At 43.6% G+C, this 131136-nt stretch overlaps 2 protein-coding genes across 2 annotated transcripts; one reads left to right on the plus strand and one right to left on the minus strand.

The window, feature by feature from the left end:
• The first annotated feature begins 529 nt into the window (after positions 1 to 529).
• Positions 530 to 65597, plus strand: MAP3K9 (mitogen-activated protein kinase kinase kinase 9). The gene is made up of 11 exons (XM_075425416.1): positions 530 to 929; positions 8305 to 8718; positions 34033 to 34213; positions 41619 to 41767; positions 45281 to 45456; positions 47886 to 48126; positions 49241 to 49363; positions 50125 to 50278; positions 55002 to 55114; positions 55785 to 56600; positions 57885 to 65597. The coding sequence occupies exons 1-11, from the start codon at positions 629 to 631 to the stop codon at positions 58364 to 58366; spliced, it is 3150 nt and encodes a 1049-aa protein (XP_075281531.1). The 5' UTR covers positions 530 to 628; the 3' UTR covers positions 58367 to 65597.
• A 30295-nt stretch (positions 65598 to 95892) lies between these two features.
• TTC9 (tetratricopeptide repeat domain 9) lies at positions 95893 to 124338 on the minus strand. Its single transcript, XM_075426040.1, has 3 exons — positions 123951 to 124338; positions 102122 to 102304; positions 95893 to 97037 (listed from the first exon to the last, which is right to left on the minus strand). Exons 1-3 carry the CDS (start codon positions 124336 to 124338, stop codon positions 96958 to 96960), a joined length of 651 nt encoding a protein of 216 aa, XP_075282155.1. The 3' UTR covers positions 95893 to 96957.
• Between the last annotated feature and the right edge of the window lie 6798 nt (positions 124339 to 131136).

Consider the following 131136-nt stretch of genomic DNA (forward strand, 5'->3'; position numbering starts at 1 on the left):
CCGCCGGCCGCCAGGCGCAGGTCGTCCCGCCCAGCCGGTCGCCCCACCCTCGGCCCTCTCCCCGTGTCATGTCCCTTTACCCAGCCAATCGGAAGCGGCGGGAAAGGCGGAGCTTCGAGCGGTTTACTGACAGGCGCCGCGCGGCCCAATGGGAAGCGAAAGCTGACGAGGCGGGAGCCAATTGGGGGGACACTGGTGAGCGCGAGGCTCCGGGGCCGGCGGATGGGCGGGGAGGGGGCGCGGCCAACAGGGCGAGGTCCCTCAATCAGACGAGGGCGGCGTTGACGGGCGGTAGCGGCGGCCAGTGGCGGCGAGGAGGCGGAGCCTGCCCTCCCCTCCCGCTGCCGAAGCTGCCAGAGAGTCAGGTGGCTCCGGGATGCGCGGCGGCGGCGGCAGGCGGAGGCGCGCGAGGAGGAGGAGGGGGGGGATGCGGCGGCGGCGGCTCGGCGGCGCGCGCTGCCCGCCCTCGCCCCTTCCCGCGTTGGGCTGAGGCGGCCCCGCGCCGGTCCCCCCCTGCCCCCCCCCGGGCCGGGCCGGGCCGCATGAACAATAGGCGGCGGTACCGGCCCGGCCGTCCCCCGCCGCGCCCGGCTGCCTCGGGCGCCCCCCCCTATGGAGCAGCCTCGCCATGGAGCCCCTCGCAGAGCTCAGCCAGGAGGGCGCGGGCGGCGGGGAGCCGCCGGGGACCGGGCCGCTCTGGACCGCCGTCTTCGAGTACGAGGCGTGCGGCGAGGACGAGCTGAGCCTGCGGCCGGGGGACGTGGTGCAGGTGCTGTCCCGGGACTCGCACGTGTCCGGCGACGAGGGCTGGTGGACGGGGAAGATCGACCAGCGCGTCGGCATCTTCCCCAGCAACTACGTCAGCAGCGGCGTGCAGGGGGCCGGCCCGGAGCTGCGGGCCCGCTACCCGCCGCCCCCCGCCATACAGCGTAAGGGCCCGGCGCGGGGGGAGACGGGGCTGAGGGCGAGAGGCCCGGGGCGGCGGGGGAGGCCCAGCCCGGTAGGGCCCGGGGGCCGGGAGCTGCGGTTGCCCGGCACTTCTCGCCCGGCTGGGCCCGGCCCGGCCCCGCTCTCCGGCCCGGCCACCTTCCCCCGGTGCCCTCCCTGCCGTCTCCCGGGCTGGTGGCCGCTCTCCGGGGCTCGGTGCGTTCGCGTGTCGTCGAGGCGTTTCGCCGGCGCCGGGTGCTGCTTCCCATTGTTTCCAGCCCCGTGTTTGCAGGGGCTGAGACCATTTTCAGGAGGCGGCTGAAGCTTGGCGGCTGGGCGCTGGGGGGGTCACCGGGGCCTCTGGGGCCTCCCCCCTTCAGAACATCCTTGAGGAGAGGTTGCTGGACAGGAAGCGGTTGCTTTCTGCGGTGTTGATTCACTGCTAGTGCTTGTTCGATGTCTTCCTTTCTCCGAAGCAAACGCGTATTATTTCTGACTTAAAAATCCCTGACTTGGCTTGCGTTACCAGGTTCCTCCTTAGCCCTTTGCCTTCTCACAAATTCTGCACTAAAATACCTATGAATGGGTTTTATCCAAGTTTGGATATTGAGGCCTACCTGAGAGTTGCTTTACTAAGTTGTGGTACTGAAGGCATGAAGGGATTGGTTTGTTTCTGTGAACTTCAGTGCAGTTTTGAAGCCTTTGTTGGAGCCAGAGAACAGGGCCATTTTGTCTCTACATTTTTTTTTTTAGCCACTATGTACGATTGTGGAAAGAGAAACAGCGTGGAAAGACTGTTTGTAGTTCCTATTTGTCTGTCACTATCGATAATTCTGACAAGAATAAAGCTTTTTTTTTTGTTTTTTTGAGGGGCAAAGAAAAATCTTCAGACTAGTAGGCTTTTCTAGAAAGTAAAAGGAGTAAAAAGGTGCTTTGTCCTATGTAGGACGTATCTCCAAGGAGTACAACTGATAGCTTTTTTCCTGATTCTGTGTTCTTCTTGAAAGCATTTAGGTAAAAACTCGGTAATTTGTAGTATTGCCCTCGGGATTGCAAAGGGACTAGGTTGGGCAGTGGTGGTGCTTTCTTTCATGCTGGAACAGTATAGATAGATAAATTATTTTTTTCCCCACACAGAAAACACTGTGAATGCTGATTAGGCTTCACCTTTGAGATAGTTAGGAGAAGCATTTCTCCTGAACTTCTTGAAGCCTCAGCTCCCCTCCTGTTTTGCCTGTTCACGTGTAGGCTTTTTAACTATGGATTCTCCTGCCTAATTGCACTTTCTGTGGTTTGATGGTTCAGGAACAGCTGTGGAGTTGCACGTTCCCCCTTTATCCTTGCCTTACCCTTCTAGTGCCACAACAGGACTACACTGCTTATGTTCTCTCAAGTCATCAACCATATGTTCATGACAGGGTAGAATTTATTCCCCTCCAGTAAGTTTTTAATATGCTGAAGAGTATGTTGTTTGTGGTGTGTTTTTTTTGTTTTGTTTTAAGAAACAGTGCAACTGGGACAGGGGATAAAGTTCATAGAATCATAGAAAGTTTTGGGTTGGAAGGGACCCCTAGAGGTCATCTAGTCCAACCCCCCCGCAGCGAGCAGGGACACCACTAACTAGATCACGTTGCTCAGAGCCCTGTCCAACCTGGTCTTGAATGTTTCCAGGGATGGGGCCTCCACCACCTCTCTGGGCAACCCATTCCAGTGTTTCACAACCCTCATTTTAAAGAATTTCTTCCTTATATATCCAGCCTAAACCTACCCTGTTTTAGTTTAAAACCATTACCCCTCGTCCTGGCACTGCTGTCTCTACTAAAAAGATTGTCCCCATCTTTCCTATAGGCTGCCTTTAAGTACTGAAAGGCTGCAATCAGGTCTCCCCGCAGCCTTCTCTTCTCCAGGCTGAACAAGCCCAACTCTCTGAGCCTGTCCTCATAGGAGAGGTGCTCCAGCTCTCGGATTATTTTTGTAGCCCTCCTTTGGACCCACTCCAACAGTTCCATGTCCTTCTTGTGCTGAGGGCTCCAGAGCTGAACGCAGTACTCCAGGTGGGGTCTCACCAGAGCAGAGTAGAGGGGCAGAATCACCTCTCTCGACCTGCTGGCCACGCTTCTCCTGATGCAGCCCAGGACACGGTTGGCCCTCTGGGCTGCCAGCGCACATTGCCGGCTCATGTCCAGCCTTTCGTCTGTCAGTACCCCCAAGTCCCTCTCAGCAGAGCTGCTCTCGATCCTTTCCTCCCCCAGCCTGTATTGACACCGGGGATTACCCCGACCCAGGTGTAGGAACCTTGCACTTGGCCTTGTTGAACCTCTTGAGGTTCACACAGGCCCACCTCTCCAGCTTGTCCAGGTCCCTCTGGATGGCATCCCGTCCTTCTGGTGTCTCGACCGTACCACTCAGCTTGGTGTCATCTGCAAACTTGCTGAGGGTACACTCGATGTCGCTGTCTGTGTCATTGATAAATATATTGAACAGTACCGGTCCCAGTACGGACCCCTGAGGGACTCCACTCGTCACTGGTCTCCATCTGAACATTGAGCCGTTGACCACTACCCTTTGGCTGCGACCATCCAACCAATTCCTTATCCACCGAACGGTCCACCCATCAAATCCATGGCTCTCCAATTTAGAGAGAAGGCTGTTGTGGGGGACCGTGTCAAAGGCTTTACAAAAATCCAGATAGATGACATCCATTGGTTTTCCCTTGTCCACCCTTGTTGTTACACCATCATAGAAAGCCACTAGGTTGGTGAGGCAGGACTTGCCCTTGGTGAAGCCATGCTGGCTGTCTCGAATCACCTCCCTGGTCTCCATGTGCCTTAGCATATCTTCTAGGAGGATCTATTCCATGATCTTTCCAGGCACAGAGGTGAGGCTGACAGGTCGGTAGTTCCCAGGGTCTTCCTTTCTACCCTTCTTGAAAAGGGGCACCATGTTTCCCTTTTTCCATTCACTGGGGACTTCCCCTGACTGCCATGACTTTTCAAATATCATGGAAAGTGGCTTGGCAACTACGTCAGCCAGTTCCCTCAGGACTCTGGGATGCATCTCATCAGGTCCCATGGACTTCTGTACATTTAGGTTCTGCAGGAGGTCCCGAACCTGGTCTTCACTTACAGCTGGAGGGATTTTACCCCCCTGGTCTCCTTCATGCCATCTGTCAACTTGAGAGGGGTGAGGAGAGAGGTTGCCAGTGAAGACTGAGGCAAAAAAGTTGTTGAGTACGTCAGCTTTCTCCTCATCTGCTGTTGCCAGTTTGCCGGTCTCGCTCATGAGTGGGGGTATGCTTTCTTTGACCATCTTTTTCCGGCTGATATACCTGTAGAAGCCCTTCTTGTTATTTTTCGCATCCCTTGCCAAGTTCAGGTCCAGCTGTGCCTTGGCCTTCCTGACCCCATCCCTACACAACCGGGCAGCTTCCCTATACTCTTTGCAGGAAGCCAGTCCCTGCTTCCACTGCGTGTGTAGTTCCCTCTTCTTCCTTAGTCTGACCAGCATCTCTTGTCTCAGCCATGCCGGTCTCTTCGCTTCTCTGCCCAACTTCTTACACTTGGGGATCGAGAGCTCTTGCGCTCTCTGGAATACATCCAGTTGTTGGTTGCTATTGAATTGGATTTTCAAGTTTAATGTTAGAAATCCCTTTGCAAGGAATAATACCCACTTTTACAGCTGGTGGTGTTAGTTTGGTAGCCATTTGGAATAACGGTCTACTGTTAACTTGCTTTTTGGACTATTTAAGTATTACAGTTTTGCAGGAGTAATGCAAGGTGTCATTCCAGGCATATGCACCTCAGCACAGAAGCTATTTTTAGTTGCTTTCCAAAAGTTTATCTTCAGGTTTGATGAAGGTTTTAAAGTCCTAGAGATTCTGCTTCCACTGAGAACTGTAGCAGCATAGGTAGTAACTGCATGCTGTCTTTCAGCCATCCATGTAGTGTGCTTGAATCGTACCTTAGTGGGGGTACCATGAATGATAAAAGTAGGCTATTGAGACTAGCAGCAGTGGGCCACCTTGAAGGACCCTTGTCTGCACTATGGGCTCTGACACACTATGGGCTGAATTAAATAGCTTAATTGTATGGTATAATAAATGCTGATTAAACAGCAACCACTTTGCAGTTGTCAACATGGCCACTGGTTCATGGCATACAGGTTCTGTAATTCCTTATTGGTCCCCAGAGGAATGATAGCACTTCAGTTCGTAAATTATAAGGCAAAAAATGCAAGTTAAACATTCCCATTGCCCTTACAGTCCAGTGCATCATGCCTGCTAAATTAAGCTGGAGTTTAGAAAAGGGATTAGTGTGTTTATGAAGAAAAACAAGTATTTTGTGCACTAATGTAGCTGTATAACTAAGTCTGTGAAAACAAAGAAACTAACTAAACACAAAATACCTTTTAAAAAAACCCCTCAAACACCCTATCCTAAAGATGAGTTGTGTTTTTCTGATTAAACTACCCCTGAGGGTGAGCTGGCCAGTCTGCCTTAAAGAAATATACACATTCAAAGTAAAGCTAAGGTTCTACTTGGAAATAAAATAAAACTTTCTTTGCAAAACAGCTTGCAGTGTAACATGTTACATTTCATCTGGAAGCGTAAATCTCACTATTTTACATCCCAGACTTGTTCTGGCTCATTTTGCATCCAGGAGGGGTGTGTTTTTTCTGAAGTGAAATGGGTGATGGCGTACAGGAAGAGTTTTGCTTTCCCTGCCTTCGGTTTTCCTTGGCCCATCTTCCCCTCCTCCTGCTGCCTGCCACCTTCCTGTCGCTATTTCTTTTCTCCACGGGCAGCTGGGCGAAGCGTGGGCGGGCGGGGCGCTGCCCGCGGGGCCGGCCCGCCGCCGGACTGTCCCTTCAGCACCGCCGGAGCTGTCCCTTCAGCACCCCTCGCGGGCCTGCCGGAGCTGTCCCTTCAGCACCGGCGGAGCTGTCCCTTCAGCACCCCTCGCGGGCCGGCCGGCCGAAGCTGTCCCTTCAGCACCGCTCCTCTCCCCGCGCCGAGCTTCGGGCGCTGCGGGAGACGCTGGCTCAGTGTCCTTGACGCCTTCTGAACACGTGAAATGCCCGAGGAAAACCCGTGGTTGTGAATACCACCAGGGTGTTGGTGTTGTGTGCTGGGAGTTCAGGTGACCGTCTTTCCATCTTGCTTGGTGGCTCCCGTGTTTGTTCATTTACAGCCTTTTAATTGTCCTTGTCCCTAGGAGCAGGTGAAGCGAGCGTTCTACCATTGCTGACATTCTACTGACTGAAGGTGATAGAACTCAGCATCTGATTCCCCTAGGTATTTTATCAGTGAGAATTACTAGAGAAGCTCCTTGTGTGTATTCTCAGTGACAGCATAGTCTCATATTTGTAGTTTTTTGTAATTACAGTCTTGTTCTAAAATGTCAGTGTTTCTGGTCAGAATCTACTTCTTCATCTTTTCTAGTAATCTGTCACTCATGAGCATGCGGACACCACTGTAGAAGTGAAACCTTCTTTGTTGTGTAAGTCTGTGAAGTTCAGTGCGTTACCCGAAAGATGTACTAATAGTAACAGGCTATTTTTGTGTTCTGGACTGGAAAGGGCCTTTTGTTGTTTTGGAGTAATGTCCTGGTCAGTTTCCTATCTTGCTTTCCATTAATCTTCTGCTCATGGACCACTAGGAAGAAGAACGCAGGCATCCTTACTACGCTAGCGAAGGATTCGGGTGTATTGGCTGTACTGCATAGGAAGGTTGATATAATCCCTGTGTGTAGTCAGCTCCTAGCTCAGAGGTTTGACTGGCTTACAAAAGTAAGCCATGTGTTTTAAAATCGTGTTCATGGAAGATAGAGCTTAGTCAAAAAAAGAAAAGTCTGCAATTGTGGTCAGCAGAGTTGTATTAATTCGGGCATTTTTGTGACAACGTCTTGTACTAGACTTAGAGTTAGGGAAGACGTTTGATTGGAGTAACTAAAATGTTTTACTTAAGCAGAATTCAGCCTGCTCCCTTGCCCTGTATGACTCCGTAATTTTTTTTTTTTAAAACAAGGGAGACGTTTATGTATACAACCAATAACTACAAAACCCAGTAATACGGTACAGTACTCTGAATCCCTACATTGAGTAAGTCCATCACAGGCTTAACTTCCTTTCTACTAGGCAAGTCAGAGGAACCATGTCAGATATAGTGTTTGAAATGCAGGAAAGTATTAAAAGTCTCCGTGACTTTCTGCTTAAATCCTCGCATTATGGTATTTTTCCTTTAAAGCTTTTAAAAATTTCTTTGACTGTAATCAGTAACCACCAAAATATCAGACAGACTAGCATCAATGGTATCGTACCAGTGGCCTACCACTACTGTAAATATCAGCCGCGCCAGCATGTTGCCATTGGTCAGTATGTGGGTTTTCCGTTCTACGTTAGTCAGTATTGGGTGGGTTCTTTTGGCCATCTGTGAGCTTTAACTGTGTTTAGTGTGCAGTTGTACAGGGTACATTTTCTCACATCTTTTTTTCCAGATGCAATTTATATCCTGAATTAAGACATCTGCATCTGTGGATTTTTATTATACAACGCCAAGTAGCCACCAGTTACTATGGCAGCCTGTAGAGTGTAGCTGTGAGTGCATGGGAATGGAAAATGATGATTCTGTTATTTCATATAATGTCTGTAAAAAAAACCACATTATGCATTAATAAAAAAAAATTTTTCTGATTGCTAGTTTTGCATGCTCAGTATGTAGTCTGATCCATCTGTTTGTCACACTGTCACCAGAACATCAGAATTGGTTAGCAGCTCTCTTGTGGGGAAGGAATCCGCGAAGCTTGTGGAGATGTGGAAGAATAAGCATGATTTGGGAAGGACTGAAAGATCTTTAGTGGCAGTTGAATAAGAGATGTTCCAATAAGGGACAAATGAAGGAGCATATGCAATTTGTGTTGAGTTTTAGCTGTGTCACATGAAGCGCTGTAGCCAAGTCAGTGAAGATTGGCCTGGGGGTGTGTTTTCCTTTTTTGGAAGCTTGTTCCGTCATTGAGGGCAGGTAATGAAGGTTTATCCGTTAGGGGGTGTCAGTGTTAGAAGGGTTTAAGTGTGTTAAGAGGAGGCTATTTTATTAAGTGTGTCATTTGCCACCATTAGGTGAAGTTCATCACCATTCACAGTGAGTACTTCCTACAGGTTTTATGATACTGCAAGATCTGTTTTACCACGCTGTTTGGCAATGAAAGATTGTCAGAAGGGACTTCTGCTTTCATTTGTATTGTTTTGGAGTGAAAATTGGTCCTTTCTCCAAGGGTAAAGGGCGATACTGGGCAACATGGACCTTCAGCGGACGTACAGGCTGCATAGTTGCTAAATTTTTACTTTTTTTTTTTTTTTTTTTTTCTTCTCTTTCCCTAGTCCTGGAGATCGACTTCTCAGAGCTTGTTCTGGAGGAAATCATTGGCATAGGGGGCTTCGGAAAAGTGTATCGAGCTGTGTGGATAGGAGATGAGGTTGCTGTCAAGGCAGCTCGCTATGACCCTGATGAGGACATCAGCCAGACCATTGAGAATGTCCGCCAGGAGGCCAAGCTCTTTGCAATGTTAAAGCACCCCAACATCATTGCCCTCAGGGGCGTGTGTTTGAAGGAACCGAATCTTTGCTTGATCATGGAGTTTGCCCGTGGAGGATCGCTGAATAGAGTGTTGTCTGGTAAAAGGATACCCCCTGACATACTAGTGAACTGGGCAGTACAGATTGCGAGGGGAATGAACTACCTGCACGAGGAAGCAATTGTTCCCATAATTCACCGTGACCTGAAGTCCAGCAACAGTAAGTGCTACACAGTGAACAGCCAGGATGCTGGGGTAGGGTTTTGGAAAGAAGTCATACAAAGAAAAGAGGGGAGTACGTTAACTTAGCGATCATTTCTTGTGAACCACTGTATCCTCTAATTCAATCCCAGAGGGGTTTATTTTTCTGCAGTACAGTGCTACAGACCACAGGAAACATGTAAATGCTTTCACTTTGCAGAAGCAACTTAAATGATTGGATGCAAAAGCAACAGTAAATGGAGCATGCTTCTCTAGCAGTTCTTATCTATACAGTGTCTCAGTTTTATTGGCATTTCAGCAGACTCCTGTATGTTGGAAAGTCTTGTTGAACTTAAAAATATGTATGCTCCTCCCACTTTTTGGAAGGATAAATGCTCCTTTGGAAAGATAAATGCTCCAAAGCTTTCATTTTACTTGCTCGATATTGCTGTATACATGAGATGCAAGTGTGTTTTCCTTATGGGAGATTTAACCCATCCCTGCTGAACTGGGTCTCCTCTCTATCCCTCATAGCGCTGTGTTGACAGAAACATTAACTCAGGTAAATGAAATGTCCCACTGGGTTCCCTTTTACCCCCAGAACTTCAGCTGATGTTTGTGGTGCTTTACATGGGATGTAGCTGACGCATTAGAGCATGGGGACTGAACTCTGGTAGTTATGATTCTGAAATCATGGCGAATGGCTACTCTGTAGTACTAATAGCATTGTTGTCTGCCACTTGGGTATTTTGTAATGTATCTGTCTTCCCAAACTTAAAACTGCCTTGAAGTCAAATGCATGCGTAGAACATTATTTATGGGTGTGTGAGCAAACTGCTGCAGTGGTTTAAAGATCATCATCTCCCTTCCTGATGCCTGCGTGCATCAGTTTAGCCTTTCTCTCTGCTTGTCTATGTCTAGATGCCAAGAGCAAACATGTACCTGCGTGTTGGCTGCAGTGGTTTAGATAGGTGTGTTACAGAATCATGGAATGGTTTGGATTAGAAGCGACCTTATAGATCATCACCAACATACACACCCCCCACACCACACCCCCACACCCCTTGCCACAGGCAGGGACACCGAACTCATTTTCATTTATGGCTTGACTTAATAAGAAGCGCTATGAACTGGTTTCATGTTCACTTTTGCTTTGAGGGCAGTAACCTCTGGCAAAGAGGTCTGACAGATGGGAAGTTTAGTATCTTGAATAGATTCACTAGATCTAGCATTAACCATTACAACGCTGTAAATTTCCAGGCCTTGCAGAAGCTTCCTGTGTTTTTTTGGCCTCAAATCTTGTGGCAGTGAATTTACATAGTTTGTTGTGAAGGAAGAAAAAAGTATTATTTATTCTTGTTTATTGAGTTTGAAAATAGGAACTATGAGAACTTGCAAATTAGTTTCTGTGATGTTTAAGTTTCCCTTTTTGGTAGAGTAAGATTTCCCAATGTCTAAAATTCCCCCTTCCCTTACAGATGGCAGTATATATGTGGGCACATGGATAAATGCTGTAAAGTGAAGGATTGGTTGCTTGGTTAATGGATGACTGGCTTCATCTGTGAATAAGGAATAGTTGCCTTTAAGTGTTGGGCCTTTCCTCCTTACCTAAAAAAACATTTACTTGCTTATTTTGCTAACAGACCAGTAAGACTTTATTGCTTAATGCTATCTGAACATTTTTGAGGTTTAGAATGAAAGTTATTTCTAAGATCAAAAGCTGTCAGCTCCTGGTACTTCACTGTTTTATTCAGACTACAGACTGCTAGTTGTAAAAGGGGAACGTGTCAACCTGAGAACCAGCCCAACTAGAGGGACACCAGTTCACAATGTCACCAGCCAAACACAGGTGCGGATGCTAGAAAACAGGTACTGTCAGCAGCGAGAGTAAATGTGTCTTGTCACAGTGAATCAGCAGTACATAACTGTGCTGCACTGTAAATTGTCAGTGAGAAGCTGAGGATTTTGCTACATACGTTACTAGACTTTTCCTCGTTTTGAGGAAAAAATAGTATAGGAAGAACGAGTGGGAATGCTTGTGGAAGGATTCAAAGACATCCTGTGTTTGGAGGGGAGAGGCAGAGAATTTACATGGTGGTCTTGACCAAAGATGCCTTCAGATCTAGTGCAGAAATGGTGGGTATAGGAAAGTCTAGCCCAGCTAAGTCTGCAGAAAGCAGTATTACATTTGGGAAACTAAATAAATGTAGGAGCTGGTACTGGAGGGAAGGACTTCAGATGTTTTAAAGAAAATTCATTGTTTTGTAGCTCTGGTTTGAAATAAGATGAATTAGTAACCTCAGATATGGGCTTGACATATGACAACAGCTGTTTAGTTTGGCAATATAGAGTTCTTCATTTTGTGCTGTGTGGTGGGAGAGAAATTTTTAAAAATGTAAATTATTTTAAACATTTGAAAATATGTGTTCTTTTTTGTGTGTATTTATAAAGCAAGTGTCATAAATATTCGATTATGACAATGGTGGAGCTTTTTTTGGGGTGAGGGACTATTGGTCTCCTCTGTTTGGGTCCTCCCCCAAGCGTACATTACCTATACATGCAAGTAGGCTTAACTCAGTTACCTTTAGGATAAACAACTTTGGACTGCCCAAGTCATGTCATTCCTGAATACTGTCACTGCATTGCTGAAATCCCTTTTCCATTATATGTAATAAGCATCTTAGAAAACAGAGCAGAGAAATTTCCATGGAAAGCTTTTTACACGTTTTGTAAAGATTAATAGACTAAGTATGTTATTGCGTCCTGATTTATATGTGGCTTGTGTTTTCTGTGTTTTTCTGATGTACTTAGTTTTCTCAATTACCGTGGACAATCGAGAACAGGTTATGTTGTTAGCTTTGTGCCTGTAGAATTACAAGCTTGTAGCATTTTTTTTTTTGCACAAGTTGCCATCCACGAATAGGCAGTAATGTGTCTCTGGATAAGGAACATCTTCTGCTTGCAAGAACTTGGAAAAGATTCTTGCAGACACATTTCTTTCATGTACTAAACATCTGCAAGTACTGTAGAGCTGTCATGGGAACATTGTCTGTATTGATCTACTAGTTGGTACTGCCTACGTTTAGTAATAGGTAGTGATTCTCATACATCTCATCTTGCCTTCAAGCACCAGCTGGGACCAGTGCTATCCATCTGAAGCTGCAGAATGAGTTACTTTGGGAGTTAGGGAACAAGATGGTGGACTGGGAAAGAATAGAGTTGCCATATTTAAAATCAAATTTTCTACTAGAACAGAAGAAAATTAGACAATGCCTTGCTTTCAGATGTCTGCCTATATTTAGGCAGACAGAGAATGCATAAGGACAGTACGTCACGATGAACATTTTGAGAAAGTCACATTACATTTTGAACAATAAAGTAGGTCAAGTGGGTACCTTGATAGAAGTCTGAGAAATTACCCGATTATATATATATAAGGATTCGGAAAAAAACCTTTTTAACCTAAACTATTGCAGGTTTTTGGACTCGAGTAGTAGGTACCAAAACAATGCTCAGAATAGTTCTCAGCATGTCTGATGGCATGGTAAAGAACATAGGTTTTGATTGCTTTGGGAGGTAACTTCGCCTTGTATAGGGACTGAAGTTCAGGCGATTGTTTGAAGATTCCAGGAGATGTCTGTTTCTTAAGATTCTCCTTGTCAAAAAGCACTCTCCAAACCAATTGTCTGGTTTCCTTCTTTTAACCAATAAGGTGGACATTTTTTCTGTTCCACCACTTCTTTTTTTTTTTCTCCTTTTCATTATCATAGCTTTATGTTTAATGCTAATATATATAGAGTGTAGGAAAAGCGCCCTGTATGTTTTAAGTACTGTGTTTGTTTGAGGCGGATTTTTATTGTAAATCCTGGAGATTCTGAGGGTTGCCTGTTTCACTGCTTTGGGGATGCTATCAGGAAATGAGCACTTAAAGATCTTTACAGAACAAATTGCACACCTGTGATATTTTTAGAGACCTTGAAATTCCTTTGCTGAGTGTTATTTCAGTTGGCAGTGAGTCTGGTGGGTGAGTGTTCCAGTGGCATTACCAACTCGCATGTCAGCCATATAACTACACAAGAGAAAGGAGATAACACAGGAAAGCTATTTTGTTCTGCTGTGTGAGGAGATAAGCCTTTCTCTTTTTTTGGCATTTGATTCAAGAGTTTCAATTTATTCCATATGAAAATTAATAATATTATTCTGACGGAATCTGCTCTGTCTTCTGTTTCTTCTTTTCATCTAGTGATATAGCTAACCTTTCCCTCTTCAGCTGCAGGTTGGCGCTCCACTGAGTGTATGCTATGGAACTAGTAGCAGGCCTCTCCCAATGTAAAGGCTCCTAAATGATCTAAATGCTGAGCTATAGAAAAAAAGCAACTAGGAATGTCCACTGAAGTCAGCATCACTGTGCTTAGCACAGCTCTTAGAGTTTCCCTGTCTCTTATCTGTGATTTGAGTCTCGTTTCTGGTCAGAGGAAGGTGCTTGGCGTATAATGCTTAGAATCAAAAAGAGCAGTCCTGTTGGTTTTAGTGAAATATTGTAAATAATGAAGCTGGTCCTCTATGTTTCTATTTGTCTGTCAATGTTAGATATGCCAGAATTGCTATAGGAATAATGCCAGTTAACTAATGTTGCAGAGAACTAGCAAAAACATATTTGCTCTTTTTTTTGACTGGCTCAGCAAAATATGCTTGTTATTTGCACTACGTTGGAAGATTTTGCTGAGGGTGTTTGTGCCAGTTAGCAAAGTGCTTTATAAAAGTCACCGTGTTTGTGTTCCACAAAGTGGCACAGAAGATGAGCAGCAAAGTGACATGGCCAAGGTCAAAGAAAGAGATAATGACAGAGCTCAAAATAAACCCCAACGATTCCGATTGTCAAGTCAGTAGTTCTTCCCTTCTAGTTCTCTGAAGGTGGTTCCCTATCCTACTTTTTGGACCACCAAGGTAAGCTTGTGCTATCCTCAGGTTCAAAGCTCTGGCTTTTGGAAGAATTCCAAACTCTGCTGTAGCTTTGCTTATTTATTTTACACAGCTGTTAAGCCTTTTTCTGTTCATAAAGTTGCTAATAGAGCTGACTTTCACATGGTTTCTGGACAGTTATTCCTAGCACTTACAATATTCTTTGTTCTATATTTTTTTTTAAAGTACAGGCAGAAGTTAGAAGCAGGGATTCCTTGCAACTGGTTCAAATCCAACTCAAGGACAACAGGCCTTAAATGTTACAGATCAGTCTTGGTAACGTGATTAGTTATCTCATTCCTTGTTGCAGTGTTCACCCACCAATCTATTGGTAACTGAACCAACTCTTCTGTTGGTCTTGTCAGAGAAGGAAAAGTACTTAATATAAACTTCGTCCTCTGTCTGGCGGTGTCGTAGAGGAGAGCTCTTCCAGGGTCTGCTTAAAGCGTGTTGGCAGAGCAGTTTGGAAGTCTGCACTATGATTGCTGTTTCTGGTGCTTCAGTGTAATTTGCTGACTAACTCTCCAGTGTTGTACCTTCTATCAAAATGGATTTCCTTTGTCAGTGGGATTAAATGAGTGTGAGTAATGCTTCATGTAAAGTATAGTGAAACTATTTCAAGGGCATCTGAATACTTTACACTAGGTGAATAATTGATCTGGACTTGGTTGGGTGGTACCTTGCCCTGTAAGAGGAAAGTGATGAAAATGTGAGATTTTTTTTTTTAGGGGGGTACAACAGCTAGGAGATTAATTTTATGCAGATGTTCTCTGGTTTAGTTCAGAGAGCAAAAATCAGTAAGCCTTTGTCTCTCTCTATATTTTTTTTTTAGGTTTAAAAAGTGTGTACAGTAGAAATCAAGCCTTTGAAACAGCCTGAATATACTCCTAAGTGTGATTAAATATGACTTTTCAAGTTCTGCCCTTAAGCAATTATCTGATTCTATGGACATGCTATATGATATATCTAATGATGCAGAACTCCTAGTTCTGGTTGCTCTAATTTCTCTGTCTCCCTGGAGTATCAACCTTTGTGCTGATATCCAGGTCACTTGTGGTTAAAAAAAATTCCAAAGAATTTTTTGCGTGTGGTAATATGATGGTGAAATTCATGCCAGTAATACTACAACTTTTTGTTGAACAGAATGAAAAAATATTTTCATTTCATGTGTTGAGAAGATGTAAATTATACCTGAAAGTGATGCTAATTTTTAAGCTGTTGAGACACTAGGAATTCTCAGAGGTAGGGTGACAGTTTACTTTGGTTTATTTTTTATCTTAGCTTGTCTAAATTAGTGCGACTATTTTCCTTTTAGAGCTTTGACAGATGCTTTCATGTTGCAGTCTTATTTTCAGTATGTTTTAGTAGATTTCCAAGAGTTTTGAAATGAAAATACATCTCCTGTAAATGGTTTGTTTTTGCTGAGTATGAATTGATGTGTTCACTGCTAATTACAAGTCAAAAATAAAAAGACTTACTGAAATACGTTTGTTGTCCACAAGAACACTTTGGTATTCTCCTGCCCACGCCAAGCAGCAAAAAGGCAATTTCATGAATGAAATCCCTTATCTTTTTTCTTAGACAAGAATGGATTGAGTTCATCTCATTTTTAAGAAGTGAAATTGTGTCTATTACTTTTAAAAACCTAGCTAGTATCCTTTTCATGTCTTTGTGCCACTGCACGTATTTTTCTGCAGGGTTCTTTCTGCTCCTAAGAAAAAAATAACCAAGAGTTATGACACTAATTTTCTCCAAATTGTGTGTGTGGAACCACAGAACAGATACGAGCAGACCTGAGCGCCATCATGCAGGCGGTGTACCTAGGCATCTGTGTGCTGCTTCCCTGGATTCACTGTCTGACCATCTGTGACTGAGTGGGGATAAATCTGTGTTTTTCTGAAGTTTCTAAGCAAGTCAAGAGTGAGAACAGCCTTGTTGCAGCATTTCCGGGAAGCTAGAATAACTTTTTCAGCTCTGCTGTTTTTGTGGTTTTTTTTGGTGTGGCTCCCATGTCAATAAACTTAACTTGAATTTTTTAGAGATTTCTGTCAGCAGCTTCACTTTTGCTTTTCTCATCAAACAATTCCTGTCAGAATTTCAACATACCCAAAGCAAACAAACTCACTCTTGAAGTGTCACAAGTTAAGCACAGTCTTGCTCTTTGAAGTGATGATTCATCACCCAAAATGATTCCTTAATTTTAAGCAATACCACATTTTGAAGATGGTGCATATTCCCTTATGACAAGACAAGGAAAGCCTTAAGCTGTTGGAAAGAATACAAGATATATCATGTGATTTTAAGTAGCTGCTTTTTGGTACAGGTTTACTTTCTGATTCTAGGATGGTTTCAGTTAGATTGGTGTGGCTCTGATTTCCAAAAGGTTGCCAAACTTCACTGGCATATCTGATAATTGCTTCTTAATTGTCTGACTGCTAATGGAAAGGTAAACAGCTTTCTTCAGACCTGAACTTTTTCCAGATATGAAAAACAAATAGTAACAGAACTCATGCACTAAGAAGAGAAACTATTGCCATGTGTAAGGATTTATAATTGTGTTGTTTGGTTACATCAGTGTTTCTGAAGATCAGGGAGAAGAGGACTCGCTCGCTTAATAATAATAGTTATAATAATAATAATCTTTGGGTCCCAGGCTGTAGAAGAGGGTGGTAACGGCAGGATGGTGCAGCATCATTCAGGGTTCTCTTCAGAAGGAAGTAGCCAGAGGACGGACAGCCCTCCTGTGAGCTGTTTGTGTTACCACCACACACAGCCCTTCCACTCTGCTTTCTAAAAGCTTTATTATATTACTCGAGCATTTATTATAACACCATTTTTTATTAAAAACAAAAACACCCTCCCAAAACACCAAACTTTATCTAATGCATGTATAGATTTCAAATTATCTCTGAAATCCTGTGTGTGCTTTAGATGCTGTACTACTTAAGTCCTGGATGATTTTTAGAGCTACAAGCCGAGCTCCTAGTTCACTATACAGCATGTTCCTCTGATGCTTCATCAAACAGACTTCTGGAATTTGCTTTGGCTGTTGACAAATGTTAAGATTTGCTGTTTGTATTACAACTGGAGACCTTCATTTAAAATGTAAACATGGCTTCAACCTTGCTGATTTATAGACTTATTGTTTAGATGCAAATGATAGTCAGTGTGCCAATAGTTCCGTTTACTAGTAATAGGTAAATACTTCTGCCAGTAAGATTTTGCTTATTGCAGCAGTTCCTGTGCTTAAACTGGGAATTCCTAGGAGGTTCTTGGATTACTCTGGAGAAGTGCTAGTATGGACAATTGCTCTGAAGATGGTATGTGTAAGGGCAGTGGGATGTATGCGAACCAGGCCTTGTGGTCCACGTGCCACAGAAGTATTACAGGATCTTCTATTGTTTCTGCTTGTTGAGTATGGGCTTAGGAAAAGATGTTGGAGAGAATAGTCTTTAGTTGCTTTTGTTCAAGGATCCTGAAAATAAGAAAAGTCTGATAGATTTGATTAATAGAATTCAATATGCCTAATTCTTGTTGAAGTGTTGTCAGTCTTGCCCTTGGATTTATTGCTTTATTTTTTCTTGTTTGATGTAATCAGTGGCATAGTGTGTGGCTTTGATGCAATTATGGTCATCTGGAAACTGGGGGATATTCCTAATGCTTCATCAGAGTACTGTGTAGTCACTTATGCTCTTTGATCACAGAGTAAGCTGGGTCAGAAAACTAACAGAAATGTAACACATCAAGAAGTGAACAGCTTTCTGATAGCTTTACTGCATGAGCAGTTCTCTTGCCTGGACTTTCATGTGCAACAGTGCAGAGCTACACTCTTTCTCAGCAGCTGGCAACTTGTTCTGCTCAGCTGGAGGTAAAACTGCAGTATTCAACACAGCCTGAATTTCACCGTTGTCAGCTGTAGCTTGGTGTTGATTGTGCACCCCAGAGCATTTTAACATTTGTTCTGATGAACAAAGAGGATATATGCCTCTCTTCCTTTTCTTAAGGTTTTTAAATTAAACCTGCTTTTTAAAAAACCCACCACAAACAAATCGCCAAAAAACCCAGCTTCTGGTGTGGTTTGTGCTGCTGCCTGTGAAGTTTTTATGTCTTCCTCACCTTCTAGATTGTGGAGTACCAGCCTGTTCCAGGAATGAATGTTACTTGGTATTATTGACTGTTTCATAGAGATATCTTAGTTGAAGCCAAAGAAAAACAGTTCTGTGCTACTTTTTTCCTCATGAATTTCATGTTTCTGCTTACCTGGAAATGGCTTCCACTGAACCAGCATTATTTTTAAATCTATTTTCAGACAGTTGCTTGAGTGACAATCAATGAATGTCATTCATGTCATCATTTTACTTTTCCATTACCTTTTTTTGTTGTTGCCTAATTCAGTTCTTGATTTGTTGCAAGCTTTCAGACTGAGACGATTTGGCGAAGCACTGTGTTGGGTACAGATGTAATTATATTTTTTACTTGGAGCATTTAACTGATTACGAAGAGTAAAATAATCCATGCCTGAGCTAGAAGGTTGTTCCAATGTAAGCAGTGTGGTAGGATTTAGTCTGAAACCAGAGCTGAACAGCTTAATTTTTCCAGGAAACTCACGTGAGCACTCGAAGTGTTTTGTACCAGATCACTAAAGCGATAAGACTTTTTTTCGACTTGGTTGGGTGGAAGGATCGATTCTAAATATATCGTGGCTGTAGAGACCTTTCCTATCTCCTCCCCCGTGATGCATTAGCTCTGTAGAGTTACTGTAATGCACGGCTTAAAATCCAAGAACTGCTGTGCTGTCACATCCATCACCTTCTCTAGGCTGATAGAAGAGGACAGTTGGCCAGCTTTATGGATTTGCTGAACCCTCGCGCGTACCTAAAAATTAAAAAGCTTTTGCTTCCAAGGTAGATTTTTTTTTAACCGAGTTGTTGCTCGATGGTTAGTAATAAAAGAGAAAATATTTGCTTATTACTAGAGACAATATTTATATTCTTTGTGTTTCCTTGTAAGATGTGAAATTTTGAGTCTTAAATTCTGTGCTCTACAGGATCTTATGTGACACTTAGCCTTCTGCACCACAAACAAATATTAGAATAAAGATGCAGTCCTGAAATGAATGGCACAGTACGCAACAGAAGGTAGGTAAAGGCTGCATGCGGAAAGCCCGGACTCAGTCCACGTGCAGATCTGTTAATCACTTTAAGTACTTTGAATGCAGGATCAAGAGCAGATTGCTTGTTATCTGGATACTTGTGAAGCAAAGCTATGCAAGCTGACTATGGAGGGTAGAGCTAAAATTGCAAATGAGATTTTGGCATAGCACTACAATATGAGGTCTCATTTTGGAGCAAGTTTTTGAAAGCCTTTCCCAAAAGCTTAGTTCTGTTCTCAAGGCAGTATGCCAGTGTACTGCTAACAGGACTTAATAATTAAGAAAGGAACACCTGGCAAGCTCAGTCTCTTGTCCGCTTTGCAATAACACTGATTTTTTTACTTGTTAGGCAAACTGCAGACTTACTGTCTAGCTTCTGGCTCTCTGAGAGCATGACTCTTGGACAATGCAGCAGAATGAAGCAATATATTAAGGCTATCTTTTTATCTAACATCCATTATCTACCACCACCACCATCTGAGCTGAAATGTGTCTTGGGAAGTTTTGCTTATTCATGGGAGGGGAAAATGGGATTGGAGCAATCATAAGAAGTTCAGTGAAGCCATCTTCTATGCAAGAGCATTTTTGTTTCATCTGTGGATACTTTTCTCCTTCTAATTAGGACTGTTCAAAAACTATAGGACTGTGGTTAATATTTGCTATTACTATAGTAGCTTCTAAATAAGAACACTGAAGATTTCAGAATGCATTGCATTTCTTTGGAGTACAGTGGAAGTTTTTATTCATTTTTCAGATAAAAGCATAAAAAGTAGTAACTGGCTCATGCAAGAGGTGAAAGATGCTTATCTCATTTTTCTGAATTAGTCTCCATTTAAAAAAACATATCCACATTTGTGTGAATTTCATGGCCTCCAGTAGTTGAAAGTGTTTGGACTAGAAACAGATCTAGAAGGCAGTCAAAGGGATTTGGACAAAGCAAAGATTATATCTAGATTGTGGGGAGATGAGTACAAAAAATACTGTAAACTGAAATTAGCTGTCCCAATTGTGAAATTCCAGGGTGTGTGTGTCAGGGAAGAAATTCGAATTTAAGTGCACAAACTGAAGCATTGAAGTTCCATCTGAACATGAGGAAGAACTTCTTCCCTCTGAGGGTGACGGAGCACTGGAACAGGCTGCCCAGGGAGGTTGTGGAGTCTCCTTCTCTGGAGATATTCAAGACCCGCCTGGACAAGGTCCTGTGCAGCCTGCTGTAGGTGACCCTGCTTCAGCAGGGGGGTTGGACTAGATGACCCACAGAGGTCCCTTCCAACCCCGAACATTCTGTGATTCTGTCAAGTGTATTATTAATATTTTAGTGTTCGTGGACCCTCTGGCTAGGAATCGAAGTTCTCAGAAAGTGCCTTCAGAGCTGTCCTAGCTCCAATAACTTTATTCTGTGGGCTGAAAAACAAATCTTTAGAAAACATACGGGGTTGAGTGGGGAGATTCTTTGTTCAAGACGAGGTTTCCTGTAGCAGATTGGCTCGGTTTTGGACACGTTCTGCCATGAGTGGGTGGGAGAGTCTGGATCCTGTGATATTAATCAGGCTTTTTTCCTCTGGCACACCTTCAGCTTCAGTAAGCCTTTAGCTGACTTTTGAAACTTGTGTAAAGCAATTTTTTGATAAATTTGGAGTTCTTTGGAAATGGAAATACTCTGTTTCCTTCAACTTTTGCGCTTGAGACTTCTGCTGTATTGCTGACAAGAAGTTTATTGGTAGTACCTCCTCATACAGGTCTGGATTGCTCTTAAATCCTGCCATGAAAAGACTTGCAGCTTTTAGAATTGAATCTCTGGTCATGTTTGGCATTTAAGGATCTTGGAATGAAAAAGCATTGGTTTCCATAAGGTTCTACTCTGCCCTTTTCTTTCTATAAAGCTCTTACACCTGTGATTTGATGGACTCAGTAGCTGATAGGTCTTCTTACAATACTTGAGTTATCTAAATGGAGGAAGTGGATGGGCTGGTGCTTATCGACTATCTGCCGGAAGTTTTACAATTTTGCATTTTGATAAGTGAAGCCATAGTAAGCTGTTCTGTTTGCAGGATGGAGGAAGAAATAAAATGTGTCCAGTATTCCCACCCACAGTGAGTACTCAGCTGCAGCAATGGTCTTTCACACTCCAGCTATGACAGAGTAAGCATTAGGTCCCATCTTTGAGGCTGCCTGTTGACCTTACTGGTGTTGAAAACAGTGATCATACAGTAACAGATGAGCAGAGGCCTATGAGAAGACAAATCTGGTACTAGGCTGTTGTATCTATAGGTGGTTGCGTTGATCTGGAGTGGATCTGCAAAAATACCCAACTGCATCAGAAATGCATGGTATTATTCTGGGAAAGAAAAGGTGAGTGCCCCTGTACTCGGCACTGGTGAGACTGCACCTGGAGTACTGCGTTCAGTTTTGGGCCCCTCACTGCAAGGAAGACATGGAGTTGCTGGAGCTTGTCCAGAGAAGGGCAATGAGGCTGGTGAGGGGTCTAGAGAAAAAGCCTTCCAAGGAGTGGCTGAGGTAACTGGGGCTGTTTAGTCTGGAGAAGAGGAGGCTGAGGGGGGACCTTATTGCTCTCTACAACTACCTGAAAGGAGGTTGTAGTGAGGCAGGCGTTGGTCTCTTCTCCCAGGTAACTAGCGGTAGGACAAGAGGAAATGGCCTCAAGTTGCACAAGGGGAGACTGAGACTGGATATTAGGAAACATTTCTTTACTGAAAGAGTGGTTAGGCATTGGAACAGGCTGCCCAAGGAGGTAGTTGAGTCACCATCCCTGGAGGTATTCAAAAAACGTGTAGATGTGGCACTTTGGAATATGGTTTAGTAGGCATAGTGGTGTTGGGTAGATGGTTGGACCTAATGATCATAGAGGTCTTTTCCAACCTACAATTCTATAATTCTAAGTTAGGTAGAGTTGTTTCATTCCATGTGAGCTTGAGTTCCTTTGCCATTTTTCATCCTTTGAGGTCTTAAGTAGTGGTCTTCTGACTTCTGCTCATTCTAACAAAATAAGAATAGATATGGTGAAATATTGGGACTAAAGGAGAAATCTAGTTGAGAATGTAGATAAGAATGTGGGAGACTGGGGAAGAAACTTTGCCAAGTCTGTGCAGGTAGGTGGATGGCTACTTTGTGATTTAAATAGTAGAATTAAATGTTTCTACACCAAGTAAAATAACAAAGATGACATATTTAGCCTATTTATAGTCCTTCTTCATGTCACTCTCACCCACCCATCACTGTTGCTGCCATCTAGCTCTTGGACTGCATAACCAGCTGATGTGGCTCTAAGAGGACAGAGTACAGCACCAAATAATGAGTACGGGCTTTTGGGAATGGGTGGAAGTGGGATGTGCATGAAGGCTAAACCCTTTTGCTGGAGTTTTTCCTCATTTCTTGATATGACTGCTTTCCTCATTCCTGGAATCTTGGATGGCAAAGCGTTTGACCCACAGCAGTGCTAACAGTGGTGAAGACTGAAACAGAACTACTGCAGTGCACTGACACTTATGGGTGTTCAGATATTTCCACCACCTTAGGGTTTTTCAGGCCTTCTCAACTCTACATCATCAAGTTGCTGTGTCTGATAGTTTGCAGTCAGGCCCTCTGCTGGGACCTTCAACATCCGCTCTGTCTCTACGTCCGGGAGCTCCCTTTAAGCTCAGGCTAACTTGAAGTATCTTCATAATTTGGTTTTCTTACGTTCCTGGCAAACAAGCTTCTGAGACTTTCTTCAGATTGTTCTCCCAATCTGTTTCAAAGCACCACTATCAAGCCTAGCACACTGGAAACACTGTTTAATGGTAGGCGTCTCTATGAATAGTTGATAAAGCTATGTAGAACACATGTGTAGCATACATGAGTTAATGTTGCTTTATCACTAGGTAGTAGCCCTGTTATTTCATAATCTGCCTGGAACTGTAGTGTTTAAATAAAAGAATGACAGGTATTCTGTCACTAAAATACTGACTGCATTGTCTCAGTTGGGGAAAAGTTATGTGGAAGTTAAATGTGAAGCCAGCAATCATCTGTCAAGTCAGAGATATATCCTGGTGTACCACAGACAACAAATCCAGCTTATTTTTCTGGTGTAGTAGGGATCCTTGTCTTCTAGCCTACTCTCTTCTGTATTTTTTCCCATATGGTTTCAGTTCTCATTGCGCTCAGTCCCTCTCTTATTTCTTTTTTATTTCTCTCTTCACTCAATGATTGTAACCATTTCCATCAGGGTTGATGTTCATTAGCTAATAGATTTCTGTTCTTGTGTGCCAGGCTTACTGAGTAGCATCATGCACAGGTAAATGACTTGGCGTGAACTGTGAGCTGGACCATACAAGAGACTGTCTTGGATTTTTTTGCAGTTTCTTTCCCGTTTGTTAATACACACACACACACACACTCTCACTCTAGACTGGGAAAGGGAGCATGAAGTTGCTGGTACAGCTGTTGTCATGAAATATGGGGGTAATAGAATCATAGAATCGTGAAGGTTGGAAAAGACCTCTAAATTAATCATCAAGTCCAACCGTCAACTCATCACCACCATGCCTGCTAAACCATGTCCTGAAGTGCCATATCTACACGTTTTTTGAACACCTCCAGGGATGGTGACTTCACTGCCTCCCTGGGCAGCCTGTTCCAATGCCTGACCACTCTTTCAGTGAAGAAATATTTCCTAATACACAAACTGAACCTCCCCTGATGCAACTTGAGGCCATTTCCTCTCATCGCTAGTTACTTGGGAGAAGAGATCAACACCCGCCTCACTACAACCTCCTTTCAGGTACTTGTAGAGAGCGATAAGATCTCCCTTCAGCCTCCTCTTCTCCAGACTAAACAGCCCCAGCTCCCTCAGCTGCTCCTTGTAAGACTTGTTCTCTAGACCCTTCACCAGCCATGGTGGAAGCGATGGGCAGTTTGGTTGTTAACTGTTGTGGTGGTATTGCAAGATAATCTTGCTTTCCTTGGTTTTCTGTCATTATCAATTTTTGCCATTTAAGTCAGGAAGTTCTTTGTTTTCTTGGTATGCCATGTGCTAAATAAATTGGGAATACAACAGCAGAATAATTGAAGAAGCTGAAGCTAGTATAGCCAGAAAATTTTGGTATGCCTGGCTGCTCATATTGTTTTGTGCAGTAGGCAGTAGACAGCAGCCCCTTTCCTCTACCTTCATGTATAAAAATGTGCTATTTTTGCTGTGGGTGATCACACTGTAGTAGTTCCTCCCTGGATGTTGTTCTGTTCTGAAGTGATGAGTCAGCTTTCAGCACAAGCAAAGGAGTATTCTGTTCAGCACTACGCTATGCAGATAAACATAATCCTTTCTCTAGGCTGAGAAACCAGAAAAAGGCAATTACATGACCGTATTTTGCTGCCTTGTCACTTAATTTTGACAGCACGATGAAATAAGGGGCCACTTCCTACCAGTTCTTTTCATGTTACTAGCAACTGGATCAGCATTGGTTAAAGTGTTTATTTTTTCCCTCCTTGCTCTTTCCCCCTACTTTGGCCCACTGGAGACAAAGAATGCTGTCCTAACTGTCCAAAAGTGTAGCTGAAAACTAAAATAACCCTCCCAAAAGAAACCAGTAAAAAATCTGACAGTGTCACTGCCTTCTGGGATAGTTTGTGTTTGTGAGAGGAGGTTATAACATGTCTCCTAGCTCTGCTGGTGTGATATGAGCAAAACAGAGGATTGAAACAGCAGCTGTTAATTTCGTTGCCAAAAAAATATTTCTTAATTTCCCTTGTGAAAACTTTCCTTCTGTGAAAGTTATCTACCGCTTTAAACTACCTTTTCATGCATACTGGAGGTAGTATGGTGCTGGGTGAAAGATAAGAGGTGTATTACTGGGGTTTTATAAAGTGACCAACTTAGAACCTAAGTAAAGTTTTATCGTGTTTGTTTTAGCAATCAGATTGAAAGATTCAGTGCAGATGGTTTATCTGTTTATGTAGGGTACAGAAGTGTGTTTGGAAGAAGAGTAGATGGGTTTGAGAAGAAGAAAATTAAAGGAAAGGGTTGGAAATGTGTGTATTCTGGCAAAAGAAGAGAGATCGAGACCCATTAGTGCTTCTAGCGTAATTGGAAAGAGGAAAAAACATGTGTAATATAAGTTGGGTTAAGCAGAATGACATCTCAACAGTGCGGTTATTTCCATTGGAGCACTATAGTAAAGCTGAAAATATTCCCAAACCAAAGTTTGGTCAGCAGTTTTAGACTTCTTACTGCAATGGCTAAGAAGCAGGAGTGATACTGACATATTTGATGTGTTTTACCCAGCCCTGGTACCTGTAGGTACAAGTAGATTAAAGGATGTACAGTTTTATACCCCTGTCTTTACCATGTCATGGTATATTTGTATGTCTGATCTTATGTCTTTCTGGTAGATGCATGAATAATGAAAATACAGCTGTTTAATATCAGGAAACAAGGTCCTCCTTGCAGCAAGGTTTTGTGTGTTTGACAAAGATGCTCACCATTGACTTACCAACTGATTCCATGATTGTTAAGGTGAGTGGTGCAAAATGCAATGAATATGACCTCCAGCTGCCTTTGTGGGCCAAGGGAGAGTTTTATTTCAGACTTGTTTAACAGTGCTGCCAGTCTGACCTATGTTAGCTGTCCCACTAATAGAACAATGTATTCTGAAAACTTAATTTGAAAAAAGTTCAGAGCACTGACACAGTCTTGCAACTATAAGTAAATTGGTTTTCATCAGATGGCTCTCTAACATCTGGTGTGCTGGGGAACTTATCTCCGTGAAATTGCTTACTTATACTAGACCACAGAGATTCATGTCATTTGAGTTTGGGCATTAAGCACAGATGTCCTCTAGTCAAGAGAGGCTCCTGTAGAGAGTAAGTCAGAGCACGTATATTAGACTTATCCTGGAATCCCCTTCTAGGCGGGCTTTGTCTTTTCTGACTGTGTTGGGAGCCTAGGAAGACTGCCCTCTGAGATGCTTTGAGATTATTTTCATCCAAGCCAGCTTTCACTGTAATGATCCATGAGAATGGAGGAGGGCGAAGGGGAAGAAATTCGCCTTTTGAACATGTGAGGCTGTGGTAGGTGTGCATCTACTTCATGCATGCAAGACAGAATTTCATCTCTATGGAAGTGTTTATCACCTGCCTCCAGGGCAGCCCTTCTGTAGTCTTATCTCATAGTTTATGGTAGAGTTGAAACTTGGATAGCAGTCTGTATTCCTTCAGAATTAATTTGATCCTCTGTTTTGCCTACTTAGAACTAACCAGTGGTTTGGGCTACTAGTACAGGATGTCCACATGTCGCATTAATTTGGCAGAAAATAAACCCCCTTGCGTTCTAACTCTCTTCACCAGAGTGAGAGGCTAGGTGCGGCTAGGTTTAAATTCTGAGTGATATCCAATTTGCCACTACCAGTCCAGCTGCGTTTAATATGTATATTAAACTACCACGATTCTGGATACACTAATAGTAGTCTGCACCTTCAATCCAGTCGTGCTCATGAACTAGCACGGCCGCATTTGGTCGCGTTCAGTGAGAAACTGTGACAACTGGCTACTTAAACAGTGCAGTTTTATTTGTGCAACAGGTATATAGGTTTTTTGAATTGCCGGTGATAGTGACTGTCTGCAAGAAAGCACGTGCAAATATAAAACATGTGAAAAGGTTATAAATAATACAGCCTGGCTATAAACATTAGGGAGTAACGATTCCCAAGAAAAGAGCTTAGTTTAAGTCTCACCCAAGGCGTCCCAAGGGGGGGAGAAGCAAGGCTCAGCCTATCGGCCAATCCCGGCTGTTGAAGGCAGTCTGAGTTGGAGTTTCCCTTGACTTGCTCACGATGTTATCTTCTTCTCCTCCGAAAATCTACAGTGTTATCTTCTTCTCCGAAAATCCCCCATTTCCCTGTCTATTTTTATATCCTTTCTACCTTTAAGGTGGAGTTTGAGTGACTGTAGTCATACATACCTTTTATCATGATTGGTGTAAAATTTTCTCGCTTCACATTTAAAGGTATAGTTTACGAAAAATCGAGAGCGCAGACTCGAAGAGGGGTGGTCGCACCTCGGAGGCGGGTAGCCTTTGGGATGAAGGTGTGTTTTGGTATTAAAAGGATATTAAAACGAGCAAAGTTCACGAGAGGATAGCACTTTGGCAAGGTTTCGAAAACCTGTTGGCTCAGGGGGCCAGATGAGCTGCTTATCAGTTCTAGAGGACCATTTCTTCCCGCTTTATCATCACGGAGCATAGCCATGGAGTCTCCACTCTGCTCCATCCTCTATGGTATGTTGCAGGGAGTTGCTGTATTAGTGGATTCCTCGCATGCCTGCTGCAGCTGTGTCCCATCCTCAGAGCTCCTTTTGATTTCATGCTTTTCCTCAATGGGTGAACACTGCTACATTTTTCATATAAACCTTAATTTTCAGATGTAAAACCTTAATTTTACTAATAATTCCACACCACAGTAACAAAATTTTAAAGCTGCAAGTTTCAGTGTTTTCAGTGCAGTGATTTTTCCCTCTGAAAGCACATAGAATAGTCCTAGATAACGCAATAGTCCCAATGCTAAAAGTGCTAGTGAAAGTTCAGTGTTCTAACATGAAACTCCACCCTTGGAACCATCCTTAAAGGTCTCATTAGACCAACAGCAGCCTTCCTCTGTCCTTCTATTAAATAACACTGCACTGACTAGTGCCTCATAGAGCAGGCATCTCCATAATCACTTGTGATGACAAGACAGAACTGAAGATCCAGTGGTAGCAACTACACAAAGGCTGAAGGTATCTTAGAAATAGGTATTTTAGGTATAATGGTATCTTAGAAATCTTAATCAAGTTGCTCTTTGTTTTGCTTGGAATACTACGGCAGAAGTTTTTGTCTTTCTAGTAAAGCATAGTAATGTGGAATGGGGTGGAGCTGGAGGAAGAGCTGACTCCGTGTCAGATACCATTGAATCAGTCATATTTCAGTGGTCTGTTTCTGACAGGTCTATTTTCAGTACAAATCTTTGTTTAAACAACAAAAGCATGAGCTGGCCCTGCCTTCAACAAAAAAACCCTCCTTCCTCTTGATGTCACTGATACACAACCGTGACTCACAAAACTGAGAATCATTGCCTTTGGGATCTGTTATCACTGGGATCTGTGTAATTCTAAAGACTTGCTTACTTTCAGTAAGACTGACATTGGATTTTGTCAAAAGCCTGCTAGCTATTAATACACATACAGAATGATACTTAAACTGGAGATGGTAAACTGGCTTCACCTGACCTCAGGAAGTTGATTTCCATCACTTCCAACTCTGCTAGAAAAGCTGCTAGCTCAAATCACAAACAAGGATAAGAGGATCTTGGGCACATCATCAGTTCTACCTGCCGCCCCTGCCCCCCAGCTAAGAAACCATCTTTAATGGTACCAGCACTGGCTGGGTTATCTCCCCATCACTCTTTGTGCATATTGAGACTGGAATAAGAAACTCCAGTTGTATCAGGAGAATCTCTAATGGCACTCTGTTTCAGCATCTGGTGTTGCCTACCAACTGAAGAGTATTAGACCTGGTGAAAGGTCTGGTTAATGGCAGCATTCAGTGATTTGCAGAATGTACTGAAGATGCTCATCATAAACTTTATCAGTCCGCTTCGGCTCCAGCTTCTGCACTATTGCTTCAGTAGTCAAAACAACTCAATCAAACCATATTTTAAGCAACTGGACTTGTTCTTGTGGAAATTATACTCTTCCACATTACTGTGATTCTGAAGGGGTAAATGCCAGGACTTGTTGACAAAGGACGGTTCTCTGGTATATGGATCTTCATTGAAGAGTTCACTCATGGCAGCAAAGATAAATTAAAGGACACAATTAAGAAAAGCTGTTTAGTATCTGGGATGGTCTTGCAGGCTGGGGTGCTGCAGTCAGTACTGTGAGCATGATGGTAATTTTCCATGAAGTATCAAAGTCCCCAACATAGGATATCTTCAGTCTTCAGAGAGTAGGCTCCGAAGTGCCACCTATAGCTCTGAACTACTCAGTAACAGGACTGAGAATGCTGTAAAGTCAGTGATGAAAGCAAGCCACACGGTGCTGCCTTTCCTTTTCATTACTGCAACTTGGTTTGTCCTGAGCTGAAGCCAAAGCATCACATAGATGGAAACCTGTGTTAAAAAGTGCTGAAAATATAAAGATGACAGGTTTTCTCAGCTCTGGCAATATGCAGTTATTTTTTTACTTGCTGTAATGTCAGACAGTATGACTAAGGACTGCACCAGACTGAGTCTTGTCAAATGAGCTTTGACTTCTGCCTTCTACTGTTTCACTAGTTAGTCTGTCTCATCATCAGACCAGTAAGTGCTGGGCTTATTGCCTTTGGTTACCTACCCCACCGCTTTGTTTATATGGTGCCTACTTCTTTCTTTGTACTTCAGGAAGCTTTCTCACAAGGGCCTGATATGAAAATATCCTTGATGCTTCTTATAAGAAACCAAAGATGTTCTCAAAGAATATGGAGGAAGCTCAGTAGACATTTTCATTTAAAAAAAAAAAAAAAAAAAAGGCTGGTCTTCATCATAACCTAAATAAGAGGAGGCCCAGTGTTTAATTTCTACCTTTGTATCTCTCTAAGCTCAGACCTAACGTCTCTATTCACTGTTGTCTTTCAGACTTGCAGTCCGCCTGGCTCTCAAATTAAAGTGGGTTTGAATCATCAGCAGTGATGATTCTTGAGAGTCCTTGTGGTAATAAAGTTCTTAGTAAATTATCAGTAGTTGAAATTGCACAACTAAATCGTATATACCTGTATGTGGATGACGGCCTGAGCCAGGGATGGTCTTGCTAGGAGATGCCAAGACCTATTTGGATCATATTCTTTTCTTGTTGTCTCAGCTGGGACACCTTGAGATGTGGAAGAGCTGTCTTGCTGGACAGAATTCATCTGAGTTGTAATTGATTTCGCATTGTCAAATGCTTATTTTCTGGAGGGCATGTTACAAGTCTTTCAGCAATACATGAAAATGTATGCGAGCACTTCTGGATTATTATTCCTGTAAGCACACGTTCGTGATACCCCTCACCTAAAGCAGCTAACAGTTTTTAATGCTAGTTTAAACCACCATACTTTGCTTTGCATTTGCAGTACTCAAAGAACATGGCATTGGTGATTTGCTATATTAAGTTGTTTTGCTGTAGCAGTTGGATCCTCAAAACTTTTTGAATGGACTTGTGTAACACCCAGTTTGCTTCACTAGTCTCTCTTGTACACTGCCAGTTGGCTCCTACCTGTGCTACTTAATATCAACTTTCCTCTGTGCTATAGAGGAAAAAATGGTTTTGAGTTGTTAGGAGCAGGACTACATAGCGTACCTTCATCTACAACCTGGCTGGCTCTGCGCATGCACACGAGGAAGAGGTTCCTTGCATGGGCCCTGCTGAACCAGGGAAGTGGTGATCTGCCACTAACAGAGTGGCACGCGTTCTGTGTGTGCCTGGTGATTCGGCTCTTGTTCTTCCCTGGTTGCCTGAAAACTAGGCCCAGTATCTTCGCTGCTAAACAATTTCTCTTTTTACGGCTAGGAATGTGAAAGATTTTAAATTCAATTTTCTACCTTTTTTTCAAAACTTCTTTATCTCATGCAGATCTTCTAAATCAACAGACCAGAATGAGATGATTTAGTTCATTGGTAGATTAGCTGAGGTTTTGGTGTAGGTGAATTTTTTTGTTAGCCTCATTTGTTAAAAACAGCTGTTTATCATCTGACCACTGTTAGCCCTATCCTGAGTGACTGAATCTATTCAAAGATGGAAATGTGTGTTAACTCTGTAAGTGTAGGAAGTATGTTGCTTATTTGTGTTTCATATTGTGGTAGACTAGTATGAGTGCAGATGAAATAGCACCTGCAGAAGAGAACTGGCACTCAAAGCATTAAGCAAGAGGCAATAACTGGTTGTAGGTATTGCTCACAAGCAAATGAGACCATGTTGATTAGCATGAGCAAAATGCATTTGCAGTGTCCTAGCAACCTGGCTTGTGTTCTCCACAGAAGAGATTTTTACGGAGGAAACTGAAAGGAATTCATGTTTCACCTATTTACAAGATTATTCATTGAAATCCAAGCAAACACAAGAGGGAGAGTCAACGTTTTAGGTTTAAAAATCGGACGGATGGGCTAGGGAGACTCCTAGGAGTTAAAAGTGAGCCTGTTGATACTGACCAAGATAAGGAGAACCAAAACAGATGTTGGAGAGAGATATGATTCTTAAAATAATTTTTTACAATTTTGGGTTACAGGATTATTATCCCAAGCAGTTATTACAAGGAAATAGGAGGGGAGCCAACGATGTAACTAAAGAATCAAGGGCTTGCAATAAATCCAGCTCTTTCATTGTCCTTCTCTGTGGTCTTTCTTTTATCATGGTAATTTATCTTAGCCTACATCTGATAAAAGAACAGGTTCATGGATACAAAAGATCTGTGTAAGTACTAATTATTTTGTTAGGACTTAATACAAATCAAGGTAATTGGATTTAAATAACCTCTTGCCAGGAAGGTATGTACAACCCAGCTGTGATATCTGGCGCTCTGTTGTGCTGTTGAGCTCATTCAGACAGAATGTGATCTACCTTGTTAACAACAAATTTGCTTCTTGTGCTTAGGGAAGGATGCAAAACAAACTGCAAACCCATGCTTTCTTGTTTCAAAGTTTTACTTTACTGTTACAACTTCACTGTGTATCTATATATTACTGCATATAAATTTAAAATTAGATTTTATTATTCTGCCAGCTCTTTAGGTAGAGTGGGTACCTGCTACAAGAAACTTAGTTCATAGATTCTAGGAAGTTTTCCACTCTTGCAGTCAATGAGCGACTTGTTAGCAATTTCTCCTAGCAGTTCTTCAGCTGCTAGAAAGAAGGAAAAGAAGTTAGGCTTACTAGAAGAAGAGGCACAAGGGAAGACTTCTTCTATACCTTAGTTTCTTGTGGTGGTTCTGTTCTACACTGAAGTGTGGTTTTAAGAATACATACACTTTTGTCCTCGCCAAAATGAAGAGGGTAGTAACTCTAGGCCTCAAACTCATCCTTCCTCTGCAATTCGGAAAATGGAGCATTCAGTGATGTTAGGAAGGAATTTTGCAAAAGAATCAAGAGCTTAACCATAAGTCTAGTTCATTAAGAACTTGAATCGGCCAACAAAAATCTTTAATGAATTAGTATTTTGTAAATTCTGAAGCCCTGTAGAAAGGGTAGTTGATTATTTTTTTGGTAAATTTTCAGAGAAGACAGTTTGTTTAACTTTTGTTAAAGTAAATGTAGTGTTTTAACATGTAGTTGTGTATTAGTTATGATGCAGAAGTGTTCAAATAACACTTTTGGCTTTTATTTAATAGAAAATCCCACTTTGATTATTGGAGGGAAGTATGAGAAGGAATGTAAGATTTATTTATTATTTTTTTCAAAAAAAAGCTGTGTTAGCTTGAGACTGATACTTGAATCTTTTCATGGACTGCTAAAAATAGTCCTGAAGATTATTTTTATATGTACTGTAATTTTTGGCATGCTTTTGGCTTTTATATGTTTTGTTATGATCCATGATTGGTTGTGGAGTTTGGTGGTTTCTTGCAATTCACACATATGTACATAGAGAGGGGAAGAACTCCCTCATAATGATGGTGTTTTAGTGGCTTGATGCCTTTTTCTGTGAAGTCATTGGACTAATGGTAATACAAATGTTTTTTTCTTTGTGGCTCTTTACAAAGTGGCTGAACATCATTTCACAGGCTTAAGGCTACATTAGTTATGGAAGTTTAGTGGCCTGTTATGTTCTGTTGCTTGATGTTACATTGCTGGCACGACTTGTGCGGTCATTTTACATTAAGATAGAGGATAACAAGGCGCCTCATCTGGAGTACTCTGTCCAGTTCTGGGCTCCCCAGTTCAAGAAAGATGAAGAGCTACTGGAGAGAGTCCAGCGGAGGGCTACAAGGATGTTGAGGGGACTGGAACATCTCTCCTATGAGGAGAGGCTGAGGGAGCTGGGCTTGTTCAGCCTGAAGAAGAGAAGGCTGCGAGGGGACCTTATAAATGCTTACAAATATCTGAAGGGTGGGTGTCAGGAGGATGGGGCCAAGCTCTTTTCAGTGGTGCCCAGCGACAGGACAAGGGGCAATGGGCACAAACTGAGGCACAGGAAGTTCCGTCTGAACATGAGGAAGAACTTCTTCCCTCTGAGGGTGACGGAGCACTGGAACAGGCTGCCCAGGGAGGTGGTGGAGTCTCCTTCTCTGGAGATATTCAAGACCCGTCTGGACAAGGTCCTCTACAGCCTACTGTAGGTGACCCTGCTTCAGCAGGAGGGTTGGACTAGATGACCCACAGAGGTCCCTTCCAACCCCTACCATTTTGTGATTCTGTGATTCTGTAAAGCAGAGTGGATACTTCTGGCCTCTGGTTTACACTCATTTCACAGTGGTGTGACAGTACAGCTTTCTGGGTAAAGAGGAATATGTGCCTTACACCAAAGCATTCTGGAGTTCTGCCTCAAGTTTTTTTTTTTTTAAGTTCTTGGATATAGAATTCTTTGCCACTGAAATGTGGTAGAAACTTTGGCAACTTAACTAAAAAAATAGTTTCATAATGATGGCGGAGGGCATCTATAACATGGTGGAGTATATAAAGTCTTGAATTGGGCATTATTACTGATCATCAATCTTTGTGGGTTTTTTTATTGTGACTTTTAAAAAAATCTGTGTACATAGAGCTTCCATGCTTAACATATTTACATGAAGGGTATGTCCAGCCTGTGTGTATATCTGGATTAAAAAAAAAAAAAATGAGTCCTCTAAGCAGTTCAAGAAAAAGATACTATTACTGGCTTTCTGAGAGGGGATTAATTAGGAAATGTCTTCCTGTATCTGGATTTCTAGAAGTTACAGTGGTTCACTTCCTCTTAACAGAGAATTATTATACAGAATAACACTAGGCATTATATTAAATAATTATGTTATTATCTGTTTGTTCTCTGGGGCTTGGTATCTTGGTTAAATTAGAAGTTATTTGCTAGACAGCTGTTCACTTGTCAGATGAAGGGAACAGCTTGAAATAACTTGTAGCAGAGTGTGGTATGTTTGAATAACTAAACGTCAGTGAGAATATTGAAATTTGGAAGATCTCCAGGAGGATCTCTTTTGCATAAATACTGGCTTTACTCTGCATACCTTTTATTCCCCCCCCCCCTTTTCTCCAGTACTGATACTCGAAAAGGTGGAAAATGGAGATCTGAGCAACAAGATATTGAAGATCACGGATTTCGGCTTGGCCAGGGAATGGCATAAAACTACCAAAATGAGTGCAGCTGGGACATATGCCTGGATGGCTCCTGAGGTCATCCGCTCCTCCATGTTCTCCAAAGGCAGCGATGTGTGGAGGTATTGATTTGGCATTGACTGGATACTAAAGAGTAACTAGACCTGCCAGAAAACCTCTTTTATGTTGAAGAATGAGTAATGGTGAACCAAATATTAAAATTCAGGTCTTAAGAAAACTTTTTCCACCAGCTTTCCATCTATCATACTCTCAGACTACTTTGTATTAATTGTAAACATTTTTTGTGCCATAGAAAGTGGTGGACCAGCTCCTGCATGCCTCTAAATTTTTGTTGTTCTATAAATTTACATTCATATTATCCTAGGATTCATAATCCCAGTTCCCTCTGGTTTATCTAAAATAAACTTTTTGTTCTTATTTGGCTATTAGCTGACATAATCAAAGGCCATAAAACAATCTGTGAAGTACTTAAAATTACTACTTTTTTATTGGTTTACCAACAGTAAGATTGTTTTACATTTTGGTAGTTACCTGTCGCTGATGTTTATGTACACAAACACACTGTACATGATTGAATTCCCTCTGCGGTTTCAGCCCGAATGCAGTGTTTTTCACTTGCATAATAATCTCATTAATTATTTCCACCCTTCTGGTCCTTCACACAAGATAATAAATCTCTTCTCTAAGTCCATCTGAGAATGTAATACCTAAGTAGTAATTTGGATATATGTATTGTCTTTTCCATTCATGCACTGAGATTTTTGAGAATAGGAGCTACTTTGGTGGGGAGGAGTATAAGGATTGCTCATAGACTTCCAGAAATTGTGTTTGAATATGCCTGTTAAGTGCATTGGTAAATGCAGAATTCAGTGAATAGCTCTAGGACAATGACTTGTCTGGATGCAGGGTGACATGGAACCAGTATTGAACATCTGAAACAGATGAAGTAGACGGAATTTTGTTTTTCCTGTGGGGAGAGAGGTATTGAAAGGTCAGAGTGACTTGGTCTTTACAGCAGTAAGAGTCTGTCACTGGCCAGTAATGCTCCCACACAAGCGTGTGCATGCTGTGAGATCTGTCAGGATAAAGAAACATCCCAGCTGGCAGAATTGTCTGGCTGTTATGGCAGAGACTTGGTGTGGGGATTATCATTTTACTTATCCAGTTTTACTGAATAGAAAATGTATTGCCTTGTGATAAGTCTATGAATTTGTATTTTGCACACTAATGATGTGGATAAAATCCTGACTCTATAATTAAATGTGGTAGCTTCTGTAGTTAATCTGAGATGAACTGAGCAAGAACCAGGCTTTTATTCTGAGTGAAATCTGGCAGAAATTTAAACCTCAAAGCCGTGCACTTTTTCTGTGCATGTGTTGACAGTACTGGTTTGTACACAGCTTGTCAAGCTCTAACATCAATTTGCTCTTCTCTGAAACAGTGCCAGGAATGGCCTTTAATGGTGACCTGGAGGAGAGGGAGAAGGGAAGGGGGAAACAATTTCCCTGTGACTGTAATCCAGGCATGCTGTGAACAGATCTGTAGATGTTCTGTACCAGTATGACCTCATTTTAAACAAGATGAGAACAGGTCAGTTGATTTTGATGAAGGCAGCTCAAGTGCCTTTATACCTGTGCAAAATATCAGTTTGGTCATTGACTTAAGGGCTGTAAATCACTTCAATTATTTGTTAGTTTTTCAGAATACTGTATTTCTATTTTTAAGATTCCTTCATCACTTTCTCTTTTTATAGTTACCAGCCTTCCCTTGAAAACAGGTTGAGTTGCTTTCAGTGGTCTTGCTTAAACAGAGGGTCATCACCGTTAAGAGAGCTGTTATATTGTCTCTGAATAAGCCATCTCTGGTGGCTAAAACCTTGAGTGACAGTTAAGTAAGATGAAAAGAACATGGTGTTTTGAGGCATGTATGCAGAGCACAAATACTTGCCGGTGCAGTCACTACTGGTGTGTTAATGACTGTAAGCACTGGATTTTACAAAAGCAATCATGGACATGGGTAGTAAATCCTGTCCCCACCCAAGGGTGCAACTTGAGATTCTTAACAGGATGAACTTTTTTATCCTATTAGGCTTGGCCCTCCTCTTGTAAACCTCAACCTCTTCATTAATTACTGGGGTAAAGGGAGATTTTGCCTGATAACCTTCCAGTTAGTCTGTGCAGCATCAACAAAATGGGCTCTGTCTGTCCCTAACGTTCACAAACCCTTTTATTTCAACACCTTTTCTGTAAAGCTTGTTAGAATAATACTGCTGGCTGCATTGTTGCCCAGCCTTTTAACAAGAGTCTTATTCTGCTAGAGTTCTTGCTGCACAAACAGGTGAAGAAGATGTTGGAGAAGATGCTTGCCAGGACTGAAATTTCCTGAGTCGGTCTTCTCTCATCATAAAGAACTGCTTCATACAATTCCTTTCAAAGCATGTCTCAAGCTCCATTTAAAAAATTCAAACTGTTTTTTTGTCCCACTCTAAAGGAGGGTTGGCAAAGAACTTAAAAGGCTGAGGAATGCTCCCACACCACTGGTGTCTATCACCAGGGTCTGGGACACTTTAAAGCTTGTTGATAACAACAGTACTTAGTACATCTTGCTAGTGAAAATTTATTGCTATGAATTTTGCTCTGTTGCACCCACAGGCTTTAGATATACAGCAGAAACCTTGTGCTTATATTGCACAGAGGACAAAAGCCATGATTTTATTTAAATATGTCAGTTCCTGTAAATCTATTCATGTGTTTGAGAGGAGAGTTATGCATTTGCTTTGGATTTACAGGGGTGAAATTGAAGCACAGATATTGCAGCTTATCTGATACTGTACAGCAAACTAATGTTAGTAGGCATATAATTCACATTTCTCTCATTTTCTCTGCTTAAATGTATTTCTTGTTTGCTGTGCACTTCATTTTTGACTTGTGCTGCTTAAAAGACAATCATGTTGTCAATATGATTGGTATGCGGAAGATAAAGCCACTGTACAACCTTCATCTGAGTTCCCGGTGTTCCTCAATTTAGATGCTTTTAAGATGTATCTAGAGACCAGTGAAATAATGAGGATTTTAGTTTTCATTTAGGAATGGAATATTAGAACTACCTAAAACCATCTGATTATCAGATCAAGATGTTTTGGGCATTCCGTGGTGGGTGTAGGAACTTGTCATTAGAATATTTCATCTGAACCAAGTATTGGCAAGCAATTCCATCCACAGCTGACTGCTTGCAGGCTTCCCTCAACTTCTGTGTGAAATGAAGCACTGGCAAGACTTCAGTACCTGGCAGATAAGTGTCAACTAGCAATACTGGTAGAAGCTCACATGGGAGAAGTGTACACAACTGACTGTTGTGTGGAATAAGCAGGATATGTCATCTCTGTAACTGCCAGTCCATGCACAATGATAACTGTTAATAGCCATTAAAATGTAATGAATTTTTTTTCTTAACAAAAGTAATAATCAAGTTTCTGTTGTTGCTGGGATCTCCTTGTTGGACTGATAGTTCCTTTCTCATGGGATGTACTGAACCTAGGGAGGTGAAGAAGAGGAACCTATGGTGCAAATGCCACTGAACATAGCAGTGAGAAGAAATTCCTATCTTTTTCTAACTTCACAGACTTACAAGGGAGGTGGCAAAATCGCATGTGAAATCATGCAGTTCTCCAGTCTCCCTCTCCCTGAAAATCCAGTATGTAGGATTGAACCTGATATTAAATGGCTTAAAGGATTACTGGATCATTAGGAGATGGTTAATTATTCATACAAGTGTCAGTTGACTTGGATGCATGGGTTGTATCACATGGTTGATTTCATAATTAAAGTCCAAAAATTACTACTGGGTGCTGGAAAAATAAAAATGAGCTTGACCAGTTTTTCTTCCTCTCTTTGGAGAATGAGGAGAGGCCCTTGATTCTTTCTTCCTGTGCCTTTTTTTGTATAAATCTCTTCTGACTCTGTCTTTTTCCTGTGTAATTCCCAATCCCCTTCTTGAGTGTTAATGGAAAACACTCTGTTCAGCACCTCTCTTGCTGTTTAATCACTTGGGATGACTGTTGTTCAGATGCCACAAAGCATTGCTCCCCTAGTTCTGTGGAATTGGTACTCTCAGCAATGAACTGTAAGTACGTGAGGAAGAGGTCACATTGTTTTGTCAGAAACAAAGTGACCTTTCCTGCAATATATACTTCTAGTGTCACGTTAGAAGAAACACCAATCTGTCCATTCCTTTGTCTTTCAAAAACTACCCTGCAGAAGAAGTGCTTTGAGCACATCAATAGTGCTTTCCTAACCATTCCATTAAGAGGAGAATCTAATATATGCTTTGTCCAGCACTGGTGGTAAAGTAATAACATGACTCTTTGGTAGTTTTTCCTACCTTTTGATACCAACACTTGCATCCAAACTGAAGAGTAACATGAATGATCAATCAGATTTAGACAGAACAAATATATATATTCAGTCCAGTATTAATTTTCTGAGAGTGTCTTAAGAATCCTAGGAGGCCAAGAAAAACCCTTGAAGTCCTGTTTATTTTTTCAAATGAGGCTATTGATAAGTTAAGAAATCGAGAAACTTGATGGAAAGAAATAATCAATTACAATTATAATCATTATAATATCCAGAATATGAATTACATAGGGAAAAAATGTAGCAGATTATTAAGCAAAGTATCATTTTTTTACTTATACAAAGTAAACTAGCTGTGTTAGCAGCAAAGGTGGAATCTCTAGTGACTGAAATTCCCTATCTAAATAGGAAAAGTGGTGTTAAGACTGTCCAACTAACGTGGCAGCAGTTACAATTGATGTTAACAACTTGGTAGGTTGGAGGCGAGATTGCAAGAATACAAGTTGTGATAATGAAAATTTTGATTAGTCCCAAATGGATAGGGCAATTGTTGCTTCGAAACAAGAAGAGATTAATCTTTTAGCCTCAGAAATTACTGTTTCAAGGAGCAGCTATTCAGGGAGCATCTAGGAAGAGAAGCAGTTTTTCATTTCATCTTCAGGTGTGCTTAGGAGGCCTTCACAATTGTACAATATAACATATGGATACTTAGATGCAATGTCTTTGCAAGAGAAATTAAGAACAATTAGTCCATTACAGTAGTGTTTCATCTCAAGGAGATTAATGACAACATTGAGGAATTTTGTGTAAAAACAACAAAAGGGCAATGTGCAACATGGATATCTTTTAAGGACTCTATGTTAAAGCTCAGAGTGGATGCATAGGAAAGACTTTAAATGAAAGAAGAAGATAATGTAGAAGAGAATACTGGAAGACATCCTTCAAAAAGTTAAACCTGCATCCAAATGAGGAAAATTAGGCATGGACTTCAGTGCTGGAGAGTTGAACTTATAACACTCAAGAAGATTAAAAGGGTTTTGATGACAAAACAGAAACAAATAAATGGCTTTTAAATGCAGCACAGATGAGAACCCTGCAGGAGTACAGACAGCGCAGGAGTGACCCAGATGTAAGAGTGCAAAGAAGATGAGGCTATAGCAGAAAAAAATTAGGAGTGACTTGCATCTGCTAGAATGGAGCAAAGAGAGGCTTTTTAAGCTGAAAATTTCTCTTTAAGGGGACCGAGCTGGAGGAAATCTCATACTGAGTTACTATCCACAGAGGTGTTAAAACTGACGGATAAAATGAACGGTAACAAATTGCTGGGATTTACAGTAACATCCAAGATTTCTAAAGGAACACGAGAGAACCAGTTGAGTTAATAGCTGTGCTGTATAATGTGTTGCTTAAAGCTGCCTTAATGCCAGAGAAATGGAAGGCAGCAAACATGATGACAGGTCTTAAAAGAGCTTCCTGAGGATCAGCAAGTCTGAGTTTCAATTCTGCTAAATGGTAGAAACAGTACTAACGAACGGGAAGCTGGTGGACATATGAGCTTGTCTGGGGAAGAGTTGGCTTTTGTAGAAGGAAGTCATCTCTTGTGAAAAAAATTAAAATTCTTCAAGGAGTTACTGAGTATGTGGACAAGTGGTAAGATTGCTCATACCAGATTTAGATTTATAAAAACTTGCAATAAAATCTTTTATCAAAAGCTTTTAAAGAAAGTAAATTGATGTGGGAAAAGAGAGCAAGTCTGTTTCCCATCACTTAGTCAATTCTTAATTACTGAAGGAATAGGTCAGTTTTATTGGTGGGGAATTCTGTGTTCAACTTGATCATAAGTGATGTAAAAAAGCAATAAATGGTTAGGTAGTATTTGTTGATGATACCAAGTTATTCAGGATAAGAAAAATTAATCTACTGCAGAGAGTTGAGGAAAAATTTTACTATACTAAGTGATAAAATAGATGAAATAGTCATAAACACAAAGTAGTACCCATGGGAGAATTTCACATGTACAATGATGGGCTCTAAATTTTACTACTATGATTCAGTAAAAAGATATTCGAGTTACTGTGGGTAACCTAGCTCATTTTGTAAGGAGTCAGAAAGGCAAATGGCAAATGAAAATTCAATAGGAAAGAAATAAAGAAGAAAAGAGGAAATAGTGTGTGTCTCCCTGAATCTTTAAAACTTTATGTGATTTTGGTCATTCCAACATAAAAGGTTTAAATGGAATGAGATGGCACGAGAGATGTCAAGATCAATGAAAGATATGAAATGGCTTCTATTTAGGAGAGTAACTAGATTTGGATTTAGCTAGATTGGGATTTTGGGGGCTGGAAAGAAGATGATTTAGTCAGGATGTAGTGGAAGCCTGTGAAATCGGGGATGGCATGGGAGGAGCTAATAGGGAACATATCTTCGCTCTTCCTGGTATTGAAAGAACTACAGAGAAGCAAATTAAATTATCAAGTGAGAAGCTCAAAACAAACACATGGAAGTATTTTTTGGCATTAAATTTGTGGAACTCACTACCACAGAGCATAGCGGATGGTGAATGGGTTCAGAGGAGAACGAGACAGATCAATGGATAAAAAAACTCTCAGGTCACTAAGTATGAAGAAGCCATCTCTGGCTTGGGCTTCCTAGAAGCAAAGAGAATATTCTGAGGATATATTGTTTGTCCTATACCTGGGAGGAGAACAGTCCTACAACTATGTCCGTAACTTTGTAGTTAATATTTCATAGAACATCTTAAGAATTCTAAAGAAGTGTTTTTTACTTATTTTTAAAAATCACAACCCACCAAACAATCTCCTTCACATTTTTCAGAGTTTCACTGGGCTGTTGTTTGAAATTTTCTGAATTAGTTAGAAGATTTATGTTAATGTTTTTCAGATTATTCCCAGTTTCCAGAGAGAAAATTGTTTTTGCCTAAAAGGCAAAAATGGCATCTTATTTCATTCTTACTGAAAAATAGCAGATAAAATAAGGCATGTCACTGGCTTGGCAGCCATGATGAGCTTGTCCAGAAAATTGCAGTTTCTTCAGTGTACCAGACTCACCCTGATAGGTTCAGGTACTTTCTTGTTGCTTAACAAAGAATGTGTTAGTCAAACACTTATTCTCTTTTCTGTTTCCTTTCTGGTAGTTACGGTGTGCTGCTTTGGGAACTCCTAACAGGAGAAGTACCATTTCGAGGAATTGATGGTCTTGCAGTAGCATACGGTGTTGCCATGAATAAACTTGCCCTTCCCATCCCTTCCACATGTCCAGAGCCTTTTGCCAAACTCATGGAAGGTAAGTCAGCTGTGGGGTGAGTATTGTTTGTGCTGTTTCTAGAGTGCTGTTGAGTGTTGCCTCCTTGCGTTGGTTTTGACACCTAAGAGCACAGGTATCTCAAATGGCTTTATTTAATGATGCAAGTTATTGTGGGAGATAGGCTTGGCTGTTAGTGTGCTGTGACGGTTTCTCTGTTAGAAGGGTACTATCTGAAAGATATTTCCCTGCCATTTTTTATCAAATGGCTTTATAGGAAAATGGGGGCCAGTGCTGTTATCATCTAGCTTATTGTTTTCTAGTAGTGAAGACTCACCAACACCAAAACGTCACGTATTTTGGTCTAGTTTGAAGTCTTTAACTTGTTTTGAAATTCATAGCTTGAACATCTTGCTAGGCAGTGTCAGACTGATTTGAAATGAAACTTTATCCTGCTGACATTTCAGGGAGAGGGTTGAAATGTGCCTTTGACATTTGAAAACAACCCAAAATTCCAGTCAGAATGATGTGATTTTCTACTTTCTGTGTGGAGATAGTTCATACCCAAGGTGGGCTACATGTGGATGAAAGAAATATAGGAGTTTGTCATCAGAGCTGTGGTAGTTATTAAAAAGGATTCTGTCAGGTAGCTTTTAGGCTGTGCCTGTGTGACCTGCTTTGACAGCTATTGCAACTGCTTACATATCTCCCAAGCTTCAGTTGTTCCTCCCTCCCTCCTTCCTTCCCTCCCTCTCTCACAGTAGTACCTTTAGTGTTTTTTCAGTGCCCCTATTCCCAAGGATTTCCAGGTGTTTGTATGTAACAAACATTTTTATACCTAACTGACAGAAAGAAAAACTGAGGTAAAGAGAAATCAGACATGTTTTTGTAGTCTTAGCGAGCACAGAATGGGTCTGAACATAGAACTGATATTCTGTGGCCTCAAGTGGTGTTTTTAGCCCCAAGAAAGGAATTTGGTTCATGCAAGAAAATGTTTCTGATGAATTTCTCTGCTTTTAGCATGCTTTTGCATTTCACTGGTCTTTTCTGTAGGTTATGGGCTTCAGTTGAGTTAAAGTAGAAAATTTCATGTAGTGTTGTGCTGGAAATGAAATATCCTACTGGATAATAAATAGCAGCAGGGTCACAGGCATAGTAGCTTGAAAGCAATGTAAAGCAAGAAGCTGCATTCGAAAGAGTTAATGGATGGAATGACCAGCTCAGTGTTGTGGCAGGGCAGTTTATTTTGACGTGGCTCCCTAAAACAAGGACCCTGGATTTCTTAAATATAAGTGAGGTATCTGCTGCTGGGCTTAAACATAATGCCCTCTATCGGGAAAGTCAGGTAGAGAGATATGGCCTGCACTTGAACCCGGTGGCGCAGGGGTGAGCACCCACACGGCATTGGAACGCTTGGCTTCTCCGTGCGCAGGGGGAAGAAGGGAACAAGAAAACAATTACTTTCTGCCCCTTCACCAAAGCTGTTTTTCAAGCAGGCTGTTTCCTGTCTCGGGTGAACTCTTGTTCCCCTGACGCTGCTTTTAGTTTTGAATTACCGCCCTGGTGGTCTTCGCTGAGACAATAATGCTGAGCTTTCCCTCTTCACAGAAAAGACTTGTATGTTACAACTGCCCTCATTAGTGCAAATAATGGCAGATCTAAGCCTGGGAAAAGAAAAGCCACGGGCCACCTGCATAGTTATCCTGTTCACTCATTCATGCATTTGGCTGGCTGCAGCATTTTGTTTTACTTTGGGTCATGTTTGCTTTGCCGTGCTTAAAACCTGGGCTAAAGAGGCAGGGGTTATGGCACTGACAGTCCAGCTGTATCACCCGTTGCTACTAATTGGTCAGCAGCAGGGGACCTTCAGAGCACTCTTTAACATCCTCAGTTCTTTATTTTGATAAGAGATGCAATCTGAAATCCATAAACACAAATGTGTTCCAGCTTATGCCTCCTGGAATCTGATCACATGCTGAAATACCAGTATTTTTATACCAGCAGTTTTGAAACCAAAACTCCCAAATGCAAAATCACAGTAACACTAAAATCAAAGAAGACCTGCAAAACCAAGCCTCAGCAGTTGCACAGATTTTGTGAAGTATTATTTATTTTTAATTACATCTGCCCCTGTGTGTATTTCAATCCATAGAACTGATGAATGAATGTCTTTTAGGGCATCACCAATTTTTTTTTCAGAATGCTTCTTTTTTTTCCAATTGTAAGGTCTAGGAAACTTTAGAACATTTTTATAAGTCTTGCCTTGTGCTGTAGTAATGTGTGTCTGAAATCCAGTGACCATTTAGAGCAATGATAGTATGAGCATCTTGAGACCCGTGTGTTACTTTCTTCCACTCATGCACAAAAGCTGTATTCCCTAGAAATATACTTGAATGCGAAGTTTTTTCTGTTTGGTTCTTTTCAAATATTGGCATGCAGGAATCTAGCAGTACTAAAGAGAATAAGGATACTGGCTGAACAAGAACCTGTGTAAGTGCCAGTATGGGACAGTATAGAATGAGAAAGTAATGTTTTCTGCAGGAGTAGAAATAAGGGTGAGGCAAGAAGGAGGACTGAATGAATAAGAATTTCCTATTCAAAAGTGTTAAGTCAAACATTTTGACTTAATGTCTTTTTTAAAGCATGTTCTTAATGATTTTGTAGCTTGAGATGTTACTTCATACCATTTTCTATTTCCAGTGTGCAATTCCCATCTCTGTAAAAGGAGTACCTTGTTTTGCTATTGCTAGTTGAGTTGCCTCATGTACTAAGATGGGTATCTTAAATTCTGCTTTTTTAGAGCTCTGTAATTGAGTAACTCAGTGCACTAGATTGTAAATGAAAAAGCTTTTTTATCTGTGGTTTCTCTTAAAAGCAAGAGAAAAAATCCTGATCAAACAAATTTATCTTAAATAAAAAAAGAACTCTAAACAATGAGAAAACTCCAAATGCACTATTTGGTGGCATTATTTAATCTCCTGTTTCCACTCAAGTTATGCCCAGTCTGCTTTGAAGGAGAGATTTTCAGTTCTGTGGAGGAGATTCATAATGACTCAGCTCAGCATTACAGTTTGGCATTAGAAGGACCTCTGACAGATATCCTTGTGCAGTATGGCTGTTAATTCTGTGGTGTAAGTGTGATAAAATAACTGTTTACAAGAGTCTTGCATAGTATCTCCACTCTGTGAGCACATACAACTTAAAGCAAAATATTTAAGAAATTATTTATGATTTTTTAATATATGCTTGAAAATGTAACTTTCTGTAAAATTAGTAAACTCTATTTTACTTGGCATATTATTGCAGTAGAACCTAGAGACCGGGTAGTTCAGGATCTGAAGTGATGTGGGATGTTGTATAAGCATGAAAGCATGAATTCCATACTTGACTTATGATCAGACAATAGTCAATGCAAGGGGGAAATGGAAAAGATGGGGTAACACAGATAGTGTGCATGCCACTCTTAGCCACTGGGGATCAGTAAAGTGCCACTCATCTTCTCAAACCTCCAGTCTAAAAGATGCATAACAGTCACTTGTCTTTGTCCTGTTCTAGATTGTTGGAACCCTGACCCACACTCACGACCTTCCTTTGCCAGTATTCTAGACCATCTCACTGCCATAGAAGAGTCTGGTTTCTTTGAAATGCCCAAAGATTCCTTCCACTCCCTGCAGGAAGACTGGAAACAAGAGATCCAAGAGATGTTTGATCAGCTCAGAGCCAAAGAAAAGGTGAGTAGAGAAAAACACTCCATGCTTGTGCTCTCTAGATTATCATTTCCCATTTCATAATTCAAACAGAGATCACTGTTTAGTGCATCCCAGAGTTAATTTTGTATGTACTTTACTGGAACTTGTAATAAGCCCTCGAAATCAATGGCAGGTTATGATGTACACAAGGGCAGAATCATGAGCAAAATATCTGCCTCGTGAGCTGCTACTCTTTCTAATATTGTAGTGAGCTTCCATTATACACTGTGCAAACTGCTATGATGAGTTGTCTTCATTATTTAATGCATCTGATAACTGTTTCACTGTTAGCATCTTAACAGAGCAGCCCAATGATAGTTGCTAACAGTAATAGTAGGAGGGGTAGTTTCAGCATACATACTCTAGCAAACATTGCAGCTTTGGTTCTGTCAGGTTGTGTTTTCCAGGTTTTGAGCACAGCCAAAGTGCATAGCCTATAATAAACACGAGTGCTGGTCAGGGGAATGGTCCGATAACTGTTATAATCGCAAGTCCTCCTGGGTAAATAGCAGGGAACTAAAATGCTAGCAGGAATAAAAAGAACTGTGACCACCAGCCTCAAAGAGTAGGAGTTAAATGAAAAAGCTGACGATTTCTTCAAGCATACTTGCAGAAAGCACAGCTTACCGCATCTATGTTAAGGGCCTTACAGAGACTGTCTTTACAGTTGGTATGAAATCCTGCAGTGGAACCAGTCTTGCCTGAAACTAGATTCATAATAACCAGCCAGTTTGATTTGGGCTCAGAACTTGGGTTTAGGAGGCAGAGAGAAAGAAAGAGAGACCTTGGGGCAGGGCAGATAAGTCCCACAACAATATTTAAAACATTTCTATTTGCATATTATAGGAGCTTTGAGGAAAAATAAAATGGCTAATAGACATTTCCGTGCTGCACCATGTTGTCCCTTGGCATAGCTGTGTTGGAACAGTTTTTGAAAACCAGAAACTTCATCAGACAAAGTAGTAGCTAGACTGCCCTCAGGTTTTGAGTACTGTAGTCCTCTGTAGCAATGGGAGAATTTTATGTCTTGTTCAGCTCATGAGTAAAATGTACCAAACCTCTGTGGTGATGGTATTAAAAAAAAGGTAAAATCTAAACTAAAATCTATCTGATAAGATGAAGTTTAACTTGATTTCTTCAGTTTTTACCTTCTGCAGTGGAATTGGCTAGCTGGAGATAATTATTCTGAGTGCTGAATTCTTTTTGTCCTTCTGGTGAGAGCAGAGGAGTGCAGCAAGAAGAGATTTTGAGATCTCAAGGACAATTTCAGTTGATTCATTTTGTCAACAAAGGAAAGAATGAAAAGTTTGCTTTTGCTCCTTAGGCATAAATAAGCATACCATGCTTGGTGGAAACTGATGGGAATGACCTCCTCATGATGTTGTCTTCATTGATTTTTATGTTAGAGCTGTGTTTTGTGCTATTTTATGATGCATGAGATGGCAAGGTTATTTTTAAACAGTTTAAGTCAATACTGAAGTTAACATTGGTACTTACTGAACAGGAAAGCACGGATTAATTCTTTTCAGTGTTATGAACAAATCTTGCAAAATGGGTTTCCATATGCATGGTACTCTCCAGTGGCTCTTGTAAACATGTTCACCTCAGATATTCAGCATCTTTTCTCATGACGATGAATTCAGGCTTCAGTGCCTTTTCCCAGAATCACAGAATGGCTGAGGCTGGAGGGGACCTCTTGAGGTCATGTGGTCCAGCCCCCTTGCTCAAGCAGGACCACCTAGAGCCAGTTGCCCAGGACCATGTCCAGACAGCTTTTGATTATCTCTAAGGAGGGAGACTCGACAACCTCTCTGGGCAACCTGTGCCAGTGCTCTGTCATGCTCACAGTGAAAAAGTGTTCAGAGAGAATCTGCTGTGTTTCAGTGTGTGCCCATTGCCTCTTGTCCTGTCACTGGGCACCGCTGAAAAGAGCCTGGCTCTATCTTCTTTGCACCCTTCCTTCAGGTTTTATATGCATTGAGAAGATCCCCCTTCCCCTCACCCAAGCCTTTTGTTTGCTAGGATAAACAGACCCATCTCTCTCAGCCCTTCCTCATAGAAGAGATGCTCCAGTCCCTTAATGATCTTTGTAGCCCTTTGTTGGACTCTCTCCAGTGTGTCCATGCCTCTCTTGTACTGGGGAGCCCAGAACTGGTCAGAGGGTTCCAGGTATGGCCTCACAATTGCCAATGTCCAAATTTTAATACTGATATGAAGCGTCTTGAATGGCAAGCATGGAAGTTCTTCAGGATGGTTTAAGGTTTTTGGCTTTCAGCTGAGCCTTTAAACAGTGGTGCTAGCATTGCTGTGAGGACAAGTCATTGATGCGGTACCCTCAGAGCAGGTAATGTTAATCTTAAGCCACAGGTCACAAGGTAGCTTTTCTTTTCTACTTCCTGATCTCTCTGCAGGAGCTACGCACATGGGAAGAAGAGCTGACTCGTGCTGCTGTTGAACAGAAGAACCATGAGGAGCTGCTGCGAAGGCGGGAACAGGAGCTGGCAGAACGTGAGATTGACATCCTGGAAAGGGAGCTCAACATCATCATCCACCAGCTGTGTCAGGAGAAGCCTCGGGTGAAGAAACGCATGGGGAAGTTCAAAAGGAACCGGCTCAAGTTAAAAGATGGAAATCATATCAGCCTGCCTTCAGGTTAGTGACATGTTAGGTAGGCGCTCAGGTGAAATGGGAGGAACAGGTGAACCTGCAGCTTTGGTAGCTCCTCTCTATTGATATTTACACATTAGGAAGTATTGGATGTACTTTGGGAAAAACATGCCTCTTTAGGATCAAGAAACTAAACTGAATGCTTTTGTGGCTAGCATTCCCCAAAGTTCCAAGTATGAAGGTCAGACGGAAATTTGAGATGTTACATGTTTGTTAGTCACTGGTTGTATACGGTTCATGGTAAAAACGTTGGTGTTGCAGTTTAACATGTTAATATTCAAAATGATGAGTTTAATAAAGCATGTACATAAAAAATGGTATAGGTTCTTACTCTGGGAATATTTTACATAATGCTGCAGCAGAAACCATAATCTACTGGATTTCTTGGTGCAGGAACCTAAACATTATCAAAAATACATTGATAGCTGTGAGACTACAGCACTATATCACTAGTTCACAAGTGACCTCTATTACCACCCTTCTGGAAGAAACGTTAAATATTGGTGAGGTGTCAGGGAAGTCATTCTTAAGAATGAAGATGGTGATTTTCATAAATATTGAATCCTTAGAATTTCTGCCGTGGATTCTTATGAAGATTCATATTTGTAAAAGAACAAAAGTGTGGTGTTTGTAAATCACCTAGGGCTCATCGCTACCTCAAGGATGATGGCTTATTCTTTGTTTTCTGAGAGACACTGGCTGTTCACATGTTAGCTGTGCCTTTTTTTAGGTCTGTAAACACCCATTGGTAGTGGGTTTGGTTAGCGTAACAAACTAGAGATAAGGTGAAAGGAATTTTTGCAGGAATATACTTTGGCATAAATGTCAGTCAACACATGGGGATCTGTGTGTTTATGTGTCTCACACATATACTACGATGATATATCTTCGCAAGTGCGAGCACACATCTTTGTTCTGAATTAACTGCATGTACAATGGGGGATAGCAATTAGCTGCAAAACTTCACTTCTACATAGATCCTGTAAATTGCGGTCTTTGAAAGTTACCATAACCTATTTCTTTATTCTTATATTAAAAAAAAAATTATTTAAACTGAGTCTGTGTGCTTTTGTTTTCATTTTTTTCTTTTGGCAAACAGATTTTCAGCATAAATTCACTGTGCAGGCTTCTCCAACGATGGATAAAAGGAAAAGCTTGATCAGTAGCTGCTCCAGCCCTCCTGCAAGTCCTACCATTATTCCCAGACTCAGAGCCATACAGTGTAAGGAGCTCAATGTAGTATTGAATTTGGGAAATGTGCAGTCTGTCAGCGTGGTAAGATGCCAAGATTCCATATCTAGGACAGGACTGTTTAAAAAAAAAAGTTCCTAAAATGTTTGCCTTGTGCCCTGCATGTATGCCTTTAGAGAAGAAAAATGGACTGTGTTGGTGATGGGCAGGAGAATCACCTTCTTTGGAGTCCAAACGTTACCCAAGTTCTTGAAATAGTGCTGTTTGATTGTATAGAAAATACATTCCTTAGGTGCACAGGTTAATATTTAAAAATACTTATCTGCAGAATAAATCTGTGAAACATTATTGAAGTGGATTAAGTTACTGATGGAAGGAAAGAAAAACAAGGGTGCTTGGAAAATAGTGTTCCCATAATAAAACAGAATTAGGCAGACAAGCCATGCAGACAAGCATGTATTAGAAGTATGAGAGGGATGTTAATTAACGTGTGGTGTTTGTATTGGATGTCATGACACTTGTGTGTCTGGTATCAAACTGGTTGTTCTAAAAGAGAAACCAGTGATGAAATAAAGCTGTAAAGCCTATCTATACTAATTTTGAAGGGATCTGGTTTTTAGATCTGTGCTGATAAATGGTAAAAATTATGGGAAAGAAGCCTGAGTGGATGTTTTCATTAATGTTGCTGTTCTGGCCTGTGTTTTATTCTTTATGTTGCTGTGGAACCAACTTTTTAATTTGTGTATCTGTTGTTTTCTTTCCCATTTTCCACTGTTCTTCCCACTTGTCAAGTGACTCCTGCTGAAAGCAGTAAAACGTGGGGACGAAGCTCAGTCCTTCCAAGGGAGGAAGGAGAGGAAGAAGAGAAGAGAAGCCAGAAGAAAAAGGGACGCACTTGGGGACCAAGCTCACTTGGTCACAAGGACCTAGGTGCAGGAGAAGATGGGTAAGAGAGGGCCTGGAACCAGACTGGTTTCCAGTTCTGAAACTGGTTATGAGCTGGTTCACAGGAGATTTGCCTGTCCTCTTGCAAGGACTTTTCTGCTTACAAACTTACCTGTTGTGCCAGGGATGTTAGAGATTCAGAACAGATTACAAAACTGCACTGCATTCCATTGCTTGCTAGAGGTCCAGCACTGACCTGATGCTTTCAACTGCCTGTTATTACCTTGTTATGAGTATTTGTAAGCAGCAGAACTTCTTCTTAGCTGTGTCTGAGAGCTTTTCTTTATTTTCAGGCTCAACTTTCTGTAGTTTCATATCATATCTGAAAATACTTCTCTTTTACAATTCTCAACTATGCTTTTCCTTGTCTTAAATGCTATTATTTGAAAAGTATCTGGTAGAGCCAGGCAAATACCTTCTCTTCAGGCTTTTGAAAAAGACGCATACCTTGACTGAACACATCCTGAAAGTGATTTTTGCAGAGATACAGGTTGTTCTTGGCCCTTTTCTATAGATTCTTGTTCTCTGGCTTCTTTTTTTTAATGTGTGTTAATTATTTATACGAGGATTCCAATGGATCATTGCTGAAATGCTGCTTTAAATTTTGATCTTCGAAGAGGTTCAAATGTCTTGTGATTTTTAGTGGACTTTGAAATTTTTTCCCCTGCTAAATTGATAGCTTGACTCTTGCAATATCTTTTAGCAAGGAAAATAATTAGTTAGAATTTCTCTCTAATATTAATGTGCTCAAGTGTGAAATTCCTGGGAAATAGGTTTTTTACCTAATGCATCACTATTGCGGTCCTCTGCAAAAGGACCTGGATCTAGGTGTTCTAGTGGCATTAAAATATGTTGTCCCTCAGTGTTAACAGGACGATATGGAGGAAGCTTCTTTGATTGCTGCCTATGCTTTACCTATTCTATAGAGGAAGTATAGCATTCTCCAGAATGAAAACAGATGTCACATTTTACGATCATTAACTATATAAAAGGGCAGGAGTTCACTGAAGCTGGTAGAAAAACAGCTCTACCTTTGAATCGTATTCTTAGAATTCTGGGAATAAAGATCTTCAGTATTCCATTCATTACTGTACAGTCTGAAGCACTGAATTGCTTTGGGCACAGACAGCTGGAAGGGAGTTGCTTGCTAACCATGGTTGCTCTTAAAGCTGTCCTGTTCTCCCTACAACTGAGATGTTCTGTAGTATTCATCACCTTTCCCAGGGAGACTCAGTACAGCTACAGCATTTTGCAGAGTATCTGAAACATGGTAGTGTTGCTGAGAGCACAGTATGGTTAACATACAATGAACTACTGCTTCTTGCTGAGATCATGCCAGGCTGGAGACTTATTTAAAGGGAGCAGAGCTGCAGTAAATATTAGTGACTCAAAAGACAGAGTGCTTGCTATTTGTACTACTTTTTAGTTCTAATTTTAGAAGATGGGGGGATAAAAATTGGGGTAAAGTGAAGAGCTAAACTTAGGACAGATAAGTCCACTTCAAGCCTTCTCCATGACACTGTTCTGGTAGCAGCAGTGCTGCTATTCCAGCTGCTCACATAACTCTAACTCTGTGATTAAGGGAACTTGAATCTTCATCTTTTTCATCACTTTCCATGTGTTCTCCACAGGAGGTAATTCCAAATTTATGCAATAATGACATTGTGGGAATTGCAGTGAAATTTTCTAGCATGAGTAAACTAACCTGTAATTAACATCAAGTAAAGGCAGTCGTGAAAGATTGTACAGTGATTGTTCACCCTTGTGCATTTATCTTTGAGCATGAGGAACATACACAGCAGCAGGAGGTTGCTGTGCTGAATTGCAGAGTCTGGGTGAAGATTTATGTTAGATCAGTGTCGTGACAGTTCAGTTGTAGTCTTATGGTATATTCTCAAGAATATATTGTGAAGTCTTAATTGTCTTCAAGCTTGGCATTGATTAACCTCAGACTGTTACTATGGCATTGGTGACCTTTACCCTGTTGACGTTTTCACGCTAGTGGTGTTACTGATTTTATGGAAGGCGGCACTGGATTTGGAGTAGTTGTAGTCCTTTAGCTGTTATCTCTTAGAATCTTGGAAGCTAAATAGGGATGAGCCTGGGAACAGACACTTCTTATTCATGGCAGTATTGTATTAATGCCTCAACATTGTGTAACAGAACAGTATTACGACATCAGAGATGCCATCTTACAGTTGTAGGGACGTTTTTTTGCAACTTGCTGAGCAAATAAGCCTTGGCACCTTATCACTTCTAAGGAGAGGTGCTTTTGTCTTCCCAAAAGAAAAAGGCAACAGAAGTAACTCAACCATAATACAACAAGAGTAATAACCTTCCTGCTATTTAACCCAAGCAGAGTACAGGTGAGAAGTCTTTAGGTTCCTGCATTGTCATGCTGGTGACTGAAAGAGAGAGTTCTGCTGCTAGTGCTTTCAAATCATTCTAGTTGCTCTTTGCTTGGAGCAGTAACAAATAATACTGGTCTTCAGGATCTGCTCATATAATTTGGGAGAGAGAGAGAGAAAGAGGAAAAAATAAAAGGGAAGGGTGAAGATTTGATAACCTTGATGCAAACGTAGCAGGCCTTGAAATTATTTTGGTAGCTATTTATCTTTCTGCTCAGATTGAGCTGCGCTTTGTCAATAACAGCAATTCTTGAGACTGTTTTTTGCAAGGGAAGATTGCTCTGAGAAGTCATAAAAAAGCAAACTAAGTTGATGTGTCCTGCTGTACAATAATAACAAAATAACAATAATAACAAAAAGATAACTATGACTATAAAGTGAAGGCTAAGCTGAAGATTACTGCTGCCTATCACTTACAACTTGCTATCTATGCATATAGAGAACAGAGTGTGTATTTTCACAGCTCCATGTAAATCTCCCCTTCCTCAATAGCAGTCTACCCGTATTGTAAGAGCTTTGACATTTACTCTGGGAGGTAATCACACTGCTAACATGGTTTGTTTTCACACACTAGCTTTCGCTTAATATGCTGCTCTTTTTATAATATTTATCGTAACTATGTGTGTTGTACACACATGGATAATTTAGATACGACATACGTTTTTTGTGGGTTGTGTTAAATAGTTGAGTATGGTATGGAGTAAATGAGGACAGAGACCCACACACAGAATTACATCTTGGTTGTCAAGACCAACAAGTTTTGCAAGTAGGTCTCAGCGCTGTGCTGTCTGGATTCACGTTCATAGCAGGGTACTGCATATGCCAGAATGGTTAATGGAGGGAAAATTATGGACTTTCAAGATAATTGTGAACTGTACAGGATGCTTTTAGTGTAATCCCTATAGCACTTGCGGTTATCAACCAGTATGTGCTGAATCAAGTTCAGACCTTGCAACCTTGCTATAGCAACATAGTTTGGTGACAAGTAGGGCATGCCAGTAGAAAATAGTGGAAAAATACATACCAAGGCAAAAAACCCCGACATAATAAAACTTTGAGATTTGAAATCCTGTGATGGAAGCCATCTTAGAAATGCAGAAGGATTCTGGTGGAAAATGAGAATCATGAGAGATAATTCATTACAATCCTTCCCTTACAGAGAAAGAAGGATATGAGCATATTATAGAAGTTATGTATCTTACCAAAGAACAATGCAAGTTAGTAATGGACCTGGAAGAGGTCTCTTTTCTTAAGTTTTCCTGTTCTTTGAATAACAAGTACATGATCTTGTATGTCCAGTTGAGATCATTCAGACTATCCACAGATACTTTTGCTCCTTTCATTCAATTTCTGACTATCCTAAGTGCCTGTTAGCTTTTACCCAACACTACTACGTGTTTCATGTTGGAATGTGGAGAAAGGCACCACAAATAACCTAGTTCAGATGATATTGATGGCTGAACAATAAAACTTCGCTGAGTGTTGATATGTCAGAAAGTTATGGCAATTACTAAAGCTGTCTCTGATGTCATGGAAGTACTGCAGGGAACAAATAGGATGATGGTAACGAATACCTATGAGTAGGGATTACTAGTAAGCTCAGGTGCCAAGTGACATACCTTTAAATGCAGGTGACTTCGAATTAGGGATTTCGTTTGGGTTTTTCACTGATTTGTTTTGGGGGGTTTTGGTGTTGTGTTTTTTTTCTTTTGATCTGTAACTAGAAGAAACAACTATTCTATGATTGTATGATTTATTATTTTAGTTAGCTATTTTTCCATAATCTAGAACTTCTGCTGTTAACTGTCTGTAGTGCAGTGTTTTCTTTAGAGGAGACATATTTGGGCTTATAATACGGAGGCATGACTTTAGCATATTATTTCCCAGTGAGTGATTTTTGACTTTCATTGTTCATTTGTATTTCATGTGGAAATGTTTTTGGAGATATTTTTCCCCTCCTCCTGCTGAGCACTTTATTTTTTACCTGCCATAGTAGCTTTGCCTTGATTTAAAAAGGAAATGTTTCATCTGATTTCTGTAGCGGTGCGTTCTGTTATTCTGCATTCATAGCTGTTGGTTATCAGCAGAGGTCTGTTGACTGCCATGGTGTAACAAATGAGGGAGGGACGTTGACTTTGTTTTTTGTTTTAAGGCCCTGTAAAGATGTTGCAAAATGTCTTGCTATGGGAGGACTTCAAAGCTATGTAATTAAGATGGATACATGCATACCCTAAGTAGAGCAATAGAGAATAGGAGGCAGGAATGAAAATTGGTTGTAAGCATGGTACATCTTCTCCCATCTGTCTACTATTTCAGTCTGAAAGCTCTGGTAGAAGGATACAGACAGTGGTCATCCAGTGCACCGAACCTTGGGAAGATCCAGAGAACTGCACCTGCTTTTCCAGGATTCACCAGCTTAGCAGAGATGGGTAAAGGAATTCCCTGGACTTCATATTCTCATCACCACTTCCATTCACATTTGAATGAACCTCTCATTTCCTAACCTTCACCTGGTACCTTACAGCAATGTTTTAATTTTGGTGGTATCTGGTTTTTCTTGTATTCTTTGTGAAGTAACTACCTTTTCCTCCTGGATTTTCTTTTTGTTTACCCCTCTGCTTGTGCTTCTTATCTATCAAGCTAACAAGCCTCTCTTAATTGCCCTCTAACTCCATGATACCTGTCACCTCCTTTACTGTTAATGATTTTTAGATGTGCAGCATGGTTACATCTTCACTTGCAAGGAGAGATCCTTATAATTTTCCTACCTTTTGCACTTCATTCCAAAACATATAAATTTACTCTAGAAGTAGCTGAGGTGTAGATTGCTACTGAAATGCTGTTCCACAATTGGTCTCAAACAGATTAATGTGTCATTAATTTCTTCCACTTTGACAGTATTTCCAGTTACTTGTCTCAGCCTATCTGCTTTGGAAACAATAGCCTGTGACTATTTGGTTGTTGGAGAATGATGTTCGTGATGAGAAGGACAGTTGCATCTTCTGAGGAGAAGCTCAATTTTCGTGTATATTTGAGGCAGTGAAATTTGCCAGTGAAAATATTACATCCGTGCAAAGTCTGTTTTCATTTGCTTTACAGATGATGAAGACAGCGAATGTCTTAATGGAGAGGGCAAAGTGCACCCTTCACCTGGGCACAATCAGTCATACCTCTGCATCCCGTTTCAGAAGAACGAAGACTGGGATGGCCCTTCTAGTGATGCCAATGAGGAGTCCACCCCTGTGAACTCTGCTACTAGTACCCCACAGCTGACACCCACCAACAGTCTCAAACGTAGCGGCTCCCACCACAAGCGATGTGAGGTTGCGCTGCTTGGCTGTGGAGCAGTGCTGGCTGCTGCAGGCCTGGGTTTTGATCTGTTAGAAGCAGGGAAGTGTCAGCTGCTTATTGAGGAGGAGCCAGAGGCACCCAAGGAAGAGAAGAAGAAGCGTGACAGCATTTTCCAGCGAGCTGGACGCCCACGCAGGAGCACTAGTCCGCCTTCCCGAAAGATCTTCAAGAAAGAGGATCCCATGTTGTTGCTAGGCGAGCCATCCACATCCCTCACCCTTCTTTCCCTGTCTTCCATTTCCGAATGTAATTCCACCCGGTCCTTGCTGCGCTCAGACAGTGATGAGATTGTGGTGTATGAAATGCCTGTCAGCCCAGTGACAGTCAAGGCTCCCTTGCCAGCCATCACCAACCCACTAGTCAATGTCCAGATCGAGAGGTTCAAACAAGACCCCAACCAGTCCCTGACTCCCACACATGTGACGGTCTCTTCCCACCCCCAGCAAAGCGGGCACAGGCGCACACCTTCTGACGGGGCCATCAAAGGGAGTGGACTAGTTGTCAATGGGTGCCCAACCAGTGGATGCCCTTCCAGTAGCTGTTTAACTGGAGCACTGGGAGCAGGTAGGTTTTCAGCCATCTTCCTTTTCCTCTTCAGAATAAAGACCCAAACGGTATAATTACTTGTTAGGAAGTAAACATGTTGCTTATACAGCATCCATTGTGATGGCCAGCCCACAAGAAGAGCTTATGGATGCTATCTTTAGACAAATAATGAACAGAATAATGCAGTAATGGTGTCTGTTCCAGCATCTCTGCGCTGAGGAACTCTCTCTGCTTCCCTGTGCTGTGAGGCAGAGCATAGTATCGTTTCTTAGACAAAGATGTTACCAAAATACAAATATTGCGCATTTTTAGCAGTTCCTCACGATTGTATCTCCATTGCCTTTATACACTTGTTTGTATTGCTGCTACAATTTCAAAGTAAGTTCTGATCTTTAAGGCAGTGAAAACTGGATCTCTAAAGCAGTCTGGGGCTGTGCCACTGTTGCTCTTACTGCTTTGCAAGCAAGAGGGATCTTCCTGGGTAGGTAGTGTTTTCACTGTTGCAGTCTTCAGGAGTGGCTGTGACTTGATAACTTAAAAAAATGTCTTTCTGTTTTCTTGCCCTAATAATTCAGGGAAAAAAAGGACTAGAATAATAAATTAAAATCTGATTTAAATAGACTTTTCCCAATGGTAGAACAAAATGTGAGGTTGTCTGTTGAGTGGCAGTCTGCAGTAAAATGTGGGTTAATGCAGCTGAGAATACTCGTTAAAATGATATTCATGAAAATTTAAAAGTTATGTTGTGTTTATTAAAAAACCCCACAAAGAACAACAAAAAGAAATACCACCCGCCACCCCTAAACAGAACAAACCATGAAGTGGCCAAAGTAGGCAGGGTTAAATGGCTCTTCCAGAGAGCTGGTCCTGCTCGCTGCAACCAGATGCCGCATACCCTGCTGTGCCAGTCGCTCCCTGATCCATTCAGGCTGTTAATGGGTAATGCCCTCTGAAGGATCTGGAGAGTCCTCACCTCTGGTAGGAGCTCAAATCTGTGCTTTCGAGTCTGAAAATGAAGGCGGCGAAGGCGGCGAAGGAGAGAATGAACAAAACTTGCTTGTGCTAGGTCAGTGAAACGGGTGTCTTGCAATGTGCTGAGAACAGTGTAGGAATAAAGAAGCCAGTTATTCACTTCAGGTTGGTGTAATCTTGAAGATACGGAGTTTGTAGATTCTGAATGGAGTCTTTCTGCTTTGAAAATGTTTTCACAGTGTGCATACAATAAACTAAGATCTGTTGGAACCATTTAGCAGTGAGATCTAACATGTTTCCCTCTTCTCTTACATTCTTGGTTTTGGATAGGTGTGTTAAAAACACCTAGTCCAAGTAGAGATCCTAATGAGGTCCCTCGCCTGCCAGACCCCAACCTTGTTTTTCCTCCAACCCCGAGACGATGGAATGCACAGCAGGACCCCACACTGGAAAGACCCAAGACACTGGAGTTCCTGCCCCGGCCACGTCCTGCAGCCAGTCGGCAGCGGCTTGATCCCTGGTGGTTTGTGTCACCCAGCAATGCCAAGGGTGAATCTTCTGCCAACAGTTCAAGTACTGATACTCCAAGCAATCTGGACTCTTGTTTTGCTAGTAGCAGCAGCACTGTAGAAGAGAGACCTGGACTGCCTGCGCTGCTTCCTTTCCAGGTGGGTCTTCCTGTAGAGGAGCGGACACTGTTGGACATAGATGCCGAGGGGCAGAGCCAGGACAGCACCATTCCGCTATGCAGAAGTGAACTTAACACACACAAAGCTGCAGCATATGAACTCAAGCAAGAATTCTGGTCTTAGTATGAAATCCACTGGGGACATTGAGCCCCTCTAAATTCAATCCTACTTTTTGCACTGAGAATGCACTTTGAAGACAGATGAGATGGAGGGGTGCTACAGAGATCATATGGTGCTGCCTCTGCTGAAGGTGTGTTGTTCGACTGCCTAGTTTTTGTCTGCAGTTGGATGTAACTTGGCAACTCAAAGCTGTTGACTTTTGCTGTGGGGTTTTTCTGTAGTCTTCCCTGTCCTCTTATTGCAGTTTGAACCTGCAATGAGCTTAAATTATCATATCAAAGTCTTTATTATTGACCTTGTAGGATTTGGCACTTGCAGTAAGTATATTGGTATCTATCCTGGTATTAATCAGTATTTTCAAAAGCCAACTGTATTACGCTACAGCAGATACCAGTGTTTGAGGTTTTCCCAAGGAATCCAGGACAGAAACAAGTAAATATCTGGAGACTACCTTCTCTGAAATGTATTCAGATCATTAGATAGGCCTGGGAATCATGGTGCCCCCACTGAAGGAGCGGAAGTATCTTAGACTCACTTGACCTCTTTTGCTCATGTGATGGTGCAAGGTGGAACGGATTGCAGAGGAAGGGCATGGCATCTCCACTGATGGAGGTCTCTGAAAACAGACTGACTAGACTGTAGGGAACCAGTAGGTGTGGTTGATCCTGGCTTCAAGGCAGGTTGAATGGACTTCAATGATCTCTTGAGGTCTCTCTCAGCCCTGTTTTTCTATGACTGTGCTTTCAGAAAGATGGAGGCTTATGGTAAGGCTGTTTACCTTGCTTTTTTTGTGTTTCAAACTTTGGTTCCCTCAGCCTCCTTTTCGCACTCCCTGTATCCCAGGCTCATAGTCAAGCTGCTTCAGCTTTGGGAAGGGAATTAGCAGAAACTCTTTATTTAAAGCTGTATTGGCTCGCAGAAATTATGCATGCCCTCGCTCTTTTGTCTTCTTCCTGTTTTTTCCTTCTTTCTTATGCTTTTGACTCTTGAAACCCAAGACTGTTCTTATTCACACTGGAACTTGTTTAAGGCTGTTTTGAAACTGAGGCTTGTGTTGTTAGTAGTTGGATTGTACAAACAGGAATCGGAACATCTGGATTCTGTTTTACTTTGTCACTGACTCACTGTGTGACCTTGGGCAAATAATGTAACCTCTGTGCCTGAATTTCCCCATCTGTAAATAATAGGGTTAATACCTACCTCACAGGGGGAGGGGGTGGGACATACGTAATAGGTATAAAGTCCTTTGAGATCTCTGAATGAAAGGCACTATAGACATGTAAAACACTATTCTTGTTCAAATATGTAAAACCTCCTAATTCTGGAGCAAGAACAGACGCCTGTCTTGAAGTAGCATGTCACACAAATGCGGTGTGCCTATGCTCAGTTTTCCGTACAGAGACTGCAAGTGTGTCTGCCACTGCAGGTATAGCTTATTGGCTTTAAGGAGAGCTTCACTCGTCCCCAACTTGGGCAGCGTAATTAAGGGATGTGGCCTTTATATGAGTGTAATAGTGTAGTCTGCTTTATTGCAGGGTACAGCATATCCGTTTCACTCTTTCCGTACAGATCTGTGCTCCTTTTGCTAATCTACTGACTGTTTGGGTGCAAATAAATGATTTGACAGTGCTGCCGATGCAGTGCTCGGCCTGTTAGGGAAGTCCAGTCCGGTTGTGAAGGCAGTGTAACTGAACGCTTTCTTACAACTGTCAGCACAGAGAACCTGTGCGTTTAGATGTTTGTAACCCGATGTTAAACACCAGCATGTGTGGGGAGGTACTGTACTTAGCCCTCAAACAGAACTAAAAAACTCTAAAACCAGCATGTTGCCATTAGTCAAGTGCACCCTTTTATTTCAAGCAATTGCAGTATGTTTTCGAGTAGAGAGATCACACGTTTCTTGTTTATTGCATTCCATGAAATGTGTTTAATGGCAGAATTACTTTTTGCTGCCTTCCCCATCACATACTCCAGAGCTAGGATTAACGATGCTACACTAGCTGCTGAAGCTGGATAGACTGTTGACTGTGTAGGCAAGGTATGCTGGTATGGGGCTAAGATACTTTAAAAAGAAAACTTCTGTTTCTGATGCTTTTGTTCAGTGTAGACCTTTAGTATTATTGATTTCTTGAGCATTCATCCTTTTGCTTTCTATTTCCTAAAACTCAGTTTGAGATCCAGAGACTTAAAAAAAAAAAAAGGCCAAAACAACCCAAACAGATGGTTAATTTTGATTGTGGTGTAGAAACCAACTTAAGGAAAGCCCAGTCAGAGGCTGTGTCAGAGGGACTTAAAAGCAGGAGATTAAAACTATGTGGTTTTCATAGTCTCCCTTACCATTTTAAAAAATCTGAAATAAAGCTTGATCAGCTGTTCTCAAACGTAGTGTTTTCTATCCAAAAAGTATCATTACAAATGTCATGAGAAGCATCATCTGCTCTGCAAAGATACCACCTGGAATAGCTCCATTCAAAGAGAAACCTTTAAAGTCCATTGACTTACGTGGAATGGGAGGTTACCTTTCTAGGTCACATTGTTTTAACTCAGTTTATCACCAAACTTTCTGACAGCTGGCCAGTTGCTTTCACTAAGTGAACCGTAAGGTTTCTGTCAAGTTCCCAGCAGGCAAGAGAGCTGTAAAGCCAAGTTCTTCTGTCACCTCTTCTGCTTAGCAAAGTTGAGGATGAAGTATCAAAACCCCTTCCACCTCTCTCCCTTTTAGAAAATCGCTTGGTGAAGGTGGTGTGTAGCTAACCTGTTGGAAGTATTTTGCTCTGAAGAGCATCTTCCTTTGCTGTAGCATTGTCCATTTGGTGCTAGGGAACTGGGTGCAATAGATGACAAGGAGTCAAGGATATCCAGATCAGGGTTTCCAACCTAGAAATTCCCTATTACAAAGCTGCCTTTGATGCAATTACCCTCACTGAATCTAGCATGTGAAATAAAATGAGGTAGTCTGTGAGCATCAACCCATAACTAAGTCTTCTCATTGGGAGTCCTGTGACTGACCTGAGGTATCAAGCAAGAGGAGTCTGTTGTAGAAACAAAGCTTTTGGCTTTAGCAGGTGGTGGGGTGCTCTCCGAGAGGTAGAGGGGCCTCTCAAGGCAGAGTTGTCAGGTGTTTTATCTTATGCATCCCAATAGCTGTTGCAACTGGTGTCCTGAGGCCCAGAGGCCATATGTGTATTTAAGCTAGCTCGTAACCTCTCACTATGTCTATCCCATCCTGGCTTGATTTCTCTCCTTTCTTAATCTGTTGGGTTTTTTTCCTTCCCAGTTGTGGAAGCTGAGGTGCACCAAATCTCAAAAGGAGTGCTTCACTGTAGTCCACTAGATACTGAAGATGGGAGCCAGTCAGATCACAAATCTTTTTTACTACTGGTTATGAGTATTCCCATTTGTCAGGGGAAAAAAATTTTCAGAATTATGTTGACTGACATACCTTTCTAGCAGTGTCCTTGAGGAAGATGATGAAAATCTTGCTATTAAAAAGTTCCAATAAATAACTGAAAAAGTTGCACATTTTTTTTTCAGAAGAAATGAGAAAAACATAACATGAAAGCATAAAACCACTGAGCAGTCTAAAACATAATGACAAAAGAATGGAGTAAGATGTGGTAAAGTAACTACGGGGCTCACAAAGGAAGTGACAAATTCGGTAACTGAGAGTAACAGTAGTAAGTTTGTTGCCAAGAGAAATTTTTTAGGTCTGGAAATATATATGTATTTTCTTTTAAATAGTCATCTGGAAATGTGTATTACTAACTAATTGTAACTGATGTGCTGATTTAGGAAATAGAAAAATAATTGCCAGCCCTTCAAAATATGCTATCCTTGTAACGTGTTTGTTTTTCCTGTAAAATGGAGGGAGAAGCACAGACATAGCAACCAGTGCAAAAAATGACAAATTTTTGGATAAATTTCTACTGGTTTCATGGAAATTGAGTGTGGGACAGGTAGAGAGAAGAAAGCTTTTGTGTCAAAACTAAGGAGATAATAGTTATGTATTTTTTTTCTAGTACTGTTGCTTCCTATGGACTGCACAAAGCTCTGTTTTGCCATCAAATAGGTCTTACCTCTATTCAGTCTTTTTCAGACGTGCAGACATAACTTTTTTGTAGGTATTTTTTTCCTTCAGAATATTATTGCAGTGGGTTGATATTCAGTATGGAGCAGGGAACCTCAGTGAAAATATTCTTTTTGTAATGGTTTTCTAACAGAATGAGTATTTTCAAAGTGAATTTTTCATTACTGATGTGGAAAGACCTGTTCTGGTTTGCCACGCTTTTATGATGAAGTATTTTTCTGTACCTCTAGGAATGGGAGTAGCTGCCTTCCTCTTCATAGCATGCTGTTACCATAAGACTTTGTGGACAATGCTGCATAGAGATGATACTTTGATTATTGTGAAACCGGATACCTCTCATTCTGTTGAAGATGAGGCAGTAACGGCCAAGTAAAAATCTTTGCAATCTGGAGTGTTCTATCAAATAGAAAATGACATGAAACCTCCCAACTTGAGTCACCTTTCTGTCTCAAACCTAATTTTTAGTTGAAACTTAATTCAGCTATATAGGATGAATATGGGAGTTGGAGTCCCATTAGATGCATGCAACCAAACCTAATACTGTATCCCAAAATTCAGTGATAGCCTGTTACTTTTCTAAGTCATTTTAAGCTAATATTAATGGGTTGGTTTCTTTGGGTGTTTTTTTGAAAGCTTTATTCTTGGAAAAAATGCTTATTGCTTTCTAACCTTTTCTATGCATTTTGGAAATATTCTCAAGGACTCTTACCAACTCTATGGCAAATAAGAAGCCTTATATCTTGCACGGTGATACAGGTCCTGTTTTCGGCTTCACTTTTTTCAGCATGAAACAAGGAAGCCTATATTTGGAAATGAAGATTTCTGATCCTTATCCTGTGGCTGCAGGACAGTTGCTTTGCTTCCATATTTATAACTCACTTAAGGCTATCATTTGGGTAAAACTGGATGCTAACATTGAGAGGGTAGGCAGATGTTAAAACACCTATTTGCAAACAAGCAACAAAGCATATATGTGCAAAGAGAATCAAAACATCCTCGTGCTGTCACAGAGGATAACTTTCAGACTTCATAAACCTTTGGTTGATCATATAATTCAGATATCTTTAGGAAAGACCACCTTCCTATGCTTTTCTCTTAAGTTTGCTATTGCAAGATTTAGAATATGGTGGTTTGCACAGCCAGGGGTATTGTATCTAGCTAGACAGAAAGGATTTTTTAACCAAATTTTTATAATTCCTTTCTATTTCCATATCCAGTTTGTGGTTTAGATTTTGGGGGTTTTTTTGAGGTTAACAAACATTAGAGTCTTAACAATAACTTCAGGTTATTGTTTCCTCAGCCCTACTTTCACAGTTTGGTGAAGCAGTATGGAAAAGCATTTATGGCTTATTCTGCTGATCCCTCTATTGCACATGCCAGTGGAGTGTCATATGCTGCAGCTAAAATGTGCAATTGCTTTTGTTTTTTCTCATGCTGAGCTTTTTTAAGCAGCTTTGCCATTGGTCAGAGATGAACACAGCTTCTGTAATGACCCACATCACCTTTATTTTTGTATGCTAAAAATAGTCATTCCTAGACTGAGGTGCATGTGCTTGATTAAAAGGTAATTTCCCACTCATGACTGGGTGGTGGGTCTGATGTAGCTACCAGAATTATTATTTTTCTTCTCTAACAAGGATCTCCCTTTTTTTGTAACTGGAAAGTCTTCAGCATTTCATCAGTGTTTGTACGCACGAAACACATTTCATGTCTTTCTGTACGAGTAAAAAAATCTTTTTTTCTTTGGTTCTAAATGACCGGGAACATAATTTTCCTACCGAGTATGGCTTCTTGGACTGGTTTTTGGGTTTTATTTTTGTTGTTTTGACCCTGTGAAATACATACGTATGTGTTAGGTGCGTCCTGTATTCCTAGGTGGCTTTTATTTCACATGCCTCCTTGCTAGGGCCTGAGGTTGGTTGTTTTTTGGAGGGGAACTCCTGGTTGTGGTTTTCAGTACTGTAGTGTTCTTCATCACGCATCAGGCCAAATACCAGCACAGTAAACATTTCACGTCCTCTCATTTACCGATGTGCATACGCCCCTGTGGAAGGAAGTGCGCTGTCACTGGCTCTCGTTATCTCTTGATTTGATTTCTGCCCCTACCCCATCTTTATTGGTTATTAATTCTTGTTACCGTAGTAGTTAGGGGACTTGAGACAGAAACCAATACATGTTTCAGGTGTGCTTTGACCTAAAGCATTTCCAGGCTAGAAGCGTAAGATGCAACTGGAAGAAGAGAAGGCAGAGGCTGGCAGGAAATAGTGAATAAAAGAGTGAAATTATCCTTCTTAATGTCATAAGCAGTCAGAGGACAGAGGGATACTAGCTGCTTGGTAATCTCTTGGCATCATAGATAGACTGGGTCCTAAAGAAGAATTTGAGGAATGTGTAGTTACTTAGTTTCTGGTTGGTTTGTTTTATTTTACCCTGAGCTACCTCATTTGTAGAGATAGAGTGGGAAGAAAGCGTAAGTTATGGTAAGAATTGCTCTAGGTAGACAGTTGAGGCTGGAATGATGGGAGGACAGAGGCAAACGCTTGTATTTGGCTCTTTGACATGCAAATTCCTGATGGAAAAACAAAACCAGCAATTCAGTTTTGTAAGTTAAGGTTATGCTTGCTTTTACTATGTATGTCTCAAAAATAAACAATAAATGACAAGGCAGGGCATCTTTCTTGATGGTTTCTGACCTGTGGCAGAGCTGATTGTCCACAGACCAATCGGTGGTGATTTCATATTGGTCACTACTGCTTTTAAAAGTGAAGATCTGTTTTTTTGAAAACAGATTTTTTATTTTTAAATAATCTCATGTGCTCTTAAAGCAGACCTAACACACAATCCTGATTGTTTCTGTGTATTTGCAGTATTGTTTTCCTAATGTATCATATTCTAATACAGTCCTTATTGTATCTGAATGTTAATAATGTACAGACAGCCCAACATAGCTAATATGAAGAAACCATGACACATTTTTGGTGTGTAGTGTAGTGGATTTATAAGCTCAGCTTGAAGTGGGCTACTGTAGCTGGTGGGTCAGATGGATGCACAGCTAGCAAAAGGGGGCTTAGAACAAATCTGCAGGAGCAATGCCAAAGTTTTATTTGCTTAAAATAAATTATTTGAAAAATAATCGGGGGGGGGGGGGGGGGGGGGGCAGGGGAAGGCCCTTCATTATTCAGAAATACTTTTCTAGGATCTTGTCCATGCTCAAATTTTAGCTTCCAGGATAGCTAGTGAGAACCGACACTGTGTTCAAAATTTGTTGGCTAAAGCCCCAGCATAAGACCAGAATAATGCTTTTTATATATGCTATTTCAGAGTGAGTGACACTGTCTCCCTGCTATACCTTGATTGTTCCAATTAAGCATCTTCTCAAGAGCAGATGTTGAGGTTGGATAAAGCTAACCTTTTTGTCTTGGAGAGGCATATGGGTGTGAGAAGGAAGAAACACTGGTTTAGCCATGTCCTGATGCTTTTGTGGCTTGCTGTCTTAGCAGTACAGGTTATAATGGAGCAGGAAGACATACATGCTAGTGTTTTTTCAAGCTTCATTTAGAAGAATGCTGCTAATGGCAGATTTCAGTATATAAATGAACAAGTTCTTTGGGAACCCTTGTACTTGGTTTCTCCTCATTGAGTTTCAGAACAAACCTGGTTTCTGATTACTGTTTGGCATGGCTCAGTTGCACACTGAGCTTCCTGAGTTTAACTACATCTGGAGGAGAACAGAGCTTCTTCCTTAGGTTCTTCTGTAATTTGTGGACGTGGCCACTTCTCAGCTTGGGTAGTGTGTTTTCTCCCAGGCCCAGTCTGTGTCACCAAATGAGTTGGTGTCACTCTCGACTGATGGCCCAGATATTCATAGCAGGCTTGTTCTTCTGTCTTGCATGCTTTAGTGAGCAGCTGTTACAATGTCAGCAGGGTTAGCATTTGTATCTGAATAGGGCAGCTAATACCTCTGAGCTAACTTTTCACACTGCATCTCAAGCAGATGTTACTGCATCAGTTCTGCCATGGCTCTGTTTTTCAAGGTTATCTTGACAACCATAACATCCAGAAATCCTATACTGCAAAGAATAAAGCCACAGCAAAAAAAAAAATATAAAGAGGAAAAAAAGAAAGCATATGAGTGTTTGCCAGTTGAATGGTTGAGTTTGGCCAGTGCTCTTTGCAGAGAGTAAAATCCATTCTTGTGCAACATGGGTCTCTGGGGGTGGCTCAATTCGAAGTGGAGAATATACCTAGATCCACTTGAAGTCAGCAGGCACCAGTGCCCTCATATATGGCAGTTATAATAAGAAACCACATAAAGCCAAAAACATCTAGTAGTAAAAGTTCACATTTAGGGTAATTAACTTTCAAGTTAAAAGGGAAGAGACCTCAATTCAAGAAAGTTCTTCACATACTTAAACATCACTGAAGTCAGTGGAATGTATCTGTGGGTCAAAATGCACAAGACCCCAATTCAGCAAAGCTTTTTTAATCTAAACTGGGGGATTGTCCTGTAGAGATTAGTAGTGAAGGACCAGCTTCTGTGCTTTGATTGTCAGAGGAAAGAGTCAGTTTACCTGAGGAAAGAGTTCCTTCACAAGTCTCTAGGTAAATGCTGGTTTGATTGCTGACTCTTGTGGCCTTTCCGTGACTGCACATGCGCTGCCAGTTTGACTGCTGTTTTTTACCATAAACAGGGTAAGCTTTGAGAATGTTTTCTGACACAGGAAGAAAGAGCGACAGCTTCGGCATTAGCAGATTGCTAGCTGTAGAGGGGCAGGAGGTGGTGCTTGGAAGTTGTATGTGCAAATGTCAGATTAACCTGAGGCCTCTTCTCAGGCGATTTTTCTCATTTCAAACATGCATCCCTCCATGCTGGTGGACAGACCTGACAAGTTCAGCAGTGATCAACATCCACCACTCCTACTAGAGTTCTTGGGTTCTTGTTGCTGTCGGCACAGCACTTCATGCTGGTATACATCATTTTTTTGTCGTAAATTCAGGACGAGCCAGAAGTATCTGAGATATTTTGCCTGACTTAAGTTGAGAGGCTTATATGGAGTGGGCAGGGCAACAGTGGTGGAAAAATCAGGGAAAATACCTGTGCTTTTAACAATGTCTCTTCTGTGGCTTTGAAAGTCCAAGAATTTCTCAGCCAGAGAATGTATTTCCTCCCTCTTTTTATAAGCTACTGCTTTCTTTTGCCTTATTAATTGTGGATCTGCTCCTGCTTCTATTTAAAGCCAGATGCAAAAATCAGTGACCTGACTTTCCTAGGTACAATGTTGTAAATCTGAAGAACCAGGTGAGTAGATTACTCTAGTGTAAGATCTTGCCCCCCTGTCTGTTCTTTTGAAATATGGGATAGTTTCTGCTTGTGTTGAAATCACTGTGTGGAGGGCATTGGGTTCTTCATAAGGAACTCCAAACTCTGTAGAACTGGGATTCATCTTACAACTGAAGTAACTCAGTCTGGTTTTGGAGACCTTTGTATGTCTTATCTTCTGTTCACGGTGTTCAAAAGTCTGTTGCTATGGAAGTGGCACCTGAAGGCGTGTTTTGCCCGAAGAACCTGCAATGAAGCAGTTACGTTAGCAAATGGTAATGTACCCCAGAGTTCAGTAAAATAACGGAGGACACCAAGTTTTTCTTGTTTGTGTGATGAAATGTTGTCAAATTAAGTGATTTGTTGGAGCCTTCCTTTAACTTCTGTACAGCAGTAAGCTTAGAGGAAAAGAAGATTGCATTATTTTTTAAAAAGCTTTATTTGTGACCTGGACTTGTTGCCTCTGACCCTCTTGGGCTTAAATAGTTAAATTATATTAATGTCCAGTTTGTTTCACTGTAGGTAACACATCAACTGAATTAATCTTGTGCATAATCTACTGTATCTTTCCTCTGTTCTGTGTCAATGTACTATGTGTATTTAGATTACAGTTCTTTTGTATTAAATTATTTTATGTTATAGAAAAATATTTAAGTGAAGCAAAGAGCTAATGAAAGTTGTTGATGTTTTGGGATTTCTTTTCTCTTTGCTCTTTTTTTTGGATGTACTGTAAATTGTAAACCAAGGATGCCAAGCAGGCTTGGTTCAATGGCTAAAATTATTGTATTACAGTGTAATGCTGATCTAGGCCTTGTCTCAACACTAGAGCACACAGACTTGAATAAAACTGTTACAAAAGTGGTTGACTTTAGGCCTTTATTTCTTGGTTTTGTGCTTCAAATAATTTTGAGCAGGCATTTAGAATAGCAGTGGCATTACCTTGCTCTGAGGAACTCAGAATTTTTCCAGTGCCACAAGTTTATTTTTGTTAGTGTTGTGGTTTAACCCCAGCTAGCAACCAAGCACCACACAGCCGCTTGCTCACTCCCCCCACGTCAGGATGGGGGAGAGAGATGGAAGAGTAAAAGTGAGAAGACTGGTGGGTTGAGATAAAGACAGTTTAATAGGTAAAGCAAAAGCCGCGCACGCAAGCAAAGCAAAACAAGGAATCCGTTCACCACTTCCTGCGGGCAGGCAGGTGTGCGGCCACCCCCAGGAGAGCAGGGCTCCATCACACGTAACGGTCACTTGGGAAGACAAGCGCCGTCACTCTGAATGTTCCCCCCTTCCCCCTTCTTCCCCCGCTTTATGTGCTGAGCATGACGTCACGCGGTACGGGATATCCCTTGGGTCAGCTGGGGTCAGCTGTCCCGGCTGTGTCCCCTCCCCGCTGCGTGTGCCCCCCTGGCTTCCTCGCTGCTGGGGTGGGTGAGGAGCAGAGAAGGCCTTGACTCTGTCCAGGCACTGCTCAGCAGTAACGAAAACATCCCAGTGTTATCAACGCTGATTTCAGCACAAATCCAAACCTTAGCCCCATACCAGCTACTATGAAGAAACGTAACTCCATCCCAGCCAAAACCAGCACAGGTAGGCATCTCGATCCTGATCGGTTATTCCTGCTCTGGGTCCTCTGTGAGGTTTTTAAAATCTGTTTCTGCAAAACCCCAGACAGCTTAGTATGAATCTTGGCACACAGTACCTGTCTGCTAACCCCCTTCTGGCTTTTCTCTGAAAACATTTTTTAATTGCATACCATTTTTATTAAGGTTAATATTTCTGTTCTGTTAGCTTAAGTTTTTTCTACTCTTTATTTAGTATCCCAGCCAGAATGTGAATCTGAATGCCTGGATCTGGAGCTAATGCAGTAACACATTTTGTGCATGGTGACATTTAACAGATGGTTTAGATTCACTTCTGATGCTGTGCCTTTGTCCCTGCCACATCAGTCAGTGAGACACAGTTGCCTGAACAGGGATCTTTCCAAGCTGTCTTTCATCTACTGTCAGTGTGAAAGCCAGAATAACGTGGTTTTGATTCCTAGGTTGTGTGTTTAATTCCTAGGTTGTGCCTTTGCTCTTCTCTGCCACCAAGCCATCATTTCACATTTCTCTGCTGTAAGAAATGTAGCTGCACTGATGAAGGACTATGCACTACAGGAACTTCAGTTTCGTAATTTCCTTTGAAAAGACATTTTCTCTAATATGGTTACATGCAAGAAATCCTACATCCTTCCAGCAGATACGGAGACTGGACGATACACAGGTAGAGTGTCATTAGTCATATAATCCATTCCAGCTCCTGTAGTGATGATTTCTTTGTGCTAGGCTGGGAGGAGAGTGGACAGGCAGTCAATTAAGTTTAGTTAGAAATAATGACATGCAAAATGAATCGCCTTTTCACTTGTTTTAACAAAAGGTGTCTTGCAGTGGATTATCTTTCAAACTCTTTTCCCTCCCACCCCCCCAAATCCTGAATGCCTCAAACTAAAGTATTTTATTTCTACCTTCTGTAATGTTTTGCAGAGTAGGATTCTATTCTAAAAGAATCAGATATTCTAAAAGAATCAGATTTTCTAGGTCAATTTACTCACCTGTCACAGCCATAAGGTTACTATAATGTTCAAGCTGATCTCATCAGGAGTGAAAATCTAGATGCATGATGGCAGATAAATTTCTGCCAGCGAATGCAGCCTGTGTAGAAAACAACAGAAACACAAGGCCAAAGCACTGGGGCTGAACATAAAAATAAAACCAGAAGTTTTCTAAGCAAGGGAACAGGGGAATCTAACCACATCTAGCACAGAGGGAGGATGCTAAATGAAGGCTGCCAGGGTCAGCACGGATGCAGAATAAACACACCAGCAGATGTTTTAGGCTAAGTAACTTTAGTTTTTCAGTTGATGTGAAGGCAAGGGTTGGGTATAAAAATTCTGTGGTGCAAATATTATGTAGGCCTTCAGCTGTAAATACACTCAAGTGAGGAAATCATCATGTGTTAGATTATCACATTCCTCAGATGGCACATGCTATAATCGTACGTGTAAGTGGTGCTCTGAAAGCCCACCGCATACCTTGATGAAACTTCTAGAAGCCTTCCAAGGCTATGCAGATTAAGAGGAAAGAGCCCAGGCTTTCCTATATGATGCAGCTGCAGCTCATATGATAAATTAATTTGCTGTTTTTAGTGACATTTTTACATGCTCGTCCCTTTTTCTGCATGGAAGAAAATGGAGAGCTGCTAAAGGGAGAGCCACTTAAGCTAGGCTTTGCAAGAATCTAATTAATTGTAACACGAGAGGTTTACAGGCAAATCGGTAACAGGCTTGAGGAGAGCGGGCTTTAGAAAAAATGCTGGAGTGAACATGGCAACAACAAACATTGGAGTATCTTAACAAGGGTTAAAGCTTTATCTTCGTACTTGGACAAAATAGACACTACAGTTTGCTCTGGAAACAATGTGATTAAGGATGAGCAAATCTGTGGAACTTTCAAGTAGACTTCAACATGCTTTGTGGCTCTTTATTACTTAATCTGAAATCTTATTAAATGGCATGTGATTTACTTTCTGTTAAGCCCTCATTAATTTAACAAAGAACAAATCCAAGTGGAATGAAAAGAGGCAGGATCAACTGATAGTACTCCAACACAAAGTAGAACAAAATCATAATCATGTTACTAAATATAACCAAAGCCTGTACACTTCATGCATGCAAAATTTGCTCTGGAATTTATTGCTTTCTACCAAAATCATGCTCTAGCACCTTAACTTTAATAATAAAACATGGTTTGAAAATTCAAAAAACAATGAATGTAGTTGCATTTCACAGGTAGCAGACAATATTGAAAGAACCAGCTCAGATGAATGTGGATGTTTCGTCATTTGGGACCCTGAGTCAGTAGTTGGAGAACTACTCATTGTACCAAGAAGAGGTACAATGGTCACTGTACAAAGAGCTTACTATTTTTGCAGTAGTCTGCCATTTTAGTTTTGGTGATCTTGCTGCAGTTGTGTCTGGTTCTTCAGTGTTTTCTACAGATACCTCCATCTGTATGACTAGATCTTGCAGGACCCAGTCGGAGGTAAGAGATCTTCTAAGCTGGTGTGTGTTCTAAAGGAAAATTGTTCTTGATGTGGCTTAGGATGATTTATGACTAGAGAAGCTGGGGCAAAGGAAGAGATCTCAGACTGGAGGGGGAAGAAAGGGAGAAAAGCCGGGAGATGGTTTCTTTATGCTTGTCTGCCCACAGAAGGGAAGAGACAGGAGGAATAGGAATCAGCACAAAGAATGTCTGTCAGAGCTTTGCTGAGGTGTTACAGGAAATAAGGAGAAACCAGCAGAGTTGCTGCAGAAGAGAAAATACCCTGGCTGATATCTGATCATGCAAGTGGCTTCTGCCAGCAAAACCCAGAATTTGGGGTCTTAACTTCCAATTGCTCTTGCGTGAAAGAACTTCACATTCAGCACAATCTGCTTTTCCTAAGACAGAGCCCTCACTCTTCACAGGGGCTGCTTCTCTGCCCTTTTCCAGGACTACCCTCACTCAGTTCAAAATTATCTTCCACCCTGTCCAAAGCTTCTGCTCCCAGAGCCCTCCTAAACAAGCCTTCTAGGTTCCTTGCCTTACAGTCTCTGTACTTGCCTCTGCTGGTGTGCCATCCTCTCGCTGTGGGTGACTGGTAACCACTCCTGTGTTAAAGTGTTGCAGCATCGGTGCAGGAGATGCAGTTCCTGCTCTGCTAGAGTAGAAAAGAAAGCCAATCTTGAAATACTGATCTGCTCAGGGTGATTTTGAAGCCAGAGAAAGGAGGTTTCCAAGAAAGACCAAACCTCAGGTTTTCACACCCTATCTGGTGTGAAAGAGAGAGATAGAATTTGTATCTCTGTCTGCGTTTGCGGGTAGAAAGAGCAGGGTCAATGACCAGACTGACGACAAGCAGGTACGGCAGCAGAGATGCCCCATCATCAGCCTCAGGTCTCAGCCTCTGCCAAACTTCAGCGAGAACCTTGTCTCTATAGGCCCAATTATCTCACTGCATCTTCTTCCAAACGAGGAAATGTCAGTGGAGTCTCTGGGCAGGAAGAGCCTTTCAGGCAGGCTCTGTAGCACAGCTGTAGTTTCTGCTACTTTTGCATCTGTTGTTTCTGGAGCAATTTCAGGACTCTCTCAAGTCAGCAGAGGAAGGATTTTAAATTCAGACCCGCCCAAGGCAAAACCAAATTCCCTCCTTAGGAGGTATTGCACCAGTAACGTTGCTAACTCATGAGCAAAACTTCCAGGTATACATATATAGATTTATTAACTGAAAAAAAATTATTCTACTCTTCTAGTAAATTCATCCATATAGTCACAGAGCAAGTGAAGGTTTTCTGAGGAACCTGTCTATGCCATTGCTGCTGGTGGCAATTATCTTCTGTGGTACCAATGTTGTACCTGTAACTTCTTGGTTTCCTTCATTAAGTCACATCTCTCTGAGCTGTCCTTGAGCCCAAGTAGCCAAATCTGTAGAAGGGAGAAAAGAAGTTACAGAGGCTGTTGGCTACTCAGTTGTCTTGGTTTGTATTTGTCTAGTTCTGTAGTTCATCACTGTAATCAGGTCCAGTTAGAAGAAGAGAGGAGGGCCAGGACCCAGGAGCTTTCACTACTGCAGGGGGTTTCAGAACCTCAGCTTTTGCCAAGTCTGGTGGAAGAAAGAGCTCCTGCAGCCTCAGTGCGTAGTGCCTCCAGTACAAACAGCTGAGACTAAAAACCATTCTCTGCTGACTTTCTCCTCCTCCGTGCAATTTTCCATCTTTATAATCCAAACTTCTTTTCTGCAATCAGAAAGCTTTCTCTGGAGCAGTCTGTCACAACAGTGTTTGCCAACTGATTTCTCACCTTCATGCAGTTCTGACATTAGGACCACGCTGTTCTTGCAGCCACATGTCAGCTCTTCTGGGTTAGCCTGAAGTATTTTTCCCTTCACAAATTACATGCAAGGTAGGGCAGCCACTTTTTTTATCCCTAATTATACACATACCTTCGAGCAGTGCTATTTCAAGCAATGTCTATCATTCTCCCCCTGCCTAGAGACATGGATGAGGAATCAACATTATCCATTCCTAATTCTGAAACGACATCACAGCAACTTAGTCTTCAAGGTTCCTTAACTTAAACAGCCATCACAAAAACTGTTGCCTACCTCTTCATCACAAATTCTTTCCCATCCAACTAAAGATGGAATTTGCACTTGTTGCACAGTGCAAAACTGAAAGTGTCTGAAGAGCCTAGGAATTTGCTGTAATATCCTGCTACTTACGCGAGTCCTTTCTGGACTTGCATCTACATGGTCTTCAGGATGTAAGTACTATCTAATATCTCTCCAGAACAATAGGGCTTTTGAGACTAGGGAGGGCCAAGGCAGAAGCTGCCACAAGAGCCTTTGAACATCAATAATGTGTCGCATGAGCAACTGGTAAGTGTGTCAGAAAAGGTTTTCCTTTCCTCATCTAAACCGTGCAGTGGTTGGGTAGCAGCTGGCAAGCTTGCACACAAGCTCTCTAGAAAAAGAGCAGAGCTGTGGGACCATATGGCCAAGGAAATCCGAGTGCCTGACAAGCTCTGGACAACTCCTGTTTTCTCTGTTCCAGCAGAAAATTCCCCTAGGGGCTGTATGGCACGTCTGAATGGCCTCATTTTGATGCAGTTCTTACTGCTTTGGGCTCCATCTCAGACTGGCAGTCTTAGCCTTGTGGCAGACCCTTTGTAAATTTATTCTTCTCCAAAGGTTTGGTGTTGCCTTTATATATTCTAAACAAAACCAGCTGAGAGCCAGGCAGGCTGGTCAGCAGCAGCCCCATCAGCCTCTCTTTTGTGACTGAAGCACTATGCAAACCATCACTTTAAGTGCCATCACCTAGCTCTGTAACTGATACAGCCATTTTCTCTGCCAACGGGTCTGCTTCCGTTTGCTAGTATTGACTGCCGAGATCCACCACGGGAAAGCAGACTGAAGCTGGGAGGCCTTAGAGCTGGCTGAGCACTTGGATACATCTTCCCAATGTGTTTTTTGCATGTCTCATTACACCCCTCCTTTAACCACTTTTCACAGAATCATGGAACGTTTTGAGTTGGAAGGGACCTTATAGATCATCCAGCTCCAGCCCCCATGCCATGGGCAGGAACACCTTCCACCAGACCAGGTTGCTCAAAGCCCCATCCAACCTGGCCTTGAACGCTGCCAGGGAGGGGGCAGCCACAGCTTCTCTGGGCAACCTGTGCCAGTGCCTCACCGCCCCCATAGTAAAGAATTTCTTGCTTCTGTCTACTCTAAACCTACCCTCTTTCAGCTTGAAGCCATTACCCCTTGTCCTATCACTACATGTCCATGTAAAAAGTCCCTCCCCAGCTCTCTTGTAGGCCCCTTCATGTACTGGAAGGCCGCAATCAGGTCTCCCCAGAGCCTTCACTTCTCCAGGCTGAACAGCCCCGACTCCTTCAGCCTTTCCTCACAGGAGAGCTGTTCCACCCCTCTGATAATTTTTGTGGCCTCCTCTGAACCCGCTGCAACAGGTCCATGTCTTTCCTGTGCTGGGGGCTCCAGAGCTGGACACAGGACTCCAGGTGGCATCTCACCAGAGCGGAGCAGAGGGGGCAGAATCCCCTCCCTTGACCTGTGTGCTGGCCACACTCCTACAGTTGGCTTTCTGAGCTGCAAGCGCACACTGCCGGGTCATGTTGAGCTTCTCATCAACCAGCATCCCCAAGTCCTTCTCCTCGGGGCTGCTCTCAGTCCATTCTCTGCCCAGCATGTATTTGTGTATTTTTAGAATGGGGGTATTTATTATACACATACTTCTCAGTAGACTGCAGTGCACAATATACCAGATGTATTTTTATTTACTCTGTGTGTGGGAGTAAATGTGATGTAGATTATGCAAGGCTCTTGCCCTCCTTCAGTTTTGTTTTATCTAAAGTGACCCTTTGCTAAATTGACTATCATGTTGAGCGCTTCTCTTGATGGGTTATTAAAATGGAAGCTGTTTGGGTTTGCGTCCTGCCTGACCGTACATGCGGGGGTCAGCCCGAGGGGGCCCTCCAGCTCCCCCAGAAGCCGCAGGAACTTCTCAGGTATGCACGCACGTCACCAAACATGCAAGCGGTGCAGGGCCCTGAACAAGCGGACCACACCTGTGTGTGCCCTTTTCTCACTCTGGCCGGTCCAGCACAGCACGTGTGTGTGCACAGCGCTCTTAGTGCATCCCCACACGTGCCCGGGGTGTCCCTGTTAGCCACAGGCTGACACCCCATAGCACTGATGCTCCCTCTACCCCGACCTCACTTCAGGAAAACAATAAGCTGGGAAATCAGAGGCCCACATGTGGGTGTGTGCCAGGGGGCTGGCTACCTCCCCACAGGTGAATTGGAAATGCACAAACTGTCCTTGGCATTCTGCTCGGTGTCAGCCTGACACCTGCCTCCTATCTCTTGAAGACCTCCTTCATCCTCACCTACAGGTGTGTCCCTACCTTTGGCTTTTCATACAGCTCAGTGACTGGGCCACCTATTTGTTCTGTGATAGGAATAAACAACACCTAGGTCCTGGCATCTGGCTGGAGTTTGAGGGATGTGTGTTAAGTTTAGAGTTAGAGACAGGCAAAATACATGGATTTGAACGTGCAAGGTGTATAGGATTCTTCACTGGCTGTGCTAAAGCGTGGATTGATTTTATCCTCATGGCACGCTGGGAAAGAGTCGACACTTGATCTCCCTGAAAGTCACCATATGGCCTGGAAAGTTTTCTTTCTTTCTAGAAGGAATGGTTTTGGTGAACACAGTACTGCTGCAGCTGGGAACAGGGCTTAAAATAACACCGAGGCTCTGGCTCAGATGGGTAGCCTCTGGCAGCTGCACTGTGCATTGCCAGGAAGAAACTGTCTGCATCCTCAAACTGTAGGGGATGTTCCTACCGGTGCAGAAATATTATTAATTGCTAAATGCCTTGTGCCATGACAGGCTAGTACGGAAGTGGATTTTCCATAAAATGCTACGCAGGGCATAGACAGCCAATTTGTGCTGCTGTGAGGCTGCATGACTCAAGCCGTGAAGGTCTGTCCCCTGCTTAAGAGCTTGAAGGACAAAATTTGCTGCAATGACTGTTTCCTTTCATCACCTTAATGCCCGAGAAAATTTACCACATCTGCATCTCAGTGCTATGCTCTGGCAGTGAGAGACCAAAAATAAAGCTCTTCCTTTACTGCACGGGCATTAGACGTCGTGGAAAAGCAGCCTTGCTCAGACAGGCCGTTGGGTGTAATTTGCTTCGGGTCGTGTGGTAACCTCAGCCATTCTTGGGCACCAAGCACTGCACTATGCAGATCTTGGGTCCCCTAGTCAGTCACAAGGCAGAAGCCACCACCCTGTTCAAGACACGTTGTACGCCTGAAGGATGGTTTCTCCGGGCATTGCAAACAGGGCATTGCACAGACCTGCTCTCAGACCAGCCACACGATTGCTTGGTGACCCACGACCCTCAGTTGTCCTCCCTGCAAGCAAAGGGCTCCTGCTCCCTGCCAGGAAGCTTACGAGGATAGAGACTTCTCTGTGGGAGCAGGGTACGTCTCATCTCTGAAGCCTTTCCCTCTGCTGGTAGGTGTGATGGTGGTGGTGGGTTTTAATTACAGCTGATTATATACTCTTTTTACTACTAGTTGCCTCGCTTCTGGGCAGAACTGAAGGACACTGCCCAGACAGGCTGAAGGCATCTATCCCAGAGCTGAAAGCTCCTTATCTCCAGGACTGTGCAGCAGCTCTGAACAGCAGCAGAAAGTGCATGTGAATACTGTAGTGCCCATCTTGCATAACCTTTCTGGAGCTTGTATTGGAACACCCTGGGAACATGCTTGTATTTTCTTTCCTGTTTTCTGGTTTTGGTTATATTCCTTGCCCCAGTCCCTCAAATTTCAGAAGGCTCAGCCTTCATTTAAAAATAGATGAAGGGTTTCTTGCGTGATTATTAGCCAAGAAGCAGTCTCTGATGTGGCTCACTTGGTGCCAATTCGGTGCAGATGAAGGAGAAGTGGGAAGAACCGCACTAGCAGGTGACAAGTCATGAGGGGCCCCCCGGGTGTCACAACACCCTTTCCATTCAAGACCCCTTGTCACTCGTCCGAGATGGCTGATGAAAGGGTAGGGCCGTTCCCAGGGTGTTGTGCCAGACAGCAGTCTCGCAGCGGATCAGGGCAGTTTGCCGATCCCGGCCCTGGGCATAGTGCACGGTGAGGGAGCAGCTCGGGCTCTTCCAGGGGTCACACAGCTGCATATGGGCAGATCAGGGCTGGGACCAGGAGTAAGGCTTGAACATGCCTGTGTCCCTGATGTCTGCAGCTGACAGACACTCACTGATTGTTTTCCTGTCAGGATCCACATGCCTCTTTGGCAGCTGAAAGATAAAAGGGCTGCTGTGGATAGAAAGGAAACCATCCAGAGCTCCCATCTGGGTTCTGCAGCCTGCACCGCACCGGAGCGGGGCTCCATAGAGAAGAGACGATGCTACATAGGATCTGCGGGAGAAGTCAACGGGGCTCTGGTCTGTGTTGCCTGGGCAGGGTGGGGAGCTGTGGGTCGGCAGGGAGCGGGTGTGTGCTCAGTCCCTGCACCTTGCTGCCTTCTCATCATCCAGCACACAGCTTCTGTGGAAACTGCATTTCACCGATGGCTTAAATTTTGCAGTAGGCATCCGGCGACTCACCAGCATGCACCTACAGCCTTCAAAAGTTGCAAAATGCCGGCTCTCTCAGCTGCCACTAGGCTTTCGTGTTGCTTGTTCTCACATCCAAAGCAGCCTTCAAGAGTGAGTGGTCAGACAGAAGGATGTCTGCACATCCCAGTGACGTCTGGTGACTGGGCACTGTGAAACCCGATATCCTGTCGCTAACTCTGGGAATGATGAGCTTCCCACAACCTCCCTCTCTACCCTTCCTCTCCTCCTCTTGCTTCCATGTGTACCCATTTAGTTTCCTGATTCCCACCCAACCTTCTTGGAAGTATTTCCAGAGTCTCGGCTGCTAGCACTCAGTTTTGCAGCTTATGTGGCTGTGCCTTTTTCTGTGTTTTCAAGCAGATGAGATACTAATTGGTGTAGATCACATCTATTTTGAGCTGACTATCTGTATTTATAGGTGCCAATCACAGACTGGTAACTAGGTACAAAATAATAACCAAGGTAAGCATATGACCATCACAGAACTGGGCTTTGTTCTTGCAGCTGCTTACATTTGCTTCTGTAATTGCTTTCCAGATTGGTTTCTTCTGTTTCTACCAAGGCTCAGCCTTTTGTCAGTTTTGTCCCAGACACAGGCTAAGGCTTGTGCTGATTTTGTCTGGCAGTGAGTATCACGATTCAGGAGCAAAATTATGTGCAAATTATGTGCTTTGAGTTCCCAAAAATGTCTCCCTGGCCCTCTGGTTTCTGTAAGTTGTCCACTGGCTCAATTACCTCGGTGAGCTCTGAATTGTGTTTTGGCTGCCCTTACACATCTTTGAGGTGGTTAAAGCCACAACACATCTCAAACCCAAGAACTTTTGTTTTCTCTAGATTCAAAGAGAGAGTCAGATCAGTGCAGTTCGCTGAAGCAAGTTGCGTTCCTCCAAGGAAGGGAACTGCACACACACATCTACGTGAGGATGGCATTTCTGGCTCAGCAAGGCCATGCAGCACGTTGTTGTTCCTGGCCTCACATGCAGGAGCTGTTGGAGGCAAAACAAATCCATGTGCTGAAGGACAAGAGATAACTGGCTTGTGCTGCAGGGCAGGAAGGCTGAGAGACAGCAGCCACAGCAGAGACATGAAACCACGGCAGTGCACTGCCGTGACCTCCATTCCAGCCACGTGGCCCAAGGATCAGGAACACCTGGCAACTACGCGGGGTAATTGTGGGGCTGGCATTTCGACATGCTTATTTCCTTTTCTTTAAACGTGTGATGGGGAAAATGATCATCACCTCACTATCTTCGCTGTTAGAATTGTTTTCCTATCATCTGCTACGAATGTATCTGGCTGCAATTTAAATGAGTGCACATAATAACCAGAAAGAGGAAAAAATGGTGACAAGAAAAATTTGGGGATGGAGGGTGGGAGAAGGAAATGGGTAGAATTGCCATTTTGGGGTGAAAGTGTTGTGATTAAGAGGCATAGAAAGTGCAGACTGACTTTTTTGTGTATGCACTTAGCACCTTAAATCCAGGAACTTTGCAAACACTGTTTAGTATTCCAAACAAGCCTCTTCCATAGCTCATTCTACAATTCAGAAACTGAGGCAAAAGGATGTTAAAAAATCTTCCCCAATGTGCAAGCTCTGAGCAGGACTGAAAGTAGAGCCTGGGAGTCCTGCCTCTTAATTCCCTTACTGGCCACGGCTCTCTTCTTTGATTTTCTACAGGTGTTTTTTGCTTCAGGTATACATTAGCATGCTCTCTTGGACAATTACATTCAGTTGTTAGCAAGGATAATGATATTAAAACAAAATGGTTGGATACGTCTAGAGGTCTACAGAGGAAGCACGGGATGCACCACTAAGAGCAGCACTACCAGGAAAGTGATGAATGCTGTAGCTAGGTACCAAGTAATGGTGCACAAGAACCAGCCTTTTAATGGCCCATTAAGAAGAAACATGACATACAGAAGTTGAGGCTATTTTGGGGTTTTGATAATTGTTTCCTAAGAAAATGTTGCGTACTGCTCAAAGGATCAGGCAAACCTTTTGTTGTGAGTTTTGTGGGCTTTAGCTAATGAAAGGCAAGTTACTGACAGGTGTGTGAGTACAGAATGATAAAGCGTTTCCCTTGGTCAAAGCTTAAAACATCTAGCAAGTGTCAGCACCCCTCAGCAGTGCTGTAAGTTACAGGTAGCATCTCTGAGCCGGAGTGCTGAGCCCAGGTAATCCGAGGCATGGGTTCCCTTACGCACGCCACCAGAGATGATCTCGGTGCAGTGTTGACCATCCCCTCCCCATGCTGGGAGTGGCAGAGGGTCCTTGCCCTTTGGAGAAGTGCACTGGGCCTCCGGAGCCCACCAGACCTGGGAATTCAGGCAGGTGCTGGTATCCTCTGGCAGATGGTGGCTATCTGCCACACAATCTGGTAGGTAGGGTGAGCGACCCATTCTTAGCATTGGTGAGTCCCGAGGGGGACCAAATTATTTTGGGATCAGAGTACATGGGGTCTTTGCTTCTTCTAGTTTTCTATGCATGTGCTAATACTTTTTAACACTTGTTCTCACACACTCTGGATGTATAAAAATAACCAAATCTTAATGCCAGATACTCTTCTTCCCATTTTGCCTTTTATTTTCCTTGCATTTCAGGCCAACAACCCTCAGCATGCGGACATGCCTCTGGAAAAGTCAGTACTGGTACCTCTGCACCAGTGTGTGTGGAGACAGGGAGAAGGTGTCTGGGAGGTTGCCATCGGGATGTATAGGGAGAGGATATAGATGAGTCTGGAGCTTTGCTGAGGAAGAACCATAATTTTTTCCTTTCAGTGCCCTCCAGGAGGCCACCTATATGCCTTTCATCCTCTTTCTGCTCCAGTCTGGCCATTTGCCTGATGTTACTGACCTGGGAAGACCTTACATGTCTGAGCTTAGAGTGGCCTTACTAGTCCTTCAGTGTATGTACTGGTACTTCTTACAGCAGCATGTTACACACTTCAGTGCGGATATCCTGGGGTCGATGCTCAGCACCTCTTCTGAAGAAGCAATACTTTAAATAAATTAGGTGGAACTAATGAGATTGGATATACTGGGAGTTAGAGAACTATCTGGCTGGGCATCTAAAATGCCCATTGCAAATATAGGCTGGGCACATATTTTAATTGAGAGCATCTTCCTTCCTCAGGATTTCACGCGGCTGTAATCAGACCTGCATAAAGGACAAAGCTGAGTAGGACCAGTGTTTGAGGGGGGACGAGGAGCATGCAGATATGAAATCTATGAGCTGCAGAAAAGTTAAGGAATCGATAAGATGAGGTTTAGTGAAACAAATATAGTGTGATTGAATGTTTTCACTTCATACAATATTTACTGCTTGCAGTTATTTGTCCCAGACACAGGCCGTGATCTGGAGTTACTCACAGGCTATTTGAGGATGCAGTTTCTACAAAAGATGCCATCCTAAATAAAACTGTATCGATTCAAAGGAAAGGAATAAACTTTACAGACCTCAAAGGAGCAGGGAACTGCTGGTTGAGAAGCAGAATCTCAGGAAAGGATCTGAGGCTGGAAAAAGAGTTGCCTGTGGATTAACAACGAATGCTAATGTAAAAGGGAAAATGGCACAATACCATTTGGTGGAGAAAGGGGCAGGGCGGAACGAGGAAGTCTGATGTAGAACTAATCAGTTTCAGTGAGGGAGCAAATAGCCTCATAACCTGGGGAAGAAAAGTCCCGCTCTGCTCTACACCACTTAGGACCCATCACAGCAGCTAAAAGAGGAGAATGATACAGGAGAGATGGACTTGCGTTACAAGTTGTCATTGTAAGTTAATGTGTTCTCCACTGATCGAGGAATGAGTGAGGGTACAGGAGCCCAGGGAACTACAGGTGCTTTTGCCTTTGCGCGTGCTGTGTCCTGGAACTGCCGTTACCCTGGAACCTGGTCTTTGATGCTCCTCTGCACATTGGCTTTCACTTCATGAAGTACCAGGTGTTCCTAACAACTACTCAGTGCTGATTTCTAAGTCTTGATCCCATTTAATGCCCCTCTGATTGGCATTATGGGGTGAATACATCCTTCACATACCCAGTCTTTTTGCTATTCTAGCTCCAGTGGGGGACAAGGAGAGGAAAATAACTTCTGACTTCCCCTAAAGGGTAGATGGTTGGCATGCTAGATAACATCCTCTCCTATAGATAAGAAAGACAGAGGAAAGTAAAGATCCTGGCACAGCTTTAAATTGAAGGAGAGGAGAGAATTATCTCACTTTGAATGGCAAGGGGAGGAAGAGATGCCCTGTTTTCCTGGGCATGTCCTTCTCTCCCTATTCACTTGCTCTTTCTTACCTATGTGCATTCAACAAAGACAGATGATACTCTGGGCATCACTCTGATAAGCAGTCTCTCGGGTTCCTACCAAAGAACAACAAAATGTAAAAACGTTAAAAGTTTGGCACTCCAGTCACATTGCCTAGGGGTAAGTGTGAAGGCAGAGTGGGAATAGCTGAGCTGGTGAAAAATGGCTGAGAGGAGACATGCTTCTCTGAGATGGAGAGCAGGAACCATGCAAGAGACCAGGGATCTGTTGGTGCCATTTTATTTGGCCCAGGTCAAAACAAAAGTTGATGAACTTAATCTACATGAGAGGAAGTCTGATGTAGAACTAAAATCAGTTTCAGTGAGGGAGCAAATAGCCAACGAAATTTTGGAATAGATACATGCTGAGCTTCAGAGGTCAGGATCTGACAATCAAAAAAGTGTGTACACGGCTGAGCACTCACGTCCTTTCCCACACATGCACCCGTGTGTGTGTCGGTGAAGCATCCACACCCGGCTCAGAACAGCACATCCATTCTTTACAGTTTCCAAGAGGGAGTTACAGCTTGTGTTGCAGCAGCCACCAGAGAACAACCCAGAACCACTGTGGTATGCTTCTCAGCATCACAAAATCATGAATAAAAATCAAAAGAAAATTCTCTCTTCACTCTTAATGATATTAGCATTCCTAGTAACACTTGCTTATTATAGAATGAAATTCTAAAAAAGGCAGTTTACTCTTGCTGATTTTTCAACACTTCTAGGGAGTATCTGTTTTTAGGCTGTAAGGCTTCATTTAGATTAAATGTGATGACAAAAGAAAAAATAGAAGTAAAGCATTTAGCTGCTTTCTGGATCATGCTGCAGTAGCGTGCTTTCTTAAAATGGCAGGTCCTCCTACAGCTAAAAAGGTGCAGTGCAGACATGATACAAGTTAAGATGAATTCACTACATCCCTCCTACTACTGGGAAGTCAGTAGGGTTCAAACTGAACTCTGGAAGTCAAAAATACCATCTAATTTTGTAATCGATTGTGGATATAATAAAGAGCTTGAAATCTTGGGAGGAGGTTACAAGCCTGATAGAAAGCCTGAGGTACCCCTATAAGAAATACTCGTGACAGTGGGAGCAGAGCTTGAACACTTTTGCCTTAGGAAGGGAAGGGCTCTGGCATGTAGGCAAAATGTGTGAGGGGACCAAAACATTTCTGTATGAAGGCAGGGTGCTCTGAGCAGGAAGCTCTCACGCTTTCTGCCCTTGAGGCTGTGGGCTGCAGCATGTCAGTAAGCACAGCCAAGCTATGATCAAACACATTCTTTTTATTGCAACAGGTGACAAGACAGTTTTTCAGCAGACATTCAGTTATTGTACAAAATAGATGGTTCAGCATAAGGGGAAAGTTCTCGTTTTAGATAAAGCTGCTCTTCACTTGGGACTCCTGTAATCAGAAAATGTGTTTCTAACTGCTTGGTACTTCTGCCTCTGTGAGCTTTTTGGGCCTACATCAGAATTACAAAGGTGCAGGCTTCTTAAAATAGCTCTGAAATTCTGGAGTCTAATGTCAGACGAAAGTATGTAACACATTGCAGCGTAGGTAAATAATAAATAGCTCCATCCAATGCTGTCACCTTCTTAATAGGAACAGTAAAAAAAAAATGGTGTTCCTTTTCTGCTAAATTTATCAGCCATCAGTGACTGCTGGGTGAAATCCACTGGTTATACAAGGAGTGAGAATTATCACTCCCACCAGGCCTTCCTCCTCGCCTCCCATCCCTGCCAGCTTGTCCGCTCACCCTGGGAGCATGCCACCAGCCAGGGGATGTGCCTCAAACACCAGCACTGCCCGCCACAGGGCCATACGCCCACTGCTGCTCTCCACCACACAGGCTGCGGGCTTGACAGACGCTTCCAGGCTTCTCTGAAAGTCTGGCAGGGGCGCTTCCTGCCATGCTGAAGCTGTCTCTGATTCAGAGAGCAATGGTCCCATGCTTTGAAGGCCCCATTGGGATTGCCTGCCTGCGCTGTTCCAAGCAGATACCCTGCTAACCCACCTCTGCCCTGCAAGAAGGTTCCTTACTGTTAGAAAATGAAAGGATTAACCCCTTCTTGGTCATTTGGTTTTATGCACCTTCCTTTCCTCACATCTGTGTTTCGGAGACAGGGGATGTCCAGAACCTCCAGGTCCCAAGTAATGTTCCATTATCTTCTCTGCAAACCTGCCAGGCCAATGGCAAACCCACAACCAAGTGCAAGTGTGGATCAGCATGAACAAGTAAAATAGCAGGGCTGATCAAGGTAGATCAATATTGATCCAGGAAAGCAAGCCACCTGCAGGCTTCCTATATTAAAGTGAGGTGTTTGAAGTAAAAGTCTCCAAAAAAAAGTGCATAAAAGAAAATTAATGAGAAATCTTTCCAGTGATGGGAAATACAAAGCTTCTTGAATTCCCTCTAGTGTTTGTGGGATTCAGTGGTAGAAACTGGTGTAGAGTGTGCATGGAATTAGATTAGCTGTTTAAGGTCTCCCCTGCAAGCCAAATCAAACCAGATTATTCATTGCAGTTATCCTGCAAGTATATGTGTTTGTGTGTACCTATACCGGAATATATTGAGCATTTCTGAGATGTTAACAAAAAAATTCTCACTGCAAAGTCACTGTTTATGTTCAATCTGAAATATTTTGCTCACTTCTGGTAGAGCCAACTCATGCAGAGAAGCCGATCCTCCAGGCTCTACGCCATGTCAGTGTAGTGCCACAACACCAATGCACAATGCAGCCGCCTCATCTGCAGCCACCCCGAAAGACAGAGCGGGGAATTACGGCTTCAGGTGTCAAGGAAACGAAACTATCTCAGTGTCTCCTGAGGGTGCATTACGGGCAACGGTGTGATAACCCAAATTTCTGTTGTCTCAAAGGTGACTCTAAAAACGCATCAGAGGGCTTCTGGTTTATTCTTTCTGGGTGCTGCTTCCCAGTCAGATGTGTTCAGCCTGCAAGCAAACAATGCTTTGTATCTCAGAAGCAGGAAGGCACCTCAGAAGGTGAGAACTTGTTCAATCTGTCTCTCATTGTTTCTACTGTTAATGCTCAGTTGACCAGATTCTGTACCTAAATCAGGGTGTTGAAAAGCTAAGAACAGGTTTGTTGCATTGCTGAGTCTACCTCTGTTTATTGCTGCTGTGTTAATTCCTCCAGGCAGAATCTCGTGAAGAGATCTTTGGATTCTTTCCTATTTAAATACAAATGCTGGTAAGAGTAAATGGATGGATTTTCATCCTGCAGAGCAAACCCATGCTTGATGAAGGGCCTTTTCTTTCTCTGATATCTAATCCTTTCCTTCGGCAAAGTAAATGATGAGACACTTCTACAGATCTAATTAATTTTTAAATGACAGAAGATCAATACTATTACTAAATCCATTAAACAGTTCTTCACACTTCGGTTGTGCTCTCTCTAGGATATATGAGAAAGAATAGAAGGGTATTTTGGCTATTATAAAGAAAATGCATGATAAAGCCTCTTCTCATGTTCCACTTTCCTTCCCTGGCTCCAAGCCACCCATATCTTCCAGGCTCCCAGTCCCTTGAATCAGGCTCGTAGCCCAGAATTAGCCAGAGACCTGGAATGCAGGAGGGACTTTTGTCTTTCAATCTCTTAAGCCAGGCTTGAATTCATCAGTAGTATCTATAAATTCTAGTTTTTGTTTCATTCTGATGACAAGTGAGCTGAAGTAGGTCTCAGTTTCTGGTTTAGTTTTTGCTTTAGTGTGTGTTTTTTGCTGGTACACTGAAAGCTTTCACAGTCCCTGAACAGGAGTCAGGGCACCACAGCTCTGTGCCCGTAAATGACAATACAGTTTTGCAGCAGATTTTGAGGTCTCGTATCCATTTTCAAGCTGATGATTGACCATGTGTGAGCAAAGGATTTAGCCTTAGGGATGGGAATGGGTTTTCTTCCCAAGCCAGAGCGCAGGGAGGTTTTCCCATGTGATTTGATGAAGAACAGGGACTTGGCTCTAGAGCTCCCATACAGCAGGCTGGGCTCTGTGAGTGCTGGTATCTTTTTTTGAAGCAGCTCTCTGAGGTAGGGAAACTCCTTCTCATTTTTAAAAACTGTCACAGTTTTGGTGTCCACAACATGGCTCATTTCCTGTCAAGAAAAACAGTATTGATGTGACAGGACAGTACCTCCCAGTCAGCACTAGTTACTTCTTCTCTTACCAGAAAGCTCGAGTACCGAAAAAGCTGGGGACACTGAATCCCCTTTCTCCACCAGAGATGGTCCCTCCAAATCAAGTGGTCCTTGGATAACTCAGAGGTTAAAGGCAAAGCGTTAAAATAATCCAGAAAATGAAGTATGCAACCCAACACACATCCATGCTTGTCTGCGGCCTGCCGTCACTGCCAGCCAACCTGAGAGCTCCATCTGTATCCTGCTCCCTGTAACCACTCTGTAATTATGTGTCATTGTACAGCATTTTTGTTCAACAACTCGCTGCCTGTTTTTCACATAACATGAATTATTCAGCAGCAGACTGTGTTCTTGTTTCTAACAACAGCAGCAACAATACTTCATGCTCATAGAGTCCCTTCAAAAGTGTGCTGGAAACATTTGCTGAATTCTTCCATACTCAGCAATAGAAGATTGGACTAGTTCAATGAAGTGAGAAATGAGGCTCCGCACAGCTCTCTGATGTGGGCCAAGTAAAAGAGAGAGCTGCAGAACCAGGAGAGAAGTCCAGCTTCTACTGCTCTACACAGCTTTTCTTCCTCTCTGAGCTACTTTTCAGCAATGTAGCTAGGTGTCAGACCCTCAGCTACTTTAATCAGCATTATTTCCTTCAATGCCTTAGGGACGTGCCGACATTTGTCTGAATCCAGCCCACATTCTCAGGCTAAATTCCCATGGATCTCCCATGGATACCTAACATTTTTTTAGGCGTCTTTAGCTCACTGCTGCTGTCAAGAGTGGTGAGTGTTTGGATTATCTCATTTCCGGGCAGAAGCTGAGCCCTACCAAGTCGGGTTATGAGAACACGCTGAGTTTGTATGTGCAACAAACTATTAAATGAAGGTGGATGCTGCATGCACCTGGCCTCTTCACCTGCACTCCAGAGGTACACTTGGAACCCGTACTTGCCTGAAGATCTCACATAGCAGCATACATCACAGGCTTTAGCCATCATTGATAGTCTTCAAGAGTCAGAGCCCTATCTGCTCTGCAAGCAATGATCTGGTCTCAGCAACTAGCACCTTTCAGCACGAACCTGGCCATGGAGCCTGCAATGGGTAGGAAGTTCTAGCGGCGTCTTACAGCCTGGTTCAATGTTAACCAAGCAGCTACGGCTTTGACTCTTCTTTTGCCACAGGTCTCCCATAGAGTATTAGATCCAGTTCAAAGCTGGCTTTGTCCTGGAGTTAGATGTTCAGTGACGTTAGGAGATCACTAACATCACTTCAAGGTTTACAGAAACCTCAAACTGCTTGCGACTTGTGTGAGGCACGTTTCTTTGGTGTTCGTTAAAGAAGGAAACACTGGAATGTGTGCATTCAAATCCCATGACCTACCAAACCAAATCCTCTGTTGCACACCCTTTCTCCTGTTGGAAAAGAGCAAACAGCAAGCCAGACATCCAGAATGTCTTTCTGGACGACACTGAGCTACTCACTACCTGTGAGTACAGGATAAAAATCTATGAAGAATAGAATCCAAACCATAATCTTCACTGGAATCTGGACAAATCTTGATTAATATTTTCCCTCTTTTTTTTTTTTTTTCCCTCTCATCCTTGATTTTCATTTCTGCTGGGCATCTTCTGGTTTTCTGTTCACAGTCAGGTGCATGAGCTACTAAAAAAAAGACACCCAGAAGAGCTGGGAATTCAAATCTATGGGCTGCCCTGCTTGTGACCTCTACTTAGAAGGTTTTGAAAGAAACATCTATCTTCTGTCCAACTGAGGGAGACTGCTGGGGAAAGAACTTGCAAGGTGTGGCAAACAACACGCTAGCTGTTTATTTGTGTGCCGTTGTTCTTCAGTGTTCCCATCTTGCTCAGGCATTATTAATCCTATTTGTTCTGGATGATCTGAATGTGCCTGACTCTGCAAGGTAATCTAAAAGAGCAGGAGTTGCTTTGCCTGATGAAAGACAACTGTGAGTGACGCTCCCAACAGACTGTGACTCTCACCTGTCAAGTAGTGTTTTTTCTTAGCTACTAAAGCACTGCAGAGCTTGTGCAGCTGTAGAACATGTTAGCAATTCTAGAAAAGGAGAGCAGGCATATTGATTTTCTCCCACCCAAAAGCTGGTACTTTATGCCGAATCTTACTTTTGCTTTGTTTTAAAATGTGGCCACATGCATCCTTTAAAAAGCAGAGAGATGCAGATCCATCCTTTCTGTGAAAAAAGAGTTGTGAAGTCTGATTTGCTGGAATCTAACTGGTTCTCAATCAAATAGGATGCAATTCAGTAAGAGTGTTGGCTGTACAGATACAAAAGGACCTGATGGTGACATAGCAGAAGAAAAACTGGGATGAGCCAAAGCAGTGTGGGGCAAGACTTGAACATGAGTCAACGATGTCTTGCTAGTGCAAAGGCTATATAAGTAGGCCTATCGTATATCGGACTTCCGAAATAATGCTCCTGCTCTATCTTGTGCTGGAAGGCCACACCTGGGGAATTGTCCTGCTTTCAGCACTGCACTCCAATACAGATGTAAGCCACCTGGAAGAAATCCAGAGAGTGCAGACAACAAGCAAGGAGCCAGAAAAGTTGCTGAGTTGCAGAAATGTTGATGGAAGTTGAAAGATGAGAGTCCTAGAGAAAAGGCTTTCACAAAGATCAGGAATTGCTGCAAAGCGAGACAATAATTTTTTTGGTCATACCTATTGTAGCTGAAATGAGAAGTAATTGGTTTAAATCACTGCAAAAGAGACTTAGTTTAAGCTTCAGTAAAAAGTCTCTTAACTTTCCACCTATGAAAGCAGTGGCATTCTGTCATAGGAGGCTTTTAAGAACAGGTTAGATAAACATCTCTCAAGAGCAGCTTAACTCAATCTAACCTAATTGCCTTAAGGCAATGGCATGATGTAGATGCTCTCTTGAGGATCTTTTCGAGTCCTATTATCAGAGTTGGTACTTTCTCAGATTTATAGTGTGAGATGACATGGCTTGGCTTGCTTGTCATGAACAAAGCTGTGAAGTCCCTGCAGGGAACCTGTATTTGTACTGGTGATGAGTGAAAAGGAGAGATCCCATCTTTTATTACACAGCCATCTTTCATTAGTTAACTGAGTCCATCTGACAGTGGATCACAGAGATGTAAACGTTTGGGATCCCTAGAGCTCTACATCAGTCTCTAGACTAATAACAGGTGAAGTAGAAAATGGCTGTACCAGAACACTAAAAATAAGAGAGATGTCTCTCAACAGCATTTGTCTTTGAAGAAGATGTCTTGCTTGAGAAAAAAAAAATGGATCTCCTTTTATAATGGGAACTCGTACTAATGACACTGTGGGGTTCCTCATTTTTCTGTTGATTTGAATTCTGACTGTGTATGCTATAAATGATAAGATTTTCCTAATGGACAGTGTTGTACTCCCAGCCACAGCGCCAAGCTGTGCAGTTACCTGTAATCTGCAGTTTCAGACCCTACTCCTGCATACAGCTTTTCATCATCTTCTCACATATGGAAACAATTTTCCAGAAGTCAATCAAATCTCCCAGACTGACAGCCTTAAGTCTGCTGAAGAGCAACTTGAGCTTGCCAGGTTGAGGTGAAAACTTAAGTCTGGGGTGCTGCTGTGACATGGTTGGCTTGGTGATGTTCAGGGCAGGCTTTTCTCTTGCTCAGCCCTTCCGTTTTGCTGGGCCACTAAGATGACTATTTTTCTGTGCTTATATGAAAGCCCAGGCCTGTGTGACACACCAGCAGGCAGCATGGCCTGCCACAAACATTAAGAAGTGATGAGCTGAGCCCCTCTGAATCACGAGATCTCAAAAAAACTCATGGATGTTTACAGTTTGCCTGTTGATGTTTGGAATCCTTACTGCTCAAGTTTTAAATTACTTTTAGAAATGACGACCTACCTCTACCTCAGGATGATGGTGCAGTCCCAGCACCAAAGACTGGGAGAGTCAAAAACCGTGAGAGTCGTTAGCAAGGGGGATGTACCAGTTGGTCAGCCCTGGCTTCATGAGCCACCCCCGCAGCTTGCAGGGCTGGTGTGAGAGCCTGGCTTCTGGACCACAAATGGGTCACACACCGGTTCTGCCCAGCTGATGCCGAGACCTGGCTTTTTGCAAGCATCCTGGCTCAGCCCCTGTATCTTGTTCAGCCAGAGGCCATCTAAAGGACCCCGTGAAAGGGCTCACATCGTGGCTTGCTAAGCTTATTTCAGGGAATGGGCTTATGTGCTTTCCCTGAGTCAACGCTCAGAGCTTGCCAACAGGCAGCCGAGCCTCAGAGATAACCTACTGAATTCAGCAAGCTGTTGGTTGGATCTAATTCAGCCGCAGCAAGATGTAGGAGATCAGCTCTGAGTGAAGGAACATGCCATTTGTATGTGGCCATTTTTCTAACCAGAAGTTTGTGGGAGGTAATATGAAACAGCTGGGGTTTATCTGATGCCAAAAGATTTGCTGTAACCCAGTACTGCTGATGTATGAATTGGAGGAATTCTGCAGAGTCCTTAGCATTATCACCAGCTCTTTTCAGGGAGCTGGTACCACAGCCCATCCAGCATGTGACTTTCCCCTGAGGCTATTCCAGGCCATACTAAGCTACTTTCTTTGGGCTGCCATCACGAGATGAGAATAACACTGGCAGTCAGACTGGCTGAAAACCATCCATTGTTGGTTAAGAAAGTGAAAATCCCTGTGTTCCCAACTGTAAATCTGCCAGCTGACTTTGTTAAGCAAAATCAGGGAAACACTTAGTCCCGTGGGAAGGACTGGACAGCAGGACAAGGTCTAGTCTAGCTCTGTGTTGTACGTTTTGCCCTCAAGGCTGCACCCCCCATGCACGCACACTCACACACACACAGACCAAGGAATGCCTCCGTAAATGCTGTGAAGTTGCTGATCTAGATGATTTAATACTAAATCTAGATCTGTTACTGGTAACCAGGTCTTTTTCCTCTCCTATCGAAGTGATTTTTTTTTTCTTGGCAGAGTTCTTTTACGTAAAGCTTTTCTATCATCTTCAGTGCTCGTATTTTGCATTTTGGATGTCAGTATTTCACAGTAGTTGACACCAACCTTTACAGTACTGAGGTAAGACAGGGTCTAATACAGAAAATTTACAGTTTCATATGAATCACAGTTTTGATCTGTAGCTCTGACAATAGGCAAGAGAACATATGCTCATATGCTTCTGTTAGCTCAGCTTTGGGGAGAAAATAGTCTAACGAAGAGAGTACACTGGTGATTCACCCTTCCTCTGAGCGAGCCTTCCATTGTAGGCTGTGGTGGGCAACAGGGAGCTTTCATGCGTGCCGTGCACAACAGGTGTCTGGGCACGTCTAATCACTGCAGGTCTGGTGGCACTACTTGTATGAGGATTCATGTTGGCCCCAAAGCCCCAGCCAAATTTGACTTCTTATTCCCTAAAGCCCTTGCCAGTTCTACCTGGCTACATTATAGATTATTTCCTCACCAGTGATGGGGAGCTGCCAGAGGTAGCTACGAGCTGGCACAGGTTCATGCTCCCCAGCAGGTAAAATGGAGTGAAGGGGAGCCCTCTGGAATGAAAAAAAGTTATGGAAGTTAGTTGTTGCAGAGCTTCTGCTATTTATAAAACCTGGCTGGTGATAAAGGAAGGAGAAAGGCTGTGGGTAGGGCCTGTCAAGTCAGCCTCTCTGGCAGAGCAGCTTCATTCGCCACTGCCGTGGTTGAATAGTGCAGTACACAAGACTCACAGCTACAGCCAGACCATTTTCCCCCACAAAACACAAATAGTGATTTTGCTACATAAGGAAAAATCCACCTGCTTGTTCATCCCACGTGCCTGCACTACAGCACAGCAGTAGCAGGCAAGCAGTGGATCTGCAGCTTGTCCAAGGCGGGCAGTGGGGCAGGCAGAAGCTCCTGGGCAGGGAGAAGCACGGTGCTGGCTGCTGCACCCGGCAGCGGCAGCCATGGCGCAGCAGCAGCCCCGGCACACACTGCTCATTGCAAAGTGGAGGAGGGAAACTCAGGAGCACAGCCTCCTGCTCCCATTTTCTAGTGGACGAGTCAGCTTGCTAAACAGATCCTCATATTAGCAAGTAAAAGATTTGGAGGCTGTTCAGTGAATTTGCTCCTGTACAGTTGTGCTAGGAAAAGGGGGAAAAAGGTGTATTGTATTTCTTTCCATCCTTCTCCCCCTTGCCCTCTTATCTGGATATGTAACACAACAGATGTTTTCCATAGGATAACGAGTAGGGTAACAAGGTAATTTCCTGGGCACTACACCGTTTATTTATTTCCTGATTCCCCACCACAACCACAACTGGAAACAGCTGATGTAGTCACAGCTCTCTAGGCTGAACAGAGTTTGAGCTGGTCCCTTGCTGTGACAGAGGGAGTATCTGTCTCTGGGAAGCAAAAAAGAGGGGTTTTTTTTCACCTCTCTACATCTGTGGGACCACTTACACCTCCTTCCACCTCATAGGCTGCTGAAGTCGTGTGTTGCCACAGGTTTCCTCTCATCTTCTTACCAAGTATCTATGAGTTTACCTTCCTTAAGTTGCAGCTGTGAGGGGAGCCAAGAGGGTGTCTCGGCTTTTCATCACCTTCACTGAGGCAGAATCGAGGCTGTGGTTGGTGTTGTATAGCCTGCAGCATTTGGCAACCGAGGAACTCATAAGAAGATCAACTCAGAACAGTCTCTGGAAACCATCTCATACCAGCTGCAGTGATACAAAGTCGTATTAATTGGTTATGCAAACCCATGAATAATATTAAGGAACCTGGTAATTCACTGCACCCTCCCAAGCATCCCATCTGGGTGGCACGCTGGCCCACCACTGTTCCTCCTTATTTAAGTAACCCCTGCCAACCCTCTAAACTACTGAGCAGAGCAAGGAGTTTCGCAGTAGAAAGTTGGGAGGAATGTCAGTGTGCTTCACGGTGCAGAAGGAAAGGTGTATAAATGAGCAGAGAAGAGATGTAGTCAGCAGGTCTTCTGTGTATTTGGTTTGATTTCCCCTTTGCCTAGTGCATACCCTCCCCCTTCCCTTCTCCTGCCCCTTGGAAAAAGAAAAGAGAAAGGGTATCACCAAGGGATTCAGCACAAAAAAAAAGAATGCCGACTAAGCCTCTGGAGATCTCATATGAAGCACCACAGGAACACAGCCACTTCTGGGCCTGTTGGGCTGTAGTCTGGGGAGAACATTTACACAGTTCAAACTTGCAGAGAAATTCTGGGAAGGCAAAATGGAGATGCACGTCTAAGGGGTTTGCTCTGCACTCAAGATCCTCCTCTTCATTTTATGGGCTCTGGGGTTCACCAGCAAGCAAGAATAGCCAGACCTCCACCTTCCTGCCAGTTCCAGAAACCAGTCATACCCTATTCCTAATTTAAACAAAGACTTCTCCCTCCTGTCCAGGCCACCAACTGCAGCAGTTAACACATATTTGGAAAAACTGCAGCCAGCAGGTGTTTTTCTTCTCACACTTTCAAAAATGATTGTGCTGGAGGAAGGAAGCCTCCCCCTCTTTTGCCCCCTCCAGCTGGAAAATCACCTTACTGCCTTTTTTCCTGCCACGTGTCCTGCCAATTAAAACTGGGTCTTGTTACGAACTGCAAACAATGTGGCTAAGCCTTTGGTCAGGTTTTTTCTAGTTCAGTTGTCATTCTGCCCGTGAACCTGGGTTTGACTTGTATTCTGCATGCCATGATTAGCTCATCCCTCTCTCATTGCAACCTCAGTTCCTGCTTGCTGTCAGCTTTCCTACTGCTCTGCTGGCATCTGCCATGCCATTTTGTTCCTGCTGTTTTCATGTGTGATGGGTGAATGAGCTCACTTCCGATTGCCCTGGAGACATTTTAGCTCTGCTGGGTAGGTGGAAGGGCCTGTGTTCCTTCCCCTATGTAACACGTTGGGGCTATACACATATACCACCTGGATGAGCTAAAACCTTGTTCGCTTGTTTTGGCTTCCAGGATGTGTATCCTCACATTGCAATTTGACCGCTCCACAGAAAAATACCATCCGCTTGCAGTGGACATGACCACTTCCAACAGAGTGTCCTTCTCTGTCTCTCCAACTCCCTGCAGCAATGGCTGGGTGACTTTGGTGGCATTGGGTGGCCTCTGCCCACACCTCCACATCTGGCTATTAAGGACCACTCACTGGAAAAGGTGTGTAACTCTATTTAACTATGGACTCTGGAGGGTCTTGTTGTATACATAGACCTCTTCCTTGGGTGCTTGATACGAAGTCCTTCCCTTTACAGTCAATCCTTATTTCACTATTCTGTTTCCTGTTAAGACAGTTCTTGGACAAAACCACAAGTTTCTCCCTTGGGTATTCTTAATTCAACAGTGGCCAGGAGATAAACTTGCCCATGGCCTTTTACAGCCTTTTTTCTTGATGTTTCTCTATCAACTCTTTCAAATTTTGGCTAGAGAAAAGTGTGGTGAGATACTACAGCTGGAATGTGGGATGACACAGCCAACTGTATGCAGACCCCATGTCCACTGGGACCAAAGCATGCAGCACTTGGCTGAACTTTGTCTGTTCAGCTCTCTGTGTTTCAGTTTTCATGTTTCAGCGGAGGGCCGAGTGAAGTATCTCTGGGTACACTCACTTCACACTGACCACCATGGGACGAGACCTATCAAGCACAACCTGCAACTGGGAGAAGGTCCCTGTGGGCCACTGAAGGGGCAGTCACACTGAAAATGTGTTTGTGGCACTTACTAATCCCATTACTGGCAGCTTCATAAAAGGACCCTTTGAGCCAAGGAGCCTGAGCTCTTAGAAGTGATCAGACTGCTGGAGGAGGTCTAAGCAGGCCTTACAGGCTGCTGAAATAGGCTCCAAAGCTCTTGGTCCTGCCCTGTTTGTCAGCACCATGTTCTCCTACAAAAGAAAAAACCAGGACACAGGAAGCACCAACACAAGGTGGGAGAATCAAGACCTCAATCCAATGTACTAGTAATACTTAGCACTGTACATCACCGTACTGTTACTTACAAACATCAACTAACACATCCTCACAACACCCCTGCGAGGTAGGGAAGTATTATTATCCCCAGTGTACAGATGGGGAAACTGAGGCACCAAGAGGCTAAGTGACTTGCCCAAGATCACACAGCAAGGCACTGGCAGAGCCAAGTTAAGAATGAAGACTTCCCTTGTTCCCCACCCCATGCTGCCCCCCATTAGACAATGTTGTCTGTCTGGACACGGGAACCCAAGAGGTCCCTTTGAAAAGCAATGCCTGGACTTGTTGCCTATTAATAATTTTTATTTGCCTTTAATGAATTATTTCACAGTTTTTCCCTCACACTGTACACCACGCTTTCACAGTCCGTTCAGCATTCTGTGGTAGCCCACAGCCTTCTCCTCCGGCACCGGGACAGCTCTGCAGGGGGGTTCATAGGGTGCTCTGTGCTTTCATTAAGAGGATGTTTAGAAACAGTTTTCACTGGCGTCAGGCTGGGAGCATGTGTGCTCTCACTGGAGACGGATAACACACACTGGAGAAACAGGCAGGGGAAGTGATGGTAAAAAGGCTTTTGCTATCCCCTGTGAAATGACCAGCGTCTCTGTTGGTTTCTTAGCTCTTCCAAGCTCCAGTGATCACTCCGAGCTGAAACTACTTGTCTCCAGCTTGCCTGGTCTAGAAGTCGTTGTTCTGGGGGTTGCTTCACTAAGGGTAATAGGCAGTCAGCTCTGGACCAGAAAGGTCCCCCAGCATTGCCTACTCCACGTGTGTGACACTGTCTTGGAACAAGGCTGGCTGTAGCCGTTGTGCTCTCCTGCCAAGGGAAGGGGTATTACCACGGTTGGCAAGTAGCCATATCCAGCATCTAAGTCTCTTTTTTTTCAAAACTGGGATTCAAAGAAGAGCAAGGGAGAGTAGATGGATGAGGAGATGAGGATGAGGCAGAGCAAACAGGAAAATCCACCAAACAAGCTTCTAGGAAGTAAACGTTCCCCCTTGGGCACTTCAGCTGAAGCGACTTCATTTTCACAAGGCTTCTTTCTCTCTCTGGGAACATCTGCTGAGCTTCATCTCTGTCAGCTGGATATATCGTATGACGTTGGTATCTGCAGGGAAAGAGCACACACATACACGTACGGTGGTTACAACTCCCTGTGGAAGACAGACACATTGCACCTTCACCCTTGGTGCATCACCTGGGGAGCAGCACGGCTCCAGCACTGCCTGCAGGAACAGCATCAGTTGGAAGGGGCTCTGAACCAAAACCTGCAGCTTTTGGAAAACCTGGTCTGAGGTGTGCTCAACATCCCTGTTGCTCATCATCTCACCTCAGCTAGTTTTTACCTTCTTTCTGATTACTCTTGATCAGCACAGTTGAATTCACACAGTTCAAACTATCCAGGTCATCCTTGCCTGTTCTTGTGGAACAGCACTTCCATTGGCTTCCTTTCGCTCAGTGCCTGCAAGCAAGCCCCTAAAGGCATTTAACGTACACTTATGCTCTGCCTTTTCACCCTCCTATTCCTTTTACAGCCCATTTCACACTTCTCACATTTTTCCATGATGAGTTAGAAGGATCGTCCTTCACATTCTCTTTGTACCCTTGCTTTCCTTAAATTTCATATTTGGAAGTCTTTCCACCATGACACTCTATTTTTGTCAAACGCTGTATGCTGCATACTGCCTTGTCTATCCTGTTTAATGAAGTTCCTAGGGGCAGAGAACCACTGATTCATCTCTGTAGAGAGCTGTGAGATCCCAGCGCTGTGCAGGTGGTAAGCTCAGCCCTCTTTTTCCTTCCAGTATTTAAGTGTTTCAACACAGCACACAGAATATGTGAGCTTTGTTTTACCTCCTGGCCTCAGCAATGAGGGAACCTGTTCATGAGTACGTGTCTCTAGACAGACCCCATGATTGTGTGGTCAAGGTCAGTCCTTTCTCAAATCATGTTGATTTACTATCATGAGGGTGACTTCTCACGCACATGGCACTCACATAGTGGCAAAAGCCATGCGGTATCAGAAGCAAGCAAGCAAAAAAATAGCCACTTTCACTCATGTATTGATTGAAAAATGGTTCTTTGCTCATAGGCTTACTCAGATGGCCATCAAGGGCCAGCTTAGTCCATTTAAGTTATTAGATCCTCAGAAATCAATCTGAAGTCCAGAGTCAGAAGGCAATCTTGTCTCCTCCTCATCCAAACAGCAACATGCCCCAGACCAGCTAGGGAAGTGAGAAGTGCTTGAGCTTCCAAATAGATGAACAAATTAACAATAACACATCCAGCAACAGCAAGTCTGGGTGTTGCACCCACCAAAGCAGTTGTGGGTGCAAAGTTTCCTTTAAACATGAGAAAGGGACAGCACTGTTGTGCCCTCAGCCAGAGTGACAGTTGGAGATGCATCGGTTTCCCTTCACACAGAGCTCTCCACAAACATGCCATGGGGTAGCACTGGGCCGTGGCAACGCTGCTGTGACTTCTCAAGCTGTCTCCGGTGAGGTGGGTCTCCCTGCTGAATCTTCTGCAGGCTCAACTGCATCATCCTAGTCAGTCCAGAGGGTGGGATTCAGTGATTAAGTTACTCGGGGCATTATTAATGAGCCAAGAAGTTCTGCTGTTGCTTGTGTCAGACAAAGGTGTACCAGCATCCTGGGCTGTTTATGCCTTGGCATTTCACACCAGCCCAGCAAATTTCAAAGCAGCTTTTTTAAAAACAGAATTGGTTTTAGTTGCACAGACTCCTAGAGTGAAGAAATTCAGTTGAGGGGGTAGCCTTGAATTTTAGGCCTAAAATAACATCAGTGCAGGTGGCAGGCAGTGGCTGACTACCTTCCAGCGGTGTACAGGCAGGGCTCCTCGCCAGGGCAGGGTCCTGCTGCACTGCCTGCACCTCACTGCAGTCCCTCTGCTCTGTGCCCTCCCTCCCAGGCTTGGCTGGGCTGCAGCCTGGGTAAGCGGCCCTGCTGCTGAGCGTCACACTTAGGATGGCCGCCCAGTGCAGGTGACAAGTGATAAGGGCTGGCGTGATAGGAAATGACACCTGCCCGGGCTTGCAGGGACTCGACGCCCGGTGAGGGGGCCGAGGTGGGTTCAGAGCATAACTGGGCAACGAAAGGTTGCCAGCCCCTTTTGGCTGGTGGGGATGCTGCTCCCAGCACAGCTTCACTCACCTGGGAGATTTGCACATGCCTGGGAAGCCAGGGGCAGAATAAGGCGTAGCTGGATAGAGGGTGGGAGATACTTGCGTTGCGAGTTAGTTATAAATCTCTCGGGCAGGTTTTGGCATGTTTTGCTTCGTTTTGGAGGGCCACTATTTTGCCAAAGAGAAATAATGAGAGCAGCACTCTGTTTACAGAAGTGGAGCCCTGTCTTTGTCGAGTCTTTTCCATCAAATATTATTGTACCACACTAGCTCTGCCTACAGAAGTGTTTCAAAGCTTCATGTAAATGTTAATGAAGAGAAGGCTCCCACCTCTCAGTGAGGAAGAAGTGATGCCCTTCAGCTGATGTGGGAATAACAGGTGAGGACAACCGAGATTAGGGGTCAGACCCATATAAAGAACAGATGCTGTAATAGTAACAGGAATCCTAGCTCTTAGGAGTGTGCTTGTGTCCTTCTGTAGAGTGAACTGCTATTTTAAGGGTTGTTTCTCCTTCTCCCTGTAGCTTCAGAGCTCAGTTGCTTATCTGCTGTGCAGGCACTGTGGCCCAGGTTTTTCCCCCAGGACCTCTGAGCTGTAGGTGCTCAGGAAGGCAGCTCCTGGGCTCAGCTGTGAGCCTGCTCCATGCAGCATGGGAGATTTGGCTTGTGCGTGCAGCCTATGTGGTGTCTGAATGTGAGCTGTCATCACAGGGCCAGCAGAGACTAACTGCTGGTGTCTGGTATTACCTGCTCAGTTGATGGTCTGGTCTCAATCCCAGCCAGCACCTACCTCAAGGATGTGACCCCAGCAGTGGGAAAGGGCTGAACAAGGCCTGAAGGTAAGGTGTATGTCTGACTGCCCATGCTGCACCAGCCTCTCTATGCAGAGTTCATGGGGGCTGCGTGAGTGCTTTGCACAACTTAACGGTGGCTTCCTTCTCCCTTAGTAAGGGGATTATACACTTCTTGTGTGTTATTTCCATCTGCTTTTGTGATTTTTTTCTTTTTTTATTTGGAGGTAGGATAAGAAATCAGGCCAAACCCAACCTTCACCTTTGACAGACAGTAAATAGCCATAAGAGACTTGCTGTTCTGAGAGCCCTTTAGAACAGTAACACCCTTTGCTAGCTAATTCCTTTTTGCCATTTAAAATCTCCCCCACCAAAGAGAATAACTGCCAGTGAATTGTGCCAAAAACATTCCTGATTAGAAAAAAAGAACACACAGAACATGACTGCAATAATAAACAAGTGCTTTTACCAGTGAGCCGAGTGACACCTCAGATAAAGGAGAACAATCGCATTTTGCAGATGGAGACACTGACTTATTCCAGGTCACAATAATTCTTGATAGTGTTACCTGATTCCTACTGCTGTGTTTTGACAGCCACATCCTTTCTTACTGTGCATGTTCACTTCTTTCCTCCTGAATACCCTTCAAGTTTTCCATAATCATAAATAAAACAGCAGAACAATGGCCTTGAATGGCCTAACAATAACAGGGAAGAGTCTCTGATGCAGAGCTGAAGGCCAGAACTGTTTTTTGTATACATTAAGGGCCTTTGGGGACACTTTCTGGTATGTTTTTGCAGCAAGCTGTGGTACTTGAAGCTGTTGCTGTTAAATAAATGAGTATTTATTTCAAGAAGCAATGAGGGATACTAAACAAATAGTATCATTGAGGGGGGTGGGGAAAGCACAAAAATACGCACTTTAAAAAAGGAAGCAAAGTTGTTCAGCTAAAAGGACGTTTTCACATCTGAGCCTAGTCAGAACCTCAAGGTTAGGGCAACTTCTTATTTTCCACGGACTATTTTTGTTCTTGCAGAGGCTTCTCTATTTCCTGGTTCTCGCAAGGGCTGAAGGCAAAAGGGCACAATGTAAACTAAAATAGACTAAACTGAGCTTTCAAGCACATTTGCTCAGGGAGTGTGGGGTGCACAGCTGTGCTGTCAGACAGCGCGGAGCCCAGGGCCAAGTGTGGCAGATGGGAGCAGGCAACCTTAGGGGAGGTGGATGAGGAAGGAGAACCCAGCAGAGCCCTAAGCGCACCCTCCCTGTGTCCTAGGGCACAGCCACTGCGCAAGCCCCACAGGGCCAATGCCTGTCGGACACCAAGCACAGCCAGCTCAGCCTCCCTTGCCTCCTCTGATTCAACTGACATCAGCTCTGCCAGGACCCGAGCTCACTCCCATTTTCTGTCCAGCTCTCACTCTTCCCTCTCAGGTTCAGGTGGAAGCGCTGCCCTGTGGGGTTTTCTTTCCACAGGGCTTCCGTTTTGCTTTCTTTGAGTATTAAAAAATTCCTTTCTTTTAACAGAAATGGTTCAAACAATGGGGTGTTTTATCTCCCTAGTAGGCAGTTCTTTGAAAAATAAAAGCACCATCTCTGCATGGTGGCCTTCCACCTTCCTTCTGAGGTTGGGTAGGTTAGCATAAAGGTGGTTGCTCTGGCAAGCCTAAGTTGTTCAAATATATAATTTCTTTGCTGTCCCAAAATGAATTGTTGGGGGTTGACACAGGTATGACAGATACTTGGCCGATTTCATGGCAAAAGTTGAAGCATCCTTGATTTACTCTGTGAGTAAATGTCTCTTTGATCAAATTAAAATACTAACACTTTACTAGGATGGTGGAAGGCATGGCTATTGGGGATTACAAACAGTCTCCTGACTTTGCTAAGGGAAAAAGCCCTGTTCTCAAAGAGTCGGAAAATGTAATGGTCAGGATACGCTCTTCCCGATCCTGCTTTCTTCTTAAAAAATAAACTAGGGAGGGAAAGAGAGGCAGGATCTCCTCCACAGAGACTGCATTCCAGCAACACTGTCATCTTCCAGGCTGTGCTGCAGCCTCAGCAGTGGCTAATCTTTGGGCCCTGCAACCTTGCTGCACTACACAAGAGTGCCTGGAGGGAAGTACAGCTAAGGGTACCGTGAGTCACGCTCATCCCTGTGGAAATCCATGCAACCAAGTCAGGGACAGACTAAGTCTCGTGAAAAGCAATGCAAAAGCTCTCAATGCGAAGCCACGTCCCTGCTGCCGGCCATACCTGTCGGCTGGCGGGATCTTGCCTCTTTCAAGTAGTAGAGGGCCTTGTTGAAGTCACCCAGGTGGTAAAACGCCACTCCCGATCGATAGAGCGCCTTGAAGTTCTCGCCTTCCTTCTGCAGCACTTTGAGGCAGTACTCCTTGACTCGCTCGTAATTCACCAGCTCAGCCTGGAGCAGGCAAGCTGCAGGGAAAAGGGATGACAGGGAGACAGACGGACAGACAGGAGAACATTAGTGCCGTATTTCTCCGGGCTCCCGCAATCTGCACGGGGGAAGAGAGCAGCTTAGGTGAGGGAAATGACTCAGACCCGTGATTCAGAGAGGGTGCAGTCAAATTGTTTGCCAAACCTAATTGTTCGTGATTTAAATACCAATGCTTCTATTTTTGGCACTGCAATGTGAAGGGATTGTGTTTGCTGGGGGGGGGGGGGCAAGAACGTAAACATCCCTCCACAGAGCCGTACGGTCTCGCGGCAGCAACTGGCTTCGTTTGTAGTAAAATCGCTTCTCAGACTGAGGGTTGGAGCTCAGGAAAGTACAAAAAGGCAGTCAAAAAGTTATCTGACTAGGAAAAAAGGGACTAAATAGGATCAAATTTTGTATTTGGCTTAATCCAAAGCTGTTAGATTTACAAATAATGTGTAGTTGCCTTTTATCCAGGAGGTCCTGTATGGAATTTTGCTATAGAAAACAACAAGGGGCTCTGCACCATTGGAGGGTGCAGCTAGCAAACCGCAGACACCCGGAGTTGTAGTACAGGGAACAAAGGTGCTAGGCCGTGTGCGTTCTGCAAAGTATTGCAACACAGGTTCATCCCGAGAGGTCAGTTCTGCAGACTTCCTACAGGAAAAGGTAAACACAGTGAAGAAACAGCATGCCAAGGACTCTGCGTGCTGAAGGACAATTGTTGCATAAACATCAACGAGCTGAAGAAAATCCCCACAGTGAGTTCCTCACAGGTAGCAGTGAAATAAAGAGGAAAGGGGGAGATCCTTCAGGTACGCTCTACAGCCCTGCTTCTGGCTTACTGTAGTGCTTACTCTGGTGGGCTAAACTTCATTAGGTGTACTGGGCATTAAGAATGGTTTGGGTAATGCTGACAAGAATACGACATGGTGCAGTCACAGTGTTCGCGGAAACAAAGCAGGTTGTGCTGTCCACAATCCCACCTGGTGCTGCGACCCAAGGCAACTTTGTGAATGACATGATCTGGGGAAGCGGGAAGGCAGGCAGGAAGGATGCCGCTGCAAAGATCAGTTCAGAGGCTGGCAGTGTCAAGTGCCAGGGCATGGAGAGAAATTTCCCATGGCAGGTGGTGTTACTCAGTGTGTCTCTGGCAAGCAGGAGACTCACTGCTCCTGGAAATCCAAGTCATCACAGTTCAGGTGTCACCAATGAACAGCCAGACTTCATTATTTGCATGGTAACTGCAGCCTGCAGCTGAGAGGATATGATTCTGGGTTAGCAATATGACACAGTTCTTGATCCCCTTCCCCTGCACCCCTGAAGTAAGCCCTGCACTCTCTCTGCATCCCACTTCACATTTCATGAGCAGAAGATTGGCTAGATGAACTCCAGAGATTCCTTCCAACCTAAATTAGTCTGAGTCTATGATCAGTTACCACAGACAGAACACATTCCTAACCCAAGTACACATTTAAAGCTTAGATAGCTAACTGGGAACAATCATAAACAGTCTGTTACCAGTAGAGAACTGATGGTATGGATGTGCTGAGCGAGGACTGTGGAACTAGCCCCACTGCTGGTATGCTTGGTTGAGCGACGCAGTAATTACTTTGTCCTGTTTGCTTAAGTGATGGACTTTTAATGTATTTTAACAGCTCCTGCCATTAAAGTGTATAGGTATTTCAAAGGTATCTGGTTGCTCGCTATTTGATTGCCAGTTCAACACATATGTTCCTAAAAGCTTGTCAACATTTCCTTACCTAGAATTTGTCCCTTCCTATTTGTCAAACATTGATTTTTTATTTTTTTTTTCTCCCTCTGTTTCCAATGGAGCTTGAAATGACTGTGCCTTGTTTTCCTTTATTTTTCAAAGCTATTAAAAAGATGGCTGGGTAAATTTACTGCTGGCTTCACAGCCCTGGAAATGGGATTGCTTTGTTTATCTGCTGACCAGTAGCATGTACAGCAACAGCAGTAGCTTTCTGCACGCTGCCAATCTGATCCAGCCTTTCACGTCCTGTGAAACCGCTTTTCAGAGCAACTAGCAGGGAGATTTCGGTCTCTCCGTTCATTTACTACTTGGTGTTTCCAGTTCGAGTCATAGAAACGACTCTGAAAAATGACAGGCAGTCTATTCATGCATATTAACTCAGTAATTCCATATTGGACTTGCTTCATGGATTGGTTTAAAAGAAAAGTGTCCCACATCCTGCTAATTCATAAACCCAAATGGGCTTCCAGATATCCAGCTGGGTTCTTTCTGTGACTCACACCCACAGTAAAGATTCTGCAGGGCATCCCCACTAACTGTGCAGGCAGCAGAGAGAAGTCAGTACCACACGGCTAGCAGGAGATGCGCGTGTTTATCTGAACAAAGTGAGCAGATGGATGTGCAGGAAACAGTTCTGCTGGAAGAGTTGGCCATTTGGAAAGCCAGCGTTAGAAGTGGCTGATGCAAATGAACCTGGAGGGAGTATCTCCCTCATAAATATTTAGAGGTGCGTGCTTTCAGTTCTCGGTGAAGTGAAATGATCTTAATGGACTGAGATTCAATGCAAATATCGACGCTGTTAGCAACTTACTTTCAGAAATGGAAGAGACATGGAATCCTTGTACTTCCTACCTAATTTAGTCAGGGGAGAATTGTTTTGAAAACGTGTTGCTTTCCTAAACAGACATGTGCTTCTCTGGCTGGGAGTGTCTGTTTACCACATCAAACACCTCATCACCCTCCTTCTTGGTTCATAATAGGCCCCCAGTGAATCCTTCTGAGGAACAGAGCTCACTCAGAGACCAAACAGAGAGGTTTATCCAGCTTCTCCTGCTTTCTGGAAACTCAACGGGCTTGATCCCACTCAGCACCATCTCTTAATAGTTCTCTGGCAGTTAGAAGGGCGCCCTTTGCTTGCAGGTGCAAACCTGTAGTCCCCCTTTCCCTGCAGGTCTCGTTGTCATTTTGATACAGCATCCAGTGGCTACATCTCCCCAGCTCAGAATGTAGGGTGTCCTGCTTCCCTGCAGCGTGCCACATTTATCCATCATACTTGGTTATCATTCTCAGTTTGGCAGCTGATTTATTGTGTCAGCTTAAGCAATAAGTAACTCCTAATTTTTAAAACTACATATGTCACATGGCGATGAAGAGTCCCTATCTGCTGTAAAATAAAGCTCTTTTGAAGCTACCAGGTGAAATGTGCTATGGGGGGAGGCGTTTCAATTTACTGCTGTTATCTCCAACGGAGGGTCTCTGTCCACCTCCCTTCCCAACTTGATGTTTGAGCAAGTAAATGGGAAGCTTAGCTGTTTTTCTTTACAAAAGGGCTGTTAAACCTAGATTTTTAAGTTTTAATTTGTGGACTAAAGCTATGCTAGCCAGCTTCATGAATTGTAACAATTTGAGATGTGCGGTACAGATCTGGTACCCGCAGATAACTGTACTGTTCGAGGTAATTTGTGTGGCCCTGCTCAGCATGAGGTTAGGCAAAACAAAGATTAAAGCACCTGTAGAGCCAAAATACATCTAAACCTTCAACCTTTACCAGTAGCTGTGGTCAGCAATGGTGGGAAGTTGTAACTAACCCGGCAGTTGATAGTTTTGGATTCTACTTTATTGCAACCTGAATTAATTTTGAATTCAAGAGTATCTTTCAGGAAGATGTCTAGGCTTGACAGGTGCCAGTGAGAAAGGATCCATGGCAGCCCTTTTCTCCCAAAGGTTAATTACTTTCATTGTTTAAAAAAATGTCACTATGTTTCTATACTGATTCTTTTTTTTTTTTAAGCTGCAATTACTAGCCACTGGTGCAATTACTAGCCACACCTTTGCTACCCTCAAAAGCTTGTGTTTGCTTGTTGCATTGGTACTCTGAGACTCCGATCAAGTCACTCCATCTTCTCTGTGACAGCCTGCATAAAGAAATGTCTAGAGTCTCTTACTAAAAACCGCCGTATTTTTCAGCTTTCCTCACTTTTATAGCTGTTCTCTAAGCCTTCAAAATGAAGTTCAACTGAAAGTGCTGCCAGGTAGCATCTTACCAGAGAAACCTCTTCTGTGTGAATACCTCTGCAGGTCATGCAAATAGCTCAGTTTGGCCTGAACTTTTGGCTTCTAATTTTGGCTGAGCTAAGTCTGGAAGTAGGATGTACAGGTTTCAACACGGAGATTTTGAACAACAATATCAAAAGCCTTGCCTACCTGACAATTTTCAGCAAAGGGTAGGTCTGCATGTCAGAACAATCCTCCAGACACAGTTTATACCAGTGGCTAAATTCCCGCTGTAGGCAAGGCTCAAGACCTATCCACGTTACAGAACACGTAAGAGAGTGAGCCAAATTACTGTGTAAACAACGCTAGCATATCCCTGCCCTGTGGCATGTTACCTGGGTTCAGCATGTTGTGTTAGTCATAACAGGAATTCCATTTGCTGCTGTTTGGGGAGATGAAAATGCCCTTGCCCTACAGGAATATCTTGGGTTGCAAGTTCATATTTCACAAAAACTCCTATCTTGTTTGCAGTTCGCTATCACCCAGGTAAGCTGGTAGCACTACCTGTTTTTAAGATTACCTTGTGCCTTCCACTGCAGGAGAGAGTCAGCTGCTTGTAACTTCATTGGTCTTACAAGTTTTTGGTCTCAAATAGTCCATATGCGATGTCTGCCTTTCTCTGCTTTTGGAAAATGTCAGCCAAGACTGTTCAGGTATATTTGAAAAACAGACAGGGAAGCATATCTTATTTTTCCCTTGTTAAAGATCTCTGGTGACTGTCTCTTTGGATTTGTCTCATGCCCTCTCATCGTTTGGCTTTGCAAACTGAAATCTGGCAGATATAATTTGTGTCAAGCAGGTGCCTTCTGTTATCCTCGGGGTAATCTATAGCTGGCCAGCTGATAACCTTCTGAAAATAAACCCAGTATTGTACTACATACAGTACTTCACAGTACCTTAGAATTTGGTACCCAAATCCATGGAATATTTGGTCCATCCTGGGCACAACCCATTCTAGGAAAAAGTGGGGATTTATAAACTTAGAGAGCAAGAAATTTATCTTATTGGCTCACTGGTCACAGGAAGAAAGAAGAGCAAAAGTGAAAACCAAGCTGAGAGGGGTTGTCTTAGTTATGATGGAAAGACAGGGAGACAGATGCTTGCAAGGGGAGGAGACTGGAGCTGAGAGCTGCATGGGGACAGAGGCACAGAACTGTTGAGGTGCTGAAAGGGGTGTATGAGTGGGGAGTTGAGGTCTATTGAGGAGGCAAAGACTGGGGGGAGAAGTGGAGTTAAGAGTTTGGGGACAAGGTGGTAAGGATGTAGAGACACAGTGCAGCTAGCCTGAGGAGCACGTACAGCAGTGAAATCCAAGCAGAGGAAACCAGTCTCCCTAGGTGCGTATGAGTGCCGCTCCTCCAGCAGATGACTTAACCACAAGCACATTCCTGCTCTGAATCATCTTTTTCTCTGCTGAGTATACTCACCAAGGGATACTAACCTGCAATGCTGAAAGCTAGCCCTTGCAAATATTCCCTGGAGACTGGAGCAGGTGTCCAATGCCACTGCTAATAGTAAGTCATGTGGCTGAACCACTCTCGTATACCCACGCAAAAGGGTCTGAATCCAAATGACCCTTGTTTTCCAACCCTTAGACTGAAAAAAACAGCCTGTATTGATTTGTTTGGTTGCAAAGCAGAGAGCAGTAGCTAAGCCCATTACTGCTTAAACTAAAAGTGGATATCCGCTCTTTGCTGTATTTGTTCTTGACGCTACCAGTGGAGTTTAACAGCCTACGTGGATTATTACTCCTTAGCAAGTGCTAGGTACTCCAATCACTACAAACTCAATGTGTATTTCACAAACCAACAGTGTCATTCCCAGGAATAACCACCATTAAACTCTGTAAAATACTTTGCTTTCTGATATGATCTCACCTGAAGTATAGCAGCTAGCAGCTTGCTTAAAATCTAATTAAATCGGAGGAAGATGGTGTATATTCTTGCTCTGGTTCTATTTTGGAAAACATGTGATTGATGCTCGGATATAACTGTTGCAGGGTTTTAGTCAGACATTTGATTAAGACCTTTATATATTATTGATTACGTTTTGTTCTCAATCTCTTTAAGACTCAAAATAATAGGGCAGACTAGGAGAGTCTCCTACTTCTGTTGCTTCAAAAGACTTGGCATCCTTCATGGTGATGCTCTTCCCCAGAAAAGAGAAAACATGATAGTGGTAAATTCTGTTGTGACTGAAGTGTCTGGGAAGAAAAAATTCTTGGGATATAACAAAAAAAAAGGGAGGAAAAAAAGGAAAAGTGTTTATCTTGTAATAGACAGTAATCTTGTAACCATGCCACTAATGAATGCATCATTAATCTCTGTGTGCTGCAGCCTGTATAAATGGTGTTTACAACAAGCACATGGAGCTTACGGTGTCCACTGGAGGAATTAAAATGGATACCATTACTGCACGACATCGAAAATTTCAGCCATGTGTTAGTAATTTAAATTGTAATTAACTTCTGAAATAAATTGGGTAAAATGTGTTTCATAAGATGATGCTGAGAAAGTAAAAGGCTATCTTAGATTAAAAGTCACCTTGGTCTTAATCTACTATAATTGTAACGTACAGCATAAAAAGATCAGGACTACTGGAATGCTTATACAAATTTCTCTGAAGTTGAAGATATTGATCCTGAGTGTGCAGATTGCACAGGTGACATGTGGATGGCGCAGTCCAATTTTTAAGCTATGTTTTACCCTGTGTTAAATCGTCACTCCCGATGGGCACTGAAAGGAGACGTGTAACATGTGGGAATGTAAGACGCCTACACCAAGAGAACAGAGCAGAGGTGGTAAAGCATCCATATCTGCACTGAACCCCACGCGTGCTGTGCCTTTCAAGAATGCAGTGCAGCATTCCTCAAAAGAGGATGTTTAAAGCATCTTTTTTCAGAGAAATGCTGTACACAGTTTTACTACTAGGCTGAGACACTAATTAGGACCTGCAGTTTCCAAACAATCTCTTCCATGAAATATTTCTCTTCTTTCTCTATAGTCCAAGCTTGCAAACAAAGAGGATTTTCTGGCTTCTCACCAATAAAAAGCTAATTATAGACAGCTTGATAATGTCTGGCAATAATCTGATCAGCTGACTCCTAGTTCCCGGACAACCTTAATGGGATGAAAAGGGAGTACCAGACTGACAATACAACCTTCCAGCCAGTGGCTCTCATTTATTCCTCTCCAGGCCTGCATATGCCTGCATGTTTCTGCTTGCGGGGAAATGTGTGGAAAATTAAAATCCAAACTGTTTGACAGGTTGTCTCTCTCTGTAGGGAGGGATTAATGCTAAATGAGGTGTGGATCCACAAATGTTTGGAAAGCCCAAAGAAAGCCACCTCTTCTAAGCTGCCTTCCCCTTCTTCCAATCCTGCCTTCTTGGCCATGCCTTCCTCCATTACATAGCATGGTCTCCTCCAGTTCTCTGTTGCTCTTGTGTCCTTCATACCTGTTTCAGAAGAAAGACCCCAACTTCACAGTCCTAATTAACTTTTCTAGGAGAGAGATAGACAGTCATAGTGACTGAAGTATGCTGATGCTTCCACCATCATACACATGAAGAGGTATCGAGCAGTTCTCAAAGGAGCTGCTGAGCCTGTGTGTCAGGCTTTTTGTGGCTGTCAGCCCATCCTAGGACTCTACCTACTGCCATCCTTTGGAGTGCACAGGGCTGATAACAAGGAGATAAGTAACAGCTAATGTCAGCTGTCAGAACAAATCAGTTTAACTTTCGTCTGTGACAGGGTGATCAATCTTGAAGATAGAGGAGAAACACTAGATGTTACATATCTTGGCTTTTACACTAGTCAAATGACAGATTCTAGTGACATTTTCTTAAGCAAATTGAAGGAGAACAGTCTAAGTGAATAGACTTAATTCTGTTAACAAAGTGAAAGACAATATTAAGTAAGGTTCTGCACTGATCTGTCCTAGGCCCCATGGTATTTGGACTTGTCAATAAAGACCTAAATGACAGACTGCAGACTGCCTTGTCAATTGCAGGTAACACCAAGATGTGAGGTGCTGGTGTATGTTGGAAGAGAAGGGTAGAATTCCAAAGGATCCCCAGGAACTGGTGGTGTCCAGATAAAAACAGTGTGCAGTTCAACAGGGGCAAGTGAAAGGTCCTACAATTAGGCAGGAAAAAAACCCCCATCACCATGTAAATACAGCAGGGGAACAGCTGGGTGGGGAGCAATTCTGCTGAAAACGATCTGGGGAGTGAAGTGGATCACCAGCTAAAGTCAACAAGGCTATATTGTTCATGAAGAAAAATGCACACCAGCATGTAGGAAAAGAAGCAGTTTACAGGGTGTGAGAATGCTGTGTCTCATTTTGGATGCTAGTCTTGAAAGGAGGATAGAATCCACAGAAGGACCCTGACAATAACAAGTGGTCCAGAGAAGATGAAATTTAAACCCTCAAGAAGACAGTGAGGGAAGTGTAACAGTGTTCATATATACAAAAAGAAGAGAAACACCCTTCTCATGCAAAGAAGGGTTTAACCAGGATACAATCTGTTCTTCTTGGACTCGGGAAGTAAGAAGAGGGTTCACATTTTAGCAGGGAAGATTCTTACTAGGAAGAAATTCCTAGCAGAGAAGAGTGAAGCATTGAAAGACTGCTTGGGAAAGTTGTGAAGGACCCTAGCTCTGGAAGTCTTTAAGAACAGCTTAAGCAAACATTACTTGGGGTCTGTCTTATCTGTACCCTTGTACCATACATGGGTATGCACAGAAGACTCCCGAATTGCTGTTCAGCTCTGCAGTCCCATTATTGATTGTGCTGTAACACTCAGAGCGTGAACTCTCTTCAAGTCTCCTTGACAGCTGCCATTTAGTGCTAATTCCTATCAGAAGGTCCTGGTGGAGGATGTCAGAGCAACGTCCTAGCCAGAGGTGAATATGTGAGCACTTCAGTAACAGCTGGCATGAATGATTTCTGCCGTTACTGTGTGTTTATGTTGCCATATTTCAGACTTCTAATTTTCAAGAGCACAGTTCTTTAGAAGTGTTCATTATTTCTAAATGATTCTTAAGCTACTTTAAGGCAAGTTTGCGGTGATTTAGGGTTTTTTTTTGTCACAAATTCAGTGATATAATACTGCAGTTTTCCCTCAAAGGGCCAAAGCTTTGAGAAGCAGGGAACTTCAGCAAACTTTTCATCTGATCCTCATAGCTTCTGTTTTGAAAGAGTATTTTGGCCTACCAGTTTCTGTATATACTGGTCCTTCAAATCAAAACCAGAGGCTTACTGAAAATTCTTAGCTATGATAATATTAAATAAGTCGTTAAAACCTAGATGTCAAGCAACAAAAATTTCTTTCTGAAGCCAAAATCGGCCCCCAGCTAAGTACCAGCAAATCTTTATTATACCAAAATAAAGAGCGTGAGGTGGAGATGATCTTCATATTTTATCTTCTAATCTCCATGTCTGAATTTCCCAGCCGGGAGAGGTAGGATCAAAGTCGTAGAAAAGCACTAGCAGAGCAAGAGTTTCAGTCAGCTTTTAACTACTAGATTATTTTGATTCTATAAAATCCATAAATACTAGCTCCTCCTGCAGCCACATTAGAAGAGATGGAAGTCCCTTCCATTTTTGCCAAGGCTGTTATGGTTGATCTTCCAGGTTAAATGCCCCAGAGGTTTCCTCCTCTCTGACTTTATCTAGTAATCTTTGACCTGTCTTTACCTTTTAAAATCAGTACTCATCTAGTCCAGTCAGTATGACTTCAGACATGTTTGGCATTCACATCTACTGTTGCAGTTGCTATTTACTCCACCACCCCTTCCTTGCTGTTTGCTTTTGTTCACCTTGTGTTGCTTTACTCTCTCACTGTGGCACCTTCTCTACATTGTACCCTTTCTTCCTCTGGCCTTCTGTTGCTATTGTCACCTGCCAGTGGAATCTGGTCACTTGAGTAATTTTCGCAAGGAATATATAGAATTTTATCAGAGATCAGCAACATCTGATGGTAATAACCACCTGGTAAGTGCCTGGAGTTCAACAGCAGTCCAACTCTAATAAGTGCTAACAAATATTTTATGATTGTTATCAGAGTATATTACACAATGAAATTAAGGTCTTAATGGAAAGATTTTTTTTTTAAACCCATCTGAGTGAAGGAGGAGATTTTTGTAAGTAGGGAGATGCTTTGGAGGAAATGGCGGATCTCAAGCTGCCTTCTCTACTGCAGGGTAAAGCATCCTTTGCTGAGAGCAGTTCAAGCAACTGACAGCAGTACTGTGAAATGCAGCTGGAACAGCTTGAAGGTTCTCAGATGAAGTCACTGACAGTTGTGCATGCCGTGATTGCCTCAAGCCTGGCTTACTGCAGCATGTTCAATTTGCGATGAAAGCTAGCGCTTTATCCTGCACCACAAACAGGGCAGGATGACGTGGCTGTGTAACATCTGTGTGCTGTGCCCTGTGGTGGCTCACAGTTCACCTCCCAGGACATGTAGAAGAGCTGACCACTGCAGAGGGCTGGAGAGCAGGCTGTCTCTGAGGCCATCTCCTTGTGTATTCATGCCATGTATAATTGATAGGGACTGAAACACTTTTGTTTTTTCTTTGAACTCTCCCTGGCTGAAAAGAGTCATCTGGCAAGGTGGAGAGGTCAAATGGGGAGGAACATTTCCTTCATTAAAATAACCTGTTCAAATGTTTTATCCAGGTCCACTGCAGCCCAAAGCCTTTCCATTTTAATGATGTTTTGAAACAGAGAGAAACCTTTATGGCCTCTGTGGGAGGGATGGAGAGGAGAACAACTGACAGAATCAAAGAGGCAGAGGATGCCCAAGTCAACTGTTTTCTAACTAATTGAAGAGAGAGGGGTATAAACCAAAGCTCTCAAAACCTTATTTTCCTTAAAAACGCACCAAAACTTAAAGAGCGGTTTGTCAGCAACAGAGCCAACTAACCCTGTCTGTGTCACCTCGCTGAGCTTTGATAGGTTGTGTGAAGTGAGCTTAAATGTCACCCTTCTGTGTCGTTGGGCTTCTGCTGTCCTTGCATCTTCCCTGCCCTCAATTTATCCTGTATACACATAGTACCATTGAGATACCTGTCTCTTCATCAAATCTAGCTGGCCAACAGGCTTGAAAGTTATTGAGAGCGGACTGATACGAGACCACAGAAAACATACTTGCTTATGACTCATTTCCTTTGGAAATCAGGCTGAAAATGAATAAACTAAAGACCAGAGGGATGATTCAGTATGACACTTGCCTGAAAAAGTCAGGGTTTGAACTGTGCAGGAGCATTAGCCAGTCCTCTAGTAAGACGTCTTCTCTTTAATATAAGCTGTGGCAAAGTGCTTCAGGTGAAGATCTCAGATCATTCCCAAACCCCTCATAAGCCATGTCTGTGCAATGCATTGCTGGCTATGGAAGAATGAGGTAGGGGTGTGTGATTTGGAGTACATGAAGGGTAACTTCCACAGCAAGCAGAGAGCTTGTTTTCAGGCACCAGGAACACTGGAATCATTGTACTGAATCAGGCCGACAGCACAAGTCTCTGTCTTGACTGTGCCTTTTTGGTTAAGCTAGGGAAGGTGAAGATACAGTGTAAGAATTACGTGGTGGCTAAAGAAGTTGAAATGGGTTCTGCTGACAAGCATATTTATCTGTAAATAGAGATCACTAGTAGAATACCTCAGGAATTAATTTCAGAATTGAGCTTGTTTAGTGGCTTTGTTAATGCCCTGATGTAAAAGCAGGAGTGCCCTACTGACAGTGTGAAGTTGCAAGGCACTGTCAAAAGGGATGAGGATTGACACTGTGACATAAAGAACTACAAGACCTGGTGGACAGCAGTAATTTATTTAGGATTGAAGTTGGCAATACAGAATTTAAGACCATGCTCTTTGGGACTAATAGGAATTTCTGGTAAAATTTGTGAGCTCATGAGCCGGAAAAAAACAAAGAGGAAAAGGATGTGAATATGCTAGCTGATCACAGGATGACTGAGTCATTTATGTGACATGGCCATGGACAGGGAAATGAAAATCCCAGAGAAGTTTATTCATAAATCCAAACCATTTAGCAGTGGTTCTCAAGCATGAAAATGAAATATTTGCTTTACAGTTTTTATCCTATCTAATACAGCAGTGAATGTTCTCGGTAAGTTATGTGTCTAAGCCTTCTTTTCTAACCTTATTAGGTTCTTTAACTCCATGATACCTTCTGGCACTGTACTCCAAGTTAATCAGCCCTGGGTTTTAAAAATTATTTTGTATTAATCTATTAATTTAATTTACCCCTCGCCCCCACCCCATGAGCAAAGCTCCTGAGATGCCTGTTTGAGCTCCATCACAGTAGTCAGAGAATGTATAAAGGAAAATGAATATATTTTCTTTATACTTCCAAGATAGGTGAGGATCTTATGCTGCTCTGGTTTCCTTGCAACTTGAATGCACGACTGTGTCTTAAGCAATTAATCACTGCAAGGCATTTAAGAGGATAGTAATCTAGGATTTGAATCATGCTAGTATTAAAAAAATATGGTGACTAAAGGAGCTGAGGCTTAACTTTGCACCACACTGTTTGAGAGAATCATTGCTAGAGGCATGGGGCAGAGATTGTCATTTGATTCTTTCTGAAGCACTAGACAATAAAAAAGGAGCCTTTGCAGAGCAATGGCTAGGGCTGACTTCTGGTTTTCCAGAGCATCATAACAGACTCCATCCCTTATCGTTATGCTTCTGCAAGATCAGCTGGGTGGGGCAATGACCTCCCCAGGCAGCTCCTGTTTGGGAGAGACTACGGCCATTCTAAGTGGCCCATTTATTCTCCAAAAGAGTGGATGACACATAAATCTTTCTGCCCTCTTCCTCTCTGGGAGCAGGAGTGGAGCAGAGTAATGCAAATTCTTACAGCTTCTCCCCTGCAGTTGGTTGAAAGATTGTTCCTTATATCATAATGATGCTTTTCATATCAGGGTGAATTTGTGGATTAGATGGTGACTGTAGGGATAGCACAGCACACCGGAGGTAGACGTTAGTCACCTCAGCCCAGGAATAGCCAAAGGAAGCACTAAAGGTCTGACATAAATTTTCAAGTCCCAGACACTTCCTCTGCTTTTAATTTGCTTCCAGGAGTAAATTTCCTCTCCGACACACTACACTGGGTAACGTGCAGGGCAAAGATACCCCACTGTTTGTTTCCTATTCTCCCCTCCATCTGCTTCAGATAGCAGTAAACAGCTCTGCTGCCTGGAGTCAAGAGCCAAGTCTTTCAAGTTGGAAAGACCTAAGATAAGCAGCATCCAACTGGGCTGATCTGAACTCAGTCTTTGCATGTTAGGCTAAGCCTTACAGACACATAAGATGGGTAACACACTTCCACCACTGCCTGATTACGTTCTACCAAGAGGGCCCTGAACCCTTTTGCTTTACACAGTAAGGTGACTTACAGCAAGGTAGATACCTCACTCGAGTTTCCTCAAGTAGGAAATGAGCTGATTACATGTCCCTGATGTGGCCAGGCCAGAGTAACACCAGAAGCATGAAAACCGGCAGTTGTAATCAGGGCATCACAGGAGCTCTGGAATCAAAATTTGAGGAAGACTAGTTTGGTGGCTCATTGCCGGCTGACCCAGCTGCTCTTTTCCAGCAGCTCCCAGGCAACGAGATCGACGGCTACATTAGCAGAGTTTTGCTGCCTGCCACTCTGATATGAAAGGAGTAGCTGCTGCCATCGATGCAGAAGAATCTACATGACAGCCCCCTAAACTGGCAGCAAGTAAATGCAATGGGCAGTGCTCCTACTAAAGAAAGAAAGGGCACACTGAGCAGTGGCTTGAGAAGTATTCGCTTTAGTAGGGCAGGGATTTGACTTGTCAAATGTGGATGTACCGGAGAAGGAAAAATACTGTAGCCTTGCAACCAACGATCGGTGTCCCGCATCCTGAAAGGCTTATGCAGTAGGCTAAGGGTGGCTGTTCTCCCCACCTAGGGACACCTACAGAGTTGCAGTTCCTGCCTTGTTGACAGTACATATAAGTGAATAGGACTGAGATATCGTGACAAAGTCAGAAGCTTGGGACACAGGACCTGTCGGGCAATTCTGGGTTCTTTGGCAAACAGATCCACAACTGCTAGAGATGCTAACAGCACGAGGCTGCTCTTTCCCGACTCTTGTTGGAAGGCTGTTGCAGAACCATTCTGGGGTGGTGTTTTATACAGCCTAGGGCTTTACACATGAGGACATGCTCCTGTGGCAGGCAAAGTTGTGATCATGGCTACACAGGAGCCCTCTGTCACTGCAGAGATGGGCCTTGATGAGAGCTAGGAAGGGAGAGAAGGTCCAGCCTGAACTAATACACTGCAGGCAAAATCAGGTCAAAGAAATCAGGTACAACAAGGTGCTGTGGGGCAGAGTATGAGAACAAATGGGATGAGAGGACCTCACTGGCAGAATGGAGATGGGGGAAGCCTGGAAAGGGACAAAACTTTGTCTGGGAGGTCATAAAGTCTGACATAATTGCATTGCAACTGGGAGAGTGAGCAGAGGAATTCAGAGGAGAAAGCTGCGTAAGCAGCCCTGAGCTGAGAAACGTGATGGGAGAACTGGGTACACGGGACAAAGCCAAGGAGAAGCAGATGGTGCTATCCAGCTTCTGAGCCTCAGGGCGATGGCGTGTCAAGAATTTTGGAGAGTGCGGAGAATGGAGTGGATTTTGAAGTAAAGATCATGACATTAGCTATTGCCTATGGATAGTAACAGATGAGCTCTGGCACATCAAGCCATGACAGCTAAAGATCATTGCTCCCAGCTGTCGCTTCTGCCATGGGTTATCAGAGAAAACGTGACTGTGCCTAATTCATTTCCATGACCACCACTTCCCAGCCTCACACAAGTAAGTGTGCTCCAGCCGAAGCTACCTTCAGCAATTCCAGAAAATCTTCCAGAAACCGTAGTGACTCTACAACTTTTGTTGAAGAGAACAGAATAGTAATGTTCCACACCACCACAAGACGATTTACCTGCATTCATCAGTCAATGTCCTAAGCTTACTGCTTCCCTTCCAAGATGCAGTGCAGGAATGAACAAAAGGAGACAGATTCCTGAACAGCCATTAGTAATAACTTTCTAATTAATGATAGCTGAAATTGACTCTTTTTCAAAGCATTTTTAACCCTCAGTATTAGTCACTGGTATGGACGCGAGCAAGCTGAAAACAAGATTAATAAACAGTTGTCTTCCTTCTATGTTATTGTTTCTCATCCATGAAGTGAGAGAACTAAGAAGAAAATAAATAGACAGTAAATTTTCTCAAAACTTTGTCGTGTATTTTCTCCCTTTCTTCATTTTGTTTCCTCAGTTTCATTCTCCTTTGTATGCTGTTTTCTGTGAGGTAGCACAATGTTAAGAAGAAACTGGGACCCGGCAGCATGTAGACCTCCCCTTTTACTTACACTGTTTTACTGTTCATATCCTCACAGCACTTCCTTTATCAGGTGTGCATTAGATCTCATCCTAAAATCCTAATGTGAAATATTCTGAGGACCCTCCATTCTCAAGGCATCAGTTGCACTGCTCAGAGGTTGCTGAGGAACTGGGGGTGTGCTGCCGAATTGATGCGCAGTTCTAGGAGAAAGGCTGGAGAAGCAGGTCTGGAGTTGGGTTAGAAATTTCTGGGTCTGAGCCCAAGTGAACAGGAGGAAGAGAAGGATGCCTCACCTGTCGAACCATGCAGAGGTGGCCCAGCTCCTAGAAAAGAAGGTAACCATGGAGCTCATGGGTGTATTTATCAATAAACTGGGAACTAGCTTTGATTTTGACACTAGGTTTTATTGAACCAGCTGAACTGTCTCCAGAACAACACTGATGGAAACCTGTGGAGGTGTAAGAGGTTGTGACTCACTGTGGGACTTTTGCTGGAGGAACCTCCAGGACAGCGTTTCAGAAAAGTATGGAGTAAAGCTGGCAGGAGGTGCTATTACAGCCCTCTTGGAAAACATACCAGTGTTCTCAAGGTGGAGAACAACCAGTAGTCTCTAGGTAAACACATTAACCACTCCTCTGTTCTTGAAGAAATTTTCTGATTTTTGACATATCCTGCTTCATCTCCCATGGCAAGCCATGGCTGGACTTGGATGGATCTCGGCTCACCAAGACTGCGGCTCTTCAGGGCAGTCTGGCAATACCTTCTCAGTACTCTGTTTCAGGCAAATGGTGACAAGGTGAGCTGGGACACTCTTCTCCACATGCAAAGGGAATTAAACACATGGTAGAAGTGGCTGAAAAAAAACACCCACCAGAGCTTCGAGTTCTGAAAAGGCTTGGGAAGAACAGTGACATATACAGAGGAAAGTGGATCTCCTGCCTCAGCAAGAGAGGTGCTGTCAGACATGTATCACTTAAACCAAGTTTGGAGGCAGCTTGCCATTCCTTCTTTTCCTCCCTCCCAAGCCCCTGGCATCTGGATTTATTTCTGTCCCATCCTCCCAATGTACAAGAAATTCCTCCCTGAACAGGGAGAATGTTGCCCTCCAAAATAAAAGGGAACAGGTAAGTACAGAGTATTTCAAAAGACGAATTAATGACAACGGTTTCAAATCCCACTGCTTTCTTAAATACGTGTCAGGGTTTGGGCCTATCACTAAAAAACTACACAGCCATCTGTGTCTATTCTCTGCTGCAATTGCACCTACGTGGAGCAGTAATTGCATCAGTTCTGTAAAACAAGATATTCCCATGCACTCTGGCTGGGTAGATGTACCTAAACCAAGAGTGTTGGGAAACTCCCACCTCAATCGGTGAAAGCGCAGACCGCATCCTGCTCTGTTCGCTGCTGCCTCTCCTTCCCATTACACGGCTTCTTTACAGAGGGTGGTTTCTGTTGATGCAGTACATAAAAAAAACTTCACAAGAAGCAACAGTCCAAGACTGCTTTAACACCCACAGAACCATGTGTCCTGGTAGAGTCTGTACTTGTTAACGGCTATATACTAGGATGGGATTTTAGCAGAGACTCTTTGTGAGGAGTCCTAGTGCGTGGTCAGTGGAGACAAGTTTTATGAGCTTTTCTCATGTTTAGGTATATTTTTACTTGGATTAAGTATTATAAGTATTTTTACTTGGATTTCTCAGTGGAACTACTTACCAAAGTCTGTGCAACTGGTCTAGAGCCCAAGGGCGCTAGCAGGTTCCTACGCTGCTGGAAGTGCCATGTTTTGTGGGACTGTCGCTATGACCTTCGCATAGCCACGAATGGTACCGGTGCGTGCTTCTGCCAGTGTAGGAGGCCAAAACTCACTATCCAGGCTGAGGCATATCTTCTATGGCTACATTTTGTAATACTCAGTTCAGGTACGTGTGCCCTCCTGATGGACTCCTATACTAAACTAAACACGTTTGAATGGGGACATAGACATGTCACATTTAATTAACATTCATGTAACTAACAAAGACTTACAGTACTCCCAGGAGGTCACAAATGCAAAAGGATAAACTGAGGTTCAAAGAATGATAAGATTTGGTGAAGATAATACAACTGGTTAGCACAGAGGGAGGTTTAGAAACCCAGATCTCCCCACGCCACGCCTCATCCCCAGTTCTGTCTCTGGTTCTCTTTTTCCTGCCAGGATTAGCTCTAGCATTTCTGCATGCTTAGAAAAACCAACAAAGATTTGCTTATCGCACTGCAACATTCCCTCACAAGAAATTCTTAAAACTATGCTTACCCTTAGCATTTTGCTGCTTTGGAATGACTAGGACTTGTTTCTCTCTGCAGAGCAGACATAGTCCTGTTGATCCTGTAAACTTTTAGGCAGTAACGCTGGAATAAAATGATCACAGCATTTCATGAGGGTCATGGTTGCGTTTGTAGTAGGTACATGATCCCTACCTGTGTGCAGTACATGAAGCATTTAAGCCTCTCGTAGATAAAAGATGCTCCAGGAGTGGAAAGGAGACTGACATGGGGGATATGTGGCCAGTCTGCTTTTCCGCAGGCATTCTTCATGCATTCGTCTTTTTTTAAAAGAACACAAATCACCAATTTGGGGGAAACTCAGTTGAATGTACCACCAGGATGAGATTGTGGTCTCTATTCTTTATTTTTCTATAGGGCTGAGAGAGGCAAAAAGAGGCCAAGTGACTTCCTCAAGGTCAGAGACTGTCAGTGAGTCATAAAGAGAGGACTGTTCGCCTTACAGCCCTGCATTCATTCTGCCAGGCTCTATGCTGTTGGCAGGCTGTTTCTTTGCCTGCCCTAGCAATTTCTGGGCGCCTCGACCATGCCTCTGCTCTTGCATCTGGTGACATTTATCGGAGAGACTTGTGGTAAAATGAAGGGGTATCAGCAGGCCTGTATAAGAACGTGGCAGCGCTGGATTTTGCAGATGTGAGGGGGAGTCCCTTTAAGGCAAAACTCTTGGAGCTTAAACTGAAGCCCAGCTAATAGATTAGCGAAAGAATATGATCAGCGCTGCAATGGCAAGCAGTGAAAATCCTAGGCCGATTTAAAAAATATATATAAAAAATTACAATAATTTAAAAACCAGCAGATTTGGGATCTTTTGAAATGGGCTAAATAGTTTAGGTTGTGGTGGTGCCACACAGCTCCACAACAGCAAACTTTAGAAAACAGACCGAGTAGCGTGGGGCTGTGGCTGAGTACAAGAGTTGGCCACCTCATGGTACGAGAATTGCCTGTTGAAGATGCTCCACAAAAGAAGCAAAGCTAAATGAGAATCTGAGTGCACATTTGTGTCTACCTTTACATTCTTCAAGGCAGTACAGGCACTGACAACAGTTTTGTGTTTGCCTGCATGTTCTTACTCATGTAATCAGCTGGATTAAAAAAAAAATCCAACTAACCCCAGCCCTCACCCACGAGATTGCCCAAGATCCCCTTTGGGTGTATATTTCCCACCTGCTTATTTGGCTAAGCGCGTATCTACAGTTGGTGCTCCCCTCTGACTTGTATGCTGCATCTAAAGAAGTGTGTGTGTGCATCTGTATTTGTGACACAAAACATCCCTGACAGGTGGATGTGTGACGGCCACATGAAAAATGACAGTGCAAAAGCAAGGTGGGCTTCTTAAATGCCAAGCTTAGAGAGTAAGCGGAGGTGCTAAAAGAACTTGATAATAAGGACACTCAGATGACAGCTGCTAATGCTACCGGGTAAACATCAGAGCAGAGTGAAAAACTGCTTTCTCTAGAATTAACGTGTACCGCTGTTATGCTCCCTGCACTATGCAGATTTATTTACTTTAAAAACAGCTCTAGGCACCCATCCAGTGCTCAGCAGCAAAACTCCCTGCGCCTCCTCTCTTTCCCATGTCAAATAACACAGACTTTAAGAGTATGTGCTGGTGCCTCTGCTAGAGCCCACTCTGTGAAGAAACTGGTGGCTTCTGCTGCACCACACTTAGAAGACCCACTGCTGCACCTCTTGAAGTTGCTATTAAAAAGGTATACTAATTATTATGACAGTTCTGGGGAAAAGCCCTCCCCCCTCTTCCCCTTCCTTCAGACACCAATTCGTAGCTCCTTCTGCTAGATGGGACTGGGCCAGGAGTAGCAACACTGCAATTCCAGTTTAACCGCACGCTCCTCTCTCCAACGTGCCGGGAATTTCTTTAACGTTGCTTGCAGACAGCCGCACACGTGAAGCTACGCGTTTCCAAGACCAATCCTGTTCTCTGCTCTGTGCATGCCATCTACTGAAAACATGTGACAACCGTCTGTGCAACGCGACACTTTGACCTGCTGCGAGGTTATCCCAGGAAAAGTGCCGCTTGCCACTCCAGGGTTAATTATAATCACCTCCTCTTGTGTTCACGCTGGTTAAATTTAGGAAAAAAATCTGTTCCAATCTAGGCTAAAGATGGAGCACGTTTCTCACACTCTCTGATTGCTAGTGCTGACAAGATCAAATACAACCAACAGTGAAAAAAATTGCCCACACAAACCCGAGAGAGTAAATAAATGAGCTGGACAACGACCACTAAGCAGGACAACTCTGTCAGCAGGAGCGGACACGTTTCTAGCAAGTGGAACTTGTGTACTCAGTAGAAAGTGCCACAGAAGCAAATGCCACCCCTCCCTCCCACCCCATTTACCTTCTACCTACCAGGTCTCATTTGTATCTAGCAGAGATATTTCCTGTGAATACTTTTTTCAAGCCCAGGAACTCCCCAAGCTATATTGTTCAGAGTATTATGGGCTCTTTGTATAACCCTGCCAATCTAAATGATCCTTGCCAAATACAATGGATTTTAATAAACCTGTGAACAGAGATTTGGAGCGAGACAAAATTAGAGCTGTGCAATTACGGTATCACTCTGAAATCTCACCTGCCTCTCCCTCTATGTGATTTCAACAGGCTTTTGAAGGAAGAGTATTTGAAAACATGATGAAAGGGAGCTAAATTGTGCCCCCCGTTACATCCCAAAAGGCATATGGAATATAACAGATTGGCATGTATTTAAGACAAGAGAAGATTCTGGCTTGGCGTTTCAAACCACTCACTTTATTCTGCATCTTTTTTAGCACTAGACAACAGGAAACAAAGCTAACCAACTCTGCCTAGAAAGCCAGAAGCCAAGTGATGGTGACAGCTCACACACCAGTGTCCTGCTTTTCGCCATTTCTCCCCCCCCCCCAACGATATAAAGGGTAACGAATGACCCTTCATCCTTCTGGAAAACAGCAGAGCTTTATTCATGTTGTCATTTTGTGCATCTTGTTCAGGTTACGAATGCTCTCTACCCTGTAGACACCTAGACACAAGGTTTTTTTGGAGATGCTTTCAGGCTTGGAAAGAAAAAATCCACACGCTGCTAGGGACCAAAACCAACCTCTGATCCTGCAGTCCTTGCTTGGGTAGAGCTCCTTGAAGTCAACAGGAGTTCCGTCTCAGTAAAGACTTCAGAATCCCACTACAAAGTAGTTCAACCCCCCAACCCCTCCCCTCCATCTTCCTGCAGCACTTCTTCTAAACAGATGGCAGGGAGCAACGGCAGCGATGAGCAAATGTCCACTGAGCACGGTGGAGACCGGCGGCTAGCGAAAAGCCGGTACTGTATTTGCTTTCAACTTTTCGTTGCTAAGAGGCCAAAAAATTCTTTTTATATCTAGTACTACTTGGAGCTACTGCAGCAGCAGCGCCCAAACCCTTCCCCTGCCTTACACCCAGCGCGGCAGCAGGCGTCTCTCGCTCGGTAACGCCGCTCGCCACAGGCGCCGGAGCTGCGGGGAAGGGGCTGCGGGACAGAGCGCAGCCCGCAGTCTCGGCCGGCTGAGGAGCACCCGCGCACCCCAGGCCGGCGGCGCTGCCTGCTCGCCCGCCTCCTGGGGGGGCAGAGCGGGCCGGGGGCTGCGGCCGAGCCCCGGCGCAAGGAGCGGCCCGGCCCTGCGCCCCCTCCCCGGCGCTACCCGAGGCAGCCGGGCACCGGCAGCCGGTCTGTGCCAAACGGGAGAGGAAAAACAGAAATGGAAGCCAAGGGAGGGAAAGGGGACGAAAGGGGCCGAGCAGCGAGGCAGCGCAGCGTCGCGGAGGGGAAGGGAGGGGAAGGGAAGGCAGGCATGCGCGGCGCAGGTGGGGGGACCCCGCCGCCCCCCGCCCCGCTGACCTGCCAGGCTGTTGTAGCAGTCGACCTCGATGGCCTCCACCGCCTGCCGCTGCTCCTCGCTGAGCCCGGCGGCGGCGGCGGGAGGGCGCTGCCCGGCCGGCTCCTGGCTCCGCAGCAGCAGCAGCGCCTTCAGCTCCAGCAAGGCGCGGTGGTACTTGCCGATGGCCTCCCGGAATTTCTTGTCCTTGTAGCACTGCGCCCCTTCGCTCTTGAAATCCAGCGCCCGACCGATCAGCTCGCCCGGCTCCGCGCCGCTGCCGCCCCCCCCCGCCGCCGCCGCCGCCGCCGCCGCCGCCCGCGGCTGGGCGCTCCCCGCGGGGCCGTGCCCGTCGCCCGCCCCGCGGCCGCCGGCGTTCAGCTTCCCCGCCGCCGGGCTCGCCCGCTCCATGGCCGCGGCGCCGCCCGGCCCCCGCCGCCGCCCTACGCGGGCGATGCCGCGGCGCCCGCCGCCGCGCTCCCGGCCTTGCCCCCGCGCCGCTCCCCGGCTCCGCCGCTCGCTCCCATCCTCCGGCGCCCGCCGCGCCTCCTCCCGCCCCCGCCCCGCGGCCCGCCGGCCGCCCGCCTCCGCCCGCCCCCGCCGCCGGCCGCCCGCCGCGACCCCCGCCCGGCGCCCCCGCCGGCCTTCCCGCTCTCCCTCAGATCGGGCCGCCCTCCCGCCCCCGGCGGCCGAGACCCTTCCCCTCCCCGCGCCTTCGGGGCTGGCGTCCCTGTCTGCGGGCTGGGCTCCCGTCTCCCTCTCCCCCTTTTCCCCTCCTCAGCCCAGTTTCCCCAGAGCCCACCCTTGGCCACCCGCCGCTTCCACCTTCCCGGGGCCGCTCAAGGTGTGCTGCTGCGTCCCCGCACCGGGGCAGCGCAAGCGGAGGCCCAGCAGCTCTCCTGGCACCAGCCACTTGAGGACTTTGGTTAGGGGACCTAATATATGCTTATAAATATCTGAAGGGTGGGTGTCAGGAGGATGGGGCCAAGCTCTTTTCAGTGGTGCCCAGCGACAGGACAAGGGGCAATGGGCACAAACTGAAGCACAGGAAGTTCCGTCTGAACATGAGGAAGAACTTCTTCCCTCTGAGGGTGACGGAGCACTGGAACAGGCTGCCCAGGGAGGTTGTGGAGTCTCCTTCTCTGGAGATATTCAAGACCCATCTGGACAAGGTCCTGTGCAGCCTGCTGTAGGTGACCCTGCTTCGGCAGGAGAGTTGGACTAGATGACCCACAGAGGTCCCTTCCAACCCCTACTATTCTGTGATTCTGTGATTCTGTTTTCCCGCATACTGCTGAGAACTGGGTCGATACCCACTGGCGCCCGGAACGCGGCCTGGTTTGGGGGGGTTGGTGGGGAGCGGCTCTCCTCTCGCAGGCAAACGGCGGGAGAGCCGCGGTGAGCGCCGGGCTGTGCATCGTTAGGCCCAACACCACGTCTGCATTGCGGGTTCAAGCAGTTTGATGCATTTTGGGTGCGTTGCTGTGCCAAGATGTTTTGTAGGTCTTACCTCACGCTTAAAAATTCAAGAATGGATGAAAACACAGTGAGGTTTTCTTTCTCAATTATATATTGGGTGGTGGTGTTTCATTACCCGTGTAACTTTTACGCAGTAAAGCGCGTGGTGCAATGTGTTCAAGCTTCCCTCTGCAACCAGGAGGACATTTCAAGATGGAGACTCAAGTTTCCCTTTGAGATACGTCCAGCCTAGTGTGATGGCATGTGGTGGTGCAGTGCTGGGCAAACTGGGAGAGCTGTGCAGCACAGCTCCCTGTGAAGGTAATCATGCAGGTCTGGAACAGGTGCCTGGATCGTTCCTTGCTAGCAGGGCTAAGTAGTTGGGCTTTGTGGTTGCGGTGTGGTGCAGGCATACATCTGCTCACTCAAAAACAAGAGGCAGAACCTCAGGAGAAACAAATCGCACCGTACTTGTGATGAAAACATAATGCTGAAAGTACTTGCATGAGAGAAATTAAAGCTAAGATATTCAGCAACGATTACATGATTTCAAGTGCTTTGATTTCCAGGTGCCTTACTAGACACATCTTCACAAAATCTTACTTTGTGAAAATAGATGCTTAGCGTTTTCAGGTACAAGCCAAGAATAAGATCAGTTACTCACAAATCTTGCTTAAAGTACACATGATCTAGAATCAGGAAATCCTGGCGAGCGGGTGTGGTGGTGGTGGGTATTAGTCACAGCAGCTAGAGTGGAGTTGATGTGTGGAACCTAAAAATTAAGGAAGGAAAATTCCTGCTGGGTCATTTTTTAATCTGTCTGCTAGTCGTATTGCACAAAGTAAGTTGAAGTAACCTCAAGGGTTCCGTCATACCTTTGTCGATTACTGTTCAGGAAAACTCACAAGGACAATGCACGTCTCTTGTGCTGGAACGCTGACTTTGCCAGAGGAAAGGAGATTTCCAGAGAGGTTTAATTCCTCACATCTGAGGAACTGCAGAAGCAATTGCAGAAGGGACTGGTGTCTTGGAAGGTGGTGCAGCAAAGTGACATTTGTCAAAGAGACATTTCAGGACATGGTTTAGCAGGCACTGTGGTGTTGGGTTGAAGGTTGGGCTTGATGATCTTAGAGAGGTCTTTTCCAGCCCCAATGATTCTATAATGGTTCTATGATTGGGAGTTGATGGTGCTCCCCTCTTTCAGAGTTTGCCTGAGCCCATGGACGTACATGGTACAGCGGGCACTGAGACATCGGTGATTTTTCCTTCTCTCCCCCCAATGCATTAGGCCTAAGGAAATCTTTGAGATTTCTTCATTTTGTTACTGATCATCAGTGGGTGACTGAAACAAGCTATGCAAAGCAGTGGCTTAGTCCCAAATATTGCCTAAGCACCCGAATGAGTTTTCCATCTTGTAGTTCTTTGAGAAAGTCCAGGCTCTGTTCCTGAGACATTGCTGGTGAATATGAAGAGGAATGTCACAACTGTGTGCATCCCAAAATAGATGACAGCAGAAGTGTCTGAATGATTGCTGTTTGTTGGCCAACTTAGACTCTGTGTTGATACCAAACAGCATCCCTCAGCTGAGAGCTGGATCACTCAGCCAGAGAATTTAAATCTGCCATTAAATTTGTGCAGGAGGACTGGCAAAGGTCAGTTTAGCCCAGCAGCTCCTTCCACCTAGAGAGGAGCAAAGTCATGTGCCGGCTGCACTTGAATGTTGAGGAAACATCCCAGTGTCTGTCATAGGGCCACCACATTGACCGCTCTTGTAAGGGATCGCTTTTGTTTGTTTCCTTTTCAAGGGGAATGTGGTGCTTGAGGGAAAACGTGAGAAGCTATCGCCTTTCCAAGTCCGACAAGATTTGTGCTTGAGAGATACCTCACTGTCATTTAACATATGACATGATGTCCAGATCTGGATTTCAGCTGCCTGGGGCCCACTAGACTCCCCGCACAGCCTTGCAGATGGTCAACACCTGGCAGGAACCAGAAAATGTCAGAAAGAGTAGGTTTATGTATCATACAGATACACTGGACTGTGAAGTAGGGCATACATTCAGATAAAAAGAAGCCAGTTTGCAGTCAGTATCTGTATGCCATGAGATGAGGTCATTGTATTGGTCAGTGTTAGCTGTTGTGCCTGTCTTTTGTCCGACCGTGAGGTTTTTTTGTTGGTAGAAGCAGAACGTGCTTATCTATCTCATTCTGCAATAGACGGGGCGTGCCTGTCTGTCTGGATGACCCTAGGTGCCGTGAGTGCCTAAAACTGCCTGGGTGTGCCGCTCTCTCCTCCTCCACACTGAGATTTCCTTAGCACGTTCCAAAAGCGTATACTTGCATTTGCTCCATTATTACTATTCTTATTATTATACAGCGTTCACATGCTTCGTAGTGATATTTTAGGATCTGTGACTCACTAAACCATAATTTCCTGCTCACAGCTTACCTGAAGAAAAACGTCTTTGCGGGGTACTGTTCACGGCGGGGAGATGTGTTCTTGGGTGAAACTGTAAATATTGAGAAAGATACTGGACACATATCTGTGAGATCTTCAGACCTTCCTCTAGCTGTGATCATTTGTGTCTGCCCAATGGGATGATTAATTTACAGACAGATGTAGGCCAGATTCCTTGCGTTTCAGGACAGTGCTATAAGGAAACTGGAAAGGCTTCAGAGGAGAGCTAAGGAGGCCAGGCATCTGGGCTCTGGTGATACATTTTTCTAGCTGAATGTGAATTTGTTGTAGCATTTGTGCTGTTGGGTGAGATTTTTTACAAATTTGAAACTTTAAGGGCTGCCATGAGGACTCCAGTCTATATGCATTCAAAACCATATACAATTTGGAAAGCAGTAAGGCTGTAAGGCCTCGGTCCAGCTCTCCTTGTGTGCTCATGGGAGCTGATGGGACTGTTGGCCATGGGCGAATGGTTTCATCAAGTTGTTCATGCATAGTTGTAGAGGTAAACCAGAAGCTTCACCCCTTTCCAAGTGGGCCAAAGCCAGATTGTGATGAAAATAGTGTCAAACCCTTGTGAATGGGAGAGGAGATCCCTAACTGCCTCCGTGCAGCTGGAAAGAGAATTCCCAGGCTGCAGTGAGCTTCCAGCATACGCAGCTGCTGCTGCGACGATCTGTCACCAGCTTAGTCAATCATCCATTATTTATTTCCAAATTGTATGTAAAGCTCTGCACCATGGCCTTTAGTCCATGTACAGGGAAAAGAAGAGACAGAGCTTCTGAAAGACCTGGGAAAACAAAAACAGAGAAGCCTCTGAAATCCTTTGCTTGGGAGATTGTCTTACGCAGTTACATCTAAGGAGGAGAGGAAAAGGAAATAAAATCATATGCAACAAAAGGTTGCCACCTTGGTACGCATTCCTTTGATCTCTCCATATCATTTGTTGCAGTCAACAATTTCTTTTAGCACAAGAGATGCTTTGTGTACAAGTGTTCTTCAAATGCGACACATTTCACTTTGAGAAGTGTTTATTGCCACGGTATGGGTTGTGTGGTCGGTCAGTCGATCCTGCTGGGCTGTTTGATGTCTGCTGATTGCGTGGTTGAGAATGGTTAATCGGGACGACAATGAATTTCCCAGGAGCAGTATACAATCAAGGAAGAACAGGCAACAGAAATGTTTGCAGGCAGAGTGTCTCTGTGACAAGCCATTCCTTGGACGTGTGTATGAGCAGCATCTTTGTCACAGAAATGTTTGCTGATAAAGAGTATTAAGAGGTAGATGGTTAAACAGAACAGCTGCTCAGAATTAAAATGACTGTTCCAAATTCTGTTTTTAATATACTGGTTTCTTTCTTTCTTTTTCATAAAGACGATAGCAAATTGCTAACTAAGAGGCTTAGCAGTGGAGGCTAAAGGAGCCAGGACGGGCCAAATCAAAAGCATTTATTATCATTCCCAGTGTTTCTTTTTGCACTTTAATGAAAAATGTGTACTCTGATTTGCAGAACGGTCGCACTGGAAGGCAATGCTGCCGACAAAGTTTGAGAAAGACTTTTAATGTCTTAAAATCAGTTATTGACAGCCAATCTGCAGGCTGCAACTATAATCTCTCAAGAGAACCCCAGCATTCTGGGAAAGTTCTTGCACTTTATTCAGGCTGGACTGAAGAGCGGCGGGGTTGATTTCTCTGTTGCATGTGAAAAGAGTAGATTTGGAAAAAACCCCGCCCATATCTCTCTTATCAGGCAGATACTGAGAATTTCAAAGTAGACACTCTTATATCTTTCAGCCCTCGTTTTTTCTCTATCTTATCTACCGGTGGCCAAGGCTGTCCTAATTCTGAAGGCACATCTATGCCAGGCGAAGGAGCATGGTGTGAGATTTTTGAGATAGCAGTGACCTAGATCTGACTTGAGAACAATGCTTTTACGGGACCCTAAGGAAACAGACCCTCGCTCCATCGCCCCAGCTACTGCTGCTCCAGAGAGACCTGCAGAACTGCTGAATGTTACGCTGCGGCAGTATGGGCTCGAGTTATCGTGCATTAGCTGCTCCACCATGTCTGGCAGGGTGCCTGTGCTGACCCTTCATGAAGGAGAAGTCACTCATCCCTCATTCTTGTAGTGCTGAAAGACTGCATATTGTGCAGCATCAGTGGGGAATAAGAGACTACATAGAAGTAGTTACTGCAGGGCTGCTCATGTCTGGCATCCTCTTACTGCCCAGGTACGTGGCAGATAGTTCAAGGTTAGTAAAGATCACTTAACTCCAAGAGGTGGACCAGATGACACCTGGCATTCAGATCTGTACAAGAATCCAGAGGAAGTCACTTGAATATGGGTCTAATCAGACATCATGTGAGCGTAACTGGAACATGCATTACTGAACAACATCAAAGAAAATCGAAAGTGCACTGACTCTCTGTAAGTCTTGACTTGCTGGCGCTCAGAAGAGAAACACCATCCAGTGACCACCAGCAGTAAAGCCTGCTCATTTGATGCATCCACATTAGGACTATTACCTAGTCTTGACGTCTTGCTTACACCTTCAGGATCAAGCAGTGATGGCAACTGGATTCCAGGATATGTGCATATTTATCATTGCTTGCCCATTAGCTACATAATTAATACCAGCATCCCTGGGCTGACCTCACAAGTATGGCTGTAACTCTCATTCAGCTGCATTCTTCCATGGAAACATGTAGACACACATCAAATGTGCACCTAACTACTCCTAAATTGAAAAAACCTCTCTCTCTCTCAGTTTTGTGGCTCAATCTCTGTTTATGAGATTAAAAATGAAGCGTGGGAGCAAATGGGGACGCTTGTGCTTCTAATTGCTTGCTTTGTGCGACAGCCAGATAGTGCGAGGCACAGCTATTCCCAACCCATCTTACAGTTGAGCTGCAAGAGGAAAACTGTGAGCGCTAATTTTACAGAGCAAGCAGACCTGCTAGAAAAGTGGCTGCCTTTTTAATATCTGTCCCAGTGACGTGTGAAGGAGTGAAGATCCCACAGCAAGCACAGTTGTTTGGAAAGTTCCAAGTATGGCTGTGGCTTTGAAAATTAGGGCTTATGTGAATTGTCTCACACGTGGCATCTGTTTTTATTGGCTTATTTTATAGGGCAGTCTTCACCGAGCTGAAGATTCAATGCCTGCTGACTTTGTTGTGCCTGATGGGTGGCAAAACCCTGGCCTGTGGGAAGGCTCTTGCTGTGCTAGACGTACCTGACTGGGTTGATGTCGAAGGGAAAGCTTCTGCTGTTTTGCTGCCTGGTCTCAACAGTC

Source organism: Opisthocomus hoazin, chromosome 7 (assembly GCF_030867145.1).
Source record: "Opisthocomus hoazin isolate bOpiHoa1 chromosome 7, bOpiHoa1.hap1, whole genome shotgun sequence".
Classification (NCBI taxonomy): domain Eukaryota; kingdom Metazoa; phylum Chordata; class Aves; order Opisthocomiformes; family Opisthocomidae; genus Opisthocomus; species Opisthocomus hoazin.

What these genes read in the sequence shown, in the direction of transcription:
- MAP3K9 (XM_075425416.1), top strand. Translation starts at nt 629, where the DNA reads ATGGAGCCCCTCGCAGAGCTCAGCCAGGAGGGCGCGGGCGGCGGGGAG. An exon ending in TGACCTGAAGTCCAGCAACA is followed by an intron (nt 8,719 to 34,032) that starts GTAAGTGCTACA and finishes CCTTTTCTCCAG; the next exon opens with TACTGATACTCGAAAAGGTG. An exon ending in TCATATCAGCCTGCCTTCAG is followed by an intron (nt 48,127 to 49,240) that starts GTTAGTGACATG and finishes TTTGGCAAACAG; the next exon opens with ATTTTCAGCATAAATTCACT.
- TTC9 (XM_075426040.1), bottom strand. Translation starts at nt 124,338, where the DNA reads ATGGAGCGGGCGAGCCCGGCGGCGGGGAAGCTGAACGCCGGCGGCCGC. An exon ending in CTGCTACAACAGCCTGGCAG is followed by an intron (nt 102,305 to 123,950) that starts GTCAGCGGGGCG and finishes TTTTCCCTGCAG; the next exon opens with CTTGCCTGCTCCAGGCTGAG. An exon ending in AAGATCCCGCCAGCCGACAG is followed by an intron (nt 97,038 to 102,121) that starts GTATGGCCGGCA and finishes CTTTCCCTGCAG; the next exon opens with ATACCAACGTCATACGATAT.